The sequence below is a fragment of the Amphibalanus amphitrite genome, unplaced genomic scaffold, assembly GCF_019059575.1.
Source record: "Amphibalanus amphitrite isolate SeventyFive unplaced genomic scaffold, NRLGWU_Aamphi_draft 000252F_arrow, whole genome shotgun sequence".
NCBI lineage: Eukaryota > Metazoa > Arthropoda > Thecostraca > Balanomorpha > Balanidae > Amphibalanus > Amphibalanus amphitrite.
Genome location: NW_024881747.1, coordinates 439555 through 557064, shown reverse-complemented (window position 1 = coordinate 557064; position 117510 = coordinate 439555). Strand labels below are relative to the sequence as shown.

The 117510-nt window shown below is 50.8% G+C and overlaps 8 protein-coding genes across 23 annotated transcripts; 5 read left to right on the top strand and 3 right to left on the bottom strand.

Moving 5' to 3' along the window:
• The first annotated feature begins 6599 nt into the window (after positions 1 to 6599).
• On the top strand, positions 6600 to 41255 carry LOC122386464 (homer protein homolog 2-like). 4 transcript variants are annotated; one of them, XM_043375673.1, is made up of 9 exons: positions 6804 to 7005; positions 31918 to 32074; positions 34251 to 34382; positions 34871 to 35008; positions 35246 to 35344; positions 36644 to 36786; positions 39198 to 39327; positions 39849 to 40058; positions 40340 to 41255. In XM_043375673.1, the coding sequence occupies exons 1-9, from the start codon at positions 6980 to 6982 to the stop codon at positions 40523 to 40525; spliced, it is 1221 nt and encodes a 406-aa protein (XP_043231608.1). In that variant the 5' UTR covers positions 6804 to 6979; the 3' UTR covers positions 40526 to 41255. The 4 variants fall into 4 exon arrangements, with proteins under 4 accessions (XP_043231610.1, XP_043231608.1, XP_043231607.1 ...); XM_043375672.1 differs by lacking the exon at positions 6804 to 7005 and adding an exon at positions 27353 to 27483; XM_043375675.1 differs by lacking the exon at positions 35246 to 35344 and having other exon boundaries at positions 6600 to 7005.
• A 166-nt stretch (positions 41256 to 41421) lies between these two features.
• Positions 41422 to 46371, bottom strand: LOC122386465 (protein FAM207A-like). Of its 4 annotated transcripts, none has more exons than XM_043375676.1 (4): positions 46215 to 46371; positions 43368 to 43699; positions 42812 to 43031; positions 41422 to 42279 (listed from the first exon to the last, which is right to left on the bottom strand). In XM_043375676.1, the coding sequence occupies exons 2-4, from the start codon at positions 43681 to 43683 to the stop codon at positions 42153 to 42155; spliced, it is 663 nt and encodes a 220-aa protein (XP_043231611.1). In that variant the 5' UTR covers positions 43684 to 43699; positions 46215 to 46371; the 3' UTR covers positions 41422 to 42152. The 4 variants fall into 4 exon arrangements, with proteins under 4 accessions (XP_043231611.1, XP_043231613.1, XP_043231612.1 ...); XM_043375678.1 differs by lacking the exon at positions 46215 to 46371 and adding an exon at positions 44651 to 44696; XM_043375677.1 differs by lacking the exon at positions 46215 to 46371 and adding an exon at positions 44641 to 44690.
• Positions 46372 to 58494: 12123 nt separating this feature from the next.
• Positions 58495 to 70025, top strand: LOC122386463. Of its 2 annotated transcripts, none has more exons than XR_006257384.1 (4): positions 58495 to 58666; positions 67673 to 67878; positions 68210 to 68660; positions 69010 to 69111. XR_006257384.1 is itself a non-coding variant. In XM_043375670.1 (4 exons), the coding sequence occupies exons 1-4, from the start codon at positions 58594 to 58596 to the stop codon at positions 69150 to 69152; spliced, it is 591 nt and encodes a 196-aa protein (XP_043231605.1). In that variant the 5' UTR covers positions 58495 to 58593; the 3' UTR covers positions 69153 to 70025. The 2 variants fall into 2 exon arrangements, 1 of the variants encoding a protein (XP_043231605.1); XM_043375670.1 differs by having other exon boundaries at positions 68210 to 68378; positions 69010 to 70025.
• Positions 70026 to 70607: 582 nt separating this feature from the next.
• LOC122386462 (acetyl-CoA acetyltransferase B, mitochondrial-like) lies at positions 70608 to 83163 on the bottom strand. 9 transcript variants are annotated; one of them, XM_043375667.1, is made up of 11 exons: positions 83075 to 83163; positions 80830 to 80885; positions 79562 to 79699; positions 79116 to 79230; positions 78350 to 78543; positions 77727 to 77841; positions 77128 to 77303; positions 75040 to 75225; positions 74364 to 74521; positions 71763 to 72128; positions 70608 to 71263 (listed from the first exon to the last, which is right to left on the bottom strand). In XM_043375667.1, the coding sequence occupies exons 2-10, from the start codon at positions 80863 to 80865 to the stop codon at positions 72008 to 72010; spliced, it is 1239 nt and encodes a 412-aa protein (XP_043231602.1). In that variant the 5' UTR covers positions 80866 to 80885; positions 83075 to 83163; the 3' UTR covers positions 70608 to 71263; positions 71763 to 72007. The 9 variants fall into 9 exon arrangements, with proteins under 9 accessions (XP_043231602.1, XP_043231604.1, XP_043231603.1 ...); XM_043375669.1 differs by having other exon boundaries at positions 83094 to 83139; XM_043375668.1 differs by having other exon boundaries at positions 83120 to 83138.
• Positions 83164 to 91835: 8672 nt separating this feature from the next.
• Positions 91836 to 93435, top strand: LOC122386461 (cuticle protein 16.5-like). The gene is made up of 2 exons (XM_043375659.1): positions 91836 to 92092; positions 92355 to 93435. The coding sequence occupies exons 1-2, from the start codon at positions 92081 to 92083 to the stop codon at positions 93243 to 93245; spliced, it is 903 nt and encodes a 300-aa protein (XP_043231594.1). The 5' UTR covers positions 91836 to 92080; the 3' UTR covers positions 93246 to 93435.
• Positions 93436 to 100077: 6642 nt separating this feature from the next.
• Positions 100078 to 101544, top strand: LOC122386460 (cuticle protein 16.5-like). Its single transcript, XM_043375658.1, has 2 exons — positions 100078 to 100214; positions 100467 to 101544. The coding sequence occupies exons 1-2, from the start codon at positions 100203 to 100205 to the stop codon at positions 101355 to 101357; spliced, it is 903 nt and encodes a 300-aa protein (XP_043231593.1). The 5' UTR covers positions 100078 to 100202; the 3' UTR covers positions 101358 to 101544.
• Positions 101545 to 104174: 2630 nt separating this feature from the next.
• LOC122386459 (elastin-like) lies at positions 104175 to 105792 on the top strand. The gene is made up of 2 exons (XM_043375657.1): positions 104175 to 104291; positions 104545 to 105792. The coding sequence occupies exons 1-2, from the start codon at positions 104280 to 104282 to the stop codon at positions 105520 to 105522; spliced, it is 990 nt and encodes a 329-aa protein (XP_043231592.1). The 5' UTR covers positions 104175 to 104279; the 3' UTR covers positions 105523 to 105792.
• A 2524-nt stretch (positions 105793 to 108316) lies between these two features.
• On the bottom strand, positions 108317 to 114799 carry LOC122386458 (TWiK family of potassium channels protein 18-like). The gene is made up of 9 exons (XM_043375656.1): positions 114730 to 114799; positions 113050 to 113134; positions 112137 to 112245; positions 111846 to 112006; positions 111366 to 111649; positions 111049 to 111169; positions 109540 to 109703; positions 109299 to 109369; positions 108317 to 109012 (listed from the first exon to the last, which is right to left on the bottom strand). Exons 2-9 carry the CDS (start codon positions 113074 to 113076, stop codon positions 108396 to 108398), a joined length of 1554 nt encoding a protein of 517 aa, XP_043231591.1. The 5' UTR covers positions 113077 to 113134; positions 114730 to 114799; the 3' UTR covers positions 108317 to 108395.
• Between the last annotated feature and the right edge of the window lie 2711 nt (positions 114800 to 117510).

Sequence of the window (117510 nt, the reverse complement as noted above, 5' to 3'; positions counted from 1 at the left end):
GTGGCCCTCAGAACTGCTGTTACGGAACGGACCCTTCATAGGCCGACAAGAAGATATCAAGAGGTCACCGGTGCCTGCAGGAGCCTTGTGGGGCTCTCAGAGACCGGCATGGTGCTCTCAGACGCCGCTGGGACCCTCCGAGCCACCTGTGTGGGACCGTCAGGGTCGCTGGTACCTGACGAGGGCCCTCAGAACCGCCCATGTAGGGGTTTTAAAGGCATTGGTGTAGGGCCTCAGAGACGCCGGTGTGGCGCTCAGGGGCGTCGGTGAGGGCCCTCACAGTCGCCGTTATAGGGGCCCTCAGAGAAATGGGTGTGGGGCCATTAGAGGCGGGTGCGGAGCTCCTAGAGCTGGCGCCCTTACCCAGCCAGCAATTGGTTCGGCGCAAGTCTGTTTTGCCCCGGCAACTGCGACATGCCAGACTTGGGCCGGTATAAACGGAACGCCGTCAAATCCGGGGTTTGGGTCGATACGACTCTATTCCGGCTAGCCAGTATTTGCTGTAGCGCTCCCGGGTTGGTATGGTTCCGGACCGCCAAGTCTGGCTCAAGTCAGGCTCCCTGCCATGGCTGAAGTCCGGCTCCCTACGACCAGGTCCGGCTGCACCCCATAGCTGCTCTGGCTTACTGTGGCTGAAGTACGGTGGAGGTACGGCGCGGCTGATGCGGCATAAGTCCGGCTGTGATGCGGGCGAGCTCCGGTATCGTGTGTCAGCTCCAGTAGAGCCCCAGACCTTGCCCGTACTTTAGCCGGAGCAAATGCCGGAGCTAGCCAGAGTAAAACCAGCTACGGCCAAGACCAAATTAGCTGGCTGGGAATAAGCCGGTTAAGACCCCCAGAGTCCGACATGTGGCCCTCCGAAGCCGGTAAGGGGCCCTCAGAGGCCGCCAAGGGGCCCTCAGAGACTGGCTTGGGGCCCTTATGGAGATCTTAGTGTTGGTACTTGTGGGCCCATGAGGGTTTTTTACGAGCCCCGTGGATCCTTCTTTGTCCAAATATGGCCAACATTGACTCTTAGCGGCCAATGGCGCCTCAGGGCCCCTCAAGCCCGAATAACCCGAGGGGACCCTGGGCCCGAACCTGATGGGGGGGGGGGGCACGTGCCTCACGGCCCACTTGGCTACGCCACTGAGGAAAATCGTAAACCCGTAAATATCCAAATGCGATCACCTGTCATTTTTCAGCGATCATTATTGGGATCGTCTGATTACCGCCAGAGCCTCGTAGCCACCGTTGCCTCCGCGCAATGTCCGCCCCTGCGGACCGCAGCGGCTGCTGCACCGGTGCTAATCGCCGTCATTGGTTTCTGTCACCTTATTACAGAGGTGTCGGGGCTGCTGCCATGCTGCCGGCAAATATACGACTTTTTCGGAAAGATGTTTATGTAATAAGGTAGCCAAGTACTAGGACGAGCAGAATGATTTTCAAGAAGAACGTTCTGCCCTTGGGAAATGTTAGTGGAAATCCCGGCATTATCAGTACCTTATGGGGATAACCAGCCCTGCCTTGTACGGTTGTGCCCCATGGCAAAACTGCAATCTTTCACCCGGTGCAGGGGTTGAGCACCCCCAACCATTTTGAAAAATCGACACCCCTGCCTGTGACCCTTGGTGACCTGACCTGTGACGTGACCTGGTATTGTCAGTGACCTCTAATAGCAACATATCTACTAGGCAACTGACGCCCTATCGCTGATTCTCGACAAAATGCGTTTTCCTCGGTGTTATAGCGCATTCCCTAGAAGACCCGTGAACGGTGAAACATTTCATCTTTGACCTGACCTGTGACGTCATCGGTGACCCCGAGGTCAATTAAATTTGGTTTCCTTCGACAAATTTGACAGGCCTTTCGAACGCCGTTTGAATTTTGCGGATCCGTCCAGTAGTTTCGGAGATACGAGGGGGGGGGCAAAAAATAGCCCCCCCCCACCAGGTCGCGTTATAAACAGACCCCACCAGGGCGCGGGTTAAAGATGCACTCAAAACTTTTTTACTACCTCCTGGAGAGTTCATTTTCATCAAACCCGCAAGATAATAGTATATTGAAAGGGTAACTCGCTGCTACCATTATGTGCATAGTAACGGTACGTGGTTAATATGAACTTATTCGCCAGCGAAGAGTATTATTACCATGTAAATATCAATATTACTCTCGCGATCCAGAACATCACGAAAACTCTTTCCTCCTGGGTATCGTGACTCGGGTACAGATAGTCGTTTCATGCGTGGATCTTGTTTACCCTCGTGAAGATGATATTTGAAATGGAAACAATCAGCCAATCAGAAACGAGATCGGCCGTTTGCGGTTTGAAGGCCGCGCGCATCTGTCAGTTTTCGGCCGTTGGTCTCCGAGAGCGGATGTGAGCAGTGTCGGTGCCGCGCGGCGTGGCCGTTGGTGATTGTGCTTGTGTGTTGTTCATCGCCTATAGAGCCTCGTTGCGTTTTCGCAACACCCCTGTCTTTCCGATGTGCCCAACGTTGCGTTACCGCAACACGACTGTAGTCATATTTGAAAATAGTCACAAACCCTATTTGCAGCATAATTTGTTAATAAAATGCATATTCTAGCTATTGTAGGGACTCTGCAGAATATGTTCACACATTATTCATTACGATATAATTAATCACTTAATCTACTTATTTTGGTTTTCGTGACGTCATCACTGACGGGACCTTCGACTTCCCTCTGGGAGCTCTGGACGGTAAGTTACCGGCCGCACAGACTTGTAACTGCGTAGCATCATGCGCACAACCATGCTAAACGCGCTGAAACTTGTCTCATCAGTGAGACGCCATTACACACTTCTCAAGATTTGATCACGTCGACGCTTGCTTGTGTTGCGAAAACGCAACGAAGGGCGTAAATGGGTTAAGAGTGTGTGTTTGTATGTATGTGTATTGTGTAACGCATAGGTACGAGTCTGCATGTAAGCTTGTATGTTTGTGAATGAGTGTGCACGGAGAGAGGTGCCCCGAGTTAAGCCTTGAGCTTCTGCACCGATCTCCGATTTGCTCTTTTGTTCCAGTACTTTCTGTTCAATAAGTATCATCATCATCATCATCATCATCACCAGTCATGCGCGGACTAAGCTCTTGACAGCTCACGGAATGTACCTCTATATCAGCACGCCAGTTCGGGAGAGGGGGTGGGAATGTTCGGATGAGAATGATCAGCCATGCCCTGCGGCACAGTATACCTCCAGGCGCAAATCAATAGTGCCATCTAGAGGGAGAAATATCAGCACACAGGCATTGCGGTGCAGTATATCTTTAGGCGCGCATCACTGGTGCCATCTAGCGGGAGAAATGTCAGCACACGGGAAATGCAGTACAGTATAACTTTAGGCGCGCATCACTGGTGCCATCTAGAGAGAGAAATATCAGGAAACGGGCATTGCGGTGCAGCATATCTTTAGGCGCGCATCACTGGTGCCATCTAGAGGGAGAAATATCAGGAAACGGGCATTGCGGTGCAGCATATCTTTAGGCGCGCATCACTGGTGCCATCGGGAGAAATATCAGCACACGGTGTGTGGCGCGGTAAGGCGCGCATCACTAGTGCCATTTACGGGCAGAAACACAAAGATACATTGGTATGTTTGTGCATCGGCACCGGTTACATTATCCCCGCTAGCATTCAATTTCGGCCCGGCGTCAAGCTGCTCCATCGTAATAAGGCAATATGCGATAATGCAAGCATACGCAGACCCGCCAGCACAGCATTGGGGTGCACCACGAGCTTTTTAGAAACAGTAATGACCAAATTCTGCGCCTTTTATTCAAATTTGGCGGGTAGTCCGAGACACCCAGATAGTTTTTATGTGCAGGGGACCTTTACTGTGCCATCACGGGCACTGGTTTGAACTTCATATCAGTTGTTTTATATCACTTACCAGTATAGACGTAGAATCGCCAGGGCTATGAAACTGATTTCTCGACTTTTTAGCTTAGAAAATCGAAATTTTTTGAAGAACTTTCCTTACCTAAAATCCTCTTAAGCATTAATTTTTTTTCATAAGATCGGAACTTATCAAAAGAACGATACCTTGTGAAGATACCCTGACAAATTGCATGCAAAAAGTCTTTGAGATTGGCTAGTTTTAAGGCGTTTTAAATGCCAAAATCCGGCAGCCAAACGCGGAAAGTAATTTGGCCTGGGGAGGGGGGTGTTTCTACACCAGTGGTCGGCAGGTCATTCGGGGTCGTGCCCCCTTTTTGGGCGCCAGGCATGGCCATTACCCCCACCTACCAGACCCCATTGCTGACACAACCAAGTTTACTGAAATTCCATACCGTCCTGGAACTCTTTGGGTATTTGTGCATTTCCAATGCATCAAATTTAAAACATGACACTTCCTCCACAAAACATTAATACCTATATCCCAGTAGCGGCGGAACACCTTCAATTAAGGGGGGGGGGGCACTGCCGACTTTTGGTCCCATTCTTTCCATGCAACGCCCATTGGGCTAATGTTAAAATGCAAAAATCAAAGGGTGCACGGTGCCCCGGTGCCCTCCCCGTTCCGCCGCCTATGCTATATCCCATTTAACCCTTGTACGTATAGGGGCGGCGGGTGGTTTTTCGTTAAAAGCTCACGTAAAAAGGCATTGGATCACGACCAAATTGTACCCTCGAACCCATCATTTTTTTTTTTTTACCAGCCCGGAAAATATCATGACCTGAGACCAGTTATACCAACAGAAAAATAACCGCCTGCCGGAATTTTTTCCTCAAGACCGCTTCACATACGGAGCGCAAACGCGATGGGCTCGTAAGCGGACAGGGCTTTACCGTTTACGCTCCATATGTGAAACGATCTTTAGGCAAAAATTCCGGCAGGCGGCTATTTTTCTGTTGGTAAAACTGGCCTCTGGACCCATAATGACCGTTGGCTTATGAGCTTTATCTGGAGATCATCTTGAGCCATAAAATCTCACTTCAAGAAGTTATAGCGGGTCCCGATTTTCTCGACACTTGTCATTGCCCTCTTGAATGAGACGGAATGACCAAGAACCTTAAAAATGGGCAGGAGCGGCTTCCTATTGTCACGGGTAGCACGCTCGTCTTTTTTATGCACAGCTCCATATCAGAGTCCGAGAGGCCGCGGGGGTCCGATCGACTCCTCCCCCTAACGTTAGCGGCTGTTGAAACGCCAACACACGGGCGACGGTTAAAAGTTGCAGCTGCTTTTGTACGACTGTACGGAGGGGTGAGATGGTGAGGCGAGCAGGTACGTACGTGAAAATTGGTATCTAATCAATGTGTGCTGTGCCTTTGGCCTGGGCTAATCTTTGAACCCTGGGATGCAACAGTCACGATGACTCCATCACTGCAGCTACAAACTCTAAAAGGATAGGCTTTCTCAGAATCCCTGATTACCCCCACCGAAAGGGCTCCATTACCCCCAAAGGGGGCATGCCCCACCATTTGCCGACCCCTGTTCTACACGACCTGGGCTACCTGGAATTCCAGGGTTCGATGCCTACCGTGCCGGCTTCCTTCTTGTTGTTGACGAGATCTTCGATATGCTCAACAGTAGGAGCCCGATCGCCATGGGGTCGCAAGGCAACGATCTCACTGAAAACAAGGACGATGCGGTGGCACGCCTGCGTGACATCATGTCATACCTGATGTCGCTCACGAATTCTTCTGAAAAAGCATCCTCTCGACGAGGCGCTGGCTGAGCGTTGTCGGCATTGCCGTGACTTCACTAAGTCACTTCACTGCCATGACTTTCTTGACTTCACCAGCTGCTGCCGGGACCGCTAGAAAGGCAGCGTTTGCCGTTTTGTACTCACGTACAAGTTCTCGCAGGACCATCTGGAGCTGCTGTTTGGCTGTGCTTGGCTGTTTGTTTGTTTTGTTTTGCTGGGTTAGGCCCTTTCGGTCCAATGGGACCATTTCAGAGCCGGGAGGATGATAGGATATAGGGGGAGACATTGGTCTGGGCAGGCACCCTAGTGAGTCACCGGGGCTGAGCCCGTCCAGAGGACAGGCCACCTGCAGCCCCAAGGTACTCACTGCACCCGGCTACGGGGTGCGCTCCCTCGGGAGCAGCGGTGCCGCTCCAAGGGAACAGCCCGCATGAGATAAAGTTGCCTGTCCAGTCCGGAGGGGGATTGCGGCGTGGAGGAGAAGGATTTCAGTATCCTGAGGATAACTAGAAGTAATCTTGGATAGAAGCACGGAACGGTGTTTGGCTGTTTGGCTCCCTTGGCTTTTTAAACACAAAAAAAGAAAAGAAAATAGGTACTTGCAAAGAAGTGCAGTACCTAGTCCGTCTCAAAGTTATGGGGGCACCGTCCCCACAGCCCCAGAGTTGGGGAGGGGAGGCAAGCTTCCCCCACACTGCCTCCCCCCCCCCCCCCCGGTTACCGGCTACCGCGCCTATGACGCTTACTCTACAAAAAATAAGTTGGTCCGTGGTCGGCGAATCAGCAATGACGGGCAGAGTCCCTTTGCGTAGATGTCAGGATAGGCAAAGGATAGATGGCAGCACACGGTGGTTCCGTTCCGTGAACCGTCGCCAGGGACCACCACGGACCACCGTGTGCTGCCACCTATTCTTCGGTTTCCCTGTATATTATTTCACCTTGGCTGGAAGAAAGGAAAATTTGATGTAGACATTTAATAGTTGTACTTTGACTTTTGTTTATGTTTAGTTTACTGATTAATACCTCTTTTTATTTACGGCTGCTTCTACGAGACTACAAAGCTTTTTCGATTTTTTATGACGTCATATAAATGCTGAAATAACACAATATTTCGTAAGGACAAGAGCCTTGACCAAACTTGAAATTGTAAGAAAAGTGACTAGTGAGCGAGAGGACAGTGGTGCAGTGGGGTGTGTGGGGGTGATTCTTTATTGGAGTAAAATTTTGGGGGTGGTTTGAGGAATATTGCGATATTGTGAGCATCTTATTCGGGGAAGGACTTCCCACGTATTTTTAATCAAGCCGCCGCCATTGATCATTCATTGATGACGATTGAAAACTCAGCAATGGGGTGAGTACCTACCTCAGGGCTCAGCCCTTGCCTCAGCACACCCAGGCTCAGTCTCACCACTGACCACAGGATAAATATACTATCTACCATGTTCAATTTAACTGCTCGGTGCTCAGTTCAACAGCTTCATTCACATTGACCTTGAGTGTAAACAATCAATTGCGGAAATATGTCATGCCATTCTGCGGCAGAATATTTGCTGTGATGTCACACTTCTTGCTCCATCCCCTGCGTTGCCTGTTGATACCTACTCTGCCATTCAAAGGCAAAAACAATTACATTGGGTCAGCAACCATTACTTCAGGCCTTGCTTCAGGCCAGAGGTCACCAAAAGAATCAGTTTTGCCTTTATACAGTACCACTGTGCATGCATCATGATCTGGGTATTATTCTATGATACATTGATAATGGAATGGTTATATTCCATAGTGGTTAGGTTAGGTTAGGTATATACGGAAAAGAAAGGTCCTGAGGGACCTGGGTGATTTCCGATCAGTGGCATTTCAATGTCTTCTTAGTTCCGTCTTGTTCTCGGTGACTTCGTTTCCTACTCGTCAAGTGTCTTCTTCACTGCCTTGGTCTCAGTTCGTAGACTCGGTGCGCCCAGAACTTGTCAAGTCGATTCTTGAAGGCGTTGACGCTTGGGGCAGATACAACGTCCGCTGGGAGTCCATTCCAGGCCGAGATGACGCGCGAACAGAAGGAGACTTGACGCAGCTGGGTGTTGACTCTGGGCTGTCTCAGTTTCAGACCGTGGTTCCTCGTTCTCTGGGATGGTTCTCGTTCCAGCAGGTCACCAGCTGTCACCTTCAGGCGTCCCGTCAACATCAGATACACTGTGATGACATCACCCCTCAGCCTTCTGTAGTACATGCTGGGGAGCTTCAGTTCCCTGAGCCTGTCCTGGTACTCGAGATGTCGCACAGAGTGGACGAACCTTGTCGCTCTTCTCTGCACCCTCTCCACGGCATCTTGATCACCTCTGGACGTCGGTCCCCAGACTGAGTTGGCGTATTCTAGATGGGGCCTCACCATGGTCTTGAAGAGGATGGGCAGTGTAGTCTTGTCCAGTGACAGGAATGTGCGCTTGATGAGTCCAAGAATCCTGTTGGCGCGTCCCACTGCTGCTGCTGTCTGCTCATGGAACTTGAGGGTATCATCAACGAGCACCCCGAGGTCCTTCTCCTTCTTGACAACGGTCAGCTCAGTCTCGGCCATCCGGTACTCGAAACCAGGGTTTGTGCTCCCCAAGTGCATGACTTTGCACTTACTCCTATTAAAGGGGAGCTGCCACACAGCTGACCAAGTCTCCAGTGCTGATATGTCGTCCTGGAGAAGACCTCTGTCAATGTCACTGGACACCCTCCTGTACACCTTGGCGTCATCTGCGAACAGCTTGACGGTGCTGCTGATGGCGTCCGGTAGGTCGTTGATAAATAACAGGAATAAGACAGGTCCCAGGACAGACCCCTGCGGGATCCCGCTGATGACATCAGTCCACTCTGAGAAGTGTCCCTCAACAGCAACACGCTGTCTCCTGTTACCGAGAAAGGCCTGAAACCAGTGTAACAAGGGCCCATCAACTCCGCAAGCCTTCAGCTTCAGCAGGAGCCTCCTGTGCGGCACGCTGTCGAAGGCTTTGCGAAAATCAAGATAAATGACATCCACAGCACTGCGCTCGTCAACAGTTCTCAGCCAGTCTTCAATTACCACCAGCAGCTGCAGTGCACAGGATCGTCCAGGTAGAAACCCAAACTGGTGCTCAGACAGTACGTTCTCCGTTATCAGGTGATCCAGCAGAGCGTCCCTTACAAAAGACTCCAGCACCTTGCAGCAGATGGAGGTCAAGCTCACTGGGCGGTAGTTTCCAGGCAGACTCCGGTCACCAACCTTAACACGCGCACTGCAGGGGGGGGGGGTTGTTTTCAACCCCCCCCCCTGTGGTTTTTCGCAAATCGCGAGAAAACGGCGGCGCGTAGCGCCGCCAAATTTTGCATACCTGTTCTCCCAACTTTTGCACACCTTGAGTAAAAATTTTGACCCCAGGTGACCTATGGTCAGGTCACCAGGTCAGGTCAAGTGACCCTACCTCGAAACGTAAATTTCGAAGTTTGCAATCCCACCAAGCCTACAGTTGTTGAGATATGATTTTGAAACCCACAGGAAATAGTAAAGTCATCACGAGCTACAACTTGTATATCTCGGAATTTTTATATCGATGACCTAAGATCAGGTCATTTTTGCGACCGGCCCATTATAAGTCAATGGGAGAAATTTCAACTTACTCTGAATGCCATCCTATGACTTCAATACGCTCAGGATCATAGTATTACAGGTCCCTGTTGGTGATTTCACCGAAACATATCACTTATGACCTTTGGAAGGTGATCTCCAGGTCATCTTAGGTCACCTGAGGTCACCAGCGGTTTTTCTTCAATAACTTGAGATTGAATAGAGATAGAGACTCCGTTCGACGTTTATCGTGTTTTTCTCGTCAATGCGGATCGAATGATATGCAACATGACCTATTTCGGTCAGGTCATGACCTTGACCTGAGGTCAATTTTTCAACTTGACCTTTCGAGGTCATATCATATATCATTCGATGCGCCTTGACGAGCTAAGAACGATGGCGTTCGAATCGATCCTCTGTCTTGTGTGCAAGACAAGTTATTCAAGAAAAACTACCGCGAAATTCCTGTTGTGAAAATCGTAACATTTTGTCTTCGGTGACCTCTGGTGACCTCGTTTTTGACCTGACCCAAAAATGATCTTAGTATTTCTTGTAGATCTCATCTCAACCTATCAAACGCCGTTTACCGCTTGTCGCTACGTTGCGCCGTTTTCGAGATCTCAGGGGGGGTTGTTTTCAACCCCCCCCCCCCTGCAGTTCGTGTTCGGCTCAGACCCGCTGCAGTGCGCGTGTTAAAGATGGGCGCGATATTTGCAGCTCTCCAATCCGCCGGCATGTATTTTGCAGTGAAAAAAGTCCTCAGTACACCCAACTTCTCTTGTGTTGTGCTTCATGAGCTTGCAAATATCATGATATGGTGATGTATCCTTAGCATTCATTCCAGCATTTCATATTATTTTTGTTTCAGAATTTTCTTGTAAAGTGCCACATGTCAGTTTAGTACCGGCGTATCACATCCAGAGAAGAATGTCAATATAGAGCTAAGATTTGGCACTCTTTCAAAATTGCTGATGTAGGTACGTAGGCTCACAATCATATCTGTAGTTTTTGCCAAGGCCCATTCTTGCTTTAAAAGGATGTCTTTTGTGGATTTATGGCTTCTAAGGCCTAAAATCACTTTCGTTTCACTGCAAATGACTATGCTTCTATGTAAAGAAAAGCAGGCACTGGATTGTATGTAAAAAGTGGTTATTGGCCTCAGATACACATTATTATTTCCTGTGCACTGTTAATGCTCTTACTTAATACAGCATCTCACATGATGATTGGACATTTTCAGCTTCACTGGCTAGTTTTCTGATCAGGTATTAATTATGGTAATAATTGTTTAATTTTTCATCATGTTTTCACTGATCAATGTTCTTTTACATGACATGTTTGAATGCTAGTTTTATGAAGCCACTGTATTATGAGTTAAGAATAAGATGATGTCTAACATATACATATTCATACCCTGGCATACAATTGAGTTGAGTTAGGTAAATTAGGCAACTTTCTGCTCATTTGGTACTATCTGCCCCTCAGGATCCAGTTTATTTGTCTGTCTCATACCATCCTCTGGCCAAAAAAGATGTTGATGTGTAAAATCATTTTTAGCAATGAGCGTTGACCTGTCTCCATATTCTATTTTCATATTCTGCTTCACTTTGGTATCACTTTTCAAACCTTGTCAAACATTTTATCAGTCCTAAAAGATGCGAAGGTGTAAAAATATGTCCTAAGTACCTATAAATTTGTCCACTGAATAGTTGTATGGAAGAAGAACATGAGTGTATGTACTTGGATAGGTTGTCATCACACATATTCCTATGATTTGTTACTTGCGATATACTTTTACTGTTATGCTTAATGCATGCGTGGAGTGTTCTGATGCACTCGTATCGTTTGACGTGCCATATGCTCCATCCTACCCACTAGCCACTGGCTGCATTGATTGCTTTGATGCACTCGAAGCGTTTGACGTGTCATATGCTCCGTCCTACCCACTGGCCGCGGACCCCCCCCCCCCCCCCCATGGGCCGGTGTCCCGGTCGTCACGTTGACCACATCCCGGCTGCCGGGCGCCGCGGGTGTGACGACGGCGGTCAGGTGTGGGCGCCCATAGGTCGGCCCGTCGGCACTCAGCATCGCTGCCTGATGTGTGTCAGCCCGATCGGCGGTCGCTCCGGCTGCAGCCAATCCATTAGAAAGTCTGCCGGATGCCGGTGCCAGCCAAAGTTACCGGCGCGGCCGTAAGTGCGGGCCAGGTCGGGGCTGAGGTGGCCTGCGGCCCGGTGTTGCAGCCGACTGGTGTCACGGTGAATGGCCCAGGTAGTAGTGATGGCCAGGTGCGGGGCGCTTATCAGTCAATGGGGCTGACACTTGGTATAACTTGTGTGGTGGGTTTTGGGAGTTGCTGAAAGTGAGTCTTTGGATCGGAACCGTCATTTAAATCAATGGTGATTACGCTATTGATGTTCGGCAAACTTCATAGATCTTTACTCGGTCAATAATTTGTTCGATACCTACTGAGGACACACGCTCGAGTGCCACGCTTATCAGATCTTGTTCAGCACTAGGGCGTATTCGGGCTATCAAATAATCAACACGCGCTAGCGTTTAAGGCACAAGCTCAACATACTGAAGCACCTTAAAGCTGACGTTCTGATTTAATCATAGTATTCAACGCTACGGCTTATCCGTCAGGGCATTTCACCTAACGTTGTCCCAATTAAATTTTCACACTGAGCTCGGCCGGCCGGCGCGGGCCGAGTCGGCGGCTCGTCGTCGGCCGGCCGGGCCCCGTCTCTCTCGCTCTCTTGCGCGCGCCATCTCGCTCGCACTGTGCGCGTGGCGGGCGGGCCGGTGCCAGGAGCTGCGCATTGATCGGTGGCTGGCGGCCGGATGTGTCGCGGCGCCGTCACCCCGCCGCCGGCCGGCTCAGGGCAGTCTCGGCTCCGGCTGATGCCCGCCGACCGGCGCCCCTGGTCCCAGACATGGACTGGAAGCTGGGGTGGTAGTCCGCGGTCAGTCGGCAGGCCCAAGTAGATGCGGGGACTCCAAGTAGCGAGGGGCGACTAAGTCGATTCGGGGAGGTTGAGCCGAGAGCTGTGGCAGGAGGGCGCGTCCGCTGGTATCGGCTTCTACAGTATCGGCTGTGGTTGCTCTGTAGGCCGCGAGTCAATCGGATTCCGCTGTTCAGAGCTCAGACTAATAGAATGATGATCCTGGGCGGTGGTCCGGCTGCCGCGGGTGACCGACCTGCCGACGACCTGCCGTTGCCGTCTCAGACTGCGACGGGTGATGGACTTACCTACGGCTTCTGCTGGTTGATCCCACTGACCCAGTTCCCAAGTTGACAGCGAAGGTCGGTGACTTTCAACAGCTGATGGATGAGTGGTCTGATTTGACGGGCGCTAGCTGATGATTAATGGGCATAAGAACGGAACTGTTTTTGTGATAGGGTTCAGGTGAATGTTGACTGTGCTTTATCGGTCTTATTGGCGGCCTAACGATGTTCTACTCTCTGCTATACTCTCTACTCCCTCTTGCCTCCGACCTGGGGTCGGTGCAGATGTGCTCCCGTCTGCCATGGGTCCGCCGGTAGTGGTGTGACCGCGCCACGCGCGTCTGTCTCCCCTCACCAGTCGGTCGATGGTCCACCGTCACCACAGGCTGACCGACTCTCCCCCCTCTCGGGGCGCACCTCCAGCCGTACGCGTCAACGCTGGGTGCTGACTAGCCAGTCGCTGCAGGAATTTCTTATTCGTTTTGGGGACGTGCTTGTTGTGATGACAATGTAAAGCGATCGAGGTATCCAGGTCGGCCTCGATTCATCAGCAAAGAAATGCGGCTGTGTGCTTTTTTAAGCGGCCATGTATACGATGTGGGGCAAGCAGGCGCGGCCCATGTCGCCGTCACGCGCTGGACTGGCACGTGGCGGACGCCGATGTACTGTGTCTGCTCTGTGCCAAATTGGCGGCTGTTTGCGCCGCGCTGCTCGGGGTACACGTGCCGCCGGCTGGCGTCCGGCCCGGTCCGAGCTGCCGACCCGCCGACCACCGGCCGTACGGTATGCCGCGCGTACGGCACGCGATGTCCGCCCGCCTGCGATCCTCCGCGGCGCGTCCGACCGGCCGCGCCGACTGCCGATGGGGCCGGGTGGCGGCCGCATCGGCTCCGACAGCAGCTGGAGCCGAACGCCGGCGGTCTGCCATCAGCCGAGCCGGCCGGCCGCCGATCCTCTCATGAGAGCGAGATGAGGACAGAGGCGTCTGAGCCAGCCTATTACCGGCTTACTCGCCGGCGGCTCACCGCTATCGGCTCTGGTCGGACGGCCGACCCGTGACCGCGGCGGACGTGCCGACCGGCGCCTGGGAGGAATGTGACGATCGTGACGGTTTGGCCGGGTATGGCGGCTCGCCGTGACGTGACGCGGAATGTGGGGTATGGCGGTGTTAAGAATCCGTCCGTTCGTTGCGCCGGTATAATAAAAGATCATACATGGATTTGACCTCAGTGCTGTATTGTGGTGCACCAGCTTCGACACCAACAGGCAATGCAATCTCGAGAGGCAGTCACCGTATCACCAAACGATCGGGTACAATTGTGATATGGCACAAATCATATGCAACTCCTTGTTTTCCCTCATGTGCTCACGGAGGGGCTTACGGACAGCCCCTCTAATTTCGCCGTGAAACGTGCACCCAGGCGAAATGAACGGTTTTATGTAAATTGAGAATAGGGAGCATTGATGATGCAGCATAGACGGCGTCAATGAGATACACGTCTGTTATCTGCATCATGCAATGCTTCCGTCTGGATTTGGGTGCCAAAAAAAGGTTAGGTGTCAATTTAGGCCGAGTGAACCTCTCAAGAAAGGACCAACAAGTCCGTTTCCTGCACTCGGCGGCCACAAGTGCTACGGCCCGGAGAGCCCGGCAAGGCTACTCTGGAGGCTAACGCACATTGCGACCGACCCGGTCCAGACGAATGCTGAGACACGAGTGGCCCGCTCCTCCGAGACAGACCGGAGGCCACTGCGGGTCACGTGACATGTGAGCGGCCGCCAATCACCGCGCCTGAGCGCCGCGCCCGCAAACATACTGCGCCGCACGGCCCGCCAGCGCGACCGTAGCCGGGCGGCGACACACACGCGGCGAATAGAATTACGACCGTCGAACACAAATGAATTATTGCGCGAAAACATATACAAACTCAACAGGCGGCTCGCCGTGACGTGACGCGGAATGTGACGTGACGCCGTCGACACCAGGTGATGCCTGGCAGCTACTGATAATGAAATGAGTCGTAGTGAATGTTTAAATGTGTGAAATGCATATTATCGTCAATGTCGGTTCCTGTTTGGTAGTTTGAACTGTGGCATTGTTAGTCATGAAATGTCACATTGAACGCGGGAACGCGGTGAAGCAGTGCCACATCTCCGATCGCCGATGGGTACAGTTCGCTCCGCGGTCGCTCGCCGTGTCTTTTAGCGATCTGTGCTGTCAGCAGCTATGGATGGTGGTCAGTGTCGCGGTTCCCCCGATCGCTCCACGCTCTGCAGCCGTGGTTAGTATCTCAGCACGCTCAGCAGTGGTGGGTAGTATCGTGGTACGCTCAGCACTCGGCAGTCGGCGCGGCGGGCTCATTCCGGTGGTCGCGCCGGCCGCCGAGCGCCGCGCTCCTGTCGAGATGGCGGCCGGCCACCTCGGCGGCTGACCGGCGCGGCGCTGATCGGTATTTATGGCCCCGCCGAGCGGCGGCTTGGATCGGACGGCGATGGTGGCACGCCGCGCACATTACCGAGCCCTATCGGCCGGCGGCGACTCGGCCAGACTGCCCTGTGGAGACACAGGAGCACGACTTCCGGCTGGCACCGTGAGCCGAGGGCCGCGGTCTGGCTCGCCGCGAGGGCTGCTGGCGGCGCGCTGGGTCGGCCGGCAGCCCGCCCGGTCCAGACAGCTTTGGCACTCCTCCAGCGGCCGGAACAGGCACAGATGACGCAGGGGTGACAGATGACCGACCTTGACGGACCTGATGACCTCGTTAGGGTGCATTGAGGACGGTCAGCATCAATAGCGTGCATTATAAAGCCAGCGATCAGCAGTTTCAACGATGAGATCAAACGATCAGCAGTGTGGAACGGCGAGTTCAAACTATCATCAGCTTGATGAGCTTTACAAAGGTGCTGATTAGTGGCTACTCGGCGTTAGCCATGGGTTGGATAGTAGCCTAATCCACGGCGTCGGTTCTATGACTGTTTGATCATACAGGTCTCCTGTTTTAGCTACGTTGAACTGGACGGTAGCTACTTGGAATCGTAAGACGACTTATGCATTTATGTTACTGAATGCGTCGATTTATTAGAAACAACGAATTTTGTGTATTGTGAAACGTCATGGGCCAGCGCCAAATGATTTTATTCTTCTCAGTGTGCTTTTACGGTATTTAATGTATTTTAACGTCACTGAAGAGAGCTCGGAGGCTCTCGGCCCTTTTTCTCTCTTCAATAGACAGACGATGTGCCAATCATTTCACACTAACTGATAAATGATGCAGAAAATCTCCCGAGGCGCATCGAGATTAGTTATGCTCAACTTCATATCATCGCCTGGTGCTGATTTTAATCTGAACATCAGTAGCCGGTTACCCCATTTATTTGGCTCATAAGATCCAGTCCTGATGTTGAAGTAAAACGTCCACACCACCAGCACTCCACTGTCCGGAGAGGCGTCTCATTTCTGGTTCCTGGGGTTTCTGGGGCACCATGCCGCTCCATGGTGGCACGCACGTGCCACGCACCGGTCTCCTCTCCCGTTATCTGCTGCATTCATCGGCCTAATGTCCCTGGCCGCGGCCGTCTGTCCCCGTTGGCACGGGCCCCAGCATAGCCGTGGGACAGATCCGGGGCGGTTACGCTCGCGTCGCCGGCCCTCGGGCCTTTGTTGGCCATTGTCTGTCGATGTGCTGAGATGGCCGATCGAACGGAAAGGGTAGCCGGACGGGTGGCCTAAGTAGGTGTGTTTCTGAATGCTTATCGCTTTTGTTTTCATAACAGACGCGGTACATGGTGATGATGCTGATATAACTCAAACGGGAATTTGGGCTTAAGTTACACTACATGGATGTGTAAATTCTACCTTGTGTGGGTGCCTCAGATAAGACGGTCTCCTGTTGAGAGAAGATAGCGGGCGGCTGAGATTTGCGGAGTCTGGCGCAGTGCTCAAGTGCTCGCCTGATACGCTGTTTGTCGAGATGATATTGGCAGCGGGTGCTCCAACAATGAATCTGCAGAGATCATGACATTGCCAGTATGCCGTAGACGCCCACTGGTCTCCAGTTCCCAGTGGCACGATCGGTGTGTTGCTGACCTCGCTGAGTGGCCTCTGGTCTGTGTCGGTGACCATTGGCCGGTACCGCTCACCGGTCGACCTCGCCTACCACTGCGGCTTGGTCCGGTCCGGTCCGGGTGGGCCGGGGCAGGGCGGGGTCCACTAGTGGCCACCGATGTCCGCCCCCCTCCCCCTTTGTCGTCGGCCTCGGCGGCGTCCGGACCCGGCCCGGCCCGGAACCGACCGTCGGCCGCCGGATCCGGAGTCCGGAGCTCTGCGCGTGCTTATTCCGTGTCCGGACCCAGTCCTATGGTGCTGTGTTGCTCGGGAGCTCCACTAGATGGTGTGTCGGTAGGAAGTCGTGTTGGGGTGTGCTGATATAAGCAGGGGCGCCGCCACGGATTTTTGACTGGGGGGGACGGACTGACCGACTGAAAACCCAAAAGTAGGCATTCTTACCGTGGCTTTTTCGGCCCGATGCATTCAAAGTTTAAAGCAAATATGCCACTTTTAACATTGGGTGTTTTGTAGCCTGAGCTGAGACAAGAACAAATCAGGAGCTTTTATGGCCCAACGATCACCCTAGCCAAAGATATCGGTATCGATTTTAGGTTTGAAGACTTAGGTTTTGAAGACCCTTGCCGAGGAATCCATTCCCTTACGGAAAAATACCAGCCAATCAGCATTCAGCTGGTTTGAACTACGTTATATGATTGGCCAACGCGTAATCAGCTTCCGCTGCAATATCAGGCATCTACGAAAGACGGTAATTGGTTCTTAACTTCTTATGTAAGAATAAAAATAAAATCCTTTTGCAAATATTCATTATGTTATTTCCTGACCATTTTAAGCATAAAGACTCATAAACCTGTGGCAAAACAACTGGTTTGAGGAAAGTAGTTTAGGTATTTCCTTTAATAGTCCCGAGACCGAATTCCCACCGAGTACCTACCTATATACACATCTGATGTCCGATTCAATTTTGACACGGCAAAGCCTCTAGTGTTCTATCAGGGTATAATTGCTGATGTATGCCACTAATCTGATCGGTAATGCATATTGCATAGGATGCATACCCGCGTGGGGGAGGAGGCGTTGTATAGTTACAATCTCTCTTTCTGGTTTGTGCATGAATCGGCGCGAAGCGCCGCGAAAATTGGCAAAAAAACATCAGGCAAAACTGCTCCAAAATACGAATTTTGCAGCCCGTTTAACAAGTTTGATACCAGAAAACTTTAGGTCAGGTCACCAAGTCAAGTAGTCAAGTCGCCTCAAAGTTTTGTGGTCCTGTCAACGGTAGGTATAGCTTATTTCTTAGAAGCTGAAAATTTAGTGTAGTGTGACTGCAGAACTGTGGGGTCGGAGCCGAAATTAGTCGGAGTGAAAGTTTTGGCCAGAGTCGGAGTTGAAGTCTTCGAAATTGTTCGGATTTTGACTCCGAGGTCGGATTGGTTTAAAATCATGCTCTTGGCTAGTTAGACGAAATATATTATGCCCGTTTTCTGCCAGTCGTGTTATGCGACACACGTTGATCACGATATCAAAAATCGGCAGTTCCGCGATGACGGGTCGGATAAGAGCTGGAGATTTTGTTGGCCGAGGTGGCAGGGGTCAGACCAATGCATGTAGGCCCATACCCCATATACTGAGTATCTAAACCTCCTGGACCCTCTCAGATTCGGCACCGTTCGATCTCTTCCATCCTCAGGACAGTCAAATCCTTCTCCTCCACGCCGCGATCCCCTGCTCCGGGCTGGACGGGCAACTTTATCCCATGCGGGAATGGCTCCACTGGAGCTATAGTCCTTTGCCGGGTGCAGTGAGTGCCAGTGGGCTGGGCTGCCTGTTCAATTGGTCGGGTTCAGCCCAAGTGGCTCACTGGCGTGGCTGCCCAGACCAATGTCTCCCACTGATTCTTTCATCCTCCCGCTCTGAAATGGTCTCATTGGACCGAAGGGCCTAATCAAATTTCGAGTAGGAAAACAACTAGTAAAACGCCTTTTGGGGCGACCAACGGAGCGAGCGAGGGGTGGGCCTTGCACGTACGAAATTGCGAGGGGGTACCTCCAACCAACTTGTGCACTGCACCCTACTAACCGGTCCCTACTCCCTAACCATGTGTCAACTTTCAGCATAATCGGTTCAGCCGTTCTCGAGATCTGGAATCGACCCCTGCATGTGCGCACGTGCAGCAGCAACCCCCAACTGTGGCACATGGTCAAGGATATGCATTGCCTAGTGGGTGCCTACCTACATGCCAACTTTCAGCGCAATCGGCCCAGTATGTTACGGAGATATTATAATTGTTATAAAACTGACCTCTTCGTTTTTCACGTGGCAGGTGCATAATGGGTCACCCACATGCATCGAGAATAGTTCAATGCTTGTTAGAAGGAATGAAGCTACCCTACAAAAATTACCGCATGTAAATAAGTCAAGTGGTTCCTGAGATATAAGTCTCGCAAAAGCATGACCACGGCCGGCCGCTCATACTCAGAATTCAGAAATTTCCCGAAAGACTACGCTCGCTTCGCTCGCTCCGTAATGAGTTTGGGGGGGACGTCCCCCTTCCATTCTGAGAGTGGGGGGGACGCGTCCCCCCCGTCCCCCCCGGTGGCGGCGCCCATGGATATAAGTCGGTGTATAGAGCTGCTCTCGCCGGATGGGGTGCGATGTTATGCTGCACTCAAAGGGCCGTGCCGTGTTGCTGACCTGTTTGCTCCTACTGCCACTGGGCCGTGCAGTTGTGCTCGCTCCATTGGTACACCCTCAGCACCGGCGGCTGCGGACTGCTGCCGACGCGGTACAGCTGCTGGTAGATTCGGCAGTCTCAAGGCAAAGAGGGAGCGGTCGCATGTGCTGATGCGGGATTCCAACGCCCACACCTACATTCTTATCCTGATTCCGTTTTGTTTCCTATTCTGCCTGATCCTCTCAGGGTATCACCCCGACGAAGTTCGTGTTCAATTTGTGGTTAAACTTTAATTGAACTCGTGCAGCGGAGCCCTTTATGTTCTTGCCGTCGTGTCAGAGCTATAAATCTGTCTCACTGCATATTGCAGTGATTCGCTAAGCAGGTGCTACTGTCAGCCATTTGTTCGGAATCAGTCCGACGAGGGCTTCATCAGTGAAAACACGCATGGCTTTTTATTTAATGCTAATAGAGGGCACGTTTCTTCTATTCTTTCTGAATTCTGAACTTTTCCCGGAGATAGCAGATAGTTCGCCGCACAAACATCCGGTTACGTTTATCTGGTCCGAGGGGAGACGTTTCGTCAGTTTTTACGCCGCGTGTCCTCGAAGCACCGTTGTTGGTGCCGAGCCGGCCTGACGAAAGCGCACGAGCTATTTGTGGGCGTTTCGCCGAGTGTTTACCGTCCACTCGTGCTGCGTTGGCCGCGGTGGAGCGTGGGTTTGTCCCAGTACCACCTGCGTGGGACCGGGGACGCACGGGGACAGTCAGGTGACTCGCCCCGGCCGGTCCCTCCGCTGCGAACGGGGCGGCTCCCGCGGGAGGTCGTTTGCTCGCGTGGCCGCTCCGCCGGCTGGTACCCGGTAAATGGAGGCGGCTTCATCGATTGGCTGACGCGTGCTCTCTGCTGAGCAGCGAGGGACCACCGTGCCGATGCGCTACTAGCGGAGGGTTCGTCGTGCCGCCTCTGGCTGGTGTGTCGAGTGGTCGCTCGGGAGAGATATAGTATCATCCCTGATGGTGAAAGCGTGTAAGTTTAAACAAACGTGCAGTTATGAACAGCTACGGCGGAGATAAAGGGATAGGTACGCACGCAGCAAAGATGAATGACGCGTAGCCGTAAATTCCACTTGCATGCTTTCATACTTCGACTTCTTTCGTGAATCTACTTCGTTCGCTCGTTTGCCGACAGCATCCGTCCAGATGCATTTCATGTCTCTATCATCTTTGTACCGCGCATTGCCACCGTCACCATGCTGACAGTGAAATGAGCGAATGATAACCCTGCGTCCTATAACCCCAAGCAATAAGCATGCTGGTATTGCTGACAGTAGACGACCACGCGTCACTGTCGTTACTTTCGTCGTCTGGGCGGCTGCGGAGCGTCGCTGGACGACCGCTCCGCTGTGCAACGTCCGTCCAGCCTCCGGGGAGTGGGCGAGCCCCGCACGCAGAACAGTGGTCGATGGAGAACAGTCGGTAGCTCGCAGAAGGGAGATTACAGCGCGGCGCCTCGACGGAATATCGGGAGATGTTGGGTGATTGGTGTTCTAGTGGCGATTTAGGAGTGAGGACATGACTGGACTGAATACGAGACTACGGACTGGTGTGGGCTGTGCTGACGGTTGGAGATAGTGGAGTGGGTTACAGTGACGATTGACGACGTTTTAATGTGGGATATCCGCCGGCTGGAGACATGCTACTCCTGTATAAAACTGCTCCTGTATATAAACCTCCGTGCACCCCATCCAGTTGTATCGTTGCTGATACCGGCATTCTGATACACCTGCACTTGGGCGTCACCATAAGTAGGTCATCCATTCCTTGGTAATAATTTTATTGAAATATTTATATTTTAAAGAGTAACGATTGGTTTAATTTCGGTAATGTGCTTACTAGACATACAAAAGCGGCAATCATACCACAGGAGGGCAAAGTTAATAGCAACTAACTTTCTGAGCCAGCTGCTGCGCGGTGTTTGTGTTCTGGTCGAAAATGATTGTTTCCAATGCTGGTCGAAAATGATTGTTTCCAATGAAGGTTTTTAATTCACATTTTTGTTAGCATGAATGAGAAACAATGAGCATTAATTCAAATATTCAATTAGTGGATATTCGCGCTGGTCAGACGTCCACATGGCTCTACATTTCCGCGGTGCAACTGGTAACAATATCTTTCAAGCTTAAGCGGCTTTTCTCTAAGCCGACATGCGAAATTGCATGCAGAGTAGCCAGAAACAGCCGGTGGTTTTCATGAATATGACCCTGAAGAGGCTCCGGCTGAAACTTTGGCATGCTGTTTTACATACTACTTGTTCCGACTGCGGCACTGGATGTCTGCTCCTATAGGGGCAGACACCCAGCGGGCGGTTAGGGGCGGCTGTAACCGCCGGACGCCGCCGCCGTCTCCGTCGACCTCTCTGTCCGCTGTGACCCTGTCGGTTTGTGTGCCGATCGGCGAGCCCCGCCGCCTGGCCGGTGACCCCGTCTCCGCCGACACGCCGCTCGTCCTGCCCGTGACGGCGCTGACGGCTCGCCCCGGCTGTCGCGGTCACTCGTGGCCTGGTCGGAGCTGCCGCGGCTGTCCGTCGGAGCTGCCCCAGCCGCTCGCAGCTCGGCGAACGGCTGCCGCGGCGGACCGTCAGGGCTTCCTCAGCGCTGATCAGCGGCGGCCGGTCCGGTGAATGCTAATGCCACTCCGGGGACCGCGATGGTCGGCACTGATGGGCTAATGTGTCTCGACGACCGATTCTTCCTTAAGCCCTTGTTACACTGCCGAATTTTGGTACACGAATGTGCACGAATATGCAAGTCATCCTATGTCGCGGATCGATTCGGGATCTTTCTTCCACGGTCTTGGCATTTCGCAGACCATTCGGTGCCCACCGCGCGACTTTTACGGTTCGTCACGACCGCCACGAAAATTTCATGAAAAATGAAAATTTCGTGGCCGTTCGCCGAACTTATAATAAACGAACATGATCGCCAAACACTCGCCGAGTCACCGCCGACATGTCGCTACGTGCGCCGAATTGTTGCCAAGGTATCGCCGACTATTCGCAACAGATTCGCCATTCATTCGCGATGTTCGCCGAATCATGGATCACCTTCGACCCGCGCACGATTAGGGGGGGCCCCCACCCGTTGTCTGCAAATCGGGCTCTGTCGGCGAACTGTTCGCCTCTGTCGGTGAACTGTTCGCCGATTTCCTACACGACGTGATTCGGCGACAGGGTCGTGGCCAAAATTCGGCAGTGTAACACGGCCTTTAGGCTGTGGCTTTCTGGCGTTGCGTTTCTATTGCTCTAGCTGGAGTGCATTGCCAGTGAAAGTAGTGAGAAGATTCGTTAGTCAGGTTGCTAAATTATCGACACATCATAAAGCTGAAGTAAATACGACCAAAGCACTAAAGTAGGTGCCCACTAAGATTCATCTCCCTCAAAAACGTTATGAATGTCAGAAAAGAAAAGCAATAAGGAATCGTATACTCTGCTTAAACGCTGAAAAGCTGGCTTGAGCCGGAGATTTCATATCACCTATTCACTATTCAAGGTTTGCAAGTGGCATAGATCCGCCAGCGCTAATAAAAACTGACGTTCAGGCGCCTGTTGGTAGCGGCTTCCTCACAAGGATTGGCTACTGATGTGTCTGGTCGCCGACAGATGGCACTGTCGTGGGTCTGACCAGACAGGTGGCGCTGTCGGCGACTGACCGGCCGTCCCTGGTCGATGATCTAGGAGTGTGGTCACCTGCTCTCCTGGGAGGGCCGATGTCACATGGCATTACACCTCCAGCCTTGCAAGGAAGATGCATCAACGTAACCCAGGCAGGAGATAGACAGAGTGGTGTGAACCCGACTTATGTCTGCAGCTCATTCCCAGCCAGATCTATGCTCATCCTTTCCTGAAATGAAGCGATTCAATTAAAGCAAATCACCACTTTGGGAGCTGGAGACTTAGATCCGGCTTTGGGTAATTCCAGACGGCGCAGTTGGAGATACAATGGACTGGTTCCCCTGCGGAGAATATGTAGCGTCATTTAGGGCTCCAGGACCTGCATTCATCAGACAGCGCCACGGTGGTACCCACGGAGTGTCCACTGTGGCCCCGTGAAATCGACTGTTCTCATCTGACATCGGCCGTGACATTTGATTGTCCCCTTGGCAGGGATTGCGGGTCAATGGCATCAACCTTTGGTCTATTACACCGACTGTGTAACCCGGGTGACATTGATAACCCGGGTGTTTGTGTGAACCTATATGTAGCATTGGAGGAGGCTGGTCACGGACTCTCCGTCTCTCTCCCCCGGCTCCTCCGCTCTCTCCTCTGGCCTGTCGCTGTCGGCGCCGATGGATCCTTGTGCCGGCCATCTAATGGGCGGCACAACCATGTCCGGGGCCGTGTGGAGACCGACCATGTCCGGGGCGTGTGGAGAACGGGCCCCGAACGATGACCGGACGGACGGACCCGGCGTCCTCTCAGGAATATTTAATATTCCTGTGTTTGACCCACGCGGTCTGCAGGCGTGCACTGCCAAAAAGTGGCTCCTATAATTGTGTGCTTTTACCTCGAAAATCATTTGAATATTTTGTTTGACCGGATAGACATGGTTTTGGAATTGTGTACTCAACAGTTGGTCACGTTTGACGTATTATGCATGCGGTTTTGTTTTGTTTTCACATAGCTGAAACCCTTACGGACTTCATATCGTAGGTATTTAGCACAATACACAAACGTCGGTAACCCTCTCCAGTAGCCATCCGTGTTTCCCCGCGCCGGTGGGCAGTCCGTACCAGAGCAGATTCATAACGTCCGTACCGACAGGCGGCGGAGTGCGGCCGACTGGTGGGCGCCGCGGGGCGCCGCCGGCCACTCTGCCCCCCGGCGAGCGCCCAGCTGCCGCCAGCCTGCTCGAACCGCTGTTATTGGCCGGGGTGCGGCTGGGGCTTCCCGGTGCTGGCTTTTACCGCGTCTGTGTGACGGGCTGCCATTGGGAGGCTCATCTGCGGCTAAACTCAGAAGTTCATTCTGAAAGTGCCAGTACTTCTGTTTGTGGGTCGTTGGTATCCTAACCCTTGTGTATGGAGACAAGGACATGCACTGTGACAGCCCTATGTGCTCTGTCAACCGAAGTTTCCAGCTGAATTTAACTAGCGACTACAGCTGGTTTAGCGACTCAGTGGCGGCGTCGGCCGACACTGCTCTCTGTTGTGGTAGCCTACGCCTTCTGCCACACGCGGCTCCATAGGCTTCGCTCTCTCATGGTTTGTAGGAAGCCGCGGGGCCGTATCCCGTTGACACGCCGGTCAGTGGTTCGTCTGCCAGCCTTTCGATGGCCACCTCGTCAGTGCGCCTGTCGTGGACGTCGGATGGTGTCTGTCGGAGCCCCCGGCCCGTGCTCCTCGCCCCCTCACCGACCGGCGCCCCTCTCGCGTGACGCTCACTCGAGGAATGCCGGCCGTGCCTGACAGCTATTCATTTTTACACCGAGTTATGGGAAGCTCGCGAGCGTCCGCCGCCACCTCGGCCCGGATTGCGGATCCATTATACAGTTGGCACCAGTGGCGTGTAGGGGTGGTGGCCACCGCGGCCGGGCGGGACCCGACGGCTGACCGCGAGTGGCGGCGTCTGCGCCGCGCCGGCCACCGACCCACAGCCGCCGCCTCTCCGGGCGGCGACAAATAGGCTATCGACGGCCGGCAATGTGCGGCCAGGGCTGTCGACCAGGGCTGTCGGCCGAGGCTGTCGACCGCGGGCTGTCGGCCGGGAGCTGTCGACCACAGGCTGTCGACCACAGGCTGTCGGCCGGTCACGTAGTGTGCCGGCGCCGCCGGCTGGTGCCGACCGATGAGCTGTGAGCGGCTGCTGATGACGCTCGAGAGGCTCCGACGCCGCAGCGCCGGCCGCTCGATACCGTCCAAACCGTGCTGGCGTACCGCTACACGACCGCCTGCCGGTGCAACGCACCCCACGAGACTGTATTGCAACGAGCATCAGCGTCAAACAAATGTAAATTCCGGCGTTACTGGCTAGGTTCATTGATAGGAGAATGAAAAAACGTATTTTAAGATCGTTTGAATGGTTTCGATACCCGGCTGTTTTTCTTTCTTTTTGAATTGTCGCCTTCCTGATCAGTATTTTTAATAATTACGATACGGTGCGGTCTAGTATGTGTACCGCACGGTCAGGGTTGGCAGGGGGTGGCAAAAACTGGTTTTTGCCAGTGGTTTTAACCGGTTTAAACCGGCTGGCAGAAACCCTGGTGGCAAAAACTGGCGAAAACTGGCAAAAAATCAGATGGCCAAACCTTTAACTTTTCTAGTTAGGAATGGATTTGAAATGTACAGAAATGCATTTAATGCATTTCTGGTAGCTATATAGATGCACTTAACATTCTGAAGTTGCCTCATTACTTATCCCTGCTTAAAATGTCTATGCAATTATGCATGTCGGTAGACATCCACAACGGAATGTATTTCCATGTAAGGGGAGAGTGGGACAAGGCGGCCTCGGTAAGTAGGGTGTCATGCGGTGCCGTGCGCATATCAATGGCAGATGCCTCTTCGCTTTTCTGATTGTGCAGGACTCACCCAGTCACCCTTGCATTGGCTCATTTATTACCCCCAAAAGACATCTTACTAGCTCCTTATGGATAGCCCATGAAAATGTTTCTGAGTTAGGTATGAAACATTTCAATGGTCAATGTCACTTCTGTTTGAAAGCATAAAGCTTTCACCGAATTCTCCTTAAAATGTTTCCTGTTCAAAATCATGTCTAGGCATAGCATTGTGATATTCTGAGTTTTTGCCAGTTTTTGCCACTTTTTGCCGGTTAAAACCGGTTTTAACCGGCAAATGGCATAAACTAGTTTTTGCCGGCAAAAATGCCAACCCTGCGCACGGTATTTTGCATAACCGGCTGTTCCTCGCCGACCCAGCACGTTATTTGCTCAGAGTCTGTTGCCTACCCATAGGTCGTGAGTGGCACCGTTTGGGACCGAGCAGAGCACCCATGGCCGGCATCCTTTATTACTGGGATGTCCGCCCCGGCGCGGCGTCGAGCCGTGGAAAAGGTCGGCTGGGCGGTGGGGTCGCTCACAGCCCGGCCTGTCGACTGCCGAGATCGCCACAGCGGGGTTTCTGCTAGAGCTGTGAGCGTCCGTGCTGTGGGCTGGGCACTGTGGGTTAGTGTAGCTGTGACCGTGGGTTAAAACGTGCCTGCTGTGGACGGCGATAGCCCATTAGGTGGACAGTGGTGACTGGTGACCCCTGCTGATCGGTCCGTGCTGTTAGGGTTGTGGTGGAGTGCCTGCTGTGGCTTGGGGCCAGGGGCAGTACTTCTCCCGGAGTGCTATGGTCCTGAGCATGGAATGGCCAGACATGGCCGAGATGCCCCAACCCAACAAAACAGGATCAGAAACAGCTATGGTTTCTGTGGCGAACAAGTGAGGTGTTTGAAAACAGTGAGAACAGTGAGGGTTTTTGTTGAGGACGTTGCCGACGGTGCGGGGCAGCCCCTGTAGGTTTGTCGCTGACAGAGGGCCCTTGGTGGCTGTGCTTTATGTGGACGGGAGAAGAAATTGCAATAATTTGCCATAAGGCCTTAGACATAGCAGCAGACAGCTTTGGACCTCGTGGCAGCTATCTGCACTCATCGACCGATAGCAAACTGCAGCTAAAATGAAACACAACAGCATCAAAATAATGTCTTTCGAAGTATTGCTTGCTATTTAACCCATCTACGATCTGAGGTCCGCTGGAGTAATGCAAGGTCATTGCCGACCTAATTTAAATGCTGTAGTATTCCTTATTTCCGCTCTGAAGGGCTAATTTCTTTCAGTTTTGCTTGGACAAGTATCGTGTCAGCGTTTATTCGCCACTATGGAACTTGCTGCTTAGGACCACTCTTGCCGACGCCTGCCGGCCAGACTGGTTAATACACATTCTCAATCGGGTCAGTGACCATCCTGCGAGCGGTCCTCGGTTAGTGACCTGGATGTCGCGCTGATCTGCGAGCTGTCGCCGTGGTAGCGCCTGGCTGCCCGCTCGGTCGCCGTGGTAGCGCCGGCCCCGCCTGCCCGCCCGGCCGGCGCGGGGGTGCGGGCCGGTGCTCGGTGTCCGCTGACCGGCGGCAGCGGCACTGCACCGGCGCGCGGCCCCCTGACCTGGCGGTGGCGGCGGCGGCGGTGGGCGGCGGCGCGGCAGTCGGTGTCGGGATGCCGCCATGACGGATCCGCCGCCGGGCCCTGCCGACTGCAGCAGCCCCCTGCTCACCCGCAGACGGTCAGTGGACAGGGAGACGGGTCAGGAGCCCACCCAGTGCTGGTCAGACGGTCAGTGGACGGGGAGACGGGTTGAGGACTCACCTGCAGTGCTGATCAGACGGTGAGACGGGCAGGGGGCCCACCCAGTGCTGGTCAGATGGTCAGTGAGGCGGGGAGACGGGCTCGTGCAGTGATAGCCAGTGCTGATAATAGGTGCTGGAGAGACGGTCAGTGTGGGGACGGCGATGTGCTGTCTTGCCTTCTGTGTGCTCCTTGGTGTAAGACAAGCTGGCAGAAATTATGGTGACGGGAACGGATGGACCGGTGACTTGCAACTGGGCCCAGTATTATAAATGCCGTAGAAAAGACCTGGCAGCACTGGCTTCAGTTCAGCTGCAGAAAGCTGTTTTTAAATGTAAAATATGTTTTACGCATTTCATTCCATCGTGTAGGTACTGACTTTCCACGGAATCGTTTCGTCGACCCGGATAGGTATCTATGCATTTCCCAACACCAGTATCGTGATACATGTTACCAAATGCCGTAACTAGGAAAGTTCGATCGTGCTCCATTTTCCTGTATGATGACTTTCAAGGTCTGTCCTTTTTTAACAGCTGGCTAGAATTAAAATTTCAACATCGTGTGAGTTGTCGGCCGTCACTGGTCGTCCTACTATCAAACTTTGGCCGTGTCCGTCTGCGCCTCGCCCCGGTCGTTCCGAACGCTGCTGTGGCCGGTGTCTGTGGACCGATTCCTGATGAGGGAATCAGGAATCGGTCCACAGATTCGGCACCGCCCAGCGCGCACCCACTGCCGTGGGAACGGGCCGGTGGGCGCCGACAGACGTGCTGATTGGGACGACCGACGCACCACCGGGCAGGGGGACGACCTGCGCGACACGCCACCGAGCTTTGGCGTGGGACGACTGGCCTGGCATAGCTGTTATCCAGCTACCACGGTCCTGTCGTTCATGTTGTTTCTTCTATCTATGACCAATATTTCCTCTATAACGCTGTTACAGCGATAATTAAAACAGACCTAACCAGTTTGTTGAGCTATTGCGGTGAGCGAGTACTGAATCCTAAAGTGTGTCCTGTCGCCCTGCACGCCCTGTCGGCCGCCTGTGACGCTGCTTCATTGTCCAGCTGTCGGTGGGGCTGTCAAACAGCCTGCACCCGCACGTGCGCTGCGACCCTGTCCTGTCATTTGTTACCTTCGGCACGTACGGGTCATTATTGTTGCAGCCAGTCACCGGAAGTCGTCGCTGTCGTGCCTCTGTGACCTTGCTGGCGAGTGGGCCACCCTGCACTGGTTCAGCATAATCCGTTTGCAGTCTGGCGATTTTGACCCGTGTCGCCTGGTGTGAGGACGTCCTCGGCGGCCGCACTCGGGGGCTATATTTACCGGGTCGACGAGCCGCGCCAGCCGGCCGACGATCGACTTCAGCCGAGGTCGGTGTGTCGGCCAGCGGCCGTGGAGAGGCGCGACACCGGTGGAGACGGCAGCGATCGACCCCGTCCGGGGTCAGCGGGTCACACCATCGACCCCGTCCGGGGTCAGCGGGTCACACCATCGACCTCGTACAGGGTCAGCGGGTCATACCGTCGACCTGGTACCTACAGGGTCAGGGGGTCACACCATCGACCTCTCGCACCGGGTGAGGGGTCGAACCATCGACCTTGCACAGGGTCAGCGGGTCACACAATCGACCTCGTATAGGGTCGGTGTGTCGAATGGTTAACCCCGTACAGGGTCGGTGTGTTGGATGGTCGACCTCGTACGGAGTCTCTGTATCGAATGATTCTGATTGACCATGCGCTGGGCCAGCGAAGCGGTCAGCATTGAACCGAAACATGGCGATGGGCAACTTAGGATCGGTGTTATATGTGATATACCAGGCTGTTTTCCTTTGCCAGTCAATCGCATCAAAATCCGCCGGTTTCTTTACTTTTATGTGCTGATTACTCGCCGCCCATTGCTACACAGACACACGCTGTACCTCGATTCAGAACACCGAGGAAATGTTTCAGCTACGCCTCATAAGTGTTGGCCTATGGCCTATGCCTTATTTGATTCGCTCAGACCGCTACTGAATATTGGCGGACACTGGTTGATGGGAGAAGAGTTGATTTTGTTTTATCCCAATCCGTCCCGTCCCTTTTTTCTATGTAAATCGTTCGCAGTTTTTGCAGTCCCACATTGCATTTCCACCCATCTTCTCTCATACAAGTTGCAATACTACAACACAGGCCTGCGAACTGTTGTGATGACTCAGTCTGCATTAAACATCGCCTCCTGCCCGGCTGTCGTTTTTCAGCCGTGCTCCGGTGAAGTAGGTCAGTGTTCGCTGTCGGCGCCGACGGCCGCCGGTCGCTGCGTCGGAGTCGACAGCCGGAGCCGCGCGTCGACGCCGACTTTAAGCTGGCATCGATTCTTAAGGGGCGAGTCGGAGGCGGCGGCGGGCGGGCCCGGTTTATCATGTGAGCCGCTGACGTCATGTCAGGCGGCGGGATGAGCGGAGCGCATCAGACCGTTTGGCAGCGGCACGGCGTTAGAGGGGTGTGGTGGTCCGCGGACGGCGGAGCGGGGACTGACGTGCCGCCGACGGGCTTCTTGGTAGGCTCGGGAGTTCCGGGAGGGTCGGGAGTAGGGGAAGGTGTCGGAAGGGCGGCGACCGGCTCTGGTGTACTTACGGTCCTGTCCCACCGTGTACGCTGTCTGCCGTTGTCGGAAGTGATGTGCCGGTCGCTCCCTGCCGACCGGCTGGCTGAGAGGTCCCGGGCGCCGTGCCGTCTGGGCTGCCCCGACGGCAGCCAGCCTCTGCGGCCGCCACTGTCGACACATATGAGCAGCTATATTGGGCCGCTGACGAATGTGGCACTGACGGCCCGGCCATGGGCTCGCGGTGTATGCAAACGACCCCACTGATGGGCGCTGGCTCGTACAGCATTTACATGCTGGGCAACTGGCCGCACAATCGCCAATAATATATTACCGAGCTCACTGGCGTGCCGCGAGCTGATGTCACCTGAACAGCTGCCTTAGAACGATGAAGGCTGTCGTGCTTAGATATAAATGTCAAGATCTCGAGCTTACTCTCTCGTGAAATTGTGCCCAATTTCACGGGATTGAACTCGATCCCCAAATATTGACTGAACATTAGTTTCTTTGATTCCACTTCGTCAGCCTCTAAGTCCTCTTCTCAGGGCAGCCAAACAGCGCCTAATGGGTGGCTGGGCTGGAGGCGGAGCTGAGCGGCACAGCATCCTATCAGGCGTTTTCCACTAGTGACATCTAGCGACAGCGATATCAGGGGAGTCGGCCGTTTGGAAAGTGCCTATTTTTCCAACGGTTTCTGCCTAATGCCAATTGCGCCGGGTGCATTGCTCAAAAGAGGAAGCTCTGACTTCTGAGAGCATTTCTCGATAGATAATGAGGCAAATGAAGGATGGTGACATGGCAACTGTGATAAGAGCTACTTCGAAGCTACTTCGAACGCAAGCAATGAGGAATGAGATCTTACCTACCTAGGAATGTGGGTTACATTTCTTTGACCAATCTTGATACCGTTTGGTTCATGGCTGTGACAAAGTGTACGCCCTTGTCAGTTGTTTTCGTGTAATTGCATGCGGTTTCTTATGAAGCATTTCGCTTTTGTGTTACTATCGCACTTAGTATCTCGGTTACCTTGGCTATGTACATCAAATACTAAGATGTCGGGACTGGTTCCGTATTATCAACCCAAGCAACTGCCGTTTATTTCTGTCGAATGTCCGACCTTTTTCCGTTGTCAAATTGATGATAAATCTACCGCATAATTACCCAATTTCGAGAGTTTGACTTTGACCCGGAGCGGACACGAGTCTGTTTGTGACAAGCTCGGTCCAGCCCGCTACATTCATCGATCCGACCAGAATGCGCCCTTAACTCCTCTCATTAGCACAGTTGATGGCTCTGGTTTACCCCATCACCTCTAGTCGCACACGTAGATAATACCGCCACGGTTCTTATCTCCCGTGTGTGTGTGGCGTCTCTCCCACCTCTGTCGGCCCACTGATCTGCTAATCTCGGCTCCCCCGCCGCTCGCGGTGAGGGCCATTCAGCCCGTGTCCCGGTGACCGATCAGCCGGGCGTGGCGGCCACACACGGGAGATGTCGGCACTCGCCTGCCGTCAGCGTGGTATTGACGGAATCGACCCGTCGACCGACGGCGTCATCCCCCTCCCCCCTCCTCTGCCCGCCCCACCCGACAGCCGTCATCTCGTGGTGGTCGCCGCTCGCCATCCGTCGATCGATTCCCGGCTCTGTGCGCGTGCCTCGGCTGCCCCCGGGGCACCGAGGGGCTGCGCGCCGCGCGCGCTGCACTATTTATAACGGCGTGATATGACGCATGCCGCTACCGACCAACCCGACCCCGACCGGAGTCTGACCTCATCTCATTGTCTGATTGCAGGGAGCAACCCATCTTCTCCTGTAAGGCGCACGTGTTTCACATAGACCCCAAGACGAAGCGGTCATGGATCCCGGCGTCGGCCTCGGCAGTCTCCGTGTCCTTCTTTTACGACTCGACGCGCAACCTGCACCGTATCATCTCCGTGGAGGGCACAAAGGTACGAGGGGCGGGCATCATAACCGTGTAGGGCGAAAAGTACGACGGGCAGTTGTAATATCCGTGGAGGGCCAAAAGTACGACGAGCAGCTATCATATCCGTGGAGGGCACAAAGGTACGACGGGCATTTATCGTAACTGTGGAGGGCACAAAGGTACGACGGGTAGTTATCGTCTTTTTGAAGCGCATGAAGTTATATGGTGAGAGTTTCAGCTTCGTGAAGTTGAATGAGATGCTCAAAATAAGGCAATTTTTTTGTGTTTATCATTTGGTTTTTAAACAAGCTGCTTGATAAACCTTTCAGTATACATTTGGGCATTCCTTGCGCGTTTTTATCTCACGAAATATAATGTATCGCCAAGTGTCTTTACCTACGTCTATGAATCGACTTTGTCCTTGTGCTCCTTTGGTTTGTTCAGTAGGACCCCTAGGCCTCATCTGGGCCAATATCACCCTGTCTGGTCGCCTGTTGTCCCGTCTCTGTTCCGTTTTGTCACCGTCTGCCGGATGCTGGCGATCCGTCCCAAACAGTCCGGCCTTGGTGAGCTCCTCAAAGGGCAGAGTCACCGACCCGACCGCCGCCAGCGCCGTGCCCGCCGGGGTCACCAGAGAAGAAAACCGCCCGATGTCGCCCTTGACGGATGGTTCGGCCGATCGATGCGTGCCGGGGTCCCCGCGCTGGCTGTGGCTGTGGCGGACGGCGCGGCACTGCTGGGTGACGGACTGTCTGTCTGTGGTGGACAGCAGACCGCTGCTGGGTGGTGGACAGCAGTCAGGGCTGGGTGGTGGACAGCAGTCAGTGCTGAGTGGTAGACAGCAGTCAGGGCTGGGTCGTGTGCTGTCGTGGGCGAACAGCAATCACTACTGATGAGTGTGCTGTCTGTAGCGAACAGCCATTGCTGGGTGGTGCGCTGTCTGGCGAACAGCAGTCATTGCTAGGTGGTGCGCTGTCTACTGCCTAGCCGGTCGACTGTCTGCACTCTGCAGCACTAATACGGCACCAGTCTCTCACTATGTGTCCAACTGGTGGTTTGTGGCCGCTGCCGACTGACACGGGACCACCCGAGGGTGCGCGCTGCAGGGATGTGGTCAAACAACGGTGCAGCATGTGAAGGGAGATGGCCGACCCGACTCACCCTCGAGTCCGCAGCAGTGCAGTGCCGGGTCGCTGGGTCGACCCCAGCCCGTCTGCGGGCGCGGGAGGTCGACCTTTGGCTTTCCGCAACCTCCCTCTGCCGGCGCCGGCTGCACCGTTCCGACTCTCACGGCCGGCGCTGGAACACCTCCGAGCTGTCAGAACGGAGGTGAAACGTCCGACCCGACCGCTCTGACGGATCCTCGGTGACCTGCCGCCCGGCGGGTCGCCGGGTCACCGTGTAGGGTCACCGATCTCCGGATCCGCGGTGCTGGCTCATCGGTGACTGCGGTCGACACGTTAGTCGGCGCGTCACCGGGAACGCTAATTAATGAACCTCGGAAGAGTTCGGATTCCGGCCCGGCTGATGCAAGTCTGTGTAACACTTATGAAGCCGTGTATCTGATGTGAACTCTGTGCCCGATTTGTAACGTGGCGCACGGCCAGTCGGTGGTGAAAAGGTAGAGGTCTGCTTCGTACAGTTGCCACTGTCGGCTTGTAGAGGTGGTCAGTTGGCTCCTCGGGAAGGGGGAGGGGGTGGGGGCTCCGGGACTCCGTGCCGCGGCTATCACGTGACCCCACTCCATCCGTGTCTGGAGACCGACTGCCGGGCGCCGGAACCGCCGGCTCGCTGCCGTTCCGCGGCCGCGCTGATTCCGACAGGCCACTGCAGAGCGGTGGATTTCGCAGCGGCTCGCACTGTGTCCGTTGAACGGCGTGAGACGGGTCTGTGTCATGCGCAACGCGGTTTAGGAGGGACGGGGAGGAGGGAGGGGGTCCGAGTTCCCGCCTTTCCAAGTGCGTTGGTCTCTTCCGTCAAATGGTTGCCTCGTTAGATCTATCCACCTTTGCCTGGCATTGGAGTTGTGCTCAGTTATCGCGAGATCACTATAATCGCTCGTATTGCTGCTGTCCACGATTGTTGATAGTTGCTATCTATCTGCCATATATATGCTACAATACAACTGTGTTTCACCAGGCCCTATCTCATGTTCTATCCCCATGGTACGTTTTGTGACGCTCTCCTCTCTGTCTCTTCAGGCCGTCATCAACTCCACCATCACCCCCAATATGACCTTCACCAAGACGTCGCAAAAGTTCGGCCAGTGGTCGGACGTGCGCGCCAACACCGTCTACGGCCTCGGCTTCGGCACAGAGGCTGAGCTCAACAAGGTCAGTGTGCAGGCCCGGAGGCGCTTCTGTTCTGCTTGTTGACTTGTCTGTGTCCTACTTTAATTGGAGCAGATAAGATGAAGGGATAAAAACTTAAGCTATTAGCAATTTAGTTTCTATGCAGTGATATGATTGTGAATTATTTAACAGTTTTATCATTGCGACCGATCTGTTGAAAGAACAAAACAAAGTCATAAAATGCGGCATCAACATGCCATACAAGTAACCTTCGACTGATGTATTGCGTGACTTTGTTTGAAAGAGACCTTGCTATTAGGTAAGATTTGTTCTTTAGCTGAGTGGTTTCACGTTGGATATAGTTTGTACGCCTATATGCGATCAGGAGACGGCCATTGGTGATCTCACGGCGTTAGTTACTGACTTCGGCAATACAGTGGGCGGCCTGGAAGTAGGACTCGCCCCCGCTGAACGTGCCCTCTAGTCTGATACGAACCTGACCTGGTCGTCATGTCCGTCCCGTGTTCCAGTTCATCGAGAAGTTCCAGGAGATTAAAGAGGCGACACGGCACGCGCCGGCCGGCTCGGCGCCCAACGGCACCAGCTCGACGCCGACCACCAGCACCAACGCGTCACCAGTGATCGCCCGCGCCGTCAAAATGGACCAGGTGCGCCGACCGGGGCCGTCCGCCGGGCTGGGCTGGGTGGGAGGGTTGGTGGGTAGCCGTCGAGTTAGTGTGCAGATCCTGTGTGCTCAGTGGGAGGTAAGGTAGACGCGAGTAGCGGCGTGCTGTGCGCTCACGGACGGGGCTCCGCCGTGTGTGTGTCTGTGTGCGCTCGCGGTCGGAGCGGCGGCGGCGCGCGGTGGCCGGCGGCGGCCTCCACTAACCGACACTGCCCTCTAGGTGGACTCGTACCTGCCGCCGCCACCGGCCGGTGAGCTGGACCCCAAGCAGGCGGGCGCGCTGCACCAGCGCAGCCACAGCCTGTCGGGACTGCAGCAGGTAACCGCCCGACGGGCCGGCCGCCGACCCCGACTCTCTGCCCCTCTCTGCCTCAGACACCGCGTCAGAGCCCTCCCTGCTTCGTCCACTGCAGCTGTTTGTTTTATACACCTCCGCCAAAACTTGGTATGCTTCTTATGTCGGTTACTCCTCCTGCGGTGCATTTAAGTTTCTCTTATGTCTTCTTCGTCTGCTTTTTGGTCCTTATGTACTTTCCGTCCGCTGCATGTTTCATCTCCCCCGTCTTTTGCCGCCTTGGTTGTATGTTTCGGTACATCCGCATTCTCCTGATCAACTGCCACTTCCAATAAGCTCCTCTGCGTCCCCCACCGAACCCCGTCCCGTCCCCAGACACCCCTCTCCTCTCCCCGCGGGTCGGCGGCGGCCGGGGCACTTCTCTTCAGCAGGTGCCGGCTGGTGGCTGTCGGGCGCATGCTGGGGTAGTCGGCGCTCTGTACCCCTCTATGTGGATCGGACGGCGGACTCTGCCCCCGGGGCCGGCTCCGGACCGGTGGCCGTGCCGGGCGGGCCGCGTGGTCCGTCTCCGCGGCCAGCTCCCTCCCTGTACCATCTGCTTTGGGACCTGGTGTCGAGGCCGGCTCCCCGCTGTCGGCCCCGTCTGTATGTGTGTGCGGATGGGTGGACGAACGCTGACGGGCTTCTGCAGACTGCAATATGCATCCCGGCATCGTCACCTCTCGGAGTTGTATAGTGGCGCTTGCAGCTGAGCCTGTACGGTTTTTCAACGGGCTCGACAGTTTCTCTTTTCTTGTTACCTCTTGACCTGTACCCTGTCATGTCGTTGGAGCATGAATCTTCGTGTTTTGTACTAACGGGCATGCACTCCATGTTATATTGACTCTTCCAAAAAATCACGTTTTTGAGGAGTATTTTGGTAAGGGTCTGTTTTATTAAATGATTTTGTCAACTTGGTCTGTGCTAAATACGCTTAACACTTGTGGCCCCGTCAGCTTGATGACTTCGGTCATATTCTGGTTGCCTAGTAACGATGTAGTTCGTAGACCCCGATCGAAATTGGGTTACACTTTTGTCAGTTGTTCTGTAACCAGGCACGGGATATGATCGTCCAATATCATGAGCTAAGTTGTGCATCACCGTGCTCGATCCGGCGATACCCTACCCTATGTACCGTCGTACCCTGCCCTCTGGAACCACATAGTGATCTGACGCACCTTGCCCTGTCCCTGTGACGCGATGATGACCTTGCCTTACCCTCCCCCTGACCCCGTGGTTACCCCGCGATGACCCCTGACCTCCGTGGTGACTTGGTGTCAACAGCAGCCTTCGGAGAGCCCCAAGCACGAGCTGAAGGGCGGCGCGTCGCCGGCGGCAGCCGCCGTCGGACCGTCACCGGCCGCCTCCTCCAGCGAGGCGCAGCTCAAATACGAGAACGACAGACTCAAACTGGCGCTGGCGCAGAGGTGCGTATAGTGATACTGCACCGTACTGCACGGCACGTTTTGTAGTGTGCCGTACCGTACTGCAACGTACCGTACAATGCTATGTGTTGCGGCGCATCGTGCCGCACTTTATCGTGCCGTGTCGTGTTGTACCCATTCGTACTAGTGGTGTCAATTTCAGAAAACGTATGTCCAAAGTCCGTCCAATGTCCAATGCTTACGTCGATTGTCCGTCCAAAAATGTCCAAGCCAGCCATTTGTCCAAAGATGTCCGACAGCTACGCAATAGTTTACACTCAACACTGTTATTTAATTTGCTTTTCATGTACCGTTACAAGCTCAAAAGTGTTAATCATATCGAAAGCTGAGCTTTCTTATAGCCAATCAATGTTAAACACGACTACTTTTTAAAAATGTTGAGGTGTAGCAAGCGATTGTCCAAAGTTGTCCAAAGCCTGCGGCCATTGTCCAACCGAATTCCGAATTGGACATTGGACAAAATCGGAATTCCGAAGATTCAAGTTCCGATTGACACCACATTATTCGTACCAGACAACAGTGCCTATATTTTGTCGCCCGGCTGTGGTCCTATGGGCTGGCTATAGCGGCGAACAGCCGCACGATGCCGGCTGGTTCAGCCGCGCTTTCCCTTCTGGTTGAGTTGTCCTATCCAGGCTGGTTCGGCCCTACTGTGCTGGCTGGTTCAGCCGCAGCTCACAACTGTTCCAGCCGTGCTATCCCGGCGGGTTCAGCCGCGACTCGCCGGCGCGTCAATAGCCAATCACAGCTGTCGGCACAAAGCGCCGGCCGCTGACAGCCAATCAGCATACGGGAACGGAATGCAGCCGCTCGTGAAACGAATCGCGTTGACTGAATGAATAATTGAAAAAGGTGTAGTTTCGTCATAAATTTGGTATTCAGTCAGTTTACTGTCGTGCGAAAATTTCATTAGCGGGATGCATTTTATTTTACGGATGTTTTGCCTTTTCTGGACTGTAGATGGAAACTTTTCCCCAAACAGCATTATGGTAAACTCGTAGAAACTTTAACAGGTCATTTCTAAAACTGGCTTTCTATTTCGTTGCGGCATGCTCACGTGCGAGAGGAAGAGCTTTGAACTTTGGTGAAGAAGTTTGTGAGGTTCCATGTCACTGGCACGTGTCCGCTGTTGGCGTGTTCGCTGTCCGCTCATCTGTCGTCCGGCTCCGAGCTGACTCCCCGGTGGTTCAGTTGCCGGAGAGCTGAAACGGTGCAGTGCCGGTGGCTTCACTGCGCCTCGAGTCAGTCCCTATTTTACACGTATGATGTTTTTCAGGGCGAAATCAGAGAAAGATATTATGTTTCCTGTCGTGGGTGCCTTATGATTTTTTTTTGTTGTTGTATTTGCAGGCCAACTACCTTGCAAAACTTTTGTTGCCCGGTTTGTTCAAATACTGACGTTCATTTTATAGCTATGTTTCATTGTATATTCATTTTATATTCATTCATATTATTTATTTTATAGTTTGGTTTGCCTCGTCAGATAGAAATTACGAGTACCCAACTAAATCTAAATTTCAGAACACCACTGATCTAAGTTTTAGAACACCACTGATCGAAATTTTAGGACGCCCTTCCCCGAGGCCTCGGTTCCATCGGATCCTCGTCGGTGCGCCATCGGGGGCGTCATTGGGGGCGTCCGGCTGCGGTGTCTGCCGCTGATGACCAGCGACACGTGTAGTGTACGAGGGGCGCAGGGGTGGGCCTGATGGCCGGGGAGGCCACTGATGTCTGGTTCTCGTCGTCAGAGCAGCGCCGCAGCGCGAGCGGCGGCCGGCGACGGCTTCTTTGAGGAGCTTAGACTGGAACTGACTTATAATAGGCTTCATTATATTTATAGGTCAGTTGGTTGTTTGGAGGTTGTGTTCGATGCTTGGAAAATAACAGCGATAGTGAAAGGATCAAAAGATATATCGCCCGGTCAACCCGGGCTGGCGTTCCATGTGCCGTCGGCTCTTCCATTCTGACAGCCGCGACCAGTATCCATGCAGTACCCACCCACACACTCGGCCCTGTTCAGACAGTATGGGACCGTCTCTGGCGCTGCCCCTCCTCTTCCCCACTTCCCCTTGGCGCCGGCGGAAATTACACGCCGGATGGCGGCCCGGCCGCCGCTGCCCGGACCACGCTGATGAATGGCGCCAGCCGCTCCGACCGCTCTCCGACAACTGCGGTGGTCGGAGCGGAACATAGTGCTCTGACCTGACCAATGTCGCTGGAGGTTGCGAGCGGTTTGGTCTGCTCAGCTTGCCCTCCGTGTAGACTTTTATTCGTCGCTTATTTCTTCAAGCTCCTGCACCACCCTTCCAAATGTATCTGGCGAGCCCGTGAAGGTAGATGAGTGGTCTTTCATTTGGCGTTCTATATTCAGTGTGTTTTTGTCCTTGTTTCAGCTCTGCCAACGCCAAAAAGTGGGAAGTAGAGCTGACGACTTTGAAGACCAACAACGCCCGGCTGACGGCGGCCCTGCAGGAGAGCACGGCCAACGTAGAGGAGTGGAAACTGCAGCTCCAGAGCTATAAGGTACGGGACAGTCTGGACTGTAGGCTGTTGTAAGGCGCACAGACGCCGGAACTGACCCTGTTAGACATCGACATTGACACAAACACAAACACAGATACAAAACAGAAACATAGCAACCAGACGTGACTCAGTTCGACACTGACGGGATTTCTGTAGTTCGGATGCTCTGCATACAGTTAGTTCACCCCCAGTAGGGCTTACTACGCCCACCATGCGAGCTTAGTCTCGTGAAGATGCATTACAATCTCGATACGCCATTCCTCTACCGTCCTCATACCGTTCACGACGAAATGCCTACTCCCCATTGCTGCAACTATGTGAATAAGTAGCACTCCAGTGAACCGTTGCTGCGGGGTTGATGTTACGCAGCACGATGTTTCTCTGTATTGCGTGACGCGTGCCGTTCCGTAGCGACTCGCCATCCCAGCTGGTGCATTTCTTACTGAATCTTGGCCACGGGTGGCTCCCCGTTCCCTCTCGTTGACTCTCCACCCCGCCTCACGCCGCTCACCATCCCACAGGAGGAGAACGGTCGGCTGCGCAGCCGGGTCCTGGAGCTGGAGGCCGGGCGCGGAGGCGACACGGCCGACCTCTCCCGCGAGCTGCACCAGCTGCGTCTGCGCGCGGACAAACTGGAAGCAGAGGGCAAACGGAAGGACGAGGAGAACCGGAAGCTGGCGGCCGGCCAGCCGGACCCGGCCGCCGCCAAGGCACAGGAGGAGAGCATGAAGGTGGGTCGGTAGGCAGCTCGACACCGGCAGCCGGGTCTCTGGTAGATAGAAGCGTGCACAGTTGGTAGGAATATAATAATAGATAGGTCTCACACGTTCATCATCGAATGTGAACTACCTACGCCACATCTTGCACCTTGCTTAGAGAACTCGACTGGATATGAGATTTTTTAACGTAATTTGGGATGTTCGTTATTAACGCCTGTGTTGCAGTAAGTGACCCTAAGGTGGCATCTACATACGTCAGCGTCTGACCTCTGTCCGTCCCTGTCTGTCGCCAGGCTATGGAGCAGGAGAACGAGCAGCTGCGCGGCCAGCTGTCCCGGCTGCAGGACCAGCTGGAGATGGCGCTCTCGGCGCAGGAGTCGCAGCACAAGGTGCTCGACACGCTCAACATGCAGCTCGGGGATAAGATCGCCGAGCTGCAGGGAATCCACACCGAGCTGCACCAGGCCATCCAGACCTAGGCCGGCCGGACGACTGCCGAGCTCAGCCGCCGTGCCGCCGCCGCCACCGCTACTGCCGCCGCAGCCGTGTCGGAGACGCCGCGCCGGTGTGCTGCCGGGCCCGGTGACCGGCTGGTTCTCGCGCGCGTCCATTACGGTGTTGCCGTGTCCGCGGCGCTACGCCGGCCGACGGGCGTGCTCGGAGTGCGGCCACGGCCCGCGCCCGCCATCGACCGCGGCCCAGTCGTATGTGCAATCTCGCTGGCTGCTAACGTTTTATCTGCATTTTCTCACGAGTGTGCGTCGCCGCCCCAGTGGCGCCGCCGAGCGATTTTAGCCCATTAACACAGCGCAGCTTATCTCAGGAAGATGATCGCTGTCTTCACCGCTCGCGCTCGCTGGCCGCAGCTGATCTCTGCCGGCCGCCGCCATGCATTCCATATTTATTTGCTGGCCAGCTCAGCGCCAGAGTCGAGTTTTTCGCCCCCTGATGTGATGTCGCGCCGCTCGACGGGCCGGGCGTGGTGGCGCCCTCCCCCGGCGGGCGCCGTTTTTACTGGGGCGCTCCGCCGCCGCCGCCGACATATGACCACTGGGGACCAGGCGGTTTCATGTTCGTGACTGTGGCGTATTCGTCATGTGTGGCTAGCTAAGGCTACTCCTCCGAGCGTTTGTGTATCATAGTTCGGTTCTGTATATCAGTTTGTAATATAGCACAAACCGTGCGTACAAAACACCTGAGACGAACGCCGCTGGGCTTTGTGTTGGTGAGGGGCGCGTCACTGGCAAGTCGGGTGGCCTGGAGGCAAACACTGGCTGCGCCTGGCGGGGTCTGGAAAGCCCTGCCATTGCAGGTCCTACCCAGGCCACGTCTGCCACACTCGAATGATGAGATGATTGGCCATAAACGATATGAATGTCACATGAACCAGTTGTATTTTACGACACCTCTTCAAAAGTAAACGGACGTGGTGCAGACCCGCACCCCAGCAGCATCCCACTGAGGCAATCCCTAGAGACCCGCGTCCTTCCTTGGGTCGCAAAAAGGTTCGGAATCCGTTTATCCAGCACAGCACCCATCTGCCCCGCCCCGGGGTAAAAAAAAAAGGCGTACGGCGTCCCTCTTAGTCATTCAGCTTTGACAACATAAATCAGGCAATGCAAACTGCATGTTCAGGATTACCACGTTGTAGCACATCCCAAGGAACACGTTCCGCTATTAGCTCCACCCAACCCTAATGATGGCCAGAGAGCCTGGTTGGTGCTCATCACATGGCTGGTAACATTCAGAGGCAAGGGACGCTAACCCCGGGTCAGCTTACTAGCCTGGCTGATACACAGGTACTGCTTGTTCCACTCATAAACCCACTGAGGCCGATGAACTGGGCCGCTGGGTATAACTCGAGCATCCGAAATGTTATCAATTACGGCTGGAACGATATGTCCCAACACTGTTGCACCGAGACAACACAAATAAGAAACTCCGGCTCATCCTGATGGGCCTGGTGAAACGTCTTCCACACTCACCAAAACACGTAACAGTCCTCCCAACCCGTGTCCACACTGCGACGCCTCGACACAAAGCGCATCTCGCCACGCATGCATGAGTCGGTACACAGTTGGAGCGCGCTGTATCACACCACAGCCGCTACACCTCCATACCCTCTGCGTCCTTGAGCACCCACTGCTGCACGTGCTCCGAGACAATGCCCTCGGGGTCCTCCTGGTAGATGGGGTGCTCCAGTACCCGCTGAAACTGGGCGATGTCCGACAGGCTGCGAAGAGGCAGACCGTGGATTAGGTATGCAGACAGAGGTCGCAGATGGATTCATACAGGTGACATGGTGCAAGAGATGCTATCAGTGGTCTGGAAACTGTTACTGATTGATGTCATTAGTTGCATATTTTTATTCATATAGGTATAGTTGATTTGGTTGGAGATGAAAATGTATAGTCTAAAAGGAAACCATTTCACACGTCTATTTGATCTAGCAAAAGAGCAAGAAATTAACACCCACAGGTTACAATATATCACTCATGGATAATTAACCATAAGATGCCACCTAAAACGCCAAATAATTCACGCACCAGTAGATAGGCAAGTTGGCGTGCAATTTCTGTCGTCGGCGTCGGCGGGAGCGACAACGCGGCTGAAGATGTGTGCCCAGCATAGATAGGCAAGTTGCACATTTCAATCATGTATTAATGTATTGAATGCTGGGCACACATCTGAAACAGAGACACACAGGTATATCAGCGTTATGCCCGTCTAACCAGCTCCCATCCGTTCCAAGGCCGTCCACTTACTATTGTTTGTGGAGGGCCTTCTGTTTGGGCATGCCGCGCCGCTTCTGGCTGGGCTGCCGACGCTGCCGGGCGGCTGCCTTTTTGGCGGCTCGCTCCTTCTCCAGTAGCACCGGGTCGGGCAGCGCGTCGGCGAGTGGCCGCATGTCCCCCACCACGGCCGTGGCGCGGCGCCGCTTGGCCGCGCGCGCGCTGCGCAGAGACTCCATCACTGAGTCCAACTCTGCCGGGCGGTGCAGCGAGTTAGAGGGAGCTCCGCTTGGTGATGGGGTTTAGAGGAGTTTTGCTGTTAGTGGCTCAGCTAAACACTGCAGGCTGACAGGAGAACAACTTTTAGCAGTAAACTTTTGCTGTTTTGGGCAGTAGCGAAATTATGGAGTACAGTTTGGCGATCAGTTTGCCGGCCGTTACAGTATTTCTAATGAAGTGCTATCCGTATCAAGGCGTGATTACCGGAAGCAGCATTTGCTTAGCTTTGGTTTCAACTGATCTACATAGCGACAGTGTGGGACACATGTAGCAACGAAGCCAGCTAACAGAGGACGATATCTATCCTTACTCTGCATGAAGGCCTCGCGGCGCACTTTCCGTTTGTCCTTTTTCTTCATGGCCGCCTGTCCGCGCACGGTGGACTTTGTGCTGCGCACGGAGCGTGCCGTCTCGCTGCGCACCGAGCGCGCGTCAAAGTCGGGCAGCCTCTGGCGCAGCGCCTCCGGAGGAATCTGCAGACCGGCGAACGGACTGGCGCCGCTCGGGGGCGGCGGGGCGGCCACCGGAACAGCCTCAGGCACCGCCTCGGCATCGGGCTCCGGGCGGCGCGGCACGCCGGACGCCGGCAAGTGCAGCTTCTGACGGGCGCGGCGAGCTTTACCCATGGTGTTATGTTGTGCTCTGAAAAAAAAACAATATGATTTATATTGCATGGGTTTGCACAGCAAACATCATAATGACTTAATGTACTATTTGTCAATACACAAGATTTGATGGCAGCCTACTAGCCTATCAAGTAACTAACATCTAAGATCTACCTTCCAGCTTCCTAGCATAAAGATTTAAATCCTACACCATAATTTGATGCAAGTAAACTGCACAAAAAAAAAAAATCATAGGGCACTGGCAACTATGCAGCCCAGTAAGTTATGTGAAGCTTAGTTTCTAGCTCTGGCTTAGGTCTAGCTAAACATCAAATTGACATGGTCTGTGGAATAAAATTTATAAAACAGCAGCAATGATCATGCCTATAAAAATGTAACGGCATGCTGAGGACAGAGATCAAATAAGTTGAATAATTTTTGTCCAGGGTGTCAGCAAACAGTCAAAATTGTTGGACTCATACAAACAGATTATTATAAGCATTGCAAGTATGTAATAAATAGCCAGACTAATTTTGTTCAATGCAGTGCAGTACTACCCTGACCTGACCTAGGTAAGTAATCAAAGGAAAAGCATTGCTGGTAGGCTGTATGGTTTGAAACATTTATTTAGCATGATTACAATTATAATTGCAATAAGATGGAATAATAGGTAGCCTTTTGCTCATAGCTTAAGAAAGCAAAAAAAAAATCACTGAAGAGGTTCCAGCATCAAAAGTATTTTGTTGTTTCATTTCTTAGCTTCTTTTATTTATGAAAAAAGAGTTACTATTCCATCTTATTACGAAAAGAATCATTGTTGCCTACATAAAATGTGAAACAATATAATATAGGCAATAAATGTCTAATGTAGAGCCTATACAATTGAGTAAACAATTTGGCACGAAATCATATAATAGGTTTAAAGGTGTGCACATTATTATTAAGCAGGTTCATATTCAGAATTACGAGCGAAATTACGTAAGTTTACTCAGGGGGGTACGCTCCGGCTGTTAAGCATTATGAAAAATGGTGACAGACGTTTGTGGAGGATTGTCGACGAACTCTTGTTCCGTGAGCAGTACTTACACGCTAGCGGAAAATTCACCAATCAGCGCTCGGCGGTACTCGACGCTGATTGGTCCGACGCTCGTGACGAAATTGCGGGGGACCGCAGTTATTCTCTATGGACCCGAATAGGCTTTTGGATTTCGGAGGGGTTTCTTTAAAATCATATGCTGTTTCGAGCTGTTTTCGAGTTGAAATATATTTCTTATGACTGTTACCTATATAATGGCACCATAATATCATGATTTTGATAAATATTACCGATGAAATATCGGCCGAAAAGACATGCTGTCATGGTACGGACTGCCCTGCGGCTGATGTGGGGTCCCTAATGCCAGCGTATGGTAATAATGGGGTGACGAAGGGTTATTGGAGACTCTTAGAGCCCCATCAGCATTCAGCATAGGGTCATCAGAGGCCGGGAAGGTCCATCAGGGGTCTGAGTAGGCCTGTCATAGGGGCATACATGACACATCATGGCCCATGGGTCAATGTAGATCCATGGGGCCGTTGAAGGGCCAGCATTGTTCAGCGTGGGCTCGCAATTACCTCTGATGGGCATATGCCGTGCCCCGATGGACTAACGCTGGCCCCTGATGAACCATCACCAGCCCCTGATAGGTCTACAAAGCCCACTGCTGGGTCTAAATTGGTCACTGATATGCCCAAATGGGCCACTGAGAAACCCGTACAACATCCCCTGACTGCACCTGCTGGACCAGTGCCGTCCTCTCATGGGCCCACCACAGCTCTTGAATGACCTTTTCAAGTCCCTTGAAGTGCCTTTATTGGCCTAAATGGCCCCTGATTGGCTTATGTGGTCCCTATTGGTCCTATATGGCCCCCATGAGCCCTCAACGTCCCTAGACGGCCTTACATTATATGTCACTGGGCCCTGTTGGGTCAGCACCGGCCCCTGATAGGCTTGCACTGGACCCACCGGGCCTATACCGACCCATGAAGGGCCTATGTCGAGCCCTCATGGGCCTCCGATGACCACACGCCGGCATGTGTGGCCCCATCAGCAGTGGTCCGTCTATCCCATGTACTTACGGTCTTTTTGGTCGATGTGACACCGGTAGTATATAGAAATGTTATGATTAAATGTCGTTATTACACAGTCAAAAGTCACAGAAAGAATATCCAAGCTCAAAAATGGCCTCAAACCCAACAAAAACTGGTACAAATCCCCTTCAAAAGCCGTAAGTCTATTAAACGCCATAGGGGAATAGCTGCAGTCCCCCGCAATTTCGTCACGAGCATCGGGCCAATCAGCGTTGAGTATTGCCGAACGCCGATTGGTCGATTTCCGCTAGCCTGTAAATGCTGCTTGCGGATATAGTTTTGAACAAAAGAGGGTCGCGGCTACTAATTATCGCTTGTCACCACTTTTTCGTCGGGAGCGTTCTACCTGGTTTATATAGCCTTGAGTTTACTGTTCAAGTAGATACCTACACTGGATCAAAGACAATCAAATATCAACTTACCTTCTATCCTTCAATGCGCTAACTGCTTACAAGCAAAATCTATTTTGTTGTACTGTAAATGACAAAAAATCACATTACATTATTATATTGGTTATATATCCATACAAGCACATACAATTACCAATATACATTGATACATGCAAGCAAGCATGCAAGCGAAGGCTGAAAACAGAGGGCGCATGGGCGTATGGGGGGATTCGATCAAGGCTCTTGAAATTGTCACGTGATAATTCCGATCTCCAAGACATTTAAAGATGGAGAATTACACAATAATCACGTGACTTATATTCCCTCCAATGTCTCGCCTGCGTCATTTTTTGTAAAAATGCAAAGATCTAATCTACTGCACTACGCTTCTTCTCGGATTTCATGTTAATTCACTGCATTACGCCACATTGGTTCGCATTGTACGGTTCTCCAGGGTATTAGTCGTTGGTCGCTCGGCGAGCGGGAGGGCAACCAGTTCCGCCCCTGTATTGCGTGACCCCTTGCCCCGCCCAGTTACGCACGAGCGTACTCCACGCCGCGTAGTAGCGTGGGGAGGGGAGCGTTAGAATGGTGGCATGTGTAGAGGCTAGAACCAGTTTCCACCGCCATGCCACCGGGCACCGCCCAGCGACATGGAGCGGGGTCAGTGACCAGGGCACGGGGAAAGGTCAGAGGTCAGCTATAACGTAGAGCTTTGTGTCTCCCTTCCCTCCGCGTGTAACGACCGCACGACAGCGGCCGGCGGCCGATCAGGCTTGACATGTCAAGGTCACCCGCAGTCAACGGGCTCGGAGGGTTGGTCGAGTGCGCGTCCGTGGCTGACGACAGTCTCGACCATGTGCTATGGTGCCGATAGACTAGGGTGGGTAGTAAGCTTTTGTTCAGTGCATATGGCTGCTCGGGTGCGTCATCTGATATGATGCTTTGTAATGTGTATGATAGGTTAGGTTAGGTTAGGTTAGGTTAGGTTAGGTTAGGTTAGGTTTGAGGAGAAGAGGGGGGCGGGGAGACGGGTGCCGCCTCCACATGACTATTTGCTGCGAGAGCTGAAATTTTGCAAACCTGACCTTTGATTCCAGCCGATTTGTTTGACAGCAGCTGTATTTTAACCCTCGCTCATATTGGTGTTTTGCCAGCGTACCTATAGCGTAAAGGGGAGGGGGTCCGTTGGACCCCTTTGCCGTTCAGCCCCTGATCGAGTTTCGCAGAAAAAGAGCGTGTTGCCCGTGACGAGAGGAGGCCGTTGATACCCAATTTTAAGGTCCTAGGTCATTTGTTGATAATTCAATATAGGGGAGAGCGGGGAGAGTTGTATCATGTCCAAGTTGTATCAGGGCGAATTGTGCGAAACTTATCCAATTGATGGCGCTCGTGACACGACCAGCCGACGAGGTTTTCCGGGCGCCATCTTTCCCTGTTCTGTCGTGTGGCTGGGTGGACGCGTCTCGAGGTGAGAGCCGATTTTATGTTTTTTTTGTCATTCTAAAAAAAATAAGTTGCAGGAAAATGTGTGTTTTGGACATTTAGATGTGCACGAATTTGAAAGATCTCCGTAGCGGTGGTGAGGGTAGGTTCTAAGGCTGCGTGAGTGAGAATGGATTTCTCCAGCTGTCCGCTGTTTTTGAGCACGAGGATGTTTTTCCAAGATGGCGGCGAGGTACATGTTGTATCAGAGCCGGGTGGGGTATGTTGTAACAATGTAACATGCATGTATGTATGGGTATGTTGCTTTTGATCGCGAAAGCTAAGCCCTGGCTCGCGTTTGTAGGTAGCTAGTCAATGCTCGTTCCATTTTGGCACAATGTGTTGGCTTCTTTGCTCTTAACGGGCCACTTTTGCGTCTAGTCTGTTGATGTTTCGTTCGGATTGCATTGACCTAAGTTTGATCTAATAAAAGTGAAGCCTTTGAGCATACCTATACATTGTATCAACCCCATTTAATGTTGTTGTTATGCTCAAAACCAGTAGCAAGCACACTCCCTGAAACGTGAAATACCTAGTGATACAAATTACCCCACCATGTGATACAACTCACCCAAGCCATGGGGCAAGTTGTATCAAAAACATTGTTCTATTCGGCACACCGTAGAAGAAAAACTGGTAGAGGTAGCGGAAAAGTTACTTTGCACAAAAAAGCAGAAGAATCAAGGAAGGAGATAGTATGGAAATAATGAGTTTATCACGGATAGTTACGAGGTTATGGGTCTCGGAGTAAAAACTGATACAACCCACCCCACTCTCCCCTATACTCAAAAGTCGGGAAAATCGGGACCTTTTAGAGCTTCTTAAAGTGAGGCTGTTATAAGATTTTGCAGGGGTGCTGATCACGAATTTCAAGTTAACTTTTATCACAGATGATGTTTTCGTGTATTTAGTCCAGGTCGGGTCAGGTCAGGTCAGGTCACATGTTACGAGGGAACCAAAACTACTTCGTAAATGTTCAAACGGTTTCTAAATGCGAAATCAACTCAAAAATCTACCCTAGAAACATGTAGAAAACGAAGCAGTGAACAAAGGTCATCAAAGGTCAGTGACCTGAATGACCTTCACGTGACCTTGACACCCACTAGAATCCATGGGATCAACATCCTTTCACATGTTTGATCGCTTAAAGCCACAAAAAAGACAATAAACGCGCCCGTAATGTGAGCTGAAATATGCTAAATCGCGATTCCGGCCAAACATGGTCTCGGAAAACAGGTCACAAGTCAAAGGTCTTTTGGGTCAGGGTCATACAAATTTAAGAGTAGGCGTAATATTGATTAACTCGAGGGTACTGAAAGTTTCGTCGCGAACAGCCGCTTTTTGCGCGAGATATTTGCGAAAAACTAAGAGTGGGGCGTCTGTTCGACACCCTCTTACAAGTGCGAAGGTTAAGGTCAGGCCGTTGACCAATGACGTCAGAAGTGAACCTCTGTAAGGTCCCAAAATGTCGCGACGTCGCAACACCCTTCGTGCCAGGGGACCTTTCACTGGGTAATGAAGCTTATATGATCTACATAGTACCTACTATCTCCTAAAGGCCTCACAACTTGTATGTAGTTATCTCGTATTTTTCTTAAGAGTCACCTGAGGTCAGGTCGGTCACGCAGCCTCAGGCCTCATGATTACATATATGACGTCACTAAGGTCACAGGATTTTTCACCAAAAAAGTCCCGATCAAATTGAGCTAGCGAGTCGGGAAGCCACTAAAGGACTTGTGAGGACCTACCGAATCGAATAAGCGATATGACCTCCTTGGGCCAGCTTCGTGTACTGAGTGGCTCTGCCCTGATCATGACCTGAGATGAACACCTTAAATTGACCTCAACAAAAACAAAGCGTATACCTACTATTCGACGCGCTGAGCATGCAAAACTCGATGGTGCCATTGCCTTGGCTCTGTATCCACTATGGTGAAGCTGTTTACCAAAAACCGATCCCGCGACTTGGAGCACTTATACTGACCTCAGAGTTTATCGGTTGACCTGAGACATTCAACTCGGGCACCAGCTGCTGTATCTCATACGATGCACGCGCTCAGTTTCATCCGCAAGGCGCTAGCTCAATTAAGGGCGAAAAGACGGAGAGGGATCGTAATCGCCCCCCCCCCCCTCGGCCGGGGTATATGCAGAAAGCCCAAAAGTCCGTTGAGGGTTAAGCACTGAAGTGATATATTATTATGTGAGAAGATATAGGTCAAAACAAGTATGCACACGAGCGGGTGTGAATAACCCCGCGTTCGATGTCTCTCGGACCGGACGGCGAAGATTCTACGCCGTCCGGCCAATCACGTTCCAGAACTGCAGCCGAGCCCCCGCTGACCTTGGACGGGATTGGCCGGACGACGTAGAATCTTCGTCGTCCGAGAGACATCGAACGCTAGGTAAAATTGTATTTGAGGTATGCCTTTTTAATCATACGTTCGATTTGCTTTAGTTATTGGTAAGAACAAAGGCAACCAGGAAGAGCGCCCCTGAAGAAAAGGTGGCGCACTTGACGGGTGCGATTTTAAGGTCTAAGGTCAGTCGGGGACCTCTAAGTTCGGGTCAAGTGCTCCATGTTAGGGGTAAAAGAATGGGGGCAAAAAAAGCATCCCGATTTTGGCAGCATCGTCTTCGTCATGCTGTGTCACGGCACCCATCCACTCCCTCGCCCGAAATATAGTTCCCTTTTTGTATCAGTTCTGGCATAATCCCGCACATTATGCTGCATGTTGTTTGTCATGAAAAACAATGCATGTTCAGCTACGTTCTACGCAGTACGCACTATTCACTAACCTAACCACCATCCCACCATCCACCACTAACCACCATCCCGTTCTGTGCTCCCTTCCACCCCACACGAATCAGCCGAGATACTACTGTTAACGTCAGACCCCTTGAGACCCTAATTTTTCGCGATTACTTTTAAATGCGTGAAGGAATTTCAACCAAGCTCAGGACATGGCCGTTTCAAGACAGGCCGAAACTTTTACAATTTAGATATTTTATCGCCATTTCAATATTTCAGGCACTTGTCATTGACTCGTAATGTTAAATTTCGAGCAAGATTTTCATCCGGTGTGTAGAGGCTATCACCAGTCAGTCTGTGATACGTTATGACGTCACAGCTAAGCCCCGCCTCTGTGGTCTTGGCCTGCGGCGGTTTCGGGCCGGCGCGCGGTCACTCTCGCTGTGGCGGGGAGCGGGGACGGGCGACGGTCGAGCGGTGCCGAAAGCCGGCGGAGTTGTGCGTAGCGTCTTGGCTGACAGTGCCCAGAGAGCGACATGATGACTAAGGAGTCATAAATGCTCAATGCGCATTGCTTCTACAATGCTGATATGTTCGCTGATATTTTTTTTTTATATAAGCTGCATATGACGGGCAGATGGCATATAACTGACATAAGGTTAGGAAATATTCACCTGTATTTAAAGCCTATGGCGTTGCAGATAATGCGATAATGGGATGTCGGATGTCACCAAGTAGCTGCCGATTCGCTATCGCTATGCCATCGCTGCCATCGCTATGCAACCATCGAACAACGCAATAATAAGGCTGGGGGGATCCAGAGCGTCGTAAGCCTCGTCGCAGCTGCGACGTGTCGCAAGTTGTGTAGTAAGTCGTTTTTGGAGGGATCAATTGATGAGTAGCGTTACTTAAGAAGTAAAGTCTATCGCAAAGTGCCTGATTTACGACACAACTTACGAATTTGAAATAGCAGTCGTAAGTTGTGTCGCAAGTTGATATGGCCTTGAGGGAGAGGTCACAGGTCACAGGTCATTGGGGTCATGGTCACGAAATTTGCATGGTACGTGGAAAATTGTTGAAACTTGAGATCCTGAAAATTTCGTTGCAATCTGTTGCCGCTAACGCGAGTTATAAAGCAAGAACCAACGGTTCGTCTATGAGGCCTCAATCCGCGCCAGCGAGAGTGTTGAACATGGTGCATAATATGTTATATTCACATTTATTGGGGTATTCAGGGATATGAAGTAGCCTAACGCCATTCCAGCAACTACTTGCGAATCCAGAAAGGCGGTCTTGGACGTTGCGAGGGGCATCCCCCAAAAGATTCTCCAAATTCTAAAAACGATGTGTCCCAGATGACCCCCATGACCTCGAATTGATCTCTGTGATGACCCCAAGTTGACCTCTGTGACCTGACGTGTCCCAGATGACCTCTGATTGAGCTTTGTGATGACCCCAAGTTGACCTCTGTAACCTGACGTGTCCCAGATGACCTCCGTGACCTCCAATAGAGCTCTGTGATGACCTTAAGTTGACCTCTGTGACCTGACGTGTCCCTTGATGGCCCCCATGACCTCCAATAGAGCTCTGTGATGACCCCAAGTTGACCTCTGTTACCTGAAGTGTCCCACTCCCAGATGACCTCCGTGACCTCCAATTGAGCTCTCTGATGACTCCAAGCTGACCTCTGTGACCTGATGTGTCCCAGATGACCTCCAATTGAGCTCTGTGATGACCCCAAGTTGACCTCTGTAGCCTGACGTGTCACAGATGACCTGCGTGATCCCCAATAGAGCTCTGTGGTGACCCCAAGTTGACCTCTGTGACCTGACGTGTCCCAGATGACCTCCAATTGAGCTCTGTGATGACCCCAAGTTGACCTCTGTAACCTGATGTGTCCCAGATGGCCCCCATGACCTCCAATAGAGCTCTGTGATGACCTCAAGTTGACCTCTGTGACCTGACGTGTCCCATATGACCTCTGTAACCTCTAAGTGACCCCTCTGATGACTCCAAGCTGACCTATCTGACCTGATGTGTCCCAGATAACCCCCATGACCTTCAATTGAGCTCTGTGATGACCCCAAGTTGACCTCTATGACTTGACGTGTCCCAGATGACATCCGTGACCTCCAATTGAGCTCTTTGATGACCTAAAGCTGACCTCTGTGACCTGGCGTGTCCCAGATGACCCCCAATTGAGCTCTGTGATGACCCCGAGTTGACCTCTGTAACCTGACGTGCCCCCAAGTTGCCTTCTGTGACCTGACGTGTCTCAGATTACTTCCGTGGTCTCCAATTGAGCTCTGTGATGACCCCAAGTTGACCTCCGTGACCTGAAGTGTCCCAGATGACCTCTGTAACTTCCAATTGTGACCTCAATCTCCAACTCTACTAACTCTCTGTGACCTCATACTCTCTTAACTCATTTCTTCTAAAGCATCGCTTCTAGATGCCCTATAGCGCCACGAATCTCCTGTGATCGATCCCAAAATGCATGGCAACTCACGTGAGCGTTAGCAACCACAAGTCACCCAGTTGAGACAAAGCTTCAGAATCAGAGAACATGCTTGAAGTGGCTGTCTCATAAGCTCGCAAACCAGAAGGGCGAATGTTCCTTTATGCTTGATAGAGTTTTCGACCTTACTGACGCTTACTACGGGATCAGCTGATCGTGTAGCCTTTTAAATTCTCGAGTAAAGCGGGTATTTAAGCCTTGTCGCAGCTACGTTCTGTCGTATCCTCCGACAAACCCCTCTTTCCTCAACATCCCTCCTTTTTCGCTACGACACAACTTACGACGGGACATGTGTCGTAACTTGCGACGTGTCGTAGATGGACTTGCGACGCCCTGGATCCCCCCGGCCTAAGTTAATTGCCTGAGCTTCACATCATACGGCTCGCTCGTATTTCAAACAGATACCCTACATCGAAAATCGTATTTGTTAGGAATCGTTAACGTTTGTTCGAAGCACGACTGAGTAGTAGGTTGAGGAGTGATGGTCCTCTTGGTCCTATATACAAGAGTCAACAAGAGCCTAACATTTACTTGACCGTCTGCTGCAATTGACTCATAGCACGTGAAGCGTCAGCGAAATTCATAGTCCTTCACAGATGGCAGGGGTGTCGTTTGTACAGAGGTCGCTGATGGGCACGGGTCAATGCCGCAGTCGTGGGCGGAGCCTAATGTCATATGACGTAGAAAGCCTCTATCCAGGATGGAAAAACAGTTAACATTACGAGTCAATGACAAGTGCCTGAAATATTGAAATGGCGATAAAATATCTAAATTGTAAAAGTTTCGGCCTGTCTTGAAACGGCCATGTCCTGAGCTTGGTTGAAATTCCTTCACGCATTTAAAAGTAATCGCGAAAAATTAGGGTCTCAAGGGGTCTGGCGTTAACAGTAGTCAGCCGGGCTAGCGCTATCCTATCCTCCCTTCATGACTGCACAGCGCTATAACCCAGAGCCGAGACTTCCCGAGCGCGACCTCTGACTCCACGCGGTCCGAAGGGTCAGCCGATGCCTAAGGGCGCGCCGCCCGCCGGCCACCCGGATAGCCTCTGCTGAGTCTCCCTTTCATACACCGTTTACTACGCGCTCGATTCATTCATGATTCTGTGTTTCCGCGTTCCTCTCGTTAGATGGCTCTAGGTACTTATGTCATAGGCGATCCCAGGCAGATTGCGGCCAGAATACCCCAAACGGCAGAAAATGAGGTTTTTGGTGAATATCTCGGAAAGTATTTGGCATACAAGGATGCAATTTTACAGTCTAGTGGTAAATGTGCATACGAGTACACACAATTCGGGTTCATACTTATGCATTTGAACATTATATAGGACCAAATATATCCAAAAAAGCAAAACCAACAAGACTTTTACTGGAGAACCGTACCTACGCAAAAACGAAAAACATTGTACCTTAGCAGGCCAATTCGACCCACCTTTGCCTTGCTTTGGCGACATTTTTAGCTCTGTCATCCATTTTACATTCAACCGATTGAGGAATAAACCAAGGGGTCAAAGAAGAAAATGGTGCTTATATTTAGTACGGTCTATCTATACAGGGTGTCCCAAAATTAATGTCATTCATAACACTTCCACAACTTATATTTTGCCTTTTACGGCGCAATATCAATATATTTTCGCCGGTCTGGCTCCCATGCCATATTAGTTACATTCTAGTCACGTGACCGTCAAATTTTTGTGACCCTGACCGGTCAAGGAGTGTATGGGGGTCATTTCTGGGGCAGTAGGTACCCGGCTCGCGCGAACCACTACCAGGTGTCCAGGATGGCAAAGCCGCGGAGCAAATCGACCCACAGCGGGGCGGGGCAGTCGGCATGGTTGCCGGCGGCATGACCCACGGCTAGGTCGCCGAGGCACAGGCATGAGTTGCCGCACAATTTAGCGCTGGTTGTCACGCAACAGAAGCGGATAGAGGCCTGAGAACACGAAGGAAGAAGAACGAACGAGGAAGGAAGGAACGAAGGAGGATCACGGCAGGAAGGCTTCCGCCAGCCGGGTAGCCCAAATCGTCATCGCGAAGCGCGGTGCTAAAGACGGGTCAATCCACAAGAAAACTGGTAAGCTGATTGCCAGCAGTCATATCAAGTCTCCAAGTCGACAATCCATCGGTACCTGAGGTTGTCTCTAAAGCTGGAGCAAACCAAGCCACGTCTCCAGCCGAAAACTTCAGCTGAAAATGTCCAGGGCCATCTTGCCTGCCGGTCCCGTAGCTCATTTGGTAGAGCGTTGGACTCCGCGTGGTGAGAGCACGCGTTCCCGGTTATAACAGACCGGGTTCGAAGCGCGACGGGCGCTCGACATTTATGGGGCTCCTGACAGGTATGGCTGCGGTTGGTGGCAGGCCGTAGCCAGACGAAGTCAGTGAGGGGACCAGCCGTGCGCGGCTATGCGCGCAGTGCGCACGTTAAATTTTGGACTCTAAATTATGCCGTGGAACTGGAATTGCGCAATCGGAGGGTAGTAGAGGGCAGGGTCACCGCAACAAGCTTCGCTTAGCGGTGACTCTGTCCTTGTGAATCGTTCCTATCAAAAAGTTCGGGCTAAATTTATAAAGAAAAAATGTTTCAACAGATCGGCGCCCCGGCTCATCGAGCTTGAAGAACGCAGCCGCAGGACTGGTGCAGATCGTACTTTCCAGCATTCCGTGGGAGAAGCAGGCGCGTAACCACCACTGGGGACACTGGGGACCGGTCCCCAGTGGCTTTTGGGTTACTGGGGACCGTCCCCAGTAAAACCGACGACTTCCTCAATTTGCTTAACCCTCGCCCGCACATGCCATTTTCCCATCCTAGAACGCACATGGGGGGGGGGGGGTTGCCACCCCCGCGCCATTTCGTTCCTGTTGGAGATAGAGCTTAGCGGTAAAGACCAAAAAGATTCTTTGGGAAGAGACGAATCCAATGATACCCAGTTTTATCTTCTCAGGTCAGTCATTGACCTTCCAGGTCAGGTCAAACTAAAAAATGTTGCTGTTTCGGGTCACCGTTGGATATCAAGTGCGCTGCTTATCATATACCGATGACGATGCTGTTTTCTGGTGCCAAGCCAGCTAGAACCTCTTTGTCACACTTCATTTCATGTCCATATTACATGAAATCATGATCTGAGAAGCTTTTACCAAAAATGCAGTCAAAAACTTCACAAAAAGTAAATTCAGCTTGCCTAAAACGCAATTATCTTAGATGACCTAGGTTGACCTTGACCCTGACCTTGACACCTGTACATCGTCGAACAACATGTTCCATGATAGGTGGGAGGCAAGACTGGCAAAAAAGGCCGAAATCAAGGTGTCAAAAGCTCACAAGGCCCATGGCAAACGCAAGATGTTGAGAATTAGCCATTTGGGTCATGACATGACCTGAAAAACAAGGTCATATCTCCGAAACCAAAAATCATAGAAACTTGAAATTTTCAGTGGACATCAAGAAAGGATAGAGGAGCGGCTATACGAAAAATCAGGGGGGGTGGCAACCCCCCCCCCATGTGCGCATAGGTGGAGAATTGTGACCAGCTGGGGGTGCTCGGGCGCAGCAAATCCGACGCCGCCTAGCGGTGACCTTGACCCGCGCCGCCCGGCCGCGGCTCCAAAGCCAAGCCGGCGTGGCCGGCGTGGAATTGGGAGAGCTCGAGCACCCCCAGTCCAGCACAATTCTCCACCCGTGCATGTGCGGGCGAGGGTTAAATAGCGAAATATTGTCTCTAAATCGACGTGAAGAGTAATATGTAGTCAACGACTCAACGGAAGACAAAACTATGGATGTTTTGTTTAGCCAGCGCCCGGGTGGGCCTCTCAGCCAACTTCATGATGATGGTGGTGGTGGGGGGGGGGGGGGCTTTTTGCCACACCATATTATCTCGGAAAGTAAGCAAGCTAGAAAGACGGGGTAAAATGCAGCAGATAGCTCGCTACAGTGCCTTTCAGAATTACCTATGCCATTTTTGATCAGGTCATCGCTAAGGTCACTGGAGGTCACCAAATGTAAAATTTTCACGAACTTTTGTTCCCAATTTTGATAACTTTTCACAAATCGGCTCATAAGTCAGAAACCAATAGAGCTGCAGTGCTGCGGGAAAGCGCATTCGATAGCTTTTTCAAAGGCCTTTCTGAGTTATGTTCTCAGATATGACCTAAGGTCAACGGTTTAGCTTCCAGGCTGGCGTTTTTGCGGAAAAGGTTTTTGTATCAACTATCATAACTTTGGGACTCCAAACTTATATGACGCTGATTTTACCGGCATCGCGTTTGTCTCGTCGAGACGCATCGAATGAACTATAAGTTGACCTGAAAAGGTCAACTTGAAAATTTGACCCCTGGTCCAGGTCACGGAAAAGGTCATGTTGCAAGTCATTTGATTGGTATATGTTGAGCTGAACACGTTCATGGCGTTTGCAGCGCTCTAGCATGTTTCTATCTAAAGTTGTGGCAAAAACAGTAAAGACTGTTGGAGATGTTTCATGGAGTAGGTAGTAAAGTCATCTTGGTTTCATGACGTGAGATGAGCTGAGGGGCATAGAGGTGTCACAGGTGCAATTTTCCGGTTCAGTGTGTCATGTTTACCTGTGTCACGGTGTTTGAATGTGTTTTCGGCCAAAAGAAGAGCAGTACAATTTTCTCCCAATGACTTATAATGGAGAGGTCGTAAAATTGACCTGACATTAGGTCACCGATGTGAAAACTTTGAGATATACGAATTGTTCATACTGATATCCTCATGCAAAAGCTCGAGTTTCAAACTTCTGGATTTAAACTGTAGGAAGGACAGAGTCACAAAGTTTTTGAGAGGCATGGTTACTTTACTGACCTGGTAACCTGACCTTAGGTGACTTAGGGTCAAAATTTTCAAACACGATGCGAAATTGAGGTATCATAAGCCATACCAAGTTTCGCATCGGTATGCGCCGCGGTTTTCCTTACACGCGCAACAAATAACTGGCAGGTGTGGCCAAAAACGCCTCCCCTCCCCCCCCCCCCCACACACACACTCGGGCGAAGGCTGATCCGGAAAAAAAATATTCGTGGCCCTCCATGTGGTCCCCAGTAACTTCAGACTCGTGGTTACGCGCCTGGGGAGAAGGACAAATGGCCGGGGAATAGCCCCGACCTGTCGCCGATAGAAAATCTTAGGGCGACCGTCCGGTAAAGAGGTGAACAAAATGGAGCCATCAGCCAGGATAATCTGAAGGCACGCTGACCAGGAGCCTTTGATCTGCCTGGTCCAAAATCACTCCTCAAGAGCTGGACATGTTAATCTCTGACGTCCCGGACCGTATGCTTTCCTGTATCAGGAAAAAGGTGGGATTTATATGTAAGAAAAGCTCACCTCTCATATTTGTTATTTTCATGCAATGGACGTTGGAAATGTGTGACATTAATTTTGGGACACCTGGTAATAGGAATTTAAAGTCTCACAAGTCTACTGCCGCTTGGATAGGTCAGGCTAGTCCGCCACCGTTGTAGCTCAGTCGTCGGACGTCGGTGTCCCGCCGGCGCACCACGGCTCCATGCGTCGGCCCGCACCGTCGGACGACTCAGACGTCGGCCCGGGGTGGGAGAGTTCAGACGTCGGACGGCCGCTGGACGGGTCAGACGTCGGCTGTCGGACGGTTCACGGTCCGCTGTGGTACTGCTCGGACGTCGGTCCGCGTCATGGCGCTGCTGTTGGTCCTGCTGGTGACGACGGTGGCCGGCCAGGATCCGGCGCCAGCTCCACAGCCACCCGGTGAGGCGACAGCCAAACTCATAAATTCCCCACAACACATAGTAGGAACCTACCTGACCCTGTCAAGTGTCAGGGCCTTCGCCACATTCTTAGGATAGGGGGTCCGACTTCCAAAATCCGTCACTTTTGATTTTATACGTTGGGTGGCATTACGGAAGCGAAATTATTGGGGAGATCCGAGCCCCTGCAGCCACCCTGTGGTGGAGCCATGCCTGCTTCATGCCACAGACGATTCGGCGCGATTTTTTATCCTTCTTGTTGGGTACCTAGTACCTACCCATTTTTTATTTCGTCACAAAACGTAAAACAGTGAATGCATGCTGTCGCCTGTCAATTCACTTTTCGAGACTTCCATGTAAAAACTGTCATTATTAACTGGCGAATTGTCATTATATTTTTCAGAAAACATGCCATTATCTCAGGAACTATGATAGCTAGAAAAACGCTGCGAAAAGCAATCGATAGCTTTTGAACTATTCTTTTGATAAGGTCATTATCAAAAATGACCTCAGGTCAACGGTTTAGCCTCCAGAGGGCAAAAACTAAAAAAATAGCTGTTTTTACGAAATGTGTTTTTCGACACTAACTTTTGACTTAAAAAGGCCACAACAATTCTATTGCCAGTATCGTGTTCCTCTCGACGAGACGCGTCGAATGAACTATAAGATGCCCTTGAAAGGTCAACTTGAAAATTTGACCTCAGGTCAAGGTCATGACCTGACCGGAAAAGGTCATGTTGCATACCATTCGATGCGTCTTAACAAGACAAACACAATGAGGCCATCCCCAGCGTCCTATCTCTTTCCAATCGAGAGTTATTGGCAAAAATCTGTTTGTAGCCTCAAATGACCTCGGATGACCTTTCTAGAGGTAGAGGCTCTCAGCAAAAAACACACCTTGGTCGTCACGGGTGGTCTAAATCATTGTGATTCTGAAATATTTGGACTGTTCCTATGCGTACACACGGATCTAAAGACATTTTCATTTTTCTCCAATGCCTTATAATGGTAAGGTCACGCCACTCACCTGACCTTAGGTCACCGATATGAAAAAAAATCCGAGATATACAAATTGTAGGCGCCCATAACATCATGCAATCCACCAAGTTTGAAACCTTTCTGACAAACGCTGCAGGCTGGACATGATTGCAAACTTTTTTAGGCTCGATCAGTTAACTTGACCTGGTGACCTGACCTGACATGACCTGGGGTCAAAAATTTCACATATTGTCCAAAATTAATGTACAAAAAGCTACCCCAAGCGGCGCGGCGCTACGTGCCGCGGTTTTTTATTTACACGCGAAAAACGCGACAGGGTGGTAACATATGCCCCCCCCCCCCCACTGGGGCGAAGGATATAACCCGCGCCCCACTGGGGTCTGCGTATAACGTGCCCTACTGGGGGGAGCTATTCATAGCCCCCCTTAATAGTCCCCCCTCCCAACTCCGAAACTACTGGGCCGATCGCAAAAATTCAAACGGCGTCTGTAGCCCCGGAAAAAACTGTCGAACGAAACCTAATTTTATTGACCTCGAGGTCACCGATCAGGTCAAAGTAAGAGTTATCGATGTTTGGCTTGTTCACATGTTGGGCTCTGGCCGCCATCTTACAAGTCAGGTTAGAATCATTTTTGGTTTACACACTCGTGAACAGATTCTTAAGATACTCTGAGGGTACCAAGCTTGCACATTGATTTTCAGGTCAGGGTCAGGTCATCACAGGTCACGGAAATCTTATATCATGCATCGGTCACGTGACACATATTTTATGGTCCATTTAGGCCATAAATTTCGAATTCGATGTCGTTTATGTCATTCGAAGTCATTTTGAGTTGAATTTAGCTTAGGTCAGGCCACTTTCAGGTAAAAAAGGTCCAATTTTAAGTTAAAATTTTCGACAAAAAAGGTGCCTATCGGATGCAGTTTGAGCTCAGGAACACGATGGGTGCTATTTATATTGGCGTTCGATGTCAAATACGCACTGAAAATTGATTTGAAAAAAAAATTAATTGTGATTTTTTTTGCTATAGGTAATGAGTCCACTTATGCAAAGAAATTGGATCTAGCTTAACCCGCGCCCCACTGGAGTCTGCGTATAACACGCCCTACTGGGGGAGCTCTTTATAGCTCCCCCCCCCCTCTTAACTCCAAAACGGGCCGATCGTCAAAATTCAAACGGCGTCTGATAGCGCCGGAGAAACTGTCGAACGAAACCTAATTTCATTGACCTCGAGGCCATCGATGACGTCACAGGTCAGGTCAAAGTAAAAATTATTAGCATTTTGGCTTGTTCACATTTTGGGCTCTGGCCGCCGTCTTACAAGTCAGATCAGGCTCATTTTTAGTTTACACACTCGTAAACAGATGCTCTAGATACCCTGAGGGTACTAAACTTGTACTTTGATTTTCAGGTCAGGGTCAGGTCATCACAGGTCACGGAAATATTACATCATGCGTCGGTCACGTGACACATGTTTTATGGTCCATTTAGGCCATAGATTTCGAATTTGATTTGATGTCGTCTGCGTCATTCGAGGTCATTTTGAGTCAACTTTAGCTTAGGTCAGGGCACTTTCAGGTCAAAAAAGGTCAAATTTTGAAGTAAAAAATTTTCAATAAAAAAGGTAGGTATCTATTGGATGCAGTTTGAGCTCAGGAACACGATGGTGCTATTTATATTGATGTGCGATGTCAAATACGTACTGAAAAATTGATTTGAAAAATTAATAATTGTGATTTTTTTTGCAATTATGCGTATAACTTTGCCATTTTTAAAGATATTTAGCTAAAACTTGCTAGAGTAAGTCATAAGCATGCGTTCTGTCACAAATGTTCCGGTTTTTTTTTTCGAAAAGTCAAAAACTTTTCGAAAAAATATAAAAATATGAATTTCTAATTTTATTATTAAAATTTACAAAATTTTCAAAATTTTGAAAATCCGAGACAGCAGTTTGATAGCGCAGTCAATTCTGAGTCCTTTAATGCAAAGAAATTGGATCTAGCTTAAAAACTGAGCTCTTGGGAGCGATTGCCGTGGTTCAATGTTTTGCGTCGAAATCGGCCGAACATGACGTCACTCTGACGTCATTTCCGGCCGACCTATGGTAGGTACGAAGTTCAAATTTTGACACAAGGTGTCAAATTGATGCAGCCGAAGGTTCTGAAAGTTTGGCGTCGATACGTCAAGCAGTTTGGAAGTTATTGCGGAAAAACGGGAGGGGGCTATGAATAGCCCCCCCCCCCCCCAGTGGGGCGCGGGTTAAAAACTGAGCTCTTGGGAGCAATTGCCGTGGTTAGGTAAATGTTTTGCGTCGAAATCGGCCGAACATGACGTCACTCTGACGTCATTTTCGGCCGACGTATGGTAGCTGTGAAATTCATATTTTGACACAAGGTGTCAAATTGATGCAGCCGAAAGTACTGAAAGTTTGACGTTGATACGTGAAGCGGTTTCGAAGTTATTGCAGAAAAACGGGAAGGGGGCTATGAATAGCACCCCTCCCCAGTGGGGCGTGGGATAAAGTACACCTATACGGCTGTACGATGGAATAGCATCAATTTGCATGCATGACAGCCCTGCTAAACAGTCCGGCCGACGAATAAAGCTTCTTTCGTTATTTTCATTGCATTGAATAAAGCTTTCATTGGGTCGTAACTCGTAATAGACGTATCATCATCAGTGCGCGCGTGAATGCCGACCAGTCAATGGTGCCATATTGCCTCATGACGGTCTTACAATTGGGCGTGTCGTTTCGTGGACGGTATAACCCATGCTGGACCTATTGGTTTCTACACAGTACACACGTCCCGGTCGAGGGGGGAAGAAGGGGTGGGGGGGGGGGGTGGCGGGCCGGGGCGGTGCGGCTGCGACCCCGTCGCCATTTCGCTCCTGAGCTAGAGGTTCGCAAAAAAACGAGCGTGTGTGCCGTTCTACGAGACGCAGTAATTAACTAGTACCCGATTTTAAGGTCTCAGGTCAACTAATGACCTCTCAGGTCAGGTCAAGTGCCCTTAAGGTAGATAAGTACGGGTTCGGTTTTTGGACATAACTTCACCAAAAAATGATTATAGGGCCGCGATTTTGACACCGGCGTGATCCTCATGTTCAGGCGCGTCAAATGATAAACTTTTTGTTTGGGCGAGGTCAACTTAACCCTCGCCCATGTAGGGGGGGGGTTGGTGCAACGAAAAACCCCCCTGAGGTTTTTCGGAAATAGTGCAAAAACGGCGGCGCGCAGCGCCGCCAAATTTTGTGTACCTTATGGGGCAAACCTTGCGCATCTTTTGATAAAAAAAATTGACCGGGTCATGTCAGGTCACGGAGTTATGACGTCACAAAGGGAACAGCCTCCGGCCGGATTTTCACAAACTGAGTGCCAACGCCCGAGGTTTCCTGCCGGTGGTACGGACATCGGTTGATGGATCGTGATGAAACTTCCCATGCATGTTGGGGCAAGTATTGGCTATCATATGGTATAAGAAACTTGACCGGGTCAGGTCAGGTCACGGAGCTATGACGTCACAAGAGGAACAGCGTCCGGTACTATTTTTGAAAAGCGCCCGAACCACTATTTTGCTAATTCTTGTCACCTCGATGGGAATATGCAGCAATATTAGCTTCTATAGGGAGCAAATGGACCTCCCAAATCCAAAAATACAATCAGATTTCAAAAATTTAAATTTTGATTTTTCGAATTTCTGCCGCCGACTGTGACCTTGCCGACTTCCGGCGCTCCCAACGCGCCATTTTTAGAGCTAGGGAAACGAAATACATACCAAACGATAGAGAATTGATCAAGGAACACGACAGTGAAGGTTTCAAGTCGATATCTCCCACCGTTTTGCCGCAATCGCCGCGGAAAGTTGAAAAAGTATATTTTTCCGAAAAATTTGACCTTTGACCGGTCAAAAGTAGGTCAAATGTTGACCTAGGACCAAAAAATATACCACCAATCGCGAGATCTCGGCGAGGGCAATCCGTTGGTCTTTTCCGCTAAGCTCTACGACGCTCCGTTTTCAAACGCCAAGGGGGGTCGCACCAACCCCCCCTGCATGGGCGAAGGTGGCAGATCGCCGTTTACGGGCGAGGGTTAAGGTCTGACCTCAGGTCGAAGTCAGGTCAGAGGCACTCAGGTCATGAAGTTGGTCACAGGATAGGGAATCGATCATTCGATTCGGCAGATATTCCCGAGTCTATTGTTGGCATTCCCGACTCGCTAGCTTAACCCTCGCCCTGGCAGGACATTTTTCATAAGCGGCCTGGCGGCGGGGGGGGGGGGGGGGGGTCGATGCGACCCCTGGCGTTTCGAAACTAAGCGTCGTAGCGCTTCGCAACAAACTACAAAGACCACTCGATTGCTTTCAACGAGTACTCGCAATCGGTGGTATATTTTTTACCCTAGGTCAATAGTTGACCCAGTTATGACAGGTCAAAGGTCAAATCCCGGGGAAAAGGTAGGCATAGTTTTCCAAGTTACTTATAGCCAATATTGGCAAATCTATGAAAGACAGCGACACGACACTTTCACGACCGTGTTCCTCAACAAATTAGCAACAAAATGATGCATAGTTGACTGCAGTCCAGTCATTACTGTCGTGACGTAGTCCCCGGGAACACGGGAGGTCGCACCCGCCGCCGGTGACGACGGTCGTAATTGACCTGGGTTGACCTTGTGAAGGTCAAGGAACAGTTTTGAAGGCGTGTAGGTAAAAATTGAACCACAGATTCGGATTCAGGACCTAAAAAATAAAACAACTAAACACAGCTCATATCACGGAGGTCAGCGTGTGAACATGCGAGGTCATTGACATTGGTTGACCTTTGAAAAGGTCAATACCTATACAATGTAGAGCTTCATGTCCTGTCAAAATCCGACATAAATCACACGGAAAGTTTCGTTTTTGTTGATGAGATCATGTCCAGTTACGCGAAATATACGATTTTGTCAAAACGGTAGGAGGTTATATCTAGGTATTATGACGTCATAGCTCAGTGACCTGGCATAACCCGAAAATATTGTTTTCCAGAAGTTGCGCAAAGGATGCCCCAGAGGCTTTTGAAAATTTCAGCACGATCCGACTACGTAATTCGCAAAAAAAAAATAGGGGGGGGGGAAGGATCGCATCGACCCCTGCCCACTGCCAGGCCGATGGCTAAATTGATCGAGAGTTGTTGACGAATTTTTTATGACTTTAGTGACCTCATAAATGACGTCACGCAATGTCAACGATGCCAAAAGTGAATCATCAGACCTTGCAAGAAGTGCATGAAATCATGGTTTCATGTGCCTAAGATAGTTCTAGATAATTCCTGGCGCCAAAATAACAATGTCCATATCTATATTACTATTTGAGGAGGGTGCGTCTGTCCGTTACCGAGGTCCCGACTTGGTGGTGCTTTGCGTGGACTACAGGCCAGACCGTTGCACCTAGCCCGGTGAAATTTGCACAACTTATAGATCAAGGATGCGCGACGTGCCTTTGAGGGGTCTCAGCTCGATCGGATTGATAGGGAGCGCGTGGCGCGTGCTCAAAAAGTGCAAATTCGCGTCATAGACTTTACATGTATAAATCGGCGTGCGAAATCGGGCGAAAACGGCTAATTTTGGCCGACACGGGTCCAGTTCCCGTGCAATATCTTGGTGACCAGGGGTCCGACCGGCACGGGGAAAACAGCATCGTGTACAGAATTGAACGGGCTATTGAATGGTGTGCAATGCAGAGGATAGCACGCGCCACGTGCACCGGAGAGGGCACTTTTATTTGAAAAATTGTGGTTTTTGAGGGATTTTGGAATTAATTTTATCTTTAGGTGACCGTTAAATGGAGCGACTTGAATCAACGCCTATTTGCAAGAGAAAGGTACCGCCTCTCATATACAAATTGTGAAAAGCTGATTGATCCAAATCAAGGTGGTGCAAATCACAGGAGAAAATGGTGTTTGTCAATTTTGTGCCACTTTATTAATCACACGGGGTTTGCTGCATAACCTGATACCTTTGGCAATTGAATATGGTACCATTGGATAGAGCATTCAATTCTGTCCAATATTCACTCTTCATTTTTGCATGATTAGCAACAGTATCCTTAAAAATGTAAATGTTCCAAATCATTATATTGTCATTTTTAGCGAAATTTATCGATGGCCCTCAAAAGACTTCACGCCAGTTTTCGAATCATTCTAAAGTAGAACGCATGCTAATACTGCACGGGCACCTCGATGCGATGTATCTTTTTTTGTTTTATTACAAAATGCTTGGCCGTCAAGAAGCAACCGAACGAAATGGATACCTACCAGCCAAATCGACACAGACCAACCCAATACCCACGGGTCAAAAATAACCCTTCTTCGCGTTGCGGAGCACGCGGGTAACCCTAGTTTCCCCCATTAACCCGCGCCCCGCTGGGGGGCAGAATCTGCCCCCCCTCCCGTTTTTCGCCAATAACTTCTAAACGCGTTACGCCAGCGACGTCAAACTTCCAGTACCTTATCATACATCAATTTGACACATTCCCTGAAAATTTGAGCGAAATCCGTCAGAAAATTTTTGAGAAATTGACGTTTTAGTGACGTCATGTTCGCCAATTTCGCCTCAAAAACGGCAAACTTTCAAACGCCGCTAACATCTTCATTTTTAAAGGAATCAAGACGTAAAAAAAGGTTATACGTGATTCTACTTTGTTTATCAAATGGCTATCACGGTTTTTTGAAAATTTTGGATTTTGGCCCAATTTTTTTCAAAAAACTGACTTTTTTGGGAAAATAATTATAAAATCCAAAATTTTGAGTGTATCGAAAAAACCGGAATATATGTCAGAGAAGTGGTCTATGTGCACCTACATTGCAATTTTTAGAGGAATCGGTTAAAAATGTGGGAGTTATTCAAAATTTTATGACGTCACGACATACAAAAATTGTGAAAAAATGATTTTTTTTGGAAGTTCTAGACCTTGTACGGAAACAAAAATAGCACCATTCGATTCGCCGTGAAAAACTGCATCTGATAGACACCTTTTTAGGCCGTAACAACCAACTTCAAAATTTGACCTCACTTGACCTGAATTTGACCTGACCTCGACCTGAAATTCATCCAGAGGTGGTCCATATCACTTATTGAGTGTGCCTATTGAATTCTATGAGTAAAATGACCCATAAAACATGTGTCGCACATGCCCTTTTCTATATTTTTTTTTGTGACCTGACTGACCTGACCGTGACCTTGACCTTTGAATGACATTGTATGCAACGAATATTGTCTTGGTAGTCTAAGGACACGTTTTGGGCAATCAGGCTCAGTCCATTCTTCGGCAACTACGGTGCAAGGCCGATACTGTAGAAACTTGCATTTTGTACCCTTGACCTGACCTTGACCTGACCTCTGACCTACTTAAGCAAAAAAATTTGGGCTCTTAAGATCCGCCTTGTTGAGAGCTTTCGATTGCCGTTTTCCCCGTCTTTCTACGACCATCGGTTCGGAAGTTAGACAGGGGGCAGAATCTGCCCCCCCCCCCCCCCCCAGCAGGGCGCGTATGGCTGAATAGCCCAGCGGGGCGCGGGTTAACTTACGAGTATAATGGTTAGGTCTCCTGTTTTGGAGTTGGAGCTGGAGGACAGGCAATATTTTACAAATATCAAGTTCAAACCAACTACAAGACTCAAGCATTCATCGTCCATTTGCCACAAAGCCAGGAAAATGGCCCCCGTCAGCCTTAGATGCCTACCAAGCCGGGGCCTCCCCATCAGCCCCTCTGTCACAACTCGATCCTCTTAACCGATTTCCTCGACTAATCTCTCTCTCGAAGTGCTACCGATGTCAGTTCCCTCCGAAAACCACCTCAGCTGTAGCCTTGTCCCTCAGTGTCGTGGCAGGCAGCGGTGCTACCCGCCAGTCGGTATGCACCCGTACAATCCTATTTGTGACAGCGGCGCTAGTCAGTAATCAGTGCACTGCACAACTGCACCCCTCAGCGGACCCCCCACCCCCCACCCCGCCCCCTGTGATGGCAGTGCTGGCACCCGTCGGAGTCAACCTGCCTCAATACCCCTCCTACATCGGCGTGGCCGCCGAGATCAGACGAGCCCTGTACGGCCAGCCGCCCAGTCTGGAGCAGCTCAACATTCAGCCCCACAACGACTCGACCATCAGCGTGCGCGGCGAGACCTACGAGCTGGACGATACGGACAGCGTCACAGTGGACGGCCAGCGACTTCAGGTCAGTCCAGTCCCGCCGGCAGCGGGTTGCCTGTGTTAACGACGCGGAATGTGTAACAACCGCCGCAGTCAGTTTTACTTCAGTCAGTCTCCAGCAGGTTATTATAACTCAGGTCCAACAACATGGGCATTCTGGGTCTATAGTTCACACTTCATAGCCATCCAGCCGCCCGAGCCGCCATGCTTTTGTCCACTTATCACGCGGTGGGGAGCTGCCGCTTAGTGTTGACGGTATAAAGCTGATGCTGGTGCTGACGCTCTGATGCAGACTGTGCCGCGGGGCTGCTGGCTGACCTCCCAGAGATGACCGCTGACGGTACCGCCGTTCTCAGGTGCTCGGGGACGCGGTCTCGGTGAACGGCATGCTGCACTACCCGGCGCCGCCCCCGCCACCGCCGCGCCGCAAACCCGACTGGGAGCCGCTGCCGCCGTACTCTGGCGAGGGCGTGCACTCGGTCGAGCTGGGCGCCATGCTCGCCGTGGCCGTGCCGGCTGCCGCCAGTCAGTACACGGGTGGGGGTGACAGTCCGCGGGCACCTCTGCACTGCCACACCGCGCCACCTCGCGGGACTCTGCTCTCTGAATAATAGTTAGTTACCTGAACTCCAGACGGGTGACATCAGCAGCACTCACAGCACTGGTATGTGTGCAAGGAATCCTACACGTCACCAACCCAGGCTGAGTGGAACTGGCCACGGCCACAGCATGTCTATCTCAGCTGCTCACTGCTCGTTTGCTCAGAGCAGCCACTCCACACAGCACTGCCAGCACTGCGATCAATAGGTACTGCTCATTGCTCAATTCTTGTAGCTCTAGAGCCGTTTCCCCGGCCAATAGCGATTACTACGGCGGGGTAAAAGGATAAAAAGAATATCACGGCACAGATGGGTACTGAGTTCAAAGCTCATATTTCACCTAGTTATTTTGTGTTCGAGGTTAGTGGTGTCAGGTGTGGATGTAAATGGATGACCTATCCTGTCGGCTGCCAAAATACATAGCTCCTGCTGCTTCATGTGATTTCAATTACTTTCATGTGGCTGGCTGACACTGATGTGCTAGCGATGGCAAACGCTGAAGCTGTTGTTATCGGCGCACTGTATGCAGCTGACTGTCACTGTGTGTCGCTCGCCAGCCATGCTGGGGCTGCTGCTGTGCTGTCTGGCCTGCACCCACCGCAGCTGCTGGTGCTGCGGCCTCTGTGACGGCAGGATCAGCGCCGCGGAGCTCAGGCGGATGTTCCACAACGACACCGACAAGGAGCCTCTGACGGCCTGAGGCCGGGAGGAAACGAAGGTGGGGCGTCGGACGGCAGAGGTGGGGCGGAGACAGAACGTCTGGAAGGACCACCAGTGAGGGGTAGGACGACCGCCAGCGACGAGTCGGACGGGTCTGTCAACGTGACTTGACCTCTGGCGATGAAATTTTTGATCTATTGTAGCTGAAAGCATGGCAGTTTCGGCTTGTGTTGAAGTGAGGTACGAGTTTCTAGCTACCTACCGTACATAGCAACATGTTATGCATTTTTCTTTTGTCAATCTGAGTTGATAACAGTACGGTAACTAGCATCATCATTGTTGTGCACAGTTCTTGTTCAAGTTCCAAATTGAATTCGTGACGTTAAGAACAGCAGCCGCTATTCCAGCTGTTTGTGATGTAAATGCAAGGCCCTCCCATTAGAACGGCTTTTCAGGTTGAAAGTTTCGTTCACCGTTTACAACCTACATTGCTACACGACAATAATTTTATTCAAAATATATTTGAGCATGTTTTGCATTGGTATTTTTGTCATTTCTAAACATCTGCAGGCCTTAATGAGTTGCGCACTTGTCGGGCCTATTACTCACTCCATTAAACACTAGCCATTCCACGCCACATCGGATGGAATCACCCAGCCCAAGGGTGATCCGAGAGGCGGGTAACCGGTGGGTGTGGCACCACTATGACCCAGCCCAGTGTGCGTTGTGCTACATCATCCAGTGGTCTGTTGTGTTACACTAGCCTGCGGTCCACTGTACTATCCTAGTCCCAGATCAGCTGTGTTACACTAACTCATGGTTTACGGGGTTTCAGCACCTGGGCCCGCAGTGTTACACTGTCCCGTAGTCCGCTGTGTGCTCGTTGACCGCTGTGTCGATTATATCGAACCCAACCCTGGTCTACCGAGTTGAACTGCACTAGCCCTTGTTCCGCTACGCTGAATCAGACCGTGATGTGTTGTATGAACTGCACCGTGGTTCGTTGCCCTCTGATTATCCCGTCTCCGTGGCCACCTAAGCAGTCGCCGCGGCCGCCCGTCGTCTGTTTGTTGAACCTGCTCGCGGACCGCGGCAGCCACCAATCAGCGTCGAGCGCACAGCGTCACAATTCGCCGTGTTTGTCTATCAAATGAGCGGCCGCCGGCCCAACGAGCAGCTCCACACGGCGGGTAATAGGGGAGCCGGCGTGTTTTGGCGACTCTGTGCGACGGAGAAGTGGTGTTTTTCACGGGCCAGTATAATGAGGAAACTTGTTTTTATGCACGTGATAGGCATATTTTCACGGTGATTGCTGCCTTTTTCCAAAATGTGTTCGTCGGTATTGTTCAGTGGAATGAACTATTGAACAATTGACCGATCTGGTTCGAGATGCTCCTAGAATTGCATTAGCCCAGGCGGAGATTAGGACATCCGCTCGCCTTGATGCTCCTTTTCCCAGACAGCGATTCAAAAGAATCCGGTTCAAAAGAATCAATACACAGCCGTTTGTATTGATTCCCTATCCATCCCAGTGAAGTTTGCACAGGCCGCACGAACGACACAGAGACGGGCGATCCGTGGTACCCATCGCCGGGACAACGCTGCCACGCAAACCGATATTGCACCAGACACCGATTGAACGCAGTCATATCAACCGACTAACTTTGGCCGCGGGACCATAGAGCAAACACAACCTGCATTACAACTACACTTCTATATCGTACCAACAAGTGCCTAGGGCATGAATAACCTAAAGAGTAAAGGCGATAGAAAACCAAAACCGGTTAAATAAGAGCAGGGCTACGGTAGGTATTCGCTTGCCTAGGACAAGCAACTGACCACAAAAAGGGGCTAGTAATTATAAGAGAGTCAAATACAATGTCGATATCGTTTCTTAAATAGGTAATTTTGGGAAGATGACTAAGAGTGTTTCAAATAACCAATCAAAATTGCAATGAAGAAGTAGAAAGGCTGCACAATGCTCACATACTTGCCCGACTGGCCTCTTAACAATGCATCTCAATTCAGAGTAAACCGCTTACTATTAGATGCTGCTCTACCGCGAATAGGCACCCTTCCTTATTCTAAGCTATGACACGGGGCTAGTAGTTGGCCAGTCGGGACTCCAGGGCTCAAAAATATGCATCGAAACTCAGGGGCGGATCCAGAAAATCTCCAAGGGAGGGGCCATTAGAAACCAGGAGGCCCCCCCCCCCATAATCCCACCTGTTGGAGGCCCCATCTTCCCACTTGTTGGGCCCCCCCCCCCCAAAAAAAAAACTGCGTCTATTGAGCTTATCTAGCTGTTCAGGCAACATCTCAACATCTGTGCAGGCTTGGAGGCCCTCTGTGCAGGTTAGGAGGCCCTGTAAAAGTGGTCATCTCTGTGAGTATAAGAGACCTCCAAGTTATGAAAAGCTTTACCAATCTTCTAACAAAGAAGTCTTCTCAGCTAGTCTTCTAAGAAATAACTAAGTGGGTAGGTTAAAAAAAAACTCATCGGATTTCGGCCACTTTATTTTCAGGAGGCCCCCTTTTCAGCTTTTTAACTTTTTAACTTTTTATTTATTTTTTGAAAAAAAAATCGGCCAAGGGGGGGGGGGGCCATGGCCCCCATGGCCCCCCCCCCTTGTATCCGCGCCTGTCGAAACTTACGATTCCTTTGTCACTCACAACGCTCAGTAATTCGTTACAAATGACGTCCGAGGGCATTACAAAAACTGTACAGTATGATGCATCCTATCCGGGATCACCGCGTGCGACAAAGCGCCCCCTCGCCTCGTGGGAGCGCCGGGCGTTTTGATACCCCTCCCGCTGCGGCGGACCCCGTCCCGCCGCGGGCGGACCCTCCGTTCGGCCACTCACTGACGGGAAGCTGGCGTCGCGTACTGTCGTCTACAGGCCCTGCAGAGCGATGGCCGAGCCGCCGCCACCACCATTACAAATGGAGGCCACACCGAGCTGGCCCGGCTTGAGCGAGTGCGCCAGGTGGCCGGTGATGCGTGCCCCGGACATCCTGTGGAGCGGAGACGATCGGTCAGTCGCAGTCGCAGTCGCAGTCACAGTCACAGTCGCACACGGAGTCAGAGTGATCAGTGGATGGACAGTGGACACGCACAGGGACCGGTCATTGAAAGACACGCACTGGCAATGTTCCGGGATTAGTGATGCTACAGCACGGAGTTTTCATGTAAGGTCATTCGGCTGGCACGGATTAGTCCCTTATGGACCGGTGTATACGGACGGACCGGTCATTTGATCGACATTGGAGACGGACTCGGACTGAAAGACCGACACGGACTGGTGGTTAGCGGACATGGATCTCCGGGAAGGATAGCTCGTCAGCCGTCCCTCAAAGAAACATACTGGTCGGGGCCCCGAGCGTAACGCACTGGCCTGCCTCAATATAGTGGCCACCCACTCCTAAAACTAATGAAGGCCTGATAACCAACGGCAACTTGCACATCGAATAACGCCCGCCCCATACAATGTTTTCTAGCAGTAAATACATTGGCTAGACAAGCAACAGGTACTCAAGTCCGCGGTGCGGATAGCTGAAAGCGGCATTACCATTTCATAATGTAACGCCCTTCATCAAGCAAACAGCTGTTACGCAAGGATGTTTGTACCGCTACAAGACTGCATTTCACTACTCCATATTGTTAGTGATTTCACCACAATACGTTAGACGCAAAGTACAGTCGACATCAAGCTGAATACCAATAAACCACTGAAGTCAAATCGATAAAATACATTAGGATAAACGCTACTTAAAGGCTGGGAGTGGATAGCAGCCATTCGGGAGGTGTCATAAATTCGGATGATGGTCCAAAATGGCTTCTCGAACGGGGGCACGGACGTTCGAGCATTACCCTCACTGCTGAAAGTGCGGCTCTAACCACTCAGTCCAAACTTAGACCGCCCGGACACACCGCAAAACAGACCTCGGGCAATTCTGCGCCAGTCATCAACATCCTCACAATATCGGCGATTTACTGGCTATTGCTCGGCGTAGGAAAGCTGCACTGTCGTAGATCGATTTTATGGTACATATCCCAAATCAACCTGGCTGGATCCTTTGAATACGTGTTTAACGTCAAAACTTGACCACGCGGATGTCCAATTTCCTTGATTGTGGTTGAAAGTGTTTTTTTATTTATTTTTTTAGCAGCCACCGTTCATTTTCCATCCTCATGACAGTCAAATAATAATTTTCCTTCTCGCAAACACCCTGATTCGGGCTGGACGGTCACCTTTATCCCACACGGTTGGCTCCAACCAGGAGCAGGCCCTTGGCCGGGTGCGGTGACCATATTAACGGAGCTGGGTGGCCTGTACACTGGATGAGCTCAGGCCCGACGGAGCACCAGGGTGCCCGACCAGACCAGTGTCTACTCGTAAATTCTATCATCCTCCCGGCTCTGATAAGGTCTCGTAAGATCGAAAGAACCTAACTACAAAACAAAACAAATTTTGTAGCATCATGCGTTATACTCTCAAGGGAAGGCAAAACATTCAGAACCTCTTAAGCATGAGATGTCTTTGCTTGTAACAGGTTGACTGGTGTCTTAATGCAGACATACATATAATTATTACTGTACCAAAAATCATAAGTTTCCATCTCCAGAAGCACCATAAACCTCATTCTGTAGCGCGAAGCGACTTGACACGCGATAACAGGCGCAGTTAGTTAGCACCATAAATCGCTGGTTGACAGGGATTTACGGCGTGTCATCTCCCTGTCATTGCCGCCCATAACTTTCAACAGTTACCGTGCTTTATAGATTATGTGAGCCGTGAGGCTCTCAGAAATAATGGACTGATGGATCAATCGGAATAAAACATCACTAAGAAATCAAAGGAGAAAGTGCAGCTGCCAACCTCCAACCAAAGTGAGCCTAGTTTCCCCAGTGCATTTTTACGCGACCAACTGTGGGAGAAAATCAATCACATATGGACTGGTATGCATTGTGTGAATCATATAAACTGACTCCTGTGCCTTATGGGGTGTCCCAAGGCAGCCCCAGAGGTACCCCGGAACTCACGGCCCCTGCCACTCCCCCTCCCCCCGATCGAGTGACACCCAGCAGTCCAAAGGTTACCCCGTGCCAAATGACCCTGCCTCCCGCCCCACCGATCGGGCAACACACAGCAGCCCCGAGAGGTACCCCGGGACCCGCTGACCCCCATCCATTCCCCGATTGTATGTCCTACATCATGATAGTCTGGGGGATAACCGAGGCCCACTGACCCGATCGGGTGTCCAACGCTGATGGCTCCTCCGTGGACGTTGACCTTGGCCGGGTCCAGGTCCAGCATCTTGATGTTGGCCAGGATGACGACGGCGAACGCCTCGTTAATCTCGTACAAGGCCACGTCGTCCTTGTTGATACCCAGCTGGGCGAACAGCTGGGGACGGGAACGGTGGAGAGGGGAGTCAGGGGAGCAGGGCCTCCACGGGTACGTGGACACGGATAAACAGCTTTAGCCGGTCTCGAAGACACATTGCTATCCATCACTCTGACCTTTGATATGGAACAATAGTTACAAATGTGTATTCAAGAATGCAAACATCAAAACGACGGGGGTCCCATCATTCCAATCTCTTATCAGTTATAACGACGACATAAATTTCCAAATAAAACACCAGCATCCTTTAGAACAGGGAATGCAGCATGTTTCTGATGAAGTATATAAATGAGAGGGACGGTTATTGAAAGACCGACCACTTCCCATCACCAGTGACTCACTAGAGCGAGAATTTATCACCTTGTTTGACCAGGGTGGGCCAGGACTCATCTTGTATTTGGCCAGGGCGGGGGACGGCTCACCAATGTGACCAGGACAGGGAATCTCACCTAGTGTTTGACCAGGGCGGGACATATGTAGCTCACCTTTTTAGTCAGGCCGGTTCCAGACACACTCACCTTCTGCTTGGCCAGGGCGGGCGCGATCGGGAAGTCGATTGGGTCACAGGCAGCGTCAGCGAAGCCCAGCACGCGCGCCAGAGGCTTGCAGCCGAGCCGGTCGGCGGCGGCGGCCGTCATTAGCACCAGCGCCGCGCCGCCGTCATTGAGCTTGGACGAGCTGCCGGCCGTGATGGTGCCCTCTTTCTGCGGACGGTCCGGGGGAAGGGGGGGGGTCAATGGATGATCCGGGAGTGTCACAGGATGGCCTGGGACGTCATCAGACGGTCCGAAGGGGAGTGTCGCCGGAAGGTCCGGGGGTCAGCGCGGACGGTCCTGGGGGGGGGGTCAGCGGACGGTCAGCGGGGCGAAGGGAGTGTCACTGGTCGTCCAGGATGGTGGGGAACTGCCACTGGTGGGTGCACAGCGTATACGTGTAGGTCACCACAACGGTGTCGACACGGTCTCGTTCTGGGCAAAGTGACACGTAACACAGCGAACAGATCAGAGGCCTGGTCACTTGGCCAGATTTTGGTGATAAACGACAGAAAATGGCATTTACGTTTTGGTTGAATTGCACGGTGTTAACCCGCGCCCCACTGGGGTCTGTGTATAACACGCCCTACTGGGGGGGGGGGGGCTAATCATAGCCCCCCCCCCCTCCTAACTCCGAAACTACTGGGACGATCGTCAAAATTCAAACGGCGTCTGATAGCCCCGGAAAAACTGTCGAGCGAAACCTAATTTCATTGACCTCGAGGTCTTCGATAACGTCACAGGTCAGGTCAAAGTAAAAATTATTAGCACTTTGGCTTGTTCACATTTTGGGCTCTGGCCGCCGTCTTACCAGTCAGATCAGGCTCATTTTTGGTTTCCACACTTGTGAACAGATGCTCTAGATACCTTGAGGGTACCAAACTTGTACTTTGATTTTCAGGTCAGGGTCAGGTCATCACAGGTCACGAAAATATTATATCATGCGTCGGTCACGTGACACATGTTTTATGGTCCATTTAGGCCATAGATTTCGAATTTGATGTCGTCTGTGTCATTCGAGGTCATTTTGAGTCGAATTTAGCTTAGGTCAGGTCACTTTCAGGTCAAAAAAGGTCAAATTTTGAAGTTAAAATTTTTCAACAAAAAAGGTGTCTATTGGATGCAGTTTGAGCTCAGGAACACGATGGTACCATTTATATCGGTGTACGGTGTCAAATACGTACTGAAAAATTGATTTGAAAAATTAATAATTGTGAATTTTTTGCAATAATGCGTATAACTTGGCCATTTTTGAAGATATTTAGCTAAAACTTGCTAGAGTTAGTCATAATCATGCGGTCTGTCACATATATTCCGGTTTTTTTCGAAAAGTCAAAAACTTTTTGAAAAAATATAAAAATATAAATTTTGAATATTATTATATAAAATTTTCGAAATTTTCAAAATTTTGAAAATCCGAGATAGCAGTTTGATAGCGCGGTCAATTCTGAGTCCTCTCATGCAAAGAAATTGGATCTAGCTTAAAAACTGAGTTCTTGGGAGCGATTGCCGTGGTTCAATGTTTTGCGTCGAAATCGGACGAACATGACGTCACTCTGACGTCATTTCCGGCCGACCTATGGTAGCTACGAAGTTCAAACTTTGACACAAGGTGTCAAATTGATGCAGCCGAAGGTACTGAAAGTTTGGCGTCGATCCGCCAAGCGGTTTGGAAGTTATTGCAGAAAAACGGGAGGGGGGGCTATAAATAGCCCCCCCCAGTGGGGCGCGGGTTAAGGGAAGAAGGAACTCAATGTAATGAAAAACTACATTGTAATAATTTCAATTATTGCAATTAAGAACTCGGAGGAGTCCAAAAAGAAAGATAAGTGAATATTTGAATAAATGGAAGCGTAAAGAAGCATGGGATCCGGCATCCGCCACGAGAAAAAAGCAACTACTCCTATATTTGAAGGCAAAGTAGATGAAATTAAACCTTTTCCTCAAATTGTTTGAAATGTCACACTGCTACCATCACCATTGAACAATGCAATATTAATTATGTCCCCTTCAAAGCCGCCTTCTCTCTCCCCTCTCCCAATGTTCCCCTTCCCGACGCTGCCGTCGACTCACGTCGAAGATGGTGCGCAGTTTGGTGAACTTGTCGAAGTTGACGTTGTGGTACTCCTCGTCGGCCGTGAAGCTGAGGTCGGGCTTGCCACGTCCGCCAGGCACAGTGACAGGACACAGCTCGGCCGCCAGCGATCCAGCCTCGTAAGCGGCCGCCGTCTTACGGTAGCTGTCCATCGCTGGAGGGGGGGGGGGGGGGTCAGCGTCAGAGGTCACTAGTGGGGGAGGGGAGGGTGACTGGACTGATTTGACGAGTCACAAAAATGCGGACCGCCAATGTCATATTACCGACCACATTCATTCGACATCGACCGTATTGACAAGGACATGGACGATTGACCACGACCGCAGCATCGACCGTCAGGCAGGCAACGGCCGTGTCCAAAATTAAACAAACACCCAAAGAAAGAGACGGGAAACACACGCAGGCCAGTAATCACGCCCTCGACTTCTTGAAACTCCACGCATAAACACTTCCATATGTACGCTCCCGGGCACCGACGCCGGCTTCCGGTACGCCAGTGATTGTTGGCCAACCACTGGCGGAGGCTGTGCCGTTCTGGCTCACCACAGAAGACTAGTATCTATCCCCACACACGTACCGTACTGATCCTGCTCGTCCCGGGAGATGTTCATCTTTCGTGCCGTGTTCTCGCCGCAGTTCCCCATGTGGATCTTGTCGTAGGCGTCCGTTAGGCCGTCGTAGGCAATGCCGTCCTGGAGACCGCAAAGCAATGTCACAAAGATGACCAGAACCAAACAGAGATGATCCCACAAACGGGAAGGGCCAGATCACACCAAAACCATAGGCTCCAGCTGACTGCTAAAGGTCCCACTTATCAAGAGCGCCTAAACAGTAGCTTTTATACAAGCTTACCATTAACCATTCAGAGCATTATGCAAGTTACCATTATCAAAGCGCAGGAGACTGGTAATTTATGCAACATGGTAGGCACATGACGTTAACATATTAAACCTTAGTATCGTAGTTAGTACCAGGATATATTCTGCAATTAATGTCTGATGGCACCGTTTTCGGAGCTCGTGACCAGCACAGTCCAGGGCATTATCATTTAAGCAAGCTAAGTGCACCCAGTGGCAGTGACCACAGGACCCCGTGTAAATGACGCCCTCTGTCTGGCCCACCCCACTACCCCGCCCCGTCAGCAGCGCCGGCGCCGCTTAGGACCTCCACGCTCCGCGGCGGCGGGGCGCGCGCACGTACCACCAGTTTCACTCCACCGTAGGGCGTGGCGCCGCGCGGCATGTAGTAGGGCACGTTGGACATGGACTCCATGCCTCCGGCCACCATCACCTCGTTGGCACCCGTCTGCAGAGACTGGGCCGCCATCATCACCGCCTTCATACCCGAGGCGCACACCTTGTTGATGGTGGTGCACGGCGTGGAGCGAGACAGGCCTGGGGACGGTTACGCAGAGTGGGTCAGTGTCACACAGACCGGGAGACGGTCAGACAGACAGACCTGGGGGCGGTCAGACAGACCTGGGGGCGGTCACAGGGAGTGGGTTAGCTTCACACAGACCTGGGGGACGGTCTTACAGACCTGGGGACGGTCACACAGACCTGGGGACGGTCACACAGACCTGGGGACGGTCACACTCTGGCGTCAGCCTCCAACGACCAACACACTACAAGAATTGTCATCTGACCAGTCAGTCCTTAACATCGCAAAACTCATACAAATTAGCCATACACTTTGGTGCAGAACTTACATTTCATAAATGCTTAACTCAGAAATAGTTATCCCCCTCCCCGTACTGCCACCTGGTGCATCCACATAACGCTCCTGCTATCACTGCCATCTATGTAGCTACTTCCTATCCCCTCTTTCCTTTCCCCATCATTCTCACTTTCTCCCCTCCTCACAACCACTCCCTGTTTCTCTCCCTTGCTTCTTGTCCTAATTGCCCTCTCCCTCCCACATCCTCGTCGCGGAGCTTGGGAGCGGCGTCGGCGCCGGCGACCCCTACCTGCAAACAGCGCCGCCTGACGAGCCGGCGCCTGGCCGCTATTGGCCTGCAGCACGTTACCCATGTAGACTTCCTGCACGGCAGAGGGGTCGACGCCGGCCCGCTCCACCGCCGCCTGTCGGCCAAATGGGGAACTTCACCCTGAGACGACCACCGCCAGGGTAAACGTCTAGCACTACAGGAAGACTGACTAATGCTGCTATATTTCACCAATTGCAAGACTGAGCGCTTAAGCGAGACTGATCAATACATAGTATGATGATCGTTTATTTGAAACAAAATATTTGTGTTGGCACCCAGCAACATCAAAGCATTTGCCGTAGTTCATGACAGAAAAAAACGGCGGAGCATTCTCCTTTCTAACAAAACAGCGATGTGTCTGGTACCAGTGGCACTTATAAGCACCAAACCTTGAGGAGTTGATGAGGAAATTTCCATCCGCTTACTTTGACGGCGATGGAGCCTAGCTGGGTGGCCGACAGCGGCGCCAGGGTCTTCTGGAAGCTGCCCATGCCGGTGCGGGCGGCGCTGGCGATTACCACCTCGTTCAGGCCGGTGACGGTGGACAGGCAGCGGGCTGCCGGCTGTCGAACCGCAGCGGGAGAGGGTGTCAGCAGACTGCTCAGAGCGGCGGGAGATCGCTCAGTGGGCCACTGCAGCACAGTCAGCAGGCCAGTCAGACCCATCAGTGGAAATAAGTCAATAATAGAATCATTGACAGTCACACATATATTGTAATAAATTGGCATCTAGTTGTGACATGTCTTGTCACCATTTTTAGTTTATGTTTTCAACAAAATTTATTAACATGAGAGTGCTGAACAAATAGTCCAGACTCCAGTGTACTGGAATGGGTGTATGCACTGGAATCCAGATTCCAGTTCAAACAGTCATAACTCATGCACCCATATCAATTGATTACTCTTGCATTTATTAGGCTGACATGTTCCTAATTCTGGATGATAAGTGGGTTGAAAAATAATGATATGGCTAATTGGTTATTGTAGACCCACTTTCTAAAAATTTCTAAAAATTACTCCATCTTTCTAAAAATTACAGCCACATTTATGCCCACTTTCAATAAAGGCAAGCGTTGCATTCATAAGCATTAGTCGACATATTCTGCTGTCTATGAGTGAAGAAAAGTTGCTACTTGCTTGTCATTCCTAAAATTTCTTAAAAGACTTGTGGGCCCATATGGACCTATATTTTCTTGAAAGGCCACTGGCTATGGTGCAAATAATCTCTGGAAGAGATATCCAATCCCTTATCCAGCATTTTGCTCTTTTAGAGCTTTGGAGGCATTGCTTGGTAGTAAGCTGCTCAAAAGACATTTTATTTTGAGTTAAGTATATCCTTCCCTTTCCGTTTCCTTACAGAACACACAAGAGAAGCTACCATTCACCTTTCATATAACTACCAGACAAAGTTTCATTCATTGGTGCAAGTCTTTGTGTGTTAATTTTGGGTAAAACTTTCTCATGAGTCAAAGCAAGGCTGTGATATGATGTGTTAAAGTAAGGTTCAGCTACATATGTAGGTCTGGTTAGTTAATGATATGTTTATTTCATTCATTCTCATTGGAAAGTGGAAACAGCCATACAATGAGTCCAGACAAAGAATCACACTTGAATCCATTCAGTCCAGATTTGCAAGCATTACTTGATTTGATTATGAATACGAAATTCAGATAAGGAAAATAATCAAGACATACCTTCATTCTGCGACAGTTTTTCAAAAAGTTTGCCATGATGAAGCCTCTGAATATCCCTGAAAAAAGGACAAGAGCTTATGACAGAAAATGAGCATGGCGGATCACTAATTGAGGTCAGTGCTGATGTAAACTGGTCATTTTTTTGGGTTCGGTGTGGTTTTTTTGTACTCTTATTCGGCTTTGCTGTGGATTTTCGGCTCTTAGTGAAGGGTTGGTGGCGGTGCATTATCAGCTTGGACTGGTGCGCCTTATCGACCTCAACCAACAAGCCATACTTTGCAGTATGGCCCAGGAGGTGCTTTTCTAGCACCTTGACCTGACGAATGGAAGCGTCAATATATTGCATAGAATTAGAATAACACATGTAGGTACCTAAGTAGTTTTCCCAGCAGCATCACTCTCCTCACAACTTACACAAAGTAGTTGTTTGTGTCTCGTACATAATTTAAGCAGTACCTAAGCACCCCTGGAGCACTATCAGATGGTGACTTTTGAATTTCAGGGGGTGCTCGAACACCCCCAAAGCCCCTATAATTATCGGTAGTCATAAAGCAGGCGTCACACTTCCGTGTTAACGGCCGGAGGTCCGGTGACGGGCTGTGGCCTTGAGACGGCCGCCGGTTTATTACGTCACAAACGTACTATCGATGCAGAGTTTTCTATCGATGTGAGAGCTTTGATTTACGGAGCGGGGAGATGAAAATGACCAGCGCACAGCGGACACAGGGAGAGGAAAGGATAAAAAAAACTTGGTCACAGCAGCGGACTCGCTTCGAATCCGAAGGTCACCGGTTCGAATCCCACCATGCCGTTCGATCAGCGGCCGACAGTCGCGAACTTTTTTGGGTGTGTGCGTGTTTTTTTTGTGTGTAGAGGGCTGGGACCGGCAGTGTTGAGGGTGCTAGAGCTCACTGACTTGACCCCAATGCAGAGATCCTGGGTTCGAATCCCACCACGGCGTTACCTAAGCGGCCACGTTATCGTAGGTACTTTTTTAGTTTTATAGGATTGGGATCGGCAGTGCTGAGGGTGCTAGAGCTTACTGACTCGACTCCAATGCAGAGGTCCCGGGTTCGAATCCCACCATGGCGTTGCCTCAGCGGCCACTTTATCGTACTTTTTAAGTTTTAGAGGGCTGGGATCGGCAGTGCTGAGGAAGGTGCTAGAGCTCACTGACTCGACTCCAATGCAGAGGTCCTGGGTTCGAATCATGTTTAAGTAGAGCAGCGGGATTACCGTGCATGACGACAAATGTTAAACTCGCTGATAGGGTCGCCGGAGGTCGCGGGTTCAAATCCCAGCGGTGGAACAGGATTCCATGCCGTGTTTTCTACTGATCAGGGGCTTTGAGTAGAGAACCCAGGACCTCTGCATTGGAGTCGAGTCAGTGAGCTCTAGCACCCTCAGCACTGCCGATCCCAACCCTCTAAAACTTAAAAAGTACGATAAAGTGGCCGCTGAGGCAACGCCATGGTGGGATTCGAACCCAGGACCTCTGCATTGGAGTCAAGTCAGTAAGCTCTAGCACCCTCAGCACTGCCGATCCCAATCCTATAAAACTAAAAAAGTATCTACGATAAAGTGGGCGCTTCGGTAACGCCGTGGTGGGATTCGAACCCAGGACCTCTGCATTGGAGTCGAGTCAGTAAGCTCTAGCACCCTCAGCACTGCCGATCCCAATCCTATAAAACTAAAAAAGCATCTACGATAAAGTGGCCGCTTCGGTAACGCCGTGGTGGGACTCGAACCCAGGACCTCTGCATTGGAGTCGAACTCGAGTCAGTGAGCTCTAGCACCCTCATCACTGCCGATCCCAGCCCTCTAAAAATTAAAAAGTACGATAAAGTGGCCGCTGAGGCAACGCCATGGTGGGATTCGAACCCGGGACCTTCGGATTCGAAGCGAGTCCGCTGCTGTGACCAAGTTTTTTTATCCTTTCCTCTCCCTGCGTCCGCTGTGCGCTGGTCATTTTCATCTCCCCGCTCCGTAAATCAAAGCTCTCACATCGATAGAAAACTCTGCATCGATAGTACGTTTGTGACGTAATAAACCGGCGGCCGTCTCAAGGCCACAGCCCGTCACCGGACCTCCGGCCCTTAACACGGAAGTGTGACGCCTGCTTTATGACTACCTAATTATCCACCCCTGCGCAAAGCTATATGAAAAGCAAGATACAAACTAACACCAAAAAGCACAATAATGCAGTTTGCATTTCCAAATATAAAATATAAATTACAACACAAACCTGAAAATAACACACCCACCGGCTGAACGAAAATGAAAATAATACCATCCAAAATACCAGGCAATACGAAATTTTTAGTGCGGCGATTTCGTCCGTACTGCGTATTGATACCAACCAAAGGAGAGAAATTTGGTAGCAATATGGCAGCGTAGCAGGGAATTTTAGTACGTACTCGTAAATGAGACTTCGTAGACTGCCGTTTGCCCCTTTCGTCCAAAACTCGATGGCCTGCGCTGCGGTCATGCTGCGGTCAGTAGGTAATTGTTGACCTGATGTCAAGGTGACTGGGGAATATTTCTTTAAAAAAAGGTTTGGTCAGAGCCACCCAGGTCATGGAGGTAATTGAAAAAGTCATCTAGCAGATTTAGTCTGATCCATTCATAACAGATTGCCCTATGCCGAATCGAAGGGCATCATTGGGTATGCTCAGCATTAGCTTATTATCCCGCAGTGACTGGGGAAATTTCCAAAAGGCGAGTGACTCCGAAACTACTGGGCCGATCGTCAAAATTTAAACGGCGTCTGATAGCCCTGGAAACGCCGTCGAGCGAAACATATTTTCATTGACCTCGAGGTCACCGATCAGTAGTGGCGGAACACCTTCAATGAAGGGGGGGGGCACTGCCGACTTTCGGTTCCATTCTTTCCATGCAACGCCCATAGGGCTAATGTTAAAATGCCAAAGTCAAAGGGGGGCACGGTGCCCCGGTGCCCTCCCCGTTCCGCCGCCTATGTCACCGATGACATTGACGTCAAAGGTCAGGTCCATGGATGGAGAACCTGCCCCGGCCACCCGCCGGCCGTGGCCGGGGTAACTTTTAGCCAGCCCGGGGTAACTTTTTTGACTCTTGTAAATCCTAAAAGCTGTTTCAACACGAAAAAAAACTGAGTGCCACCTATAAAGGTCTGTCTCTCTTTGTTCTTATGCACGTACCTTTAACCCTCGCCCGTATTGGTGTTTTTTTCCAGCCGCGAACGTATAAGAGGGGGGGGGGGGCCGTTGGACCCCCTCCCCCTTGCCGTTTCGCCCCTAATCGAGCTAGAGCTTCGCGGAAAAAAAACGAGCGTGCTGCCCGTGACAATAGGAAGCCGATGATACCCAATTTTAAAATCCTAGGTCATTGGTTGACCTTCCAGGTCAGGTCAATGGTCCAAAAGTCGAGAAAATCGGGACCTGTTAGAACGTCGTAAACTGTGGCTGTGGGGTTTTTCGGGGTGCTGATCAGTGATCACGAATATCATGTTAGTTTTGATCACAGATGATGTCTTCATGCATTTAGGCCAGGTTGGGTCAGGTCAGGTCAGGTCAACCAGTAGGGGTCCTGCCGGGTATTCGTAGTAGGTGTCAACCGCCTCTGACAGCTTCGTAACATGTTACAAAGGCACCAAAACTACTTCGTAAATATTCATATGGCTGCTAAATTCGAATTCAGCTCCAAAAACTGGCCTAGAAACATATAAAACTCGAAAAAATGAACCGAGGTCATCAAAGGTCAACTGTACCTAATAGAACGGTAAGGTTTTGAGTGCAGTGTTAGGTAATTGAACTATTTTTTTTTCAAAAGATAGCGCTATTCAAATAACAACCAAAAGCTTTCCTTGACAGAGAGGCAAACAATCTGTCACGCCCGAAACTATGTATGGTAACTGGTAAGCCTCCCAGCCTAGTCCCTAGCCATATGACGCAGCTACCCTTCCGTCTCACCCAGCATGCGGTGGCTCCGCCCCGCCCTGGCCGTGGCAGCCCTGTTCCTCCTCCGTTGGGGGGGAGGCAGGGTGAGGGGTCCGCGGTGCGGCCCACAGCGCCGCGGGGCAAGGCGCCGGCCGCCCGACCCTGAGCCGACCAGCCCCCGGAACGCTCCGTTGGTCGGGATGAACGCTCAGAATGTGCCGCTAAGGCCGAACGGAGGACAAAGAGAGCGGGCTGATACCAAACTGCGGCCTCACCGCGTGGGAAAGTAACGTTCGTCACGGCGCACGGCGTTCAGATGAATATTTCACCAGGAGGAAAAGAAGGGTGCGGTCAGCAAGCTGTTTTAGTCTGGTCCAGTGAGCTTCAACAAGTTCCAGTCGAACATGCAAGGACAAACAGGAATGTTGGCAGGCATATCATCCAGGGTATATTGAGCGAACATATCATCGTCCTCACGGCTCACACTCTTGACAGCGAAGAAAGAACAGTGATGAGTGAGCTATGCAGTGTGCACTAGGTATACTTTATGCAATATTTATATCTTAATCATAAATCCTCAATCATAGCTTAGTTGTGATATGATCCGTAGGAATTTTGCTCTTCATTTTGTATCGCCGAAAAAGTCCTCTCGTGACCCGCCCTAACGCCTAACGGCGCGGTGACTGGCGACTGCAGTGTCCAATGTGCTGTGACTTTGGCCGTAAGTGGGCATGTCCCGTGGCTGAAATGGTGAATAAATGAAATTAAATTAACCCTCGCCGGCACAGGCCATTTTGAGTCCTTCGACGGCACAAGGGGGGGGGGGGGTTGGTACGACCCCCCCTCGCGTTTGGCCCCTGATCGAGCTAGAGCTTCGCGGAAAAAACGAGCGTGTTGCCCGTCACGAGACGAAGCCGATGATACCCAATTTTAAGGTCCTAGGTCATCGGTTGACCTTCCAGGTCAGGTCAATGACCCGAAAACCGGGAAAATCGGGACCTGTTAGAAAGTCGTAAAGTGTGGCTGCTATGTGGTTTTCCGGGGTGCTGATCACGAATATCGTGTTAGTTTTGATCAGAGATGATGTCTTTAAGCATTTAGACCAGGTCGGGTCAGATCAGGTCAGGTCAACCGGTAGGGGTTGTGACGGGTATTCGTAATACGTGTCAACCGCCTCGGACAGCTTCGTAACATGTTACGAAGGCACCAAAACTACTTCGTAAATGTTCAAATGGTTGCTAAATTCGAATTCAGCTCCAAAAACTAGCCTAGAAACATGTAAAACTCGAAAAAGTGAACCGAGGTCACCCAAGGTCACCAAAGGTCAATGACCTGACCTGACCCTCAGGTGACCTTGACACCCACCCTAATGCATGGGAGCAACATCAAATCACTTGTTTGAACGTTTGAAACCACGAAAAGCTTGCAAACGCACGGCTAATGCGAGCCGACATGCGCCGAACCGCGATTTCGGCCAAACATGGTCACAGAAAAGAGGTCACAGGTCAAAGGTCATTGGAGTCAGGGTCATGAAATTTTCAAGGTAGGTGTAAAATTGATCAATGCGAGGGTACTGAAAGTGTCGTCGCGATCGGCCGCTTTTTACGCGAGTTATTCGCGAAAAACCTTAGGGGGGGTTGCATCAACCCCCCCCCCCCCCTGTGCCGGCGAGGGTTAAATGAAATGTCCATGGGTAGTGTAATAGGTATAGGTACCGAATTCAAAGGGAAATGAAAAGGTGCCACTGACGATAAGTTGCTTACCATGGGAACCCGGAACAGGTAATAACGCAACGCAGTCGTGTTCACGGTTTTAAATATGACATATTGATATAATGGCGAATGGCGAATGATATACTTGTGATACAACCCCCCCCCCCCCCCTAGGCGTTCTAGGGTTAATCAAATGTAATAGGAATTACGGAAGCTATATGTCCGTCCCCGACACTCCACTCGCTCTTTCCCAGGCCTAAACGTCCAGTCCCTGAGTCTCTCCCCACTCCCTCGGTGGCGTTCGGGGTGTCTGGCGCCGTTAGCGGAGACGGACCGAGGTCAGCGGGCTCCTCCCGATCAGATGGTGGCGAGGAGCGGCGGCCACGCCCAGTTGGCCGGTGGGGTACCCGGAACAGCCACGGACCGGCCTGACGCGCCGGCCTGCCCGGCGCACGACGCAGCCACCAGCAACGAGCCTATATCACGATGAGACAGTAATCAGTATACGATAAAGCGAGCCAGTATGTACTGGTGCACAGCTAGCTATGGATGGGCGAAATGGAGTAAAATGTTATGTAGGGCCCCGCACAAAGCGTTTAATTCTCTTTATTTACCGAATATCAACATCCCGCAGATCATGCAGGCGATTTTCATGCCGCATCAGAAGCTGAACCATTTAAAGCTCACAATAAAGTCCGCACAGTCATTTATCTTCGGCTATTGTTTACGTATTTAAAATATGAAGATTACGAACCGTAGCCTCATACTAAAGTGAATATATTGCCGAATATAATCCAATCAAGTGAAACGACGGTTGGTTTTTTAATGTTTATTTATTGTTTATTTAATGATTGCATGAGTCACTGACACAACTTCAGTCAACAAAAGTAAAGAATCATCGATTTTTGGTGTTATGTGGCAATTAAAATCGTGTCAGATGTGGTGCAATTTTATATAAAGTAATTGACGAACCGCTCGCGTTCTATGAAGCAGGTCAAAATGTTCATTTGCACAAGTGTTCAGATTTCTTTGCACTAAGATCATGTGAGATTTAGTGCAGTGAGCCAGTTTTTCACGGCGGGTGTCATGTGGTGGGGATCGGGATATTTCCCGTCAGCCTCGCTCCAGTGGGCCCGTCGTTTTTCTCTGTTCCTGCTCCCCGCCAACGGGGTCACGTGACGGGTGTGGTCGCCCATGGGCTATACCTGCACTGACAACCTGCATCTAGCCTGATCAGCTCGGACAACGGTACGGACCACTGTGGCCAATGTCAGACTATGAGCATATGCTTTGACACCGTTTAAAGCGGCGACCAGAATGTGTCACATAGCATCTTGGGTATTAACCCAAGTAAGTACCTTATGGGCATGTCAATTCGTCAATATTTTCATAACGATACATATAGCATGAAGTCAGAGTTCCACCCAGTGTTTATGCTGCATGAAATGCAGAGAAAATAGATGAACCGGTAACAAAGCGTTGTGTGCTGGTGGTCAGAAATGTAACAGCGTGAATGCAGAGTAGATGAGACAAAATGGAAAATATTACCCTTTTGGCCTATAGATGTGAAATACATTTGTAGCACAACCACGTTTCCCTCAGCTTCGCATCAGCGCTCGGTAAGCAGCATATAATTCGTCTCCACTATCGGAATAGAGTGATGTGTGACATTAGGCTATGTTGTTCTCATCGTCCGCAAGTCCTTATTACATATTATCATCTGCAATCTGCATCCTACAGTCCATAAAATGTGTCATTATCTTTCATCTCTGTTCGGGAGGGGAGCGATAATGGGTTAGCTGTACTTACATACATAGGTCAAGGTTGATGGTTATACTCGCATTATGGTAGGGAGCAGCAGCGACCAATTAGGATCCCTTTGCAATGATTGCTCGTGTACTTAGTCTGTTGAATAGTGTAGGCAGGCCTGTATGTGCACTCACAGCTGTAGTTAGTGGTTACTTTCGGAAGCAATTCAAATAAACGATTATTTCATACCACGAAATTTGCAGGAAATATTGTTTTGAAACAAGCTTATTGATAGTGCTACGTTTCAACATATCATTTCATTAAGAGCATTCAGATATTTTAATTTGACAAACAAAGTACTAACTATTTAAACCTGAGAGTCATGTTTTATCCCTTGTTTCATTTGCTGTCATTGGTTTCGGCTTCCGTGCAGACTGCTCCATGCAGCAGAAATTCAAACGTTTATGTGACTAGGGAATCCTTATCATACCAACTAGCCCATGGTCCTTCATACCATCTTCCCACGCTGACAGCTTCTGTCCGTTATTACTGTTTGACCTCTGTTGGGACGGTCTCACTGTTCCAGCGCCTCCAGTAAAAATTCTTAACTGGAGGCTTTATCAGAGGTTTCACTGGAGCCGCTGGAACGCAATCTGGAGATTTCTAGAGATTGGCGTCACAGATACCAAAAGAATGACGATTATTCTCTCTTGAAACGCAAAATTTGTTTTACATTTTAGCAAGAAAGGTTAACAAAATTATAGCAATGCTATTTTCTTTACATTCAAGTTATAAAATTATCAGTCAAAAGTTCTTTGTTTACATTCGTGATTGTCACATGTGCGCCATAATTGTAGACCAGAGCCTCCAGAGAAATTTGGACTTCCCAACTCTCTGGAGGCTACTGGAGGTTTCTGGAGCTTTGGCGAGAGCTTTCTGGAGCTTTCTGGAGGCGCTGGAACGCTCTCTGGAGGATTCTAGAGCTTTCTGGAGCTTTCTAGAGGTTTCTGGAGGCGCTGGAACAGGCCCATAGTCTCACCCCTCTCCGGTCCGTTCTCCACCGCCCAGATCCCGTTTCGGTCCGGGTTAGCTCCCGGCAGCGTGACACTGCCCCCGCAGAAAGATCCCCGCCCCGCCGGGCCGGGGCCGGGCGGGGTGGGCCGGCAGACGAATGGTCACATCCGGGACGGGCCAGAAGAGGGCTGCGATGGGGCGGCGGTTGCCACCGCCGCCGGCACAGGCGGGTCCTGGAGCCGACCTTGGCGCGAGCCGCCGCGGATGCCGCCTGACCTTGGCGGTGACGGCCCCGGGCAGCGGCCCCTCCCCTCCCCACTCACCCCCGTGGTCATCCGTGCCCGTGACGTCGGCAGATCGTGATCCGACCCCCGCAGAACGTGACCCGACCCCGGCAAAACGTGCTCTTGAAATGTTTCTGGATGTCCTCCTCAATGACCGGTGGTTTGGGAGGCGCAGGGTGCTTTTGCGCCAGCCCTGAGCTCCAAATTAGCCGTGTTGGGGCATCTGGCAAATACATCAAGCTTGACCAAATCTAAGGCAAATCAATTTACAGCAAATATACTCAGGTCATGAGTTTATTTCAATGATTTAATCGAAAATGTTGGCTGGTAATTTGATAAATAAGGATGATGCATGCAGCCTATATAAGGCTACCGAGAATAAACTATGAATCTGAATTCTAATATGTCAAGATCGCACCAAATGTGCCAAAATGTGTGCCATATAATCGTCCTGAAAACGGGCATCATCGTGCAACAATGTCCGAATAAGCTTGAGCGTACCATTCCATTACCTAATGCTTTCTTTCTGCATGATATGGAACAGAAGCAAATTATTATTATTTTAAGATACCCAAATCGTCACGCTAGACTAGGTGATAAGACCAGAAAAAAAACTCGGAAGAAGAACGACTGAGATCAATCAGGAGCCCTGCACTTGTGAACGTGCAAAGTGTGATATTCAAACTAATTAAGTCGGGGCACCCATCTTGTCGGCAGCGTTGGTGATAAAGCATGCTTACGTTTGGCGCATTCCACCCAACCGCACTTGAGACGTAAAATTGACCATTGACCATTGTAAAATTGACCATTGACCAGTGCGCACGTGAAAAGTGAGCCCTCTCAACTAGATTTTGTGGTTTCCCCTTCAATCTGTGAGCAATAAAATAATCTTCAATCGTTCTCCCGGTGTGTATCCTTGTTAGTGTTTGAAAATCTTCTCGGCTCATGCGGCATAGGTACAAGCCAACATTGATTAATGTTGCTTCCTTCCATTACCTAAATGTGTTTAACTTTTACCTGAATTAGCGTCTTCCTATTTTAACCCGCGCCCGGCTGGGGGTCCTGGATTTCCACGCCCTGCTGGGGGGGGGGGGGTGTTTGAACACCCCCCCTTGTAACTCGGCTCCTGGGCCACGTAGCGATACGCGGAAGGCGGCGTTCGAAAGAGCGTCAAAAATAATGACGAAATCACTTCGGTCAATTTTTTGGTCAGGTCAAAGGTCAGGTCACCAGAGGTCATTGAAGGCAAAATTTCGCCGATTTCCAGGTCGAATGTCGAAAATTTCCAAGAAGCCAACGCATAACTCGGGAACCAATAGAGCTACAGCGCCGCGGAAAAGCGCATTCGATAGCCCTATTAACGCCCTTTCTGAGTAATTCTCTCAGATTTGACCTAACGTCAACGGTTTTGCCTGCAGGGGGCAAAAACTGCAAAAATAGCCGATTTTTTCGGAAACAGTTTTTCGGCAATAACTTTTGACCCAAGCCTTGTACGAGCTTACTTTTACCGGCATCGTGTTCCTCTCGTCAAGACGCATCGAATGAACTATAACTTGACCTTGAAAGGTCAACTTGAAAATTTGACCTCAGGTCAAGGTCATGACCTGACCGGAAAGGGTCATGTTGCATATCAGTCGATCCGTATCGTCGAGCTGAACACATCTAAGGCGTTTTCATTGCTCTAGCATGCCTCTATCAAAAGTTATTTGCGAAAAACTGTTAGATACCATTCGTGACCTAAGATGACCTCAGGGCATAAACAGGGGTCACGGACACCATTTTCATGTTCAGTGTGTCTAAACCACTTGTAATTCAGTGTTTGGGAGTGTTTATAATGTCTTCCGTCCAAAAGAGGCGCATTTCAATTTTCTCCCATTGACTTATAATGGGGAGGTCGCAAAATTGACCTGACCTTAGGTCACCGATATCAAAATTCCGAGATATACATTTTATAGATACTGTTACCCTTATCAATCGCTGAAAGTTTCAAAGCGATCGGTCACTCGGTGTAGCTATGACAGACATTGAAACTTTTTATGAGGTGAGGTCACTTCAAGTGACCTGGTGACCTGACCTTGAATGACCTTGGTCTGAAATTTTCACAACATGTGTAGAATTGATGTATGATAAGGTGTACCAAAAACGGCGGCGCTCCGCGCCGCCGTTTTTGAGATATTCGCGAAAAACCACAAGGGGGGGTGTTCAAACACCCCCCCCAGCAGGGCGCGGGTTAATCGAGATTTGGGTGATGTATGACCGCTCGCTTCTTTTTCGGTGTCAGTATGTATTTCAAAATCACCAAAATCAGCACCAAAATCTTCGCAGTTTCCAATTGAACATAGTCGCTGAAATCCAGATAACCATTTCTCGACCCAGCTGCTCGCGCCGAGAGACGTCAAAAACCATAGGCGGGTATCGGCTCCCCCTACCACAACGCTTCCTCCGTCTCGGCCGTCCTGTGGCCAGGGCGGGGCTCCTCGCGCCACACAAGGACGCGCCGCCCCATGCCGCCCGTATAAAAGGCCCGCCGCCGCCTCGGCAGGCATCCAGTCGGAGTCCTCTGTCTGATCACAACATGAAGGCCTTTGTAAGTACTGCGGCGAGCGCGGGTAAATCGACTTTTAGTTGTAACTTGTAAGCACTAAATGCTTTCAGTAGCTACTAGCTAGAGTAATTAATTTCCTGCTATCATCCTGTCTCCCTAATTACCATCCATTTTTTGTGCATTTCTCGTCAGTCCCCCCCCAAAAAAAAAAACAATTGCTAAAATATTTAACGAATTTCAACAGCATCAAAAATCTGAAGCAACAAAGAGTGCTGTTACTGATCGACGTTTGCTTGGTTTGCAGGTGATTGCCGCACTAGCTGTGGTGGCATCTGCTGCCCCTGGCAACTATGCTGCTCTCAGGAGTGCGGCTCTCCCCATCGGTCTGGGCGCCATCGCTGCCCCGGCTGTCGAGCACAAGACCATCAAGGTCGAGAAGGTCGAAGGCGTGCCTGTGACCACCTACGCCGCGCCCGCCTACGGCTATGGCTACGCCGCGCCCGCCTACGGCTACGGCTACGCCGGCTTCGCCCCGGCGGCCGTGGCTGTCAAGGCTGCTGCTCCCGCTGAGGTCAAGACCATCAAGATCGACGAGGCTAAGCCCGTGGCTCTGAGCTACGCCGCCCCCGCCTACGGCTATGGCTACGCCGCCCCCGTCCACGGCTACGCCCCGGCTCCGGTTGCCGTCAAGGCTGTTGCCCCCGCCGAGGTGAAGACCATCAAGGTTGAGGATGTCAAGCCGGTGGCGTACGCGGCGGCGCCGGCCGTGGCCTACTCGGCGCCGACCGTGGTGCGTCAGGAGGTGGAGATCCCCGTCACCAAGACGGTGCACTACGCCGACGAGCAGGTCGTCACCGGACACACGACCAACATCATCAAGCCGGCCATCGCCGCCCCGGCCATCGCCGCGCCGCGCACCCTGGTCGGCAAGACCGTCACCAACCCGGCCACCGTCAGCGTGCGCAAGTACGCCGCCGAGGTCAAGACCGTCAACCCGGTGCCGAAGCCCTACGACGTGCACTACGACGTGCCCCAGCCGTACGCCGTGCCCACGCCCGTGCACACGGCTCCTGTTGAGGTGAGGAAGCGCGTGTACGCCGCGCCCGCCTACGCCGCCCCTGCCTACACCAGCGTGGTTGCCGCTCCCGCCGCCGTGGCCGTCAAGGCCGCCCCGGTCGAGGTCAAGGCCTGGTAAACTGACCTGACCTCTCGATTCTGACATCAGCTCGGACCGGCGGACGGTCGGCGCGGCTGGTCTCTGTTGGTGTGTGCTGAGATGTGCTGTGGTTTGTATGGTTTTGTGTGCTTGGCGTGCGTTCAGGTCAGCGATTGGCGCCCACTCATGTTGTGATCATCTCTTTCAATACATCCATTTCCCATCACAACACCGTGGTTTGGACCTTGGAGGGGTTCTGAGAGGCAATGATGATCATGTGTAGGTGGGGAGTAGAGGTGGCAAAATGTGGACCCGAGGACCGGGTCCAAAGAACCAGTCTGGACCCATATTGGTCCGGACCGGTTGCTGTAAATTTTCTGACGGGTGCAACCGGGTCCTACCATAAGCCATACATATTGCACACTACACATGATTGCAAAATATGAAATGAATGGAAAGAAAACATTTGCTCATGTATGTTTCTTTGCATACTAGCTCATGGCTGTACCGGTACCCAGTGGGAAAAGATGTCCGTGAAGTTAGCGTCAGCAACAGCAACGAATACAGCGTCGCATTCAGAATCGCTTCAAAAACTGCCATCAGGTCAATTGGGGGACGGGGAACACGAATATGACATTTATTTTGCCCTAGCTCCCTTCCTTCATCCCTTAATCATCCCTTAAAGGACGGGGCGCGTCAAAAGTGCCCCAAGGCTTCGTCTGATCGCCAAAATAATGGTCGCAATCGATTCCTCGGGTCAATATCTAACCTCAGTCGAAGGTTCCAGACCTGTGGCTCCTATCCCTCATCCCTTAATCGTCCCTTAAAGGACGGGGCGCGTCAAAAGTGCCCCAAGGCTTCGTCTGATCGCCAAAATAATGGTCGCAATCGATTCCTCGGGTCAATATCTAACCTCAGTCGAAGGTTCCAGACCTGTGGCTCCTATCCCTCATCCCTTAATCGTCCCTTAAAGGACGGGGCGCGTCAAAAGTGCCCCAAGGCTTCGTCTGATCGCCAAAATAATGGTCGCAATCGATTCCTCGGGTCAATATCTAACCTCAGTCGAAGGTTCCAGACCTGTGGCTCCTATCCCTCATCCCTTAATCGTCCCTTAAAGGACGGGGCGCGTCAAAAGTGCCCCAAGGCTTCGTCTGATCGCCAAAATAATGGTCGCAATCGATTCCTCGGGTCAATATCTAACCTCAGTCGAAGGTTCCAGACCTGTGGCTCCTATCCCTCATCCCTTCCCTTAAAGGACGGGGCGCGTCAAAAATGCCCCAAGGCTTCGTCTGATCGCCAAAATAATGGTCGCAATCGATTCCTCGGGTCAATATCTAACCTCAGTCGAAGGTTCCAGACCTGTGGCTCCTATCCCTCATCCCTTAATCGTCCCTTAAAGGACGGGGCGCGTCAAAAGTGCCCCAAGGCTTCGTCTGATCGCCAAAATAATGGTCGCAATCGATTCCTCGGGTCAATATCTAACCTCAGTCGAAGGTTCCAGACCTGTGGCTCCTATCCCTCATCCCTTAATCGTCCCTTAAAGGACGGGGCGCGTCAAAAGTGCCCCAAGGCTTCGTCTGATCGCCAAAATAATGGTCGCAATCGATTCCTCGGGTCAATATCTAACCTCATTCGAAGGTTCCAGACCTGTGGCTCCTATCCCTCATCCCTTAATCGTCCCTTAAAGGACGGGGCGCGTCAAAAGTGCCCCAAGGCTTCGTCTGATCGCCAAAATAATGGTCGCAATCGATTCCTCGGGTCAATATCTAACCTCAGTCGAAGGTTCCAGACCTGTGGCTCCTATCCCTCATCCCTTAATCGTCCCTTAAAGGACGGGGCGCGTCAAAAGTGCCCCAAGGCTTCGTCTGATCGCCAAAATAATGGTCGCAATCGATTCCTCGGGTCAATATCTAACCTCAGTCGAAGGTTCCAGACCTGTGGCTCCTATCCCTCATCCCTTAATCGTCCCTTAAAGGACGGGGCGCGTCAAAAGTGCCCCAAGGCTTCGTCTGATCGCCAAAATAATGGTCGCAATCGATTCCTCGGGTCAATATCTAACCTCAGTCGAAGGTTCCAGACCTGTGGCTCCTATCCCTCATCCCTTAATCGTCCCTTAAAGGACGGGGCGCGTCAAAAGTGCCCCAAGGCTTCGTCTGATCGCCAAAATAATGGTCGCAATCGATTCCTCGGGTCAATATCTAACCTCAGTCGAAGGTTCCAGACCTGTGGCTCCTATCCCTCATCCCTTAATCGTCCCTTAAAGGACGGGGCGCGTCAAAAGTGCCCCAAGGCTTCGTCTGATCGCCAAAATAATGGTCGCAATCGATTCCTCGGGTCAATATCTAACCTCAGTCGAAGGTTCCAGACCTGTGGCTCCTATCCCTCATCCCTTAATCGTCCCTCGGGAACCTTGCAGTTCCAGACCTGTGGCTCCTATCCCTCATCCCTTAATCGTCCCTCGGGAACCTTCGACTGAGGTTAGATATTGACCCGAGGAATCGATTGCGACCATTATTTTGGCGATCAGACGAAGCCTTGGGGCACTTTTGACGCGCCCCGTCCTTTAAGGGACGATTAAGGGATGAGGGATAGGAGCCACAGGTCTGGAACCTTCGGCTGAGGTTAGATATTGACCCGAGGAATCGATTGCGACCATTATTTTGGCGATCAGACGAAGCCTTGGGGCACTTTTGACGCGCCCCGTCCTTTAAGGGATGATTAAGGGATGAGGGATAGGAGCCACAGGTCTGGAACCTTCGGCTGAGGTTAGATATTGACCCGAGGAATCGATTGCGACCATTATTTTGGCGATCAGACGAAGGCTTGGGGCACTTTTGACGCGCCCCGTCCTTTAAGGGACGATTAAGGGATGAAGGAAGGGAGCTAGGGCAAAATAAATGTCATATTCGTGTTCCCCGTCCCCCAATTGACCTGATGGCAGTTTTTGAAGCGATTCTGAATCCGACGCTGTATTCGTTGCTGTTGCTGACGCTAACTTCACGGACACTGGGAGAAGGCTGTTTTACATAATGCACCTAATGATACCTACAAACAGTTTGTATTGATTGACTTCTGAGGAACGGGTCCAACTGGTTCGGATTCTAACTTAGACCGGGTCCGACTGGTTCCAGAAATGTTCAGTCGGGTCTGGTTCGAGTCTGGTTCCCAAAATGTTCACCTTTTGCCACCTCTAGTGGGGAGTGTGAATGCCATATGCGGAACTTAAGGGACTACACTCGTAAAATTAACTGGATTAAAAAAAAAAACAGGAAACGCAATGCATAAATTAAGATAAGCCTTTGTCGTTTCCATGGCTTTTCAGAATCCTTAGCCCGGGCTCCGTAGGGGTTTTCCAGGACTCTGCATTCTGTAGGGGTCCGTTTCGACGCCCCACTAATATATTGGAAACTTACCAACCCCCTTTTTTCAAATTTCAAACGCCATTTTGAAATCCTGTAACAAGTCACAAGCTCCTATATAGGAGTTTTTACCACAAAAGCGTTAAAGGAGGCGACAAAAAACATATCAAGCACTTCTTCCCCGCGCAGTGGAACTTACATGCCAGGTTAGGTGGGAATAAGACAGCTTTCACTCCTCGCAAGAAAAGCGGGGTGGTATGTGGCTGACTACAGGATGATGATTGATGTTTCACTTTAAGCAATCATTTGCCTGGGAGTTGGGATGGTAGGCTGTGCCGCATCACACGGACTGAGTCACACAGGTGAATGCTGTGACCCAACCCTCACCATAGACAAATTATGGTGTGATATGCGGCACAGTCCGGCGTTCCAGTTCACTGATGTACGTTGCAAGAGGTGGAACATCGTTCTGTAGTCAACTGTACATTGCCTTACAAATGGTGCGCATACTCGTAAACGAAACTTCAAACATAAAAAGGTAGGATACTCCAAAGATATATACCGATGAAAAAGCTCTTACATATCACAAAGTCGGTGGGGTTCTCCGTTTTTTAGTACGAGTATTTGTGCCCAACAGAACAGCATAAATCACTTTTTGTTAATTTTACCAGACACTTCAGTGTCACACAATTGCGGCAACACTAAGAACTTTGCCTACTTGTTAAGAAAATCATACGCCAATCGATTCAGGCGGTGTGCCAAACAGATTATTGTGTACCTATTCGGTCACTGCATGTTCCCTCTAAATTAGTGAATTACATAGGTAATCCATTTAGGGAAAGCTTGATACATTCAAAGCTGAAAGACAAAAACAAATTGACAATAGCGGAGGTTGGGGAACGCTTTTGAAGCAATATCAGATGGACAGACTCACTGCGTTAATTAACCCTCGCCGGCCGAGGGGGGGGGGGCGCGGGTGCCGCCCCCCCCCCATAGGGTTTTTTCGCGATAGCTCCGAACACGCTGGCGATAGAGAGCTGAAACTTGGCATACCTGACCTTTGATCCAAGCCGAATCTTTTGACTTCAACCGCATTTTTGGGTCAGGTCAGGTCACTGACCTATGACGTCATAAGTGAACCTCTGCACGGTCTTCAGATGTCGCAACTTCGCAACGCCCTCACTGCCAGAGGAGATGTCACAGGGAAATGAAACTTGCAGGATCTAGTATCCATTATGAGTCCCACAACTTGTATATCTCGGATTTTTCCTAAAGGTCATATGAGGTCAGGTCATTTTCGTGACCTCACCATTATAAGTCAATGGGGAAAAATTCAAACTGCTATTCTGGCGCCGGGAACGATCTCCAACTCTCTCAAGCACACAGAATCGTGATTTGATGCACTCCTTGCAAGGTTAGATGCGTCACTTTTGCAATTTTGACCTTGCGTGACGTCATTTATGACGTCATCAAGGTCATATTAGTTTTTCGTCAATGACTCTTGATCAAATTGAGCTAGCGAGTCGGAAAAGCCACCAATGGACTCAGGAAGGCCTGCCGAATCGAATGATATGCGACATGACCTCTTTCGACCAACTTCGTGACCTGGGGGTGCTGACCTAACCTTGACCTGAGGTCAACACCCCAAGTTGACCTGACCCGGACAAAAATATATCATTCGACGCGCCTGAGCGAGGCGAACACGATGCTGCCAAAATCGGCGCTCTGCGGCCATTTTTTGCGAAGTTATTCACCAAAAACTGAACCGTACCTTGGGGCACTTGACCTGACCTCAGAGGTCACCGGTTGACCTAGGACCTTAAAATCGGGTACCGATCTCTGCGTCTCGTAACGGTGCACACGCTCGTTTTTTCCGCGACGCGCTAGCTCCACCAGGGGCGAAACGGCGAGGTGGGGGGTTGTACCCGCCCCCCCCCCCCCTCGGCCGGCGCGTATGTAGAAACCCAATAGGTCCGGCGAGGGTTAAAAAGTAACAGAGTGTATGAACTGCACCAGCAATGGAATGATTTTATACAAATCAACGACTTCAAGGAGCGATTAAAGATGCGTATCAATACGAATTGGCCGTCCCACCCTAGCTATGTTGACGAGACACAACGAAAAATCGTTTTTTTGTGACGTACCACACTTATGACAAATGCGTACGAGAAATGCATTGTGGTACACTGCACGAAATGTGTAAATAAATGGGAAAAAAGTTTTAAAAAAGTCAAAACCAGCTCATTCTTGTTTTTTACACTCATAAATGCGAACTAAGAGTACATACGTACCGAAGGGAATTGAGCCTTTACTTGACATGTTTCAGGTCAGAACTAGTTTACGATAGGTCACAAAAGACCTAGCATTAAGTTTAAAGGCATGTGTATGAAATTATACGAGTATGTCCTGCGAGAAAATTGCAAAAAAAAAACTAATTTGTCATGTTTTGACGCATATCACTTTCTAAATTTTAAAAACTATGAAAATCACTGAAAGAAATTTGAAAGCTCTATGCATTCTCAATTATATCACGTTTAAACTACAAGTGCAGGGCGGCTTCATAAAAAACTGGGCTCTTGAGAACAATTGACGTAGAACTATGTTTTGCATAGAAACTGACCAAACATGATGTCACTCTGACGTCATTTCCGGCCGTTCTGTCGTGGTCTACAAATTGCATTATTTTCAGAATGTGCTAAAATAATGTTGAAAGCGGTAAGTAAGGTTTGGTCGCCTTTTAGCCTTCGTTTAGAAGATGTGGTGGAAATGGGATAAAGGGGACTTTCGCCCCCCTCGGGGCGCGGCCAGAGTGCTTCCCCATAGGATGTTTGCGATCATCTCGGCAAGGGTAAATAAAACTGGCCTAATCTTAGTACAGAATCGCAGTTAAACTTTGCACACCCTGAAGGCTGAAGGCAGACACATTTTCCCCTTGACGAATATTGGCGAATTGCGATTGAAGGTGCAAATATTTGTGACATTTTCTGAATGCTGATAGACAGGAGCACAAAACTTCGGTGCAATTTTTTTCTCACCCATTTGACATAGTGCGGACAAACGTTTCTGTCAAGACTCAAGGTCGCCGATTACTCGCATGACGAAATTGGTAGTTTCCAAGATCGACAATTGCTGACTGCAGCAGTATATCAACAATCACTGAATGATGAATATTTTGGCTATTGACCTGAATTAAGCGAACTAGGCAAGTTTCAAGTTTCACTGCGCTGTTCATCGAACAAGGTGTATGCAAACGCACACGCTAAAAAAAAAGAAGAGTGTATTCCCTCCCGCTCTTCCGCACAAACAGGGACAAACGTCAAAGAGCAACTTCATACGAAGTGATCGTAATTCGTACATCAACTTGCACTCTTAATTAATGATTCTTTGTGAACACGTTATCACACCTATTTAGAAGCTCCATACCATGCAATTCCTCTAATGCCGCGGCATGAATCAGCACTGCCAGTAGTACTGAACAGCACTGATCACTTGAGCAGTCTCTGCTCCGTCTCGGCCGTCCTGTGGCAGGGCGGGGCTCCTCGCGCCACACAAGGACGCGCCGCCCCATGCCGCCCGTATAAAAGGCCCGCCGCCGCCTCGGCAGGCATCCAGTCGGAGTCCTCTGTCTGATCACAACATGAAGGCCTTTGTAAGTACTGTGGCGAGCGTGGGTAGATCGACTTTTTAGTTGTATGTAACTTACTAAATGCTTTCAGTAGCTACTAGCTAGAGTAATTTTCCTGCTATCATACGGTCTCTCTAACTACCAATTATTTTTTTTTGTGCATTTCTCGACAGTCCCCAAACAACAATTATCAAAATCTTTGACGAATTTGAATAGCATACAAAATCTGCAGTAACAAAGAGTGCTGTTACTGATCGACGTTTGCTTTGTTTGCAGGTGATTGCCGCACTAGCTGTGGTGGCATCTGCTGCCCCTGGCAACTATGCTGCTCTCAGGAGTGCGGCTCTCCCCATCGGTCTGGGTGCCATCGCTGCCCCGGCTGTCGAGCACAAGGCCATCAAGGTCGAGAAGGTCGAAGGCGTGCCTGTGACCACCTACGCCGCGCCCGCCTACGGCTATGGCTACGCCGCGCCCGCCTACGGCTACGGCTACGCCGGCTTCGCCCCGGCGGCCGTGGCTGTCAAGGCTGCTGCTCCCGCTGAGGTTAAGACCATCAAGATCGACGATGCTAAGCCCGTGGCTCTGAGCTACGCCGCCCCCGCCTACGGCTACGGCTACGCCGCCCCCGCCCACGGCTACGCCCCGGCTCCGGTTGCCGTCAAGGCTGTTGCCCCCGCCGAGGTGAAGACCATCAAGGTTGAGGATGTCAAGCCGGTGGCGTACGCGGCGGCGCCGGCCGTCGCCTACTCGGCGCCGACCGTGGTGCGTCAGGAGGTGGAGATCCCCGTCACCAAGACGGTGCACTACGCCGACGAGCAGGTCGTCACCGGACACACGACCAACATCATCAAGCCGGCCATCGCCGCCCCGGCCATCGCCGCGCCCCGCACCCTGGTCGGCAAGACCGTCACCAACCCGGCCACCGTCAGCGTGCGCAAGTACGCCGCCGAGGTCAAGACCGTCAACCCGGTGCCGGCGCCCTATGACGTGCCCTACGACGTGCCCCAGCCGTACGCCGTGCCCACGCCCGTGCACACGGCTCCCGTCGAGGTGAGGAAGCGCGTGTACGCCGCGCCCGCCTACGCCGCCCCTGCCTACACCAGCGTGGTCGCCGCTCCCGCCCCCGTGGCCGTCAAGGCCGCCCCGGTCGAGGTCAAAGCCTGGTAAACTGACCTGACCTCTCGATCCTGACATCAGCTCGGACCGGCGGACGGTCGGCGCGGCTGGTCTCTGTTGGTGTGTGACGAGATGTGCTGTGGTTTGTATGGTGTTGTGTGCTTGGCGTGCGTTCAGGTCAGCGATTGGCGCCCACTCATGTTGTGATCATCTCTTTCAATACATCCATTTGTCATCAGGATAGCGTGATATGGATTACGGAAGAGGCTGAGAGGAAAAGTAGTTCATAGGTCTTAACATTAAAAATGAAGTTTATTAAGAAGACATGCGAAAAATATGATAACATCCATACTAAATAACTGGATTTAAAAGGCATTAAAATGGCCTACCCCCAATGATGGTACCTAAAGTTGGTCTCCTCCCAAAAAAACTTCGCAATTTTCTTGACCCTCGCCGGCACAGGCCATTTTGCGTCCTTCGACGGCCCAAAGGCTTGGCATGACCCCCCGCGTTTGGCCCCTGATCGAGCTAGAGCATCGAGGAAGAAACGAGCGTGCTGCCCGTCACGAGAGGAAGCCGATGATACCCAATTTTAAGGTCCTAGGTCTTCGGTTGACCTTCCAAGTTCCAGGTCAGGTCAATGACCAAAAAGTCGGGAAAATCAGGACCTGTTAGAAAGTCGTAAGGCGTGGCTGCTATGGGGTTTTCGGGGTGCTGGTCACGTGTATACTCGTATCGTGTTAGTTTTGATCACAGATGATATCTTTAAGCATTGAAATGGTTGCTAAATTTGACTTCAGCTCCAAAAACTAGCCTAGAAACATGTAAAACTCGAAAAAGTGGACCGAGGTCACCAAAGGTCAATGACCTGATCTGACCTTCAGGTGACCTTGACATCCTTCCTAATGCATGGGAACAACATCAAATCATATGTATGAACGTTTGAAACCACGAAAAGCTTCCAAATGCGCGGCTATTGCGAGCCGACAAATCGCGATGCCTGCCAAACATGGTCTCGGAAAATAGGTCACAGGTCAAAGGTCAATTGGGTCAGGGTCACGAAATTTTCAGGGTAGGTATAAAGTTGATCAATGTGAGATTACAGAAAGTTTCGTCGCGATCGGCCGCTTTTTACGCGAGTTATTCGCGAAAAACCTTAGGGGGGTTTGTATATACCTATATCTCTATGGGGGGTTGCACCAACCCACCACCTGTGCCGCCGAGGGTCAAAATCCACTTGCCTACACTCGTCACTCGTCTCAGGGAACAATCATCTCCCACTAATTACCGCAAGTTTTTTTTTTTGGGGGGGGGGGCGTGAAACAGCCCCATTATATATTCTGTCAATATCTCCTGAAGTATTGCAAATATCGTTACCATTTTTTAGCATCACTCTGGGCATCAATTTTACGCCTTGTAGCCAAAAAAATCAATCCAGAGGCTTTGAAAGGCTGCCACAAACGACGTCAAAATGACGTCATGTTCTTCCATTTTTGGCCCGCAAGAAGTGCTTTGTGGGATTAGGTACCATGCCTATAGTTTTGAAGATATATACAATATTTTTCATAAGAAGGTGTAAAATGAATATGGCTGCAAAATGCCGGCTATCTCGGCTTAATAAAACGGGACTTTGGCCCCAAGGCCCATAAAAGATTAGATATAGTGCTCTATAAACATAAATATCTTTCAAAATGCTAATCAAAGTGGTAGATATATTATAGAACGTAATGTCGCCCATCGATATAGCCAATTTGAGATAGTCAGCTCCATTTTTGCAAACTTATGGCGAAAAGCTACTCTAATTTGATGACGTCAAATTTTCCTACTCAACTTTTACCCGTTCTAGACCATGTAGCGTAAAAGTAAGGCCACCATTGGATGCCCCGTAACTAGCTGCATCGAAACGTCTTTCTCATGCAAAAATAGATATTAGGAAATTTTACATTTTTGACCTGACCTTGACCTGACCTTGACCAGAAAGTCACCTAAACTGGCCCCAATATGGTCGCATAATCCACATCATTGAATTGGATGAAATGGAAAAATAACCATAAAACATACATCACTCGACCCCAGTAGCAATAATTTGGTTCATGTGGCCCAAAATGACCTGACCTGTGTGACCTGACCTGGTATCAGTGACCTCATTTGGCAAACTGCATACGAATAATGACGCATCGATGATTTTCGATAACATGCCTTTTACTGGATGTTATAACACATTGCATTAAAGACCTAAAACGGTAAAAATGCGGCCTTTGACCTGACCTGTCTGCCCCTAGGTCATTGAGATTGGGTCACATGGTAATTCTTAGGTGTGGCTATCAAACCATTCCTAAGTCATTATGAACTCTAAATGACCTCAGTGCTCAAGTGGAGGAAATAAAAAGGTGTATATAGGTAACGACACACGGTGAGCATAGCACACATTGTAGTTGTGATTAAAATCGATTCAAAATTGTAGAGTGCTTATCGCACAATAATCATGGTTTCAGTGCTATTTTGACGACGCGCTGGCTTTCGTGAATCGGTGAGCTGATCTGAAGTCACTGGGACTTGAAATTTACAGGACATGTGTCAAATAAACTACCCAAAGAGTGTTCCAAATTTAGTTTTGCTACGTGCCACCGATTCTGACACCGATTCAGCAGGCCCGTGTGTAACTAGTGTAGTAACCGTATTCCGATCGGCACAGTGCAGTGGCCGCCGATACTGACAGTAGGGCGGTGCCGGACAGCCCCCCTCCCCCCACCGACTGGTGCCGGTCAGCAACTGGCCGCCGCTGCCTCCCCTCCGACTGGGAGGGGCCGGCAGAGCGGGCTGCGAACATGCGTGTGTCGGCGTCACACCAGACGAAGGCCGAACCGGTACAGGGCGTGTATAAAACTGGGACGGACGCACAGCGCTGCACACTCCCCGGTCCCACCCCAATCACCAGCGGCGGCCGGCAGCAGCCCACGCAGCCCAGACAACATGAGATCATTCGTGAGTAACTCCAACAGGGCGACTATCCATTCCGAATTCACGTTAACGTTTTGTCATTGCCAATCTTGGTATTTGCATGGTACGATTTACCTACTGCGCTAATCATGTTGGGAGATTTGTTGGCCAGCAGGCTGTGCCCCGGTGTTCACCCAGAAAGCCAGGCATGCTTCGATTGAGCTGTATCGAGTGGTCCGCCATGAGTGACTGCCGCTAGTCGCAAAGTCCACTCTGAGCTCGTTTTCTTCCACTGCAGGTGGTGGCAGCAGCTCTGGTCGCGGTCGCTCTGGCGGCACCCGTGCCGGACCCAGAGTGCGACTGCGACGAGAATGGCGTGCCCATGACTGGGAACGCTGTCGAACTCAGGAGCTTCATTGGCGCACCCGCCTTTGCTGGCCTGAAGACCTACTCGGCGCTGGCTGCTCCGGCCGCTGTGGCCGCCCCCGCCTTCGCCCTGAGGGCCGCCGCGCCCGCCGCGGTAGCCATCCAGGCCCCGGCCATCACCTATACCGCCGCCGCTCCCGCCGTCATCAAGAAAAACATTGAAATTCCCATCACCAAGACGGTGCACTACGCCGACGAGCCGGTCGTCACCGGACACACGACCAACATCATCAAGCCCACCATCAACGCTCCGGCTATTTCCGCGCCGCGCACCCTGGTCGGCAAGAGCGTCACCAACCCGGCCACCGTCAGCGTGCGCAAGTACGCCGCCGAGGTCAAGACCGTCAACCCCGTGCCGGCGCCCTATGACGTGCCCTACGACGTGCCCCAGCCGTACGCCGTGCCCACGCCCGTGCACACGGCCCCCGTTGAGGTGAGGAAGCGCGTGTACGCCCCGACTGCCTACGCCGCTCCCGCCGTGGCCGTCGGTGCCGCCCCTGCCTACCCTGATGTGGCCGCCTCTGGCGCCGTGATCGCCAGCTCTGCCGCCCTGCCCGTCGGTGGCGCCCATGCCCCGGTGGCTGTGGGTGGCTTCCCCGCCGCTGCTGCCGTCGGTGCCCACCCTGCCGGCGTCGTGATCGGAGGCGCCCAACCTGCCGGCGCGGTGATCGGAGGCGCTCATCTGACCGGCGTTCCCGCCGCCGGCGTCGGTCTGCCCGCTCAGGCCCAGGGTGCTGTGGCCCTCAGGGCCGCTGCCTTCTCTCCGCTGAGTCTGGGTGCCATCGACCTGGACGGCCTCGATATCAGCACCTACGCTCTCGACCTCGAGGATTGCGACTGCGATGAATAAGCTGAGAATTGGGAACAGCTCTGCTCCCATTCACATGTGTTTCCTTTTTGTCGCGATCTAATGATGTCATAATCATGGCGGATGAGGCTGAGCCTGCCGACCACCGCGCTCAACTATCCCGAAGCGCAGTTTCCAAGAGCTGAGGTGATTGAGGGTTACATGTTTATCTGCTGACATGGCTGCCTCATGCAAGAGGATCTATGCGAACATCTGTTGTGTACGCAGTCCTCTTATATGAAGACAACTAAAAAAATACATGTTTATTTTATACATTCTGCGTATGATGGAAATGAGTTAATACCTAATCACTGACGGATCCAGAAATGGGTTCTTGGAAGGTGCGGGAGGAGATAACCCCCAAAAATTTCTCTGCATTCCATAAATTCTTCGGATTTCGGGTCCTCACGCACTGCTGTGCACTGCGTGCAGTGTAATACCATATTTTCTCAAGAAAAGTTGTTAACTTTTCCTTTTATTAAAAACACGCAAATTTTCGTCAATTTCAGGCATCGCGGGGAAGGTGGGAATTCACCCTGCAGTTTCCTCCCTGGATCAGCCAGTGCGGATAATGGCTTCAGTCTACAAAGGCACACTTGGTTGTCTGCTTAAGAGGTTCAGGATAGGTAGGTACTATGGGGATACTCGACCTCCGCCCGCTATGGTAGCAAATGCGTCTCAACCGACACCGCCTCGCAACAGAAAGCATCGACATACCTCCTTCGCTAGCTTTCTCGAACGTTTTACGCTACCTTCATCCATGAACTCTTTGTAAATAAGGTGTTGATATTCATATCACTTTTTAACGAAGATCACAGTCTCAGTTCGTTCAGAATGTTGTGGTGCACCACACCAGAGCTGTGCCAGTAACCACTGACTGCTCGAGGCCGGCGCTGGCTGCAGCTGCCGGCAGGGCGTCTCACTTGACAGCTCCTCTCCAAAGAACCTGTTCACCTCGCCCGCGCGCGTGTCAGTTGGTGAGCGCCCGTCGAGCTGGTGTCAGAGTGGGCGTTATAGCGCTGCGGAGCGCTGAAAAACTGACTAGCCTCCGTTGACTGGGGCGTGGCACTGTGCAGGTATGAGCCACTACCGTACACATCGCCAAGGCCACCTTGAGCCGGATGCGTGATGTGGGCGTGTGTTGCCGCGCTGCAGCGGTTCACATAATCCGTTATCTCGTTTGTTGATGCTTGTTTATGACAAGCGAGACTCTTTTTAGTTTTGGCTTAGTAAACGATGATCTCTGTTGGTTGGATCCTGCGCACTACGGCAAAGAAAAAAATCCTTTGGTAGGTACTCAATGACATAGGTCGACCCTGTTAACGCCCATGCAGCTTTGGGTCAGATAGCGATCACCCATGCATAAGGTCCGCTAAATAAACGAGAAACTCAACAACTCGTATGAGAATAATCCAGGGAGTAAAAATTGCCGAATGAACAGTCACCATCACTTGAATCAATGCTTTGCGAGAGTCAGCACGTATATTCAAAGCTTCTGCACTTAGCGAAAAGGTATATAGCGGAAATAGCACAACATAAACTCAATCACAAGACCCTGCAGTTCACGATCCACGAATATCGGGCGTCAGAGTTTGGGCTGCGACGGTCCCATCGCAAAGACCGCAGCAGCCAGCACCGGCGGTATTTATAATGGGAAAGCCATCGGTGCCGACGGCAGAGGCAGAGAAGGGCCGTCGACACCGACGACAAGGGAGAAAGAAGGGCCATCGGGGCTGACGGCAGGGCGGACAAGAACCGCCGATGCTGCCCACTGGGGATAATTTTGGCACGTGTACATCTCTTTGAAACGGTGAGTACCGTCGCAGCCGGTAGCTCAGCGAAGTAAGACTTAATTTGAGACAAGCGCTACTATTGCGGCTACTATTTTTTTTTTATATACATATTGGTTGAAAAGCAGCTAAGCATTTATGTGGCAGCTTTAATGTGAGCGTGCACCCACACACATGCATTTCTTGCCTTTAAAAATGGAAACATCCGATGGTAAATATTATCTACTATGCAATAATTGAGTTGAGTGGTTTACTGAATCCGTGAAACAGCTTGCAAAGGCACAACAAAGTGCAATAGACATCACATTTGCTGTAGATAAAAAAACAATCGCAAGCACATCGCAATCAGCTCCTGAACGGAAACATCGCAATCCTATCTCATGTCCGAGTCTCGCGAGGGTCGTATCCGTTGCAAATTCGTTTTATCTTCTTTTTTGGAAAGCATGGTGCGATGTATGTACAACTTACACATACCATCGCAGATAAATGCCGACATCTTTTCTTATGTTTTCTTAGAACGCGTAGTAACTTGTTAAAGGGACTATCCCACCTTTAACATGGGGTTTGAGTTGAGATAGCCAAGTTTGCGGCGAGGTTCAGAAACCACTATCTATCTAGGTTGCAACCCCCGCGGCCTCTTGGTGTTGAAGAAATTCGTTCCCTTCATTTGAAAATGGGCCTTGTACAAGGCCCTATCTTCAACATGGAGCGACCGTTAGTGTGACGTCACCTCGTTTAGTCATTCTGATTTAAATGGGTTTGTTCGTTGAAAAATCGCTTAAAACTTGGTCTGAACTTTGTTGTGGTGCCTACAGAGTAAAAAGAATCAGCTTTATGACAGTAATGTGGCCTGGGGAAGGAGGTAATTTTGGGCTGTGACGTCACATATTTGAAAGTTTGTGTTTGGAATATGGGAAGCCTAAGATGTTTAATGAAAAATAAATGCCAGAACCGTGTTCCTGGTCATCCAATCTATAAAGTCGGGCACAATTTAACTGGTTTTAACAACATTTTAGAAGGTGGGATAGTCCCTTTAAATGCTATTCAAAATCGTATGTCGGTAAAAAATGCGCAAAGACCTAAATTTTAAACATCGCTGTTCATCTCTTGTTCAATGAGTCTGTCAACTTCACTCCCCTTTTTCGGTTTATGCTTTTCAATCCAATCCTCTTGTATGCCTGCTTCTAAATACTCTTCATCTCCAGCTAATCCGTCGTCCTCCTCCCCTTCCTCTTCCTCTCTATCCTCCTCGATCTCCTCTGACTCTGTAAGAGGCACGCCACTACCCTCTTCCCGGCTTCCTTCCAGCTGTGTGTTTTCGGCTCCACCATTTCCCCACTCCTCCAGCTGCTGCTGTTCGTCCTGGGACGCCACTCCGTCGCCCTCGGCGCCCGCTCCCGACTCCATCACCATTTTCTGGCGACTGAGTCGGGACCGCCTCCCGCTCTTCCCGCTCGAGGTGCCCTTGCGGCGCCGCTTTCCTGAGCGCGGTTCCTCGTCGAGCAGCACGACCTCCTCGCGGGCGTCGTGGCCGGCGCGCGGGGCCGAGTAGCCGACGGGCACAGAGCCCGGCTTGGAGCGCCGGTACCGCAGGCGCGGCCGTAGGTGGTCGTCGATGAGGCCGAGCTCCTCACCCGCCCAGCGCACCAGATCGGCCGCCTGCTGCTGAACCATCTGCAGACACATGCTCACCAGCGCCATACCTGCCGGCCAAAAGCACGGTACCTACGTAAAACGTACAAAGGATACCCGAACATACACGTATTTAAACAAAATTCCATCAAGAGTAAATGAATAAACTTGTGCACAAACATATTACCAACTATTGTGAAGCATGCCTGCAGCATCTGTTTATCCATTGACGATGTGCACGAACGCTTCTATAAAATTTTCAATTCGAATCAGCATGCACAAGTGACTTTTGTACCTGTAAGCTGTAAGTTGTTTTATTCTTTTGCATACGAGTGTTGGAAGATGAGGTGAACTAACCGAGAAGGCAGTAGACGATGGCTGTTACCATTTGCCAGGCTCTCTCCGCATCATCCGGCTCCGTGAAGAAGCTGCACGCAACGATAGGTACATTTTGCTAGTCACTCTGGTTTTCATCTTATCAGGTGTTAGTATCGAGACAAGCGTTAGTTAGATAGAAATCATTTTCTACGTTTGAGCCTGGCGATTTTCTACAGCGATTCTGCCGTGCTGACAGCGGTTATCGAGGTTGTTCACCAACCTGTTGCCGGGCAGTAGATCGCCGAAGCCGATGGTGGTAAGCGTAACGAAGCTGAAGTAGCAGGCCGCGATGTACGTCCATCCCTCCCAGACGGAGAATATCTGGGCGCCGAGCAGCAGGTAGAGCAGCATCAGCACCATCAGGATCGCCACGGGCACCCGGACCTGGCGCCACACACGGTCAGTGGCGGTCAGTGCGGCGGCCGGCAGCGGAGGTGGATTCGGGTAACGAGGGAGTGTTGGGGTAACAGGGGTGGAAACGGACACAGAGCAGGATTACGTCTGTATCCTTGGCGATAGCAAAAACAGCGCGAGATTGAAAATCATGGATATTGAGCTCATGTTAAATATTTTCAGCAGCCTAACCCTGGTACTTTATTAGCCCTCGCCGGACCTATTGGTTTTCTACATACGCGCCGGCCGAGGGGGGGGGGCGGGTACGACCCCCCCCCCCCTCGCCGTTTCGCCCCTGGTGGAGCTAGCGCGTCGCGGAAAAAACGAGCGTGTGCGCCGTTACGAGACGCAGAGATTGGTACCCGATTTTAAGGTCCTAGGTCAACCGGTGACCTCTGAGGTCAGGTCAAGTGCCCCAGGGTACGGTTCAGTTTTTGGTGAATAACTTCGCAAAAAACGGCCGCAGAGCCGCGATTTTGGCAGCATCGTGTTCGCCTTGATCAGGCGCATCGAATGATATACTTTTTGTCCGGGTCAGGTCAACTTGGGGTGTTGACCTCAGGTCAAGGTCAGGTCAGCACCCCCAGGTCACGAAGTTGGTCGAAAGAGGTCATGTCGCATATCATTCGATTCGGCAGGTCTTCCTGAGTCCATTGGTGGCTTTCCCGACTCGCTAGCTCAATTTGATCGGGAGTTATTGACGAAAAACTAATATGACCTTGATGACGTCATAAATGACGTCACGGAAGGTCAACATTGCAAAAGTGACGCATCTAACCTTGCAAGGAGTGCATCAAACCACGATTCTGTGTGCTTGAGATAGTTGGAGATCGTTCCCGGCGCTAGAATAGCAGTTTGAATTTTTCCCCATTGACTTATAATGGTGAGGTCACGAAAATGACCTGACCTCATATGACCTCTAGGAAAAATCCGAGATATACAAGTTGTGAGACTCATAATGGATACTAGATCCTGCAAGTTTCATTTCCCTGTGACATCTCCTCTGGCAGTGAGGGCGTTGCGAAGTTGCGACATCTGAAGACCGTGCAGAGGTTCACTTATGACGTCATAGGTCAGTGACCTGACCTGACCCAAAAATGCGGTTGGTGTCAAAAGATGCGGCTTGGTTCAAAGGTCAGGTATGCCAAGTTTCAGCTCTCTATCGCCAGCGTGTTCGGAGCTATCGCGAAAAAACCCTATGGGGGGGCGGCACCCGCCCCCCCCCCCTCGGCCGGCGAGGGTTAGAGGGGAGCGGATGGAACCCCTTTGAATCCGCAACCACGTAGTTCCTTCAGTCAGTTGTTCTGGCGAGTGGCACAACCCGAGCGTTGCTTACTTGGTTCGTAGGCATGTATTCTTCTTGGCCAATTTCATCTTCCCAAACTCGTTTGGCCTTTTTTCCAAAGATGGCTTCCGACTGATATCGGCGGGTTCTGCACCAGGTACAGCAGACGCGGCTGCCGGGAGCAGAGGAACGTCATTCGAACACCGCCACTATACTGGTGAAAATCATTGCAATTTTGCACTACAATTTAACCTGTAGACCTGAGACAATCTAACCTGAGACAATTTAACCTAAAATCACTGGCCATGGGGTCTCCTGTCTCAATCACCCAGAAGAAAGAATCACGGGTCTCGCGGGCCAGCCCTCACCTATAGACGCGTCTGAAGCCGCTGGCCATGAGGTCGCCGATGCGGGCCAGGAAGAGGAGCATCAGCGGAATCCCGAGCGTAGCGTAGATGATGGTGAAGACCTGGCCGGCGTCCGTGTGTGGGAAGATATGGCCGTACCCCAGCGTGGTGACGATGCTGCACGTGAAGAGCAGCGCCTTGGGGAACGTCCAGTCGTAGTTCCAGGTCTGCACGTGGCCGTCGTAATGGTGCTCGCTCACAGCGTTGATGATCTGGGTCTCCATGATCTTCAGAGTGATGCGCATCTGAGCGCCGATTATGGGTGGTCAGGGGTCATAAATGGGAAACAGAGTCCAGCGATCTAATTTCAGTTGTGCTCTGTCAGAGAAAATTGATAAATGGCAATTGAAAAATGTGAAATATCGATTGCTTGATGAGTCAGATAAAATGAGAAAGAAATTAATAATGAATTAAGTGCTCAAACATTCGTGAAGCAGTCACCTTTTTGCTCCACTGTTTCTCTGTTAAGTTCTGGTGTTTCTCAAACCAGAATAGTCTGGCCACATAGCCCATGGTGTCGTCGATATCTTTGGCCCTGAGTCTCTTCACCAGGTAGCGGTGCTCCTCGTTGGGCAACTCGATCTCGATAAAGATGTAAGCACCTGTGGAACAAAGGAGAGGACCGCTTATTCGCACGGTCATGCTTGCGATTCAGGACTGAATTGACTACCACGCCATCGTTGGCCGGAGATGATGCTGGAATTTGTTCAACATCTCCTTGCGGATGCTTACCGATGATGGTGAAGATAGAGACGCATAGCAGCAGTCCGACGTGACCGGAGAGGGCCTTCAGGAACCGCTGCAGCAGCGACTTGGGCTGGTCGTACGAGAACGACGACTGCTGCAAGGAAACGAACGGGGACAGCCGATCGATCAACGCCCTGGGCCGTACGCGTAATACGCCACTGCATACCTAAGTTGCCCTTTGTGCAATTAATTTTTTACAACACTTCTCAAAAAGTAGATGCATGATGAAAAAATATTAACTGTAAATGTCATGTGAAAGAGTTAGATGTTTGCGTGCCTTAATGCAGCATTGCAGGGACCGGCCTTGCACGGCTATGTGCGCACGTTAAACTTTGGACTCTAAATTCTGCCATATAACTGGAATTGCGCGATCGGAGAATAGGGTCACCGCAACAAGCTTCGCTTAGCGGTGGCTCTGTCCTTGTGAATCCTTCCTAGCAAAAGATTCGGACTAAATTTGTTTTAAAAAAATGTAGATATGCGCATATTATTGCAAATATGTGTGTATGTAAGAATGAATTAATGCATGGGACCCAGGCGGGTGACCGGAAAGGCAAGGTTTAGTAGCACTGGGACATTCGTCCGAGTACTGTGCTACTGCATACGGACATATTTCGCTTGTCCGGAGTCACACCGGTATTGTATTAGGTAAATCATCGGATAATTGAATCATGTGCAATGTGCATATACAAACACTCGTGTATATTTGAGCTATACAACAGTATACAGTATTGAGCCATATGTAGGTACAGCATTGAGCCATACAAACAGTTAAAAAGGAAAGTTGTCTTTGTACGAACACTTACTGACGAACGGGGATTATATATTATTTAGGCTAGTAGAGTCGTCAAGCTGTAGAAAAATATATACGGTCCAACGAGGGAATGTCCAACTTTACCTTTGTGACAGTCAACGGGACGTTCATCGCGCTACTGGTGTGCTCAATCCGAACTGTCGAGCTACATGGTACAAAGTTTTCACCCCTGCGAAGTGCGAACATGACGCAAGGTCAGAACACATGTAATTGCGTCCCCAACTTCCCAGAAGCCATGCTAAAAGTTAGCCTGTGATAAGCGGAAGAAATATTTACCAAAATGAAATGGGAAAGCAATCAATCGGCAACCGGAAAACAAATGAAATGCATATTTTAATCCTCGCTCTGGCAGAACAATTTTCATAACGGGGCCTGGCAGAGGGGGGTCGATGCGACCCCCTGGCGTTTTGAAACTAAGCGTCGTATCGCTTCGCAACAATAACCAGTCGATTGCTCTCAACAAGTACTCGCGATTGATGGAATATTTTTTTTCACCCTAGGTCAATATTTGACCCAGTTATGTCGGATCAAAGGTCAAATTTCGCGGAACGGCTTTAATTTTGCAAATTATTTAGCAAATATTGGCGAATCTATGAAAGATAGCGACATGAAACTTTCACGACCGTGTTTCTCAACGAATTAGCAACAAAATGATGTATAGTTGACTGCATTTCAGTCATTACAGGCGTGACATAGTCCCCGGGAACACGGGAGGTCACACCCGCCGCCGGCGCAGACGGTCGTCAGCGGAAGTTCAATCTAGGTAATTGACCTTGGTTGACCTTAAAAAGGTCAAGGAACAGTTTTGAAGGCGTTTAGGTAAAAAAAAAAACGGTACTACAGGGTCGGATTCAGGAGCTAAAAAAACTAAACACTAAACACTAAACACTAACACTAAACACAACTCATATCACGGAGGTCAGCGTGTGAACATGCGAGGTCATTGACCTTGGTTGACCTTAGAAAGGTCAACATACAATGCAGAGATGCATGTCCTGACATAAATCACACGGAATTGTTTCGTTCTTGTCGATGAGGTCACGTCCAGTTACGCGGACTGTACGATTTTGTCAAAAACGGTCGGAGTTTGTGGGCCTATTATGACGACATAGCTCAGTGACCTGACATAACCCGAAAAAGTTTTTTTTTACTAAAAGCTGCGTAAATGATACCCCGGAGAATACGGATAATATCAGCACGATCGAATTAATAGTTCACCACCCATCGCAAAAAAACTCAGTTGGGGGGGGGGGGGGGGGTCGCATCGACCCCCTGCCAGGGAGAGGGTTAAAAAGCTTTTCATTTGTGGCCCATATGTTTGAGCATTGTTTGTCCTAGTTCCCCCTTCTAGGTGCTCCTTCATTCCAGCTATCTCGAAAATAAATCACCGTGGCCTTCCTATTGACCTTCCAAATTTGATAAATCAAAAGCAATTTTTTGAGTCGGGCAAAAATTATTCACCAAACCTTTCGTTCTTACTCTTCTTTTCCTCCTGCTTTCCCAGTTTTTCCATTCTATCTCTGTCCTCTCTCCCCTTCTCTCTTTCCCTTTTCCTCTATCTCTCCTCTCTCTTTCTCTCTATATTATCTGTCTCTCATTCTTGCACCACAGCGATAAGTGTAGCCTAACTTACTCATATCACGTAAAAGCTAATCCTATCGGCATCGCGCATCATTTTGTAGATCATATATACAGATATAGAGATAGATCATATATGTACAGGTAAATCACGCATCATATGCAGATGATGGCGCTCATCCTTACCTCCACCGGTAGTATGGCTTCTACAGCTCCCTCTCAGAATGTCCCACGGAAGCAGCGGCGGTGCGAAGGGTCACCCTCTCTCCCGGCTCGTGACGGCCATTCCCGGAGGGTGCCGAGTCGAGAAGTGCCGACCAGAGGGGCGCCAGAGACTGGCGGACAACATCGGTCTCCATGCCAGCGTTCGGAAAACACCAGCAGTGCGAGGCGGAGGCCTCACGTGCCGTGCCGCTCCGGCCGACACGGTGCAGATATGATCGACATTAAAACTTCACACCGCCGTTCACAAAGCGTGGTCGATAGATACAGACGGCGACGGATTACCGTGTCGCCGCTAAGAGGCCATTCATTTTGAATTATGATATGCATCGTTGATTGAAAACGCTGAAGGAATACTGGAGTCGGGGGTAGTGGGCCCCAGATCCTCAAAGCAGAATTTTCATGCTTTGAAGTTAAAATTCGACTGTATTCTGCAATTAGAATGATAAACAAACTGGATATGTACATTCGGAATTTAGTTATAAAAGTAGCTCTAAACAGTAGCTCTCTCAGTTAGCTAAAATGGCAGCTACATATATAGGTAGATTCCCTTAGTCGTATAATAACTGACGCCTTCTCATAATATAAGATCAGGAAAACAGACGTTAGTTTTTGGCATGGTCAATGGCGACAGGTTGACCACTTTCCATTTCCGTCTCCAGCCTAACTTGACCCATTGCTTAACGAACAGTAATCTGCCAAATTGGTAACCTCTCGTAAAAACGGCAGTTGTTCACCAAAAACCCAAAGTAGACATACATACAAAAAGTCGATTTTTAAGCCTGTCTAATCGTTTAATGCTTTATCCCGCGCATCGACGGTGGAGTGTGATGTCCGCCCCCCCCCCGATATCCGCTATCCATTTGTTACGAAAATCCAGCTTCACCCGTGTCAGGATGGTGGTCCGATCGTTAAACATCGAGGCGGGGGACGAAACGCTCTTAGCCCTCCTCTGACAGCTCCTCTGATTACTGATTTATTAATCTGTTATTTTCTGCCTGACGAGGAGTCGTAAAAGTCACAAACTCAGTTTGGATTATTTTAATACACGTCTATGTCTATGTCTATTTCAAGGTCTATGTCTAGGTCTATGCCTATGTCCATGACGTAGCCCCTGAGTTACGTAACTATATATATACGGTAAGGGCGTTCGAAAGAGCATAAAAAACACCACGAAGAAAGTAGATAAAGTGCCTATGAATTACGTAACTTTTGTCCAAATGTACAGTGGGATCATGAATCCCTAGTGATTACCGATTTACGTCTAGAAAGAAACGTTGAGTTTTTTTTTTCAAGGTAGTGGAATGAATTGCACTTTGTATTTTGCAATATTTATCCTTGGGATTCATCTGGGATCACGTAATAATGTGGTTTCACAGGTCAAGTAGTTTGTTTCTTTTGTTGGGTTAGGCTCTTTTGGTCTAATGAGGCCATTGCAAAGCTGGAGGGATGGTAGAAATTAGGGGGAGACATTGGTTTGGACGGACACCCTGGTGACCCATCGGGGCACCCGGCTTCGGGTCTGTTCCAGATGTTGAGCTACCAGCGTGGGATAAAGCAGCCCGTCCAGCCCGGAACGGGGTTGGAGGCGTAGAGGAGCAGGATTTGACTACCCTGAGGATGGAACGTTGTGGGCAACGACAGAATGGGTGACAGGTCATAGTATGCCAAGAAGCAGTTGAACTTGTTATGCTCTGACAATACATAGACCTCTGTATACCGAGGTCAGAGGTATGGAGAGGTGTATGGCACTATGATCACACTGTGCATCGAATTCAGCTCATTGTTCAATGGCTGCTGTCCTACTGATATGTCTTACTGCAATCTACTGTGTCTGCCCTCTGCTATGCTATCAGAATTCAGAACCTCGGATCCTGTGATGCTAAAAGCGTCATCTGTAACTAGAAGACTGTGCCCCTGCTGCCACCTACTGACGATACCACCTTCTCCCTACGCACTGTAAGAGTTGATACCATGTTACACATTCGTGGGCTACATGTTACACAAGTACGAGTAGCTACCTCCCATCCCCCCCAAAAACCCTCAATCTTTTAGCCTTCCCATTACTTGTTTAGGTGCTACTTGCTGGAGTTTGCTGCACAGTGCACTCAGTATCTGTGGACTCGGAATAAGTAACATGCCAAGTTGACCCGTGGACGGGTCAGCTCACAGGGATGGTTTGATTTCGAGCCGTACGACTCCAATTTCCTGAAGGCATCTTATCGAGATCTGGCTAGGTCGCTAATGGTAGCTAGCTTGGTTTACATAGGGTAGGGTGGGGTAATTTGAACATGTGGGGCAATTTGAACATAGTGTGAATAACACAAAATTACGGAAAATCCATAAGTCGCATGACAATAAGACCAATGAGAGAAATTATCGTAACTAAAAGGGCTATCATATAAACGGGGTTTAAAGTTTCAGGGAATGAAGATGTTGACGCACAGTGTAAAAAAATCAATTTCGCAAGGAAAAACGCCTAACAACACGTCATTGCAACTTCATTGCAGCGCAAAATCTTGCATTGCTAGCGCCTAATACGCAACGGCTTTTGTTGTATAATGACCTAGTCAGTGCCTTCAATCCAAGAAATTTGCTTTTGAACCCTGTTTTTTAAAATGGCAAAATAACTTTTAGCGTGGGGTAATTTGAACATAGTGTGAGAATTTGAATGAAGACAGGGATACCTCCGAAAAAAACAACGCTCCCAGTTTTTTTTTTGCCAATATTTTCGACCCAAGGCAG

Coding starts and splice junctions, on each gene's coding strand:
- LOC122386463 (XM_043375670.1), top strand. CDS start 58,594: ATGGCGCTGCTGTTGGTCCTGCTGGTGACGACGGTGGCCGGCCAGGAT. Junction 58,667..67,672: donor GCCAGCTCCACAGCCACCCG/GTGAGGCGACAG, acceptor CTGTGATGGCAG/TGCTGGCACCCGTCGGAGTC. Junction 68,379..69,009: donor GGCCGTGCCGGCTGCCGCCA/GTCAGTACACGG, acceptor GTCGCTCGCCAG/CCATGCTGGGGCTGCTGCTG.
- LOC122386462 (XM_043375660.1), bottom strand. CDS start 81,271: ATGTACGAGACACAAACAACTACTTTGT. Junction 79,700..80,829: donor AAAACTGTCGCAGAATGAAG/GTATGTCTTGAT, acceptor GCGGTTCGACAG/CCGGCAGCCCGCTGCCTGTC. Junction 74,522..75,039: donor CCGCCCTGGCCAAGCAGAAG/GTGAGTGTGTCT, acceptor TCCCGTCCCCAG/CTGTTCGCCCAGCTGGGTAT.
- LOC122386464 (XM_043375672.1), top strand. CDS start 27,425: ATGACGGATCCGCCGCCGGGCCCTGCCGACTGCAGCAGCCCCCTGCTC. Junction 35,009..35,245: donor GCGCCGTCAAAATGGACCAG/GTGCGCCGACCG, acceptor ACTGCCCTCTAG/GTGGACTCGTACCTGCCGCC. Junction 36,787..39,197: donor AAACTGGCGCTGGCGCAGAG/GTGCGTATAGTG, acceptor TCCTTGTTTCAG/CTCTGCCAACGCCAAAAAGT.
- LOC122386458 (XM_043375656.1), bottom strand. CDS start 113,076: ATGAACGTCCCGTTGACTGTCACAAAG. Junction 112,246..113,049: donor TCCCGTTGACTGTCACAAAG/GTAAAGTTGGAC, acceptor GTTTCCTTGCAG/CAGTCGTCGTTCTCGTACGA. Junction 112,007..112,136: donor CTCTATCTTCACCATCATCG/GTAAGCATCCGC, acceptor TTTGTTCCACAG/GTGCTTACATCTTTATCGAG.
- LOC122386465 (XM_043375679.1), bottom strand. Junction 43,032..43,367: donor CCGCGAGGCCTTCATGCAGA/GTAAGGATAGAT, acceptor ACCGCCCGGCAG/AGTTGGACTCAGTGATGGAG. Junction 42,280..42,811: donor AAGGCCCTCCACAAACAATA/GTAAGTGGACGG, acceptor GCCTCTTCGCAG/CCTGTCGGACATCGCCCAGT.